This window comes from Larus michahellis, chromosome 6 (assembly GCF_964199755.1).
Source record: "Larus michahellis chromosome 6, bLarMic1.1, whole genome shotgun sequence".
Taxonomy (NCBI): domain Eukaryota; kingdom Metazoa; phylum Chordata; class Aves; order Charadriiformes; family Laridae; genus Larus; species Larus michahellis.
In genome coordinates, this window is record NC_133901.1 from 32,451,758 (window position 1) to 32,573,653 (window position 121,896).

At 39.5% G+C, this 121,896-nt stretch overlaps 1 protein-coding gene across 3 annotated transcripts; it reads left to right on the top strand.

The window, feature by feature from the left end:
• Nucleotides 1-47,225: 47,225 nt before the first annotated feature.
• On the top strand, nt 47,226-110,107 carry MME (membrane metalloendopeptidase). 3 transcript variants are annotated; one of them, XM_074592273.1, is made up of 23 exons: nt 47,226-47,351; nt 62,046-62,215; nt 63,648-63,683; nt 71,576-71,737; nt 73,294-73,374; nt 74,129-74,224; nt 74,330-74,448; nt 75,459-75,524; nt 78,819-78,953; nt 81,322-81,423; nt 84,510-84,646; nt 84,746-84,839; nt 88,093-88,221; nt 89,146-89,244; nt 90,954-91,034; nt 92,001-92,104; nt 94,315-94,373; nt 98,088-98,207; nt 98,915-99,048; nt 101,239-101,304; nt 104,879-104,974; nt 105,386-105,462; nt 108,703-110,107. In XM_074592273.1, the coding sequence occupies exons 2-23, from the start codon at nt 62,056-62,058 to the stop codon at nt 108,800-108,802; spliced, it is 2,253 nt and encodes a 750-aa protein (XP_074448374.1). In that variant the 5' UTR covers nt 47,226-47,351; nt 62,046-62,055; the 3' UTR covers nt 108,803-110,107. The 3 variants fall into 3 exon arrangements, with proteins under 3 accessions (XP_074448374.1, XP_074448372.1, XP_074448373.1); XM_074592271.1 differs by lacking the exon at nt 47,226-47,351 and adding an exon at nt 58,344-58,788; XM_074592272.1 differs by lacking the exon at nt 47,226-47,351 and adding an exon at nt 59,218-59,371.
• The last annotated feature ends 11,789 nt before the right edge of the window (nt 110,108-121,896 follow it).

Genomic DNA, 121,896 nt, shown 5'->3' on the forward strand with positions numbered 1-121,896 from the left:
CAAATGCAGCTTATTCTCACACCTGTGTATCTGATCTAGTTATATGGCTGCTAAATTCAGTTATCCAACAGTGTTTCCTACAGGAAACTAAGTGCTAGCTTCTCATCAGCATCACTGCAACATTATTTAATCCGATCTTCGACCCATTAGTTTTATTAATAAGAATAAACTAAAACCCCACTGTGCAGAATTCTGTCTAATTTGAATCCAATTTTAGAAGCTGTCGACCATCTGGAGGAATAATCATGAATTCAGGTTCCTGATTTTAAAAGAAATAACATGCCTTCTGTGTTCAATAGCGCAGCTAGAAAAGAGGCAAGCAAGCAGTGTCCCCCAGTGTTCAGGAACGCAAAAACAAGGTGCAGAACAGTCACAGCAGCTCAAGCAGCAGTCTCAAAAAGAGGGTACTCCATTCTTACTGTCCTGTAACAGCGTTGGGTTCAGATGGAATACAAGGCTTGGGATGGCAAGGACAGCAAATGGCATGTTTTAGCGCCACTCAGAATGAAGCCAGCAAATGGTAGAGCTGTCACGTGCACATGTAGGCACTGCTACCAAGGAAAACACAGACACAGACCATATGGACAGTGGGTGACTAAAATCAAAGATTCTGTAAAGAATCCCTTATAAAAGGGAACTGCAATCAAAAATAAACATTTCAGGCTCGTTCAGTGAACGATAAACTTTAAACACTTGCTCTCACCTCTGACAAGTCACACCCTTCTGCTGAATTCAGAAGAGACCTCACAGCACCTTAACAAGCATGAAACTTTTCCCCTAGTAATGACAAGGACATAGCAGATGAAAAGAGTATTTGTGCTCTTCTCCTATAATGTAAGTCATTTAGAAAGCCTCAGAACTGACTAAAGCTCAAAACTAGCACTCAGAATAAGCTGACTGTTCTACAATAGGACAACATGAATGAACTTTCATTACTCATTCTCAAATCTGTCTGAACATTTGTATTTTGTTGGGATTTCAAATGTGATTGTTCAGACAGAATTAGAGAAGAATTTACTGTGTGTGAGAGAGGTTCTGGTATGATAAAAGGAAGAAAATCAAAGCTTTACAATGTCTCTTTTGACACCATTTAAGAATTTTACCTTTCATTCTACTCATATGCACCTTATTTGTTGCTTCTTATAACTGGTTCAGGGATGCACAGTTCATAGCTCTCTTCTCATTTTCACTTGTGTAAAATTTCAATGACTTAAGACAGCAAGGCTGATTTCATATTATGAAAAGAAAGCCCAGCACATTTCTAAGCAAAGGTTAAAACATAGCAACCAAAGAAACATTAATCTTCATCACATACAGTTACCTCTCTGACAAAAAACTGGAGATCATGTCAGGGTTAGTGAGATATAAGCATATTTTACCTCTGCCTTGTTCTTGACAATACTGAGCAGTTTTGTTCTATTTTTATCTTCTCAAACATAAGATAATGTCCCTAGAAGCACAGTGAGAACATCAAAACAACTTTTGTAGCCAAAGTTCAGCAATTGGAATCAAGGAACCCAATCTTTGTAAAAAGCTCCTCAGTACATGCACTAATGCCAGAAAATGGCTTTTAGACTTGCTATCTTGCAATACTAATGCACGAAGCAATCAATTAGAAACCTGTATCCTGTCAAGAGATATAATGCTGCTAAAAGATTTCAGGGAAGTGGAGCCAAGATGCCTGAAGCCAAAGAAAGGTTTCCTCTCAGGAAAGAGTTTGAGATAGCCTTAAACTAACTATAACAGAATTTGGAAGAGGAATGAAAAATAGGGAAATCCTTACTCCTTAAATGAACTGAGTTTACTTAGGAAAGAAAAAAGAGGCAAAACCTAAGGATGGAGGGAAGCATTTGGCAAGTTGTCATTGGGAATATTGAAGGATTTTCCTTTATGAAGTGTAACCCTGAAGTACTCTGGATTTGCTATTAAGCTACTACTTATCTACAAGCTTTGACACTACAGAGCTACCTCTTTTCCAGCACAGGGAGAAGGGATACAGGTGAATGGTGGGCATCCAGGATAGTGGCTGAGATGTGAGGAGATGAACAGGCCATTCTTCAATTTGTTTTGATTTCTTTCCTTGCTCAGTAGCTGGTGAGCATCAGGTTATTGCAACGTTTGTCCTTTTCTTTATGCATTGCCAGGACCCTGGGCTCATTTTCAAAGTTGCTTTTCTGTTTTTTTCACCTCTCTTAATTACCTGTAAATTTATACTGCTGATATAACTTTTCCACTCTAAATGTCTCTGAGTTCTGACTTAGCTACTTTGAGCAGAAAGTCTGCCACCAGAAGTATGTTAGATAACTGCCATGTACACAGAAAAATAAATAGATATGACTCACAAAACAAAACAGATCTTGCTCACATGCCCTGTGTTAAAAAAGCCAAATTCAGCTCTAAATCACTCTTCCACAGGGGTGACAGAAGCTTCAACTAAGGTCTTATACCACCACTGACTACAATGGAGTTCATGTTCATTTTCATGATTAAATGGTAAAATTGGGCTGAACAGATCTGGCTGAGTAAGTAAGGGAAGAATGAGAGTTCTTCACTAGAGATAGTTTTCTCTTAAACGAAACCCTCCAGTCACGACTGAGGTCTGAAGCTGGTAACTACCCTGGAATACAAACACTGCTAACAGTTAACAAAGCATTCTTAACTGAGGCATGTTAATTTTCCAAGTGCAGACTTCCAACTGATCATGGTCATCTGACATCCTGAATGCAGTTTAATCTCTCCAGTTAAAAAATCCTTTCTCATGCAATAGAGCCAAGAGAAACGGAACAACTGCCTGTGAAGTCACGTGAATGCCACAAAGCCTAGATGTATACTCAATAAAGAAGCTTTACTTCAAAGGGCTGGAGGGTAGGAATGACTCTGAAAAATGACAAGTAGCGAAAGAGCTAAAAAAGCTGCTCAGATCAACTGGCTGGCCTAAACATATTGCTATTTCCACACAAACAAAGTGATATGGATAAAAGACACTGTCACATTGCACTGTGTAAGTCGTCGATGGGAAAATACAGAAACCCCCCCCTTTCAGCAGCAGTGTAAAAAGTAGCACATGTGATGGGTCAGTAAAAACTGGCTGGAGAAATACTGAAAGTGCCTAACACCCTCTCTCCAGTTTAGTTCACTACTAATTAACGAAGTAATACATCCATTAGATTGATAGAGCAACTACGTTTTTCCTCTTATTGCTTAACAAATCATATTACTATAATGAGTCAGGTATACTCATGTTCAGACTAAACTACATTCATGTTAATTTTCATCCTACTAAATTCGATGGAATTATTTAAGTGCTTCCTCTGTAATTAGTACTAGTTATCAGTATGGCTAATGTTAAGTGGTTTGAGCGATCTTACCACATACTTCTTATGTTTGGCTTTATATAATAAAATAAAAATGACATTTTGACACAGTATGAGGTAAAATGCCTTCTTTCTCAGTGTCTGCTCAATTTAAGTATTTCCTCTGTGTATTTTCCAGAGTGGGTGTTTGATCATGTTTTTCCTGCAGATTCTCTTGCTGTTTACCACTGAATAATCAACTGGCACACCACAAAAGTAAGGCAGCAATCACAGCAAAGACTAATGATGGTTTAATGGACTGCTAATAAATATACACAGTATGGAAAAACTGCTTTGAATTGGAAGAAACTAGGCTAAGTACTGATAAGTTCCTGTAGGTTTCAGACAGCCATTTTTTTCAGATATAATGCCACCAGCATTCTTGACAGGACACAGAGAAAGGGCCTGGCAGCAGAACGTTTTTTCTCATGGACAATCAGCAGCCATAGCTCTTGTTATGCTAGTGATAAAAACAAGACAAAAAGTATCATCTTCATCATAGAGAAGGACTATGCAAGTATTTCTCAAAAAATCATTCCATCATTTAAATCTATGCATGTGAAGAAGAAATTTAATGTAGAGTGAATATAATTTCTATAAAAAACCAAGTTCATACTGTGACTTAGAGCAGAAAAACACAAGCAAGTAGGAAAAAAAAAAAGCTACAATAAAACCAAAAAGTTTCATGCATAAATATACATACTCCTTACAAGTGGTATTGACTTGAGCTTAAAATGTTCATGGGTAAAAACTATTGTGCAAATTTTTATTATTTTTTTTTCAGCATGAAGTCCTCAAAGGTTTTATGGTTCTCCTAAGAGTACAGATTAGGCTCTGTGCTCCATGGAAAAGGAGGAATGGTAATTATAGGCAATTTTCACCTCAGCAACACACCGAGTGAGCAAACTAGCAAGACTTTACTGGTTACTTCTGCAGTACGAGTACGTAAAACTGGTAAGTAAGTTCATGAAAATACAAGAAAATAGAAAGTACAAAAAGCATTAAAGATTTTTGTCCTAACGTTAATACAATTAAGATTCCGTTTTAAGTTATTTTTAGAACTCCATAAGCACTGTAGTACTGTACTATTAACAATGAAGAGTGTGAACTCTTGGGCTCCAGTTCAGCAAGTCATGCAAGCAAGCTCATGAAAGCAGCCTACGTAAGTCAATATATCTTTGAGTGAGCTGTAGGTACATTTGTGGAATCAATGTGAAAACTTTCAAGCTTTTTGTTATTCAACTGCATTTGCATTGGAGAGATGGAAATCATGAATGTTTCTTATCACTAGGGGGAGCTACTTTGCCATATTAGTACTCTAATAGCTAAATGCAAATACTTCATAGAAAAAATTGGATGATCTTCGCCCAAATTGCAAGTCACACTGTCTGGTTCACATGGTCCACCAGAGCTAGGGTTAACTCACAGGTCCACGGATGAGGTTTATGTTCACTGACTTTGAAAAGAGGCTTCCAGAATGTAAAAGCTGTGGTTTGCTTTGGTTTTTTTACATCTCTCCTGTCTCTCCTGTTTAGTTTAGCAGTGAACAATGTACCGTGGCTGTCTGTCCTAATGTGTTACAGATTATTCTTATGTGTGCTGTGCCCAGATACCACAGGGGACAGCATACAAAGACAAAACATAAATAAACTGGCCAGTTATTTATTGCTAAACATATAAAACTACATCTTCCTAATTATTCTCATTTTCTATAGCTCACACTTTTGGGTCAGATTTCTCTCTTCGCTTTTGCACACACAAACTATGCTTAAACTCAGATCCCTCTCCATCTCTATTGCAGCATGAAGTCAAAGCATCTTAGGGTGAATCATTGTTTTTCTACAGGCAATAATGAAACACATTGGTGGTTTCCATCACAGCACACAGGACAAGAAGCAAAACAAATACACAAGCAGAATTCAGCAAGATTGTCATCTGCTGCTTTATTAAAGATGCTTTAACAGTGCATAGATTCTTTGCCCAGTAAAATGCTTCTGTGACCTCCAAACACGTAATTAAGATGAGTGGCAAAATAAAGAACTGCTTTCTATACTTATTTCTCAACCTGTAGCCTAAGGGCTGGCTCCAGCTGTTGTGATGCGGGTTCTCCCTGAGGCCAGAGTCAGTTTGTCATCACCATATGGGGTTTACTCCACATTGTGTGCACACAGTATCTTTACTGATACGTTGATGACATTCAGACAATCACTGAACTTCACCCCCAACTCTCACTCCTGTACTTGAATTTTCAAAGCAACAAAAATCAAGCTTATACAAGGCTGGTATAGGTTGACCAACTGATCTAATTCCTCAGAGCCTCGTTATACAAAGTTAGGTAGAAGGGAAAATCACTCAGTATGAAACAGGAAGATTAGGGACCACACACAATCCTTTTTTTGGATGCTGAGGAGTCTAACCCCAGCCATTTTTTCATCTCATTATAACAAGGATGAGTAACTGGAAGATGCAATGCCTATACCCTCCCTTCCAGTTCCTTTATCAGTAAAAATGTGACAGTCAACATGTTTTCTGCATCCACAGGTAAGTAGATCACTTATTCAGGTTCCAGCTCACGCAAAGAAATCAAGAGGAAAGACTGAGTTACTTCCTGTTCCCTAGGTCTTAGAGGGGGCATCATGATACACTCACTGTGACATACTTACTCCGATTGCAGGGTATCTTGAATACTGGATCTCATGATGTTTTCTTTTACCTTATTTATAAAACAGACCAGCAGACTAGCTCTGCCTATGGTTGTGTAACATCATGGTAAATTGCTGGGGAACTTACCAACTCAGGTTTTGTTTGCTTCGCAACACATAACTTCCTGAAGTGTAGCACGACGCAGTCTGGCGCTTGGCCCCTCTGTGCTTAGATCAGTGAACCACTTTCTGTCTCCCTAATCCTGCCAACAGGACATATACTTCAGGGATCTATGGAGTTAAAACATTTTTTTCCCAGTTCTGTTGCTGTTACTGAGTTGGCTTGAGTGGGTTTGCAGGGCTGTGAGAGAAGAATTTGGCTGAAGGCGTCTTGTCTTTTGTTTCATTGTGGCATTCATACTGCTCAGCCCATAGCAAGAGCAAAACAAAACCAATTTGTGAAGTCAATTCTTAAAAAATGATCTCTGACAAATCAGAGATGGCTGTATTGTGCAAGTTCTGAAGGCAGTTGGGGGAGTTTAGCAATGTAAAAAAGTATTTGTTTTAAATGCACTCCCCTTTGTTTCAAGAGAACAATGTGAATAAGGATCTTTCTTCCCTCCCCATCCCCAAAGGCTCTGACAAGGGAAAACAGACTTCTCATGGCCTTTGGGCTCAGCAGGATATTAGAGATAACCAGGGGACGTACTTCTCAAACCAAGGTGTCCCAGAGATGCCTGTGAGACCTCTGATGTCTTTCAGTTCCTAAAGCAAAGTACAGCTGCCAGAATTTCTAGATGGACTGCCTCCTCCTGGGAACCCAGAACAGAAAGCGTTTTGTGGCAAAATCAAGTATAAACAAGAACTGAAATACACCTGGAAAGTACAAGAAATTTGCTTAAAATCAACATTTTCTGTGTATTTTCTGTTTTTTTTTTTCTCTTGGTGTGTTTTCATTCTTCTGGATAAACAGATGGGAAAGGTAATTTTCTAGGCCTTTTTTCAGCAACACACTGATCTTTGTCTGATGGAGTCTCTTCTACCTTTTGTCACGATATCCGCTATTCACTAGTATGTTTTTTTCTCATCTTTTTACAGAAGCTTCACAAGCTACAGGCATAAACCTTAAGCCTGAGCTGAACCGCTTGTGAGAATGGGAAGAAGAACAGAGAATGATAGCTTTTAAACCTGGGTTTGCATACTTTCTGTCCTTAAGGCTCTCAGGCCTCTCACAGAGCTTCCTCTAGCTGCCTTTGTGCTCTTCTGAGCCCCAAGGAGAAATAAACACAACACTCTGCACAACCCTGCTCCCACCTCCTGTCATGGTACTATAAAGAAACCGCTCTGTGTGGTGGAATTAGCACATGGGATACATAAAGTGCTCAGATCCAGGTTGGATCTGGGGTCACAAATCCTGCTCTTAGAAGCTTTAATTTTCTTAGGTTGGCGAGCTGTTGGTGGCAGGAGGTAATAAGTGTTAAGCGTAAAATAACAAGATAAGGGTTTTGGCTTGGATGCTCTCGAGCTTTCATTCAGAGACTGAATCTTGTCTCACAGGTTAAATCTACTGACATGATCTCTATCAAAATATTTTTAACAGCTGTTTGCCTCATGCCACCTTTTCCTCACCAAAAGAAGACACGCTGTCACACTAGTATTCTTCCTAACTAAAACATCATTTGCAAATTGCAGAAGTTAAAAGACACAACTGCAACATGAAAGTTAAAGGCAGATCAAATATCTTGCCTGTCAACACCACCTTGACCAGAGCAGAGCTTTTCCTGACTCTTCTGTGGTTACACAGGCAGTTACTGATCATCCTGCTTGTGTGTTTACGTTCCTTACTGAACGTCAGCTGCAGTTAATGCTATACATCATACAGAAGTCTGCTAAACAGGCTGGTGTCTTTGTACCTGAGAAAACTTCCATGTGACCACCAACACTGAGAGAATTTTTTGACACAGGTAAATATGAATTAAGTACTTTTTCATATGGGGAGATATCTTGATATTCTTACACTTTCTCAGCCATGCAGGTAAAGACTGATAACCTCTATGAGGCCTTACATTCCATAACATATAATAGTTTCTCATTGCATGGAAGGAACTGAATGCTGTCAGAAAGGATTCAGCATAAGCAGCAACACAGACAATGGTCCTAATAAGGAGGAAAAAACCACTCTTTTTAAAATGTCCCCTCCTCTGGAGAGATTAAGTACTTGCTGCTGTGATTCAGTCAGCATTTTTCTTGTCTAATCTCACCTTTATGAGCTTACACAGGCTTTCTTAACGATTCAGTGTGTTTATTATTTTTAACAAGGAATCTTGTGGTCTCTCATCTACGTTCAGGCGACTGTGTTACATTTTTTACACTTCGTTATGGAAACAAGTAATTGTTTCGAATAAAACCTTGGAAATTTCTGCATGTGCTTTAATCTAGACACAAAGAATGCTAAAGCACTGACAAGGTCTTGAAGAGATTGAAAGGGATGATAAAAGACTCAAAGACTCTGCATCTTTGATCACAAATGATATTCTAAGCCATGTTATTAAATTAAGTCTAACTTAAATGCCAAATATATGAAATGCTTTAATTGGATCAAGGTTAATATATATGAAGAATTCCTCCTACAACTTTTTTTTTTAAACTGTGCGTTCTATCAGAAATAAATAAAATTCACCCAGATTCTAACTTAATAATTCTTCCCCAACTGCAGTAAACACTCACTAAAGTTACCCAAATCCTTTGTAGGCCATCAGTGGTCCATAGGCACCTCCAGGTGGTGTGTGGAGATGTTCTTGTCAAGTGTTTGTCAGTCTTCTGTCAGCGTTTGCTGTAAAAAAGGCACTCTCTAAGAGCTTTAATTTTTTGGTAAGACTTAAGATCTGCCTGCTTGTCTGCTTCAAGTCTTTCACTCTTGTGTATTTCTCACCTGGCAATTTAATTACAACAAAATTTGCTGTTGCAGGAGAAGTAGCATTGCACAGAATAGTATGTCTATGTACAGATGGGAGCAGCTGGAGCTGAAAACAGCAACAGGAGGACTCAGTGCTAATAAGCATAAATCCTGAAAGAAGAAATAAATAGCACAGACAGAACATGTGGGAGAGAACGCTACATGCCCATAATTTCAGGCAGGAGCCAGCTTACTTTACTCCTTTTCTCTTCCAAGGTCATGATCCACTGTGATATAATACTATATTGACACCAGAAAGAGGGGAAAAGATAATAAGCAGGGAAGTGCCATGTAAGGAGAGAATTATGTATTCAAATTCCTTTCCCATTCTTCTCAGAATAGGAGAGACTGTAGCATAAAGGTTGCAGATAGCTTATGATCAGCATGATCATAGCATTGTAGTGAATTTCCCCTCTTTTTCAATAGACATTTGCTGTACCATACAGAAAATAAGATTTAATTATCTTTTTGACCTCTCCAAAGCCAGATTCTACCTGTCTTTCATCTGAGTTTCAATCTGTAGCGTGAGAGGAAGAAAAGTAATGTTACTGAGTGGTCAGTATTCCCTGAAATACCTTCACACTGTTTCACAGTGTCTCAAGAGTTACAGGGACTTGTGTAGTTTGGCTTAAACAGAACACATCTTTAACTGTGGTGCATGCACACACTGCACCCTGAGTAATTTTTATGACAGACTGTCACTCATTTTTTCTCACCGAATTCTGTGGGAGTCTGACTGAATCAGACATGAATAAGGACTGAATCAAAACCTCAAGACCTGGTTCACTGGAGACTTAAAATGCAGAAGTAGCATCCCTGAGTTCACTTCTGGAGTTCAAAAAAATCTAAAATTAAACATTAATGTTTTCAGTGGAAGTTCACGTGACTGACTCAGTCAAGTAGGTCTTCTCATATTCCAGCATCCAAACTAGAAAAACTGTGATGAATGCAGCCTACACAGAGACTGTTCCCCTGACTTTCAAACAGTAACGTTAGCCTTGTAAGTACAACATCTTCAAATTCAGTGTGAATTGCAAAATCACCTGAGTTCCCTGACAGTCTGCCCAGTTCACTGCGATTACCTCTACTAACCGTACCCAGGTCTACACTGTATCCTTGTCTGTTTAAATTAGTTGGAATATTCTCAATTACATGACTTTTAATCTCGTATCTGATAGCTCTGGAAAATCTATTTGAAAACAACAGTCCTGGTAGCATGCTACAAAGAATCTCTGGATTTCTAGAACTGTGTCTTTTAAGACTATATGTAACACCAACTTATCTGAGAAAATGTCTTCAGGTTCTAGTCACCTTTCATAGAAGAGAATTTACTTTGATTGTCACTTCACTGTAACTCTAAAGGCATACCAATTAATATGTTACAAGTTCAAATACGCAATTTCCATTTGCAGCAACATCAACGAAGATCTATGGTTCTGTATCTCTCCCATCACTGGGTATCAAAACTTCCAGACATTAATTCATTCCTGTCTGTAAGGAAGAGAAAGCTTTATAATCCTCATCAATAGATCAGGAAACTGCTTCTCAGAATGATGATGAGTTCAGCGCAGCAGAGTGCAAACAGAAACTGTAAGCTTGTAAGCCAGGACTGGATGCAATACTTCTAAAGTACTGTAGCTATTCTTTAGTAATGCCCCACTGCCACTACCATCCAAAATTTCTAAGGGGGAGTAGTCCCATTTGGGACAGTTGGATGTGCATTTCTATACAGGTGACAGGGAAGACAAGAAAGAATTATTAGAAACCTCTTTTATCTTCACCCACCCACGAACATTTTGTCTACATAAGGTTATTTTCCAATAGGGAATAAGAGCAGTGCTAGTCAACATAGCTGCATTTTGAGTTGTCGGTTTACAAAGACAGGAAAAATTGTGTATTATTTTCTGTTCTCTCACATTCTGATCAGCTTCAAATGGGGACAGACATGAGCCTAGATGACCTTAGCTGCACCCTAGACTACACGGCAGAGAGATCATGTCTCACAGCTATTTTTTGGTGGGATTCCAACCAAGTACATCAAGGTCTACCCCACCTACAAATATAAGCAAACTTACACTCTAACATGCCCTTCTGATTCCCTTTCCATCCAGGCAGTGACTTAAAAGGAAACCCCCTGGCTCACTGCTACATAGAGAAGGTCAGAGTTACACGGTGTACTTCTTTCTGCACCTGGCAGCTTTGCAGGAATGAGAGCCAAGGAACTAGTGCAGACAGCTCTAGCAACAGCTATCCATACCGTGAATGTGTCTGCACAAGGGTCAGAGTTAGGAGAAGGCACCTCAAGCTGCAATTTGACCCATTTATGTGTGGCCTAAGTGACTACTGTCTTTGATTAAATATTCCATGCTGCTGCAAACTATTTCTACTTCAAACAGAGATTTCTTCAAGAATGTGTACATAAGTGGGAGTTGGAGCGTAGGAGAACATATGTGGATTTGAAAACAGGATGACTTGACTTTACTTTTAATTCCAGCTCATCACAACATGCCAGAAATCACTGCCCCTTAACAGCTGTTTCAGAGCCCAGACAAAAAAGACCTGGCAATTTCAAGCCAGCCAATGCTGACAATGCTAACTGCCATGGGCATGTGGCATGACCCTCACTGACAGCCACAGTGGATGCTAAAAAATCTTGTGTGTGGAAGTAGAGGCTACTGAATTTTTCACTCAAATATCAAACAAAAGAATTTCACCTGATTTTGATCTTAGCCCGTTTGAGGAAGTTTTGAGTAAAAGCTAAATAAGGACTTTAGGGATATGAACAGAGATTTCACACAGTCTCACAAGAGAAACAGAGGTATGTTGACTGAATTGTGAGAGAAATACTCATCAAAGCTGTTCACTGTGTAAACAGAATTCTAGTCTCCTGTCCTGTGAAATCAGCCTTTCATTAGCATCAAATTCTCTCCACTGTTTTCTAGAAGGGGGAGGAAAAGTAAAATTTTGGCAATAATAAATTTTCAGTGAGCTCTGCTAGTGCAAGTGCTTCTCCATCAACCTTTCTTTTAAATGTTTCTAATAATGGGATGCATATACTCACATCTCCTAAGTTAGAGGTAATTTGCACCCATTTAGAGCTCCATTTGGAGAGGTATAAAAATAGCCTGGTAACAGGAATCTGGCCCATTTCTTATAACGATTATTAGAAATATAAGTAGAATAATTATTTTAGTTTCACTAATAACACAAAAATCAGGCATAAATGTGCCTTTGAACATTATGTGACAATCTCTTTTGCTATTAGAGGTATGAACATGGTTCCTGCTAAAGTTCTGTTCATTCTTTCATACTACTCCTGTCCTCTTCAGCTGACCCTTTCAAAAGAATTGAATGATTTTGGAAGAAAGCAAAATCTCCCAAAATTTTTCCACGACATCTCGAGACTCAAGTTCATTGAACTGTCCACTTCAATTATGTGCTTGATGATAGAACCTGCATCTCTGCTACCATTAATCAATCCTAATTGGGATATTGGATCACAGAAATAGTACTGATGCCTTTCACTTCTGTATTACTTCCAAATAATGTCCCAGAAATTTGACTTCTGGAATAACTTATTTTCTATTTAGGGAAAAATTGCTTTACCTACAGTATAGCTGTTTTGTCAAGTTTCTGCTACCCATGTTTATTTTCATTATAGACTGGTGGATATTTTGCTTATAACTGTACACATACGAAATTTGATGCTATATACTTCATTTAAAAGAGGAGCTACAGTCTGTTCTGTGATTTGTAATATCTTCTAGAGGAAATGGCTATTGACTTTCAGCATTTCAGCACTTTGTAAACTTTCAGCTAAACTCATTTTTTCATACAGTGTTCCAACACCAGTGCAACATCTCAGCCCACTACATTTTCCATACTTAACAGTAAGATTTCTTCCCTGTTCAATACTTTTTGTGAGAACATATGCAAAATTGAACCAGAAACATCTGTGAATGAGAGCATCATGACATTTTGCATGTAAATGCTTGCTTTATTTATGATACAAATGCTGCAAAAACATTCATCTTCATTAAAAACTTGTAAATGAACAAGTTCAAACTTTTCATAAAGAAATGCCTAGGGGACAATAGATCTTTTCTCTAGGGATTCCTCCACATCCCTTTTGCAATATTCTGGAACAATACTAGAATATTCTGGCAGTGGGAATGTTGCTCCCTCCGTAAAATTCACTCCAAATTTTCTGTGACAGCTAACTGTGGAAGGTAGGCAGAGAAGACAACCTGAGATTGTCTCAATAGCTTCAAGTGAGCAGGAAAATGAAAGGGTCTGAAGCCAAGCCGTTTGGATCATCCCTTTCTGCAGTTATAGCTGTCATAGTCCACATGGCAGCTATAACTTAAATTTCTTTCAGTTGGATTTGATCCTTGTGTGACAATCTATCAAATTCAACAGTCAGTACCATAATTCTATCATAACTTCCCCTAAAATTCATGGAAATCACACTGTCTCAAAATTTTTAAAAAGACATGGCATGAAATCAAAACTTTCCACAATCTTTGTTATTTTCAGTAAGAGTGCAACACCTCACTACGCAAATGTGCGTACTGGGGAAATAACATTCATACAAGCTGAATTATAGCATTTTAGTTTTACTCACATCTTTTACCATGTCCTGAAACTTCCTTTTTTGCTCTTCTCATCAACCACTTCTTTCAGACATGCCTGTATTTTTTTAAGTCCCTCTGAAAGAAGCCCTCCCTTCAGGGTACATCTGTAAAACAGTTAACGAATAATTGTGAAAATAGTATGAGTGATTACTGTACTACAGTAATTTTCTTCTCTCTGCCAAACTATCTGTACTTCAAGAGTGCCATCAACGTATCCTACAAGAATACCCATCAGGAAAAAGGAAAGTCAGAATTAAGTGTTTGCACATATGTTGCTGTTGTCTAGAAAGCAGAAATGTAGACTGTCCTCTACATAAAGCAGTGCTTAAATACATGATAATGTAAGTGCAATGCCCCACAGGAATCCAACACTAAATAAGTTAAGACCTCAAATAAAAGATTTAAGCAACATCTGCGCTGCAGAAGGATGCAGACAGTGGTTAATCACAATTCTGTGCTAACTTGCATGGCAGTTATTTCATAGCCAAGACCCTCGAGCCCACTGTGCCGTTTCCTGAATCTGCTGTGCTTGGCAGGGCCAGGAATACTCTGAATAAGGAGCATTCACAAGTGTTACTTTCAACCATAAGACTATTGCTGGTGGGCACTCACAAGGAAGACAGTTCACCTTCACAGTTTTGTGAACACGTCTCTGATTTTAAAAGGTACTGTCATGCAGAGGACTGGTTTAGTGGTTCTGTCACAATCTCACTTCAGAAAAGTGGGTGCACATTTCTAGAGAAGCCACAGAACTTCCAATCCAATCTTGCTATAACCAATACCTAAGCTAGCTCAGTTACACCCACATTTCATCAAGTCACAGTACAGGTACCCTTGGATCATATGCAGATGCACAAGACAAGGAAAACCAAGAAAAATTCTCCCTTGGCACTCCTTGTCAAGAGATCCTCACCCAAGGATCCATGGATTTAGTCTTGGGTAGCTTACATATCCTCCAAGAAGACTGAACTTCCTCCTGGGAAGAGCTACTTGCTCAGCTGGTTCCTTGTGGGAAGCATTTGAACCTCCCCACACTTAACTATTCAAGGCATCCTAAGTAATTTCCTTTGTTTACAATGAACAGATCTTTATTACTTCTAAGCAAAGAGCTGTTGTTGTTTAGCCAGAAGGCTGCCCTTCTAGACTACTCTGTCCCTGGCACCTCTGGCAGGCAGAAGAGGGCACATGCCAACCAAGACTACTGCACCTCAGCCAGTCACCCCACCGCAGAGGAAATATGCAGTGCTGTGAAGTGCCAAACATCTTAAAGGAACGTGATGTTACCCAAGGTCAAATTCATGCGAGAAGGCACAGGTTTCTCCTTAATCTTATGCATATTTTTGTGAATAAATCATTCCTATGTACTTTCTTCAGGTTCAGGCTGTCAGTCATGATACAATAGCAGTGCCTCAAACTAATCACAACCTTTCTTATCATCCACTTCTTCTGGAGCTTCCACATTACCATCCCTTTGTCTGTTGTTCCATTCTCATCCCTCCTAGGATTTCTGGCTTCACTTGTTTACTTCTGACATTACATTCTGAAATTTCAGTGAGTTAATCAAGAATGAAGCCTTTATGGAAAAAAAATAAAAATAAAAATAAAAATAAAAATAAAAATAAAAATAAAAATAAAAATAAAAATAAAAGCTTTGCTTCAACTCCCAAACTACCCAATATACAGTGCATGCACACACCTCTCTCCTTGACCTAAAACTAGCAGCAAATTCATTCATGTTGGTGGACCCTGCTACACGTAAAATAAAGGTAGTAAGGGAATCAAACATAATTTTAGCTCAAAGAAAACAAATCTAAATTAAGAAGTTCAATTATTGAAAATTACATGGGACGGTGTTGCATTACATGACCACTGCTACAATGTTTGATTTATACAAATGAAAAATAATTTAATCAAATCCATTCTTCATAATAAGTAATAAATATATGAGAAAACTAAGGCACATCAAACCAATTCAGTCTCTTAGAATATCCCATTGCCGTAATATAAACTAGTGGAAATATGGTCTTTTATTGCATGATACAATAAATATTCTTAAAATTTGTTTATTTTTATTTTGTCTTTGCTCAGGGGCACATCAAATGCATCAGCTTCATCAGCCACAATTCAATAAAATGAAAGTTGGAAGCATTAAGCAAATCAAGATTCACTTTCTTGGCAATGGCAGATGGGCACACGTCCTGCCTTCTGTAAGTATGTGATAATAACTTATATACAATTTATTGTCATCTGATTGCAATGAGATCATATTCCAGTTGTGTGTTGCATGCTGTGCATCCTTCTAATATACAAAAAACATCTGGTTTAATAAACCTACTTCTGCAGTAGGTGGTATCCATGCCTTTCAGAGAAAGACCACTTTTCCAATGAGGAGGGGGAACCTCCCAAAGCAGAGTACCAGGAAACAATTTAATCTGCAAGAATTCCATCAGATATTTAGCAAACAATCCAAAAACTGCCCAGATTTAACTTTACTTTCTGATTATGCAAGTATAGATACAAAACCTGGAAACGGCATTTGAAGAAAATCTAAACTGCTATTACTGTAAAAAAAATCCCACTTCTTATTGCCATGCAATGACACAGGTTTTGATAGAGATTTAATGCTTTATAACACAAATGATTCTCATTCAGCAAATCTAAAACACCCAATATTTTTAAACCAAATGTTTCTAACGGGGCTGCTGTGTTACAGGAGCAAGAAGAGTGTTCTGTCATTAGACTGTAATACACTTCAGAGGCTTTTTTTAGTGGAGGACTGCAAAGATGCATCTCGTTTCATTCACTCCAAGCTTTAGGTCCAAATCCAGCTAAAAACTTACAGCTATATTCAGTCAATTTCTAAAAAATCACATCACTTCTGTGAGAAATCTCAGTTTGGTTGCACACTAATACTGACATATAAACCCCTTCACTGAAGCCCACTTAAGGTTGAGCTCAAGAACGCAGATTTGTGAAGCTTCACAAAACTTTTATCAAGTGTGAACTAAAGATTGAGTTTTTGATGAAGTCTGAAAATGAGTTAGGGGAATATGACTTCAAGGCCTACTGTATGCACTCTGGAAAGTCTGAGATATTATTCCACAGGATTTAGAAAGTCGGATGCTACTCAGATCTCCTGGATTTAAATGCATTAACATAATTTTATGAGAAAGCTTTTACAGAGCTCTCGATATTGTAGTTAGCCACTTCCATTAGTCTTTCATTTCTATAGGAGCCAAGCACATCCACTTAAAACAACAACGAATGAAAGTGTAAACCATTATTATGTTATTCTCATTTTTAGTAATGGTGTAATAAGAATCCTTCAATATTCACTCTTACTGTATTTGTGGAGAAAATTTAACACTAAGCAGGGCCCAGCTTTAGGCCCTGAACTCCCAACACAAGTGAAGTCTGGATGTGAACTGATTGGGCAAACAACACAAACGCACCCAGTAATTAAGGATATTTTAAAGACATATTAGTCTCTCTATAAGGGAAAATTTCCCTTCCACACTTATAACTCATTTTATACAGGGAACTCATGTCACCTGTTCCTTTTTGAGACCTAAAAAGTAAACCTTATAAAAATAATCTTAATGCAAAATAAATATTTTTTATGTAGTTTTTATTTGGAATAACTGAAAGCTAGTTTTATACTTACAGACAGAAGAAAACATTATCATGGAAGTGAGGGACAGGACAGAGAATGTTCCTCCCACATCTACTGATCAAATGCAATGTTGAAGTTAGCATTGTGCAGAACAATCAAACAGAAAACTATTTTCTCTTTCCATTCTACATCAGCAGGCAAATGGAGTAAAATATCGAGAATGACCAAAAGTGTCTTCTCAGGTCACTGTGTCTGGGTACTAACTATGAGACTCAAAAATGTTCTGCAGGACAATAGAGGTGGCACTGTCATACATTCTGATTTCTATGGCAAGTTTATTTTGGGACTTTTTCCTCAAGAAAATTCAAGATCTGATGTTTCACCTTTTCCAGGTACAAAACTACTACTAATTTCAGTAGAAGAGGGCTAGTGACAGCCCAAAGTCAGAATTTTAGGAAAGGGAGTGGGAGGAACGAAAGAAGAAAGCCTTGGAATAACTTTAAGAGAACAACAATGTAATACCTGCTGAGCACTCTCCTTCAGCTTTTGGTGAAAGGTCTGCAACAGGTACAGACATCCATGAGGACAAACACATCGCTTATGATAGACATGTGCGTCAGAGAGAAGCTGCAAATCTGTTATTTAATGGCAGTGAAGGGGAGTATTTCACTCATAAGGGCTCAAGTTCTCTATTTATAGTTCAAATAAAGTAGAAGCAAGCATAATGTGATGCCTCCTGAACTGCCTGCCAATGACATCAACAATTACCCAGAATAGCTGGGTAGATTGTCCATTAGTCCACACTTCAATTTTTCTCCTTTACACCCCAAATAGACTCAGGAGAGTATTTCTTTGTACTCGAAGGGAATAACTAAAGCAGAAGTGCAGCAAATTGTTCATCAAAATAAAACAGCCCACAGCACCGTCATAAAGTCAAACTTTTTGAAGTAGGTCTTACATGACAGAAATGCCAAACACACTGTTTATTACCCCGAAAATCTCCCATTCTCTCTTAAGCTGAACACCTCGTACCTTTTTCCTGTACGGTGTGCAGCTATGTACAGAAAAACATCAAAATGAAGAAACTAAGGAAAATAATATTCTAAGATAATTGGGCTCACCTCTACAATGGTTTTTAAGTGTACTATGATGCAGCTCAACACTTCTGCTTTTTGAAAACAGTCAAGAATAAGCTGCAAAAACTGCCTGATGATTTTTTTTCTTTCCTTTCTAGGTGTAAAGTTTTTTAGTGAAATGATCCTTAACATGTATGAATAAAATCCCTACATTTCCAGTTGATGCAAATGCATATATTCCCTCTAAGTCCTTAGGTATAAAAATAATTTTGCTTTACCAGTATGCAAGACATTTATTTAAGCATTTTAAAATAGACTCTGGCGGTAACAAAATTATGGTCTTTGCCTCACTTTACACTCAGGAGTTCACAAGAGCTTCCCCTCTGCAACACAAAAAAGCTGATGTCCAGCTCCTTCGTAAACTGAGAAGGCTGTCGTATGTGTAACCACCAGAGGATTAGGAACAAAATGTGATGCTTCATCCACACTGCCCTTATCAAAGGGCTGATTCAAAGTCGCCTGAAACTCTGTTTCCAGTCTTTAAGAGAGTTCAGATCAGATGCCAAAAAAAACCCACAAACAAACAAACAAAACAACAAACAACAGAAGAATAAGGCATGCACGGATGTTATAAATACTTTCTGCACTGAGTAGTCCCTGTACACATAGCAGCATTTACAGGACTCTGTCCAAACCTATATGCCTACAATGAAAATGACACAAGCACACAAAGCACTCTCCATTTCAGCTGTCAGTGTGCTATTGCTTTGTAAGATGTCTTCTGAGACAACACGTGTGTCACATACTGCATTATGCAACAGAAAAATTAAACATTTAAAGGTTCCTCTTCTTGACTGGCTGTGTCTCTTAATTCATTTAGCAGCAATGATCTCCCAGGATTCTCTTAGAAAAGTAAATGGGTTAAACCGATGAAGTATTTTTAATGTGTGTTGACAAAGGTCCAGAATGAATGTACAATTACATTAGTTAAATCGGGGACTACTCTGCTCATCCCCAGTAGAAATGTCTTCCTTTTTTATTATTTAAAGCTTCTATTTTTTTTATCATTTTATTACACAGAAAGAAGTAGTACATCAAATGCTAATTCACTGGGAAAACATTTCTGCATTTTCTGCAAAATGACAGTGCAGAAGCCATGGAAAATGTATTTGTTTCATTTTCACACTTCCTTTACACTTAATTTGTACACAACCTTTTTTCTTTTCTTGCCCTTTCATTGTAGGGTGCAAGGAAAGGGGGAAGGAAATATAACTTTTTGTACTCCTGATTATTGAAAGCATTAGAGGGGGACCCTGACTGAGGATCCAGCCTAAGACATCTAAGTCACTGCCTGTTTATGCCTCTTTCTACCCACCTACAAATATGAACTAAAAGACATCTCACCGGTAACCACGTGCCGCATAGGAGATGAGCATTACTAGGAATCTGACACTCTGCTGTGGTATTTACTGATGCCCTGACAACACATCTGCCTTGTTAGACACTAACTCAAGTTTTATGACTTGGTGTTGCATATGTGGCCCTCGAAAAGGAGGCTATCCTACCCCGATCTGTTAGCAGCAAAGGAAAAGCTTCCAATGATTCACAGGAATGACTGATAACTAGTTTCCTTCTTGTGTTTCTCTGAGCTATAGACAGAAAGCAATGTTTGCTTTTTTTGCTATTAAAAATGACAACACCCTTCCACATTTTTGTTTGCATTTGCCTTGTCAGAGTTGATGATATTTTGACATTTCTTGCCAGGTTGTGCCCTCTTGGTCTCAGAAGGGCAGTGCAACTCCACCGACCAACAGGAGTGAGGTACGTGGGGCACTCTGCCTATGGCAACATGACAAGGTGCTCGCAGGGAAGCTGGGCTGCCCTCTTCTTCATTTATGTTAAACTTTTTAGTTTATGCTAAACTAAATTGGACTAATTTAGCTATGTTGCAGTAATCTTTCATTTAAATCTTAGTCAGCCAGCTATGAGTTTATTTTAAACTACAGACCACTAAGACAGTAAACTGAGAATCCTATTGAGGGTGTCAAAACAGATGTAAGCCTATTCACAGGGCCTTTCATTTCAATATGCAATTGTCAATATGTGCAAGCAGATATTGTTAGAGGTGGCTTTGCTCTTGAAACACCACTTTCTAATGACCGAAGCCATGGGAGTGCAGATAACAGTCTCTCCAGTAAAGTAGCAAGGTTTTGTTAAAGAAATCAATACCATCTTGAAAAGCAGTTTGGACAGAGTATTCATTTATATCAATGATAAAAATCAGCGGCACCATTTTCAATTCCTGTGTTTTCAGTCCCCACAGTGACAAGCAGAGAAGTACAACCCAGAAGAAAAACTCCGATTGTGATCTTCCTCAGTGATAAATTGCCTATCTCCACCTAAGAGTACAAGGTCACTTGGATTTTGTATCTGGTACATGAAGATAACAAAGTACTGCTTTACCAGCCTCACAGAGGAACTCAAGTGTTTCCTTAAGGTCAAAAGATGTTTAAAGGATCCCATGATATTTTCAGACATCTAATGAACGCCTATTCCTTTTCAAAAACTTCTCAAAATGACATTTCATGTCCCACTGCCATGTGGTGCTTTGACTATGTTATTCTTTCACTACAGATCTGTCTGCCCATTTTCCTTCATTACAAATTGCAACTGTATTTCAAATGAATGGGAGGCAACTGTGTTGTAACATAGTCTGCCAACAGCATTACATTTGTGGTGTAAAGGGACTTTGAGTTTGACCACAGAACCTGGGTGTAAGGAGGAATTCCATTTCAGTGACCTCAGCCGTTTTAAATTGTGACACCAAACACTGCCCAAAAAACTCTGTCAGGAATACAAAGACACAGTGTAGTGATTATGGAAAAAGAAATGTAGGAAAAAAAGTCACATGGTCTGGAAATATTGCCAATATATGATGGAGTCCTACATAACTTGCCGCACCTTTCTATAATCATGCCGACTTCTTGAGGAGTGGGAAGAGGCAGAGAAAATGAACCTGAATAGGCCTGACATCCCCCCTTCACACATCACAAACAGCATGATTTTTATTTTTATCAATGATAGTACTGATTATAATAATACCTTCTCACAGAGTCTGCAAAATGTAACTTAGATTTTCCTTCCTCTATAGCAGACAAGGGGCCTGACTGGTTCATTAGGACAACTATGTAGGCAAGTCATAGAATCATAGAATCATAGAATTGTTGAGGTTGGAAGGGACCTTTAAGATCATCGAGTCCAACCTTTAGCCTACCCTGACAAGAGCCACTTCTAAACCATGTCCCTCAGTGCCCCATCTACCCTTTTTTTAAACACCTCCAGAGATGGTGAATCCACCACCTCCCTGGGCAACCTATTCCAATGTTTAATAACCCTTTCAGTGAAAAAATGTCTCCTAATATCTAATCTAAACCTCCCCTGACGTAACTTGAACCCGTTTCCCCTCGTCCTATCACTTGTCACCAGGGAGAAGAGGTCAGCCCCCATCTCTCTACAACCTCCTTTCAGGTAGTTGTAGAGGGTGATAAGGTCTCCCCTCAGCCTCCTCTTCTCCAGGCTAAGCAACCCCAGCTCCCTCAGTCGTTCTTCATAAGGTTTGTCCTCCAGGCCCCTCACCAGCTCTTTTGGCTACCCCAACTCATCAATACTCATCTGGTTTGATGTGTTGTCTCCTTCTGCTCTAGTCCATCTTTCACTCACTGTTCAAGCCCAGCATGTCTCAGACATCTCACTCCAATAAGGTGATCTCAGCTGACTTGTCCAAAGACAACACTGATCAGACTCTGTTTGTCTCATGGAACGCTGCTCTGAAAGCACTTCTCATGCTAAGACTGACATTAATATGGTCTAACAACTCTTCTGCCCAGGAAGTACAAGTATTAAGTACAGCTCTTCCTCCTCTCAAAAAGAAAGGTGAAGAATGGCCTGGGTTTAAGGTATTAGATTGTGATTAAGAAGTTCAGAAGTGTTTGACTCCCCACATTGCAGGACTTTTCTCAAATGATCTTCTTTGCACTTCAGACTCCTTTACTGCATAACACAGGGATTTACTGTTTGGGATCATGATTTAAGATAAAATTATAAATAAATATGAACTGAAATGTATTATTGTCCCTCTCTATTTATGACCCTTCATAGTAAAAAAGAAAATATCTCTATCAGTGCTCCTGCTTGTTGCCTCCACAACCACAAATTTCCAAGCAGAAACACTCCAAAAACAAAGTTCCTGTCATCAACCACTTTTACACTACTCGTTGCGTCAGTTTGGCTTGGTTTTGTTTCCATTACTAATCACTTACTCTTTGCATTCCCACTCAAACTAACCTACCTTTCCCAGCTCCTCACTGAGCTACAAAAAAGAGGACAGAGATTAAAAGAAAAAAGTGGGAATCTTTCTTTGCATACCTTCACCAGAGATTGAGTGTATTGAGAGAGAGAAAGGGGCTGGGTGTGGGGTGTGTGTGAGAGAGACAGACAGACAGAGACAGACAGAGAAAGGGTGTGAATGAGTGAGTGCAAAGATTTTCCCAACACGGCTCTGCCCTTCTTGGTCCACTTAATAAATCAAGCTTCACAGCGTTACGACATTTGGTGCTCCTTTTACCCACAAACGTCTCCAGATAATCTGTGAATTTATTTTCTTCTTTCTACTCAATCTCACTTAGAACACTGTCAGCATCCTAAACTCCTTCATTCCTCTGTCACTCCCTCCATCTCACAAGGACAGAGGATGCAGTACCTAGCTTTTAAATCTTTCAGAGGATTTCTGGACAAGTCCTTTCTTCCTTCACACACACACTCAGAACACATACACACTTATATCACAAACAGCAACAATAAAAAAAAAAAAGGTCAGTACACAGCTAGAACTCACACTCAAAACCAAACAATGCAGTGTAATAAAAGTGATAATTCTCCTCCCGAAGTACAAAACCAACACAAACTAGAGCTGTAACAGAACCAGAACACGTGGCATCATGATTCAAAGGAAAATTGTTAAATTCAGCTTTGAAGAAAACTTCTCAGTTGCTGAATTTGAACAGTGATAATGTGGGAGGTTACCTGACAACATCCACAATGTTCTCACATAAACAGGAGCCTAATTCTGTTTCCAGTTGCTGTTATTCCATTAATTTATCAGCTAGACATTTCTATTAGCATCTTATGTAGTACTATGAATGCTGACAAGCAAAAAAAACTGTTCCAGATTCCTCTCACTTTTTTTTTTTTTCATTTTTTGCATAAAAGGTTATCTTTCCCTGTCCATTTCTTCATGACACAGATGGCCATGACTTAGAACGGCCATATCCCCACATTCTGTTGAGACCATGAAGTTGTGGAGCCTGTAAGGTCTCTTCCTGAGAACAGGCCTCTTATGGTTCCTAAATTACTTTGGATGTCAACAGGATGCTTCACTGGGCAAAGGAAGACTACACAAACCTAAACTGTCCTTTATAGCAAGTCTTCCTGTATTGCCCACTCCTGAACTCTTTCTACAGGGACTTTCCTTCAACTAACTGAGGGCAGAATTCAGTACTGATTATTTTTGATCAGACGGTGCCTGCAACACCAGGCTTTTGTACCAAGCTTGTGAGCAATCCATGCACGTGTACGCAGGATTCACTAACACTCAGGTTTGCTTGGTATGCTAGCTAAACTGCACGTGACCTCCCTCTTTCAGTTAATTCTAAAATAATCAGGTATAATTTCTGGTGAAGAACAGCAGTTTGGGGGCTTTTTAGGGAGCCACAAATCCTTGAGCAGCTGGGCTCAAAATTATTTGCTAGAAACTGGCCCAGTGCCCTGACCACTGAAGTTAACTTCCCAAGATCTTCCTGGAATTGTCAGCAACCAAAGGATTTGGGGATGTTTCCAGTACCTTTAACCAAACAGGCAAATGGCTTAAGAAACAAACTGGCGCTCTCGAGTAGAGTAGGTAGATAGCTGATCCTAAGGGAAATTTTTCTGCTTTTCATCATATATTTGTATTGCTTTCTTATTCTCCACCACCAGTGATGATAATTAAGCCTTGATTGTGCCAAGAAGTGGAGTTTTATTGCCTTTGTTTGATTCTTTTTAGAAGCAGAAATGGCAGATTAGAAAATAACAGCATATAAGAAAGCACAAAACCCCACTGTGTGAGCCTTGTGATCTAGATTAGAGCACAGCCCTCATTCCTAACACAGGAATGTGAGCAGTGAAAACACAACCAAAATGGTCACATTTGTATAAGCTGTCTGTCCAGCAATACTCCCTCCACTGGGACTCTTGGGGAATCAGCAGAAATTGCTCAACCCGCTGGGAAGAAGAATCAATCAATAAAAAGATTTGTTGACACTTACTTTGTGTCAAACATCATTCATGCCACTGATTCTCTTTCACTTAAAAAAGAAATGGAAAAGTAGAAGAGATTTCTCTTTTTCCAAAGTTAAAAAAAAAATAGACCTTTATGACCTTTTAGAAAGACTTTCCCCTTTTAGAAAGACCTTTCTTGGTAACATAAAAGCTAAAATCACTACTACTGGGTTAGGCAGTGACGTCTCAGACAAGCCTACACAATCTTTCCCCCTGAGGCTGAAGACTGACCTGCCTCAAATCCTGGGAAGATGCTAAAAAATGTCAAAAAGATGCAATAAAGATACATCTTTATTATACAAAACATACTGCATGCTTGCCGTGAATGACAGCAAATAGAAGAGTTGGATGGCTGCTGAAGTTGTTAAAAGACACGAGGAGGTGGAATAGTTTTACTTTATTTATCATCAATCCTATTTATAATTTATTGTTTCTGTTAATTTCAAGCTGATGTTATATTCTCTGGTTCCTCAGTATATTCTTTACTTGTAGGAATACAGACCTACAATGTTTGTGAAGCCACAAGTATTTCCTTTTAAGAGCACTCATTTCCATTTCCTGTATTGTTGAATTGAAGCTCAGGTTAGTATTTTTATGTTAAAAAACACCATTCCTAGATATCAGGCTAGGCCATGACTGCTGCTGAAAACAACTGGAAGTCCTAGGTTCCCATTAAAAATAAAAAAATGGAAATTAATTCTGTATCACTTTTCCCTGTGTCCACACCACTTCGCTGTTGATGAAATTTGGTGGAGAGGGAAGAAGCAGTGTGACATCCCTAAACTTGTTTTACTGCAAAATATGTCCCGTCTACATGTATTAAAACATGGCCCATCTACATGTATTAAAACACAAAGCTACAGATTTAATTCTGATCATAATGTCAATTCTTCTAGGTAGAAATTTCCTGGTGAAAGAATACATCAGTCTTGTATTACAAATAGCCTGAACATAAACAGGTTTTACTGTTATTGCTTTAGATAAAACCTTTCTCCCCTTCCAAGGCTTTATATTGTTTCACGCTTACAGGAAAAAAACCCAAAAGTTTTTCAAATGGGATTCAGACACAGCTGCTCTATCATAAATCTAGAAAATTAAAATGTGCAGTGAGACAGTTTGGCTAAACAACATCTTAATTTCCTTCACGTGAACCAGCTTGTATAAACGTTAACAGCAGCAGGGTTGGGGAACTTTTTCAGAATATGTAAATGAATAGATAGAGACAGCAAAGGGAAGAAGAAATGTAGCAGACGACTAAAAGAGGAAGGCTGCAGGAATACACAGGGGAGCTAATAATGAGAATTAACAGACAAACACGTTCTCTGGAGCCAGAGAGCACTGGAGGGAAGGGGTGAGGGAGGGAGTACATTCCCCTCAGCCAGATAAAGTAAGATCATCAGTTGATGGTAATGAGAAAAACCCAATGGAGCCACTGAAGATAACAATGGGAGTCGGAAAAAAGAGAGGCACATAATCTTGCATCATCTATGTAACTGAGAGAGGAGTTTAAATTTTCCAATCCAATAAAAGTTACAGTGATTACCTCCAAGTCTTCCCAAATGAATTACTACACTATTTAAAGACAATTCTCTCTCTCAAAGGGCCATTCCTGAATCCTGATTGAATTTTTCCGTTTCTGACTATATACTTCTTCTGTAAAATACATACAGGCATCATGTCAGCCAACAGTGGATACTAGATGTAAGTGACTTTTGAATGTATTGCATATTTGAGCAAGCTCATCAATGAACCTTCTATGAACAGCAGCGTCAGGATTAACACTAAACCCAAATGTAACATATACACACGTGGCATGCAAACTATTTCTTACTCTTGTACAACTAGCTGAACTGGCAACTGGCCATTCCTAATAAAAATATCTAATATTAAAAGAAATAAGGAATCAAGAATCCTGCAGGTCTTACCTCTCACTCGATTAATCAGCAGCACATAATGAAGACACTGTGGTTCATTACAGGAAAAAAACCCTGTTATTCCTGATGGAAAACATGTTTTCTCCTGATACCAGCAACCAGATGGCAACTAAAAGATGAACTGTCAAAGGAAACTGGCAAGAGTTTTCCTTCCTCTAACTAATGTGGATACTAGGTTTACACTGGCAATAACATCCAGTAATCAAGGTAACCAGATTCAGGCAAGGAATAAACATAAAAATGAAGTAATCACAAGGCTTAGGAAACTAACACAATGAGGTTCCCGAGCTTCCCCATCTATCAGTGACATGGAGTCCCAGTGCAGAAAGTGTTACATACTGTTCTAAGTAATACCATTGAGGTAGGCATCACTCTCTCCACCTATGCAAGATGCAAAGACAATCCAGGGATGGAAATCCTTCAGACTTATACCCAAGCACTAACCCAAATTTCCAGTGGTGTCAATCCCATACAACTACTCCAAATTGATGTGTACAACTTGAAAAATCAGATCCAAATTCCATATTAAGAGTTGTTCCAACAATCAGCAAAAACTGAATCTCTTCACTCTCCAGTTTTGTCACACAGAACTACTGTTTCCTGACCCAGAGCCAACGTGTGCCTTTAGGCATCAGGTGCTGCAGTGCAACCGCAGGTATGGCAGTCTTTCAGGTTGCTTAGTCGTAACAACGCCCCACAAAGCACAGTCCTGAAGAGCTGGAAGGGAAGAGCACTATTCTCTGTAGAACCTTATTTATAACAGCAACAATTCCCTTGTAACCTCCTGACAAATAGCAAGATTGAGACCATTTCATAGCTACCCACATTGGAAGGCTCTGGGACTCAGAGCTGCGGTGATACTTTGAAGGAACAGTTTCTTGGAGCTATGGAAGAGTCAGTTTTATTTTAGCAATCTGCATGAAATTCTTTCCTGTCAGATCAAATACACTGATTATATTAGTTTGTTCAGGTATCATTTCAGGATTGTTCCTGTCCTTGATTTTAGACCTGGCATTTATATTCAAGTATCACCATAACTGGTGCATGTAGCTGGAAACTTAGAAGTCATTTGAGTCATAATATCTCAAAAGCTTGGGAACTGAATGTCTCTCTCCAAGGGTGCCTGCTGAAACATAATCCACATGTCATCATCATTTTATAGGCGTCTACCTTCCTCTAGTTATTTCATAAAATTGGCTGCCAAGTTCAACTTTCAGGATATAACTAGGAACACAACACACACCTCGATGATATGCTCTGCTTTACATGATGCAGTACTCAGATCACACTCACCTACTGGCAAGGCACAACAGTGGACTGTCTGCATCAAATTATGAATTCCATGAGCCACCTTTGTCTGCCAACACTGAAAAACACTGCTCCACTGTGATCAACAAGGGTGATTAAATACTAACATACTCTACAGTCAGTTTGGCCACGTCGTTATTTCTCAGTAGCATATGCTATCAGGAAAAATAGGATATGTAAGCTTACACTAACCCCTTTCTTCTCAAAACTCCTGCTATTCAGCAGCGAAGTCCCACCAGAGTCATTTCCATGCTGGTCAAGGGCAGCAGGCCAAAGTGAGGATACCCTGAGTATGAGCTATGATTCACATGATGGGTGAGTAGAAAGAAGTCTAAACACCCTGAATTCTGTTACCAAGAATGCTACAGTTTAGCTTGGCAAAGTGCACTGGATGACAGTAACTATAATAGTAATAACAATAATAAACAAAGTTGAGAGCAAAGAGAATTGGCCTAGTTTCAATCATAAAATTACAGTATAGGACACCCCCGGAGATAATGTGATGCCCAGCCAGATAGATCTATGTCTCTGGCTTTCCTTTTCTCCCGCGTAAGTCTCACTGAGAAATGTCTGCAGTACATGTTCTTTTCTTCTCACATAGCTCTTTCAGATTCCTCTTATATGCCTCATATATAACCATTCCATTTGCAATACCAACTGAAAAATACCAGGATATGTCCTTCCATTCATGGCTATATTCTTTGCTGAGCTCAGTCCAAAACAGCGTTATCAATTCCTATGCTCCCATTTCTACATCTGGAAAATTAACTACCTCAACATCGAACACTTTTTTTATAATATTAGCCTTTCTGGCCATACTTTGAGATATGAGTTAGGACAGACTATGCCTGTATTTTAAGAAAAGTCAAGAAACCACACACACCTATACTAGTTCAGAGATGGACTGCCCTACAAACAGCAGAGTGACAATCTCCCTGTGACCACTCTGTACATTAGAGATGTTTGGTTACATTCTCAGATAAAACATGCTTGGTTACAGGAACAGCATCACTGTTTCAATGCATCTCATCTGCCCTTTCTGCAGTTTTCCCTCCCTATTTTTTCTTAGAAGGGGTCCAAGATGATCAGGCAGGATTTGCTGGTAGCTGAGTTCAGTCTGGCTACAAAGGCACTATGGACTTGTGGAACCAAGACTCTACTGTACCTTTGGGCTTTGTTACAGTCCCAGATAATAAAAACAGTCTAATCCCCGACTTTCCCATTGTCTCTACTACCACACCACAGCAAATACGATCTGCAGCGAGTCAAACTGATCTGTAGGCATTCCTAAGAAAGGCTGTTTTAAGTTAAAACAAAATAAGACTCCCTCCTTTCAAAACAGAAATACAAGGCCCCAAGCAAAAACATGCACACAATTAATTTGATTTGTGCATGGAAATGTGGTGAGCACATTGAAAAATCAGCATACTACTGTGCAGCCCTGGGCTTCCGACTTCATGAAAATACACCCCAATATATTGAAATTTCTTTTTTCTTTGAAAAACAAAACCCCATCAACTAAATCGCACAAATTGAATAAATGCAACTCTCCCATACTAGCTGAAAAAAATGGATTACCTACTTAAAAAAACACAACCAAAACAACAAACTAGCACTGTGGTGTCCATACCTATTCTGCCTTTTCATCAGGAAAAAAGAAAAAGACAATGGAAGACTCCGTTACATCTGTTAAAATTGTGAATACATTCATCGAAGACCTTGCTAAAAACATCCATCACATGTTCATTAGGCCAGCTGTAAGGTGGGACTGCCTCATCAGTGGTTTGCTGGCCACTGCAGCTCAGAACAGGACATTCAGCCATTGGTCTCATTCCATATTGAACCATTTCCCAAGTCCCTCACAGGTCATGACAGGACGTGTACTGTTGTGTGGTCCACAGACGGACATCAGTTACATTCCCGTGTGTTCATGGTCTGGTGATAAAAGCAAATCCAGCCACATGAGAGGGGCAGGGTGAGACTTACACCCTGCTGGGCATTCTTAAGGAGCTTTGTCCACCCCAGAAGCAAGTTTGGACACCACTGCCCTAGACAATAAACTGCTTCAGCAGCACAGTGACTAGGTTGATATTGGCATGTGAACAAATAGGACAAGCTACACATTCTTCACTGTTTTAACGGAGAAGCAACCAAAGACCTGATAAAGACTTGGGTTTCAAATATTAAAAGCACAAAAATACCATAGTGAACCTACATTTCAATGCAAATTTTCTTAAAATGCTGGCAGTGGGAAATGCTAAAAGAAACCCTTCAGAATTGTAGTACTCTGGGTGCTTGAAGCACTATTCCGGCTACAGATTAGGGAAAACAAATGTAAAGTATGTGTGCTGTATAAGCTCAACACTTCCTCTCTCATTTATGGAGCATTTAGCCCTCTTACTGTCCTGAGCTCTGCACTAACCATGTGCTTACAACGCAGAGCTACCCATTCATGGCTATACATGTAGAAAACAAGCACCTAGAAAAAGGGCAAAGCATTTGCTTCCTTTTTCTGAATGATCACCCTGGTTAGCAACACCAGCTGCAGCTGTTCTATCCGGTGCAAATGGAAGGAATAAGATTTCATTTATTGCTCAACAAAAGATGTTCTGTTGTGACTGTATGTTTGGGGTCTGTGGTACTCCTGCTGCCAAACACCTGCATTTATTCAGACACATGTGCAAAAGAATCATCATTTGCGATTCATATTTATATTGTCAGATATCAACCACAACTAGGTAACTAATGAACATTTACTGGGAACTCTGCTTCAACATTGCATTTTAGCATTCTTCACACACTGTATAGCACATTTGAATAACTGAATAACAAAAAGTAATCCATTTAGATCAATATTAGGGCAATTCTGCATTAGGAAATATATTGCAGAATGCATTGCGGGGGAATTCAGATACTTTATTGAGTTTCGCTTTTTCTTTCGTATTTTTAATGTCATCTCTGAATTGCTTTCTTTTATATGAGTAGTGAGATTTGTCCCTTAGTTCTACTTGAAGTGATATATTTTATTTATTTATGATCTTAGATAACATAATCTATATATGTATTTTAAGTAGTAAGACTTCATCTGAATTGTTCTGTTTTGATTGAAACTCTCTCATCAGATGAAAAACTAATAGATGAATTTTCAAAAAGCAGTGTTGTGCCCTATACGTAAAAGAGTAGACAGGTGTAATTACCAGTTTAATTATGATGCCAGAAGATTTAAAGAAAAAAATTCAGCATCACCTTCTCAAGGTGTTATATACTAAAACATTTTCTTCAGTTACAGCAATAGAAATTAAGCACAGAAATGAATCTATATCTGCAGCTATTCTTTCGTGTAAAACTGTTGCAATACCAGTTCTGTTGCAGGTCATCATGTCCTTCAGCTGTTTAAATGCTTTTTGAATTCCAGTTGAGCTCTTCCATGGCAGTGACACAAAACATGTCTTTAAGCCTTAAAGATGCATAGCTGGGGTAGAAAAGCTGATGCAATGAACAATCCTTCCAACACATCATAGTGTAACCTTGGAGCAGCAATCATTAGTTGTAGCACGGTGGCCTACACATGTGCATCAGTACTAGCCAGCTGTATTAAAACTGCGAGGCTGAGATTTTTTTGCACAGCAAGAAGCTGCAGCCAGACTGGTACCACTGAGATTTGTTAAGAGCTACTCCAATTCACTTGCTCTTTTTCTACAGCACGTGAAATTAGACAATAACTTGAACAGTTCACCTGGCTGAAAACAAGAAACATTTGAAGAACCTTGGCAATTTCTGGACTAGCTTCCCACTTAATTAAACTCAGTTGATGTTCAAGGACAGTGAAGTCATATTGCATCATTTCTGACATTTACACATTTCCTCTTGTTTTGTTCCTTGTGTATAATAAATTACTTCCACATGTATTTTGAATTTAATGAATGCATCAGAGACTCTGTTATCCATAGTAATTACTCTGCAGTTCTAAAAAAAAAACAACAATAAAATTCTTATTTTCTTTCTTTAAAAGAGAGTAGAGAGAAGTTTACTCTGGGTACCAGCTCCTGCTGTGTTTGGTTACTTGTTTTATTCAAGAGGTTTTTTTGAGAGAAGAAGAACGTAAGAATTAGTGCTCTGTCTCTGTAGAACTAACTCCTACGCTTCCTTTAGAAATGCCCTCTATGCTTGGCAAACTTTGGAGAAAAAACACTAAAACACAGGTACAGCATAAGTCTATAAGGCAGAATTTTTTTTGACTCCTCACAATCATGGTCAGTTTACAACAAAAATCTTGCAAACTTCTATCTTTTATGTTAAACTTTCTAAAGCACTTGTAAAGTTTCCCATTACTCTTAATAAACACTAGCCTTTATTTTAAAGTCTGTAGGATTATATTTTAATAACTACTCTTGTCAATGAATACAATGTAAGCACTATGTTGAACAAAAAAGAAAGACAAAAACCTCAACACCAGAAAGCTTTTGAATTTTTGTTAATATCTCCATTCATTATTTATGAATGTGTTGCCTTTAGAGTCCTGTTCAAGTATCAGAAATTTACACCTGCCTACATGTAAAGGAAAAGGAATGCAAAAAGTCAAAGGTGGTCTTTGAAGTCAGAATAATGTAAGAGATGAAGACAGAAAATAGGCACGAAGATAAAGAGAAGGGAAATTACAAATTCCATTGCTAGAGCACTGTTAGAAACCAAAACCAGTTTTCATCTAGCACTGCTCTTCCAACATTTACTTCATTGCTGGGGATAACACTGCCAGATAAAAATGCTTTCCAAATATTTTATTAATAGTCCAGTACTTTAGTTACCAAGTAATCTTTCATAAAAGTTTAAGGATCAGATATTTCCTTTCCATCCTGTATTTCCTAGGAATAAGGCTGTGATCATGTATATTTCAGTGCAGAGGGTGTTTTTTTAAACAGTTGCTGAGGTTCTAAAGGCCAAGAGCGCTCCTTTCTCACAAGCACACTACTTCTCTTGCATAGTCATATGCTATTGATGTTCACGCTTATTTTACACATCTCCACTCATGACTTATGTATATAAGGAGAGATACCTATTGATGTGTCTATTTTGCCTTTGAGGGTCACAAAGCTGACAGCGTTTTCCAGAAAAAACAGTCCAATAACAACTCCCAGCAAGAAAAAACCTACAACTCTTCCATTATTTCAGAGCACATTATTTGAAACTGAACCTAGTGCTGACCAGATGAAGCACCGTAGAGAGAACGTTCACTGTCTGATACAGAATGCTCAATTATTAATCACAACAGTCATTTTATATCTATATTTAAAATAGGCGGCTTAAAAGAAACACAAGCAATATGTTATTTTGGCAAAAGATTCAGTGTCCTACCAGTATTTATGGTGTCTTTCCATTCTTAAACATATTGATTTATACTAAAAAAGACCTTTGGGTTCACTCATGTCATTTGAATAGCATTTTCATGGCAATGCTGAAGGTTCCAGTGGCTCAGCTGAAGCTTACCGAGCAGTTCTTACAGCACTAGTGTGGGAAAGGCTGTCAAAACAATTTCTCAGGTAGCATACGGAAACTTTCCCTTCATCCTCCTCAGGGCTATGCCCCATTCCCACTAAGAATCACATGGAGATATATACTGGAGATATATAACAGATGGACACTATTTAATACCTGCTTCACATACATTGGTTCACATTTGCACTTACCGTTTCCCAGTACCCACAGACTAGCCTTTAATTATAAAATCCAAGCATTTTCAACTGAATCAAGTAAAATAACATGCAAGAAGAAATATTTCTTTAGATTTCCCCATTAAAAAGGAGAAATTTTTATATAGGATTTTAGCATCCAAGTGATACTCACTACACGCAGAAGTTTCATGTGTAGATTGCAAATATTCAGCCCAGGAGAAACAGATAATTAATACAAGAAAACTAACTGGAATTTTGTATTTACTTGGCTCTTCCTCTCTCCACTGGGCATGCCAGCAAGACTGACAGGTATGGGGTTAGGTTTTGACAAGTAATACCCAACTACAAAGAACTGAAATAGTTTAGCCCTGAAAGAATTATCTTAGAAAGGCACTGGCAGAGTCATTTCATCACTGCCATAAATCAAATTTGTACAAGCAACCTTGGGGCTCTTAATCTAGATTTATGACTTACTGTTACCAATTCCATAAAATATCCACAATCATTTAAGTGGCTGGATTAAAAGCACTTGTGTGGGAATGCATGCAAGTCTGTCAACTTCAATGAATGCATGTCCACCTTGCACTAATCCTGAATTTGACTTAAAATAAATAATTAGAACTTGAGTCAGGATGCATAACATATGGTACAGTTTCAACTCTATTTTGGAAAATGGAATGACTCAGTTATATTCTCTCCTGATTTCTTTCAACTCTTGAAAGTTTTCTTGGTTTTCCTCACAGACGCAGAGTTTACACATCCTTTCCACAGAACACGCAGGCTGATGGCCATCTTGACTTTACACTGTCATTTTAGTTAGAAGGCACAGTCCGCTACCCCGTAACTCCCCAACAAGCCTGCTCTTAACAATGCAGACACGTGGCATCTGCTGCCCAAGTAGTATCACAGAGCTTTTCACCTGTGTACATCTATCTCTATTCTGTTGCAACAGCTGTTCATGCAGAGATCTGTCTTCTCAAAACGGTTTTATTCTCTATAATAATCTAAATCCCTGGACCAACTAGAAAATGCAAGTGGCACACAATAAAATACGCTGGTTTTTTAAGCTGAGGACATACAAAACAGAACATTCCTTGCAAAGTGCAGTGATTGACAGGATGCAATTTAAGACAATAATTTTCACCATCAGTGCTGTAAGGAGCCGAGGTGACAGCTGTGAGACCATTTATCTTGCCCAACATCATCATTACGTGCGCAATTGGAGGCAACTAGTGCAGAAGTTTCTCAGTTGCAAACGTTTTCACAGTGTACCCTCTACCCCTTGCATCAGGCATATATAACTCTCGGTCTTCTGGTGAGCCAACCTGCTACCGTTCTTAGTAAACTGAATAGCCCAGGTACTTACAGGAAGGATAAATGGAAGACTAAAGGATTGATCTTAATCCATTTTGTCACTAACTGGCTGGTGTGAAGATTGAAGGGTGTTCTACACTAAAGCTGATTATACGTAACACTGATCATGACAACAACAAGAGAACTATGAGTAGATCTTGCAAAAGTGAGTTTCATGAACAATTAAAAACATTTTATATTTTAATTTTTAGAGTTCTAAGGATCACTGAGAAATATAAAAAGAAATTAAAGACCTTAAAATAACATCACTAGAAGTTCCATGTTTCATGACTCAAAGATCAGATGACATGTAACCAAAACATACAAGTGGTCCAACACTTAATATTGCCTCTCTGAAGCTTCAAATAAATACACAATGTGGAGGGAAAATTCACATATATTGGGGAAAAAGGAACATAGTATCTTCAAAAAATATTACCAGCTGCCTGAATGACTTATTATTAATTTTGCATGCATACTGATCCAAAGTGCAGAACAAATTTAATTCCTTACCTTATACGACCTGCCATGAAAGTATTGCTAGCTATTATGTATATATAGAAATCACGAATACTATTAACGATGTGTAACTTTAGGCAGAAGTTTATTCACAGGGGGTTTTGTGCAACATGCAAATGTCTTCCTTGTATAAGCATTAACAAAGTGGCTAATACAATAATACAATACAGTAAATGGGGCACACGGGCCATTTACAAAGACTCAAGCATGAAAATCAAGGAAGATTTAGTAGAAAAAAAAATGAGGTGAGATAACAACCAATCATCAAGAAAAGGTAAGAAGGGAAGAACCTTATTTCTGAAGATGACAACAGTATCCAGTGCCACCAGACAAAAGCACACAAATGAAACCATCTCAAAGCCAGCCCTTTCCGAACACTACACTGAACTGGCAACCAGACAGAACTGCTGACTAACAGACTGGGCTGTTGGGTTTTTTCTTTTAAAAAAATCACACTTCAAGTAATTTTACACATACTAACTGGGGTTTAGCTTTCATAACAGACGTTCCAGTTGAATTGCTGAAATGGCTTGTTGAATACAGGTTATCAATTCACATCCCAAGGCTATCATCTCACAGAGTACATAACTAAAAACACAGTGTCTCACACATAGGTGAAATGGGACTATCTGAACAGATTATGGCTTATAAGACTGACACATAGCACTCATGCATACCAAGACTCTAAACATAGACTGGTCACTAAACCACATGAGCCTGACGCATGGTAATTTAGTACTGGCTAGAGAAAGAACCCCCACCCTGAGCTGTGGAAATGAGGTCTACAATTGTCTGGCTCACACTTCATAATCTCACGGAGATAAAGGCCTGATTAGTAAGAGTCATACACCCAAACAGCTGGAATTCTGGTCCATGCTATTATGTCACCCTTATATTGCATCTCAAGCACCGACAAACTCAAACCATTCTGAACAAAACTGAGAGGTGAATGTTAAAGTCTGTAGACATTTCTGTATCAGATTTCAAAGTGCTCGACCTTAAGAGCATACACTGATCGTATACGGGATAGTTGGAACAGAGAACGATAGCCTCTAAGAAAAGACTTTATGGGATAAATGCACTTATTTCTATTTAGAAACTAGTATGGGTTAAGTCTTCCATTCAGTTTGCCAATACACTTCCAAGTCCTCATTATCTGAACAAGGAAGGGTGATAACACAGCCTGCCTTACTGTGGTCCAGGTGAGAAAGCTGTGATCGTGACAGGGAAGGACAAACCTCATCTCTGGCACAATCTCTGATGTGCATCCAGAAGTCCTATCAGTCACAGATCATCAGATACAAAATCTTTTGTGATCTTCACAACTATTGATGAAGATTTTACAGCTGTCTAAATTGTCAGCAGCTACTGACTTAATTTTAAATCCTTCAAAGCAGCCAACGGTCCAATCTCCTCAAAGGAGTTGGCAATTTCTACCAACAAAGCACTTGGTTCCTTCCTGCACTATGAACTACTGTCCTCTAAAGTGACCAGAAAGGAAAGAACTCTTCATTTGTTCTACGCACTGCCCAGCTTCCTTAGTCACACAGTTTGTCCAAAATCAATGTATTATTTGCAGAATAATCATTAGGACATGAACTCATCCCCACAACTGAGCAGGGCAGGTAAGATTTCTAAGTGGGGCACCTACTTCTAATGACACAAATACACGGATCCAAATATCCAAATACAAAAGTGGGAGAAGCAGAGGATTAATAATTGGACTAAATCCTGTTCTCTGTGGTAGGGAGAAAATATGGTCTATGGCAGTCAAAAATTGTAGGCTGTGTCTTTCTCCCAGGAACCACAAGCTGCCAGAGGAATATCCATCTCAAAAATGAGGTTGCTGTGTCTTTTTGTCTGGCTTTCACATGACAAAGTCATAGTTGTAATAATCAAGTTGGACTATCAGATATTGAGAAAAGGGGGTTTACCATTTACTTAAATTGTGTATGCAATATGCAGAACAATTACAAACAAGCTGGTGTGGTATCTTCAGCATAAATGCTGAACAAACGAAATAACGAACACCACAAAACTGTAGCAGCTGGGAGTGGAAGAGTTACTCTACAGTGTCCAAAAGAACATGAGGCACTGAAAGGCCAATGAGGTGATTATTCCTTACAATGTGCACTGGGGGGAAAAAAAATTGCAAAAACAGCTAGATAAAATCTCAGAAAGCCTGAACACATTAGAAATGCTTTTGTGTGGCTGAATGAACACTTAGACAAAGATGGTCCCAGTAGACATATTCCACAGAAATTTTAGCACTGCCTCCTCTCTCAGCCTTGTTGATTTCAGGAGATTACATAGCCACAAGAATAATTTGAGAACTTCAGTGCTGCCTCAGCACTATCTTTTGGGTTTTTTAAGAGTTATTCCTTGCACTAAGAACAGTTTCAAATTGCTTGGCACCTCCTCCTACTTTGACAGAATTCAAGTATCTGCAAAACAACTTTCTGAAGTCCTAGACCAAATGTCTTTATGTAGTGTACTTTGTCAGATGGGAACAGAATACTGCAGGAAAACATAATACAGCTACATATCAAAATGAATAAAGCTCCTGATGGGAGTTCTCTGAAGGAGAAGAATTATATATTTGGCCTGTCTGGAGCCATAATGACTTTACTTGTCATCTCAAGGGTAAACTGTCTGCCATGCTCCACTGAGAGGTAATCTGAAAAATGATGGAATGGCATCAGAAGAAATTTTGACTTTTTATAACAGCATGAAGTATATCTCACCTGGTTTAAGACTTCAACTTGGTTTTGAAGCCTGACATTGATTTTTCTGAAGTCTTTGCATTCCACACTAGTAGTCAACAGTATATGCACAACTGTGGTTTTTACTCTGTGACTTCCTCAGGCTTCTGAACTCTGGTGCTCAACAGTTCATTGAGATTTTCAAACACTTGCCATATTAAGCCATTGTGACAATGAAAAGGCTCAATGCTCTGATCTTTCATTAAGATTGCCATGAAAAAGTTTCAAATCCACTTTGAGGAGCTGGTAAAAAGCAGTTCAGGTTAATAATGTCCAGATGATCTCATTCTTTGGGGCTTACTTGTTATTATTTACTCTCCTGTCAACGTGGATTATATTTAATCCTTGGAGACAATTTGGAACTCTTACATTTTTAAACACATCTTCCCCCACAACATGAATTCATGAGTGCTCATTTGTGTCCCTACAGATACTGGAGCCAACACATATGCTGCAATAAATGTGACTGAGAACCTACCACAGGAAGACAGAAGCACTTTGTTTTCTTCAGGACATCTTTGTCTCAGTGCTGTGGATGCCTGATAGCTTTTTATTTTCTGTGAGGCTTGAAGCCTCTTATCAGAGCAAACAGAGTCCTGCTCATTTATAAAGGGGGTGTGGAATTCTTTGATGGGTACCAATACTGGCTCTCACACTTTGGATTTGTTTTCTGTGTGTGCGGTAATGCACTTGTATTTTGCTTAACTTCTGTATAATTCAGTATTTCTTTCTTTCCCTCACCGGGTCCCAAAATAACACTTTTTATTCCCAATTCTTAACTGTCATTCTGTGTGAAAATGGATATGGAAAATTATTATGTTGTAAAGATGTATTTACACGGCTGACAAAAGCGTCCAATTTTAAAATAGTAAGAGTAAAAGCAAAGTACTATGGCTTTTGGACAGAAGAAACTTTCCCTCCAAAAATCCCATTTCATGTACAGAGTAATTTCCCCAAAGAAATAATGCTGTTCTTTATGGGATAGAATGGATCTCTTCTGAACACTGGCACAAAAATTAAGATTAACTGACACAAAGCATAATTTAGCTTTATCATAAGATATATTCAAATTACATACACGGCACCTTTAAGAAAGTGGGCTCATTAGGAACGGCAGAGATGTGGATAGATTATGAAGTTAAGTATTTCTTTATATTTCTCAAACTTGATCATGAGCAACACAAGATTTTATCTTGTTTTTTCTCAAGCTTTATATACATAAAATCTTAAACAGCTTCTCAACTGTTTATGCACCTCTTCCCATAGATACGACTTACCTCACATCACACTGGGGTTATTTTCCATCCTAAATCTTCCAAAATTACTCACTCATCTCCTAGAGAGGAGACCAGGAACTGTGCTTCACACTTCAACAGAATAACATGTGATAATACAAGCAGCTTGGCAAGTGGGCCTATAGCTATGAGAAAATGACTGGCTTTTTATTTGCAGTCTGTATAGTACAGCTCAGTTACAGAGTATGGATCAGTGAGATACAGATGCCAATACATCAATACACTGATACAAAATACTTGAGACAAAACAGTCAGTCTGTTAAGTGAAACTACTTGCAAAACATCTTTTCATTAGGAAACTCTTACTCATTCTTATCCTGAGTGTAATTACTACCTGACGTACTGTTTCCCAGTTTACTTTCCCACCTATCTGCCCTAACATGGTCAAGCTAGAACTGAAAGCGCTAAAAAAAAACACGCTGAAACACAGCCTTGCTGGATTTTCCTGGTTTAAAGGTCTTACTCAACTGACAGAACCTAAAAGGAAAGTTTCCTAGACATATTCCCCCCTTTGTAGTTTCTGTAAACTCCCCCAAAAACTCTGATCAAAGCAAATCACATTTAACTAGACAGATGTTATCTTCCAGCATACCCTGATCTAGCTCATCAAACAACCCAACTCTTCCCCTTGTGAGCACACCACCTCTCTCTCTTTTATAAAGACTGAAGTTTAACTAGGTTCAGATGTACCTGTTTCATCTCAGGAGGCAGAGCTGACATTCTCAACTCTCCCAAACCTCCTGCTGCTGTGCTGCACAGCGGGATTACTTACACAGTCATCGCTAGGACAGCACAGCTGAAAAAACTTCCCTTACTATAATGAATTGGCGTATCCCCCCATCATATTTCTTCTTTGTAGGAGACATTAAGCAGTGAATTACCTTGAAAAGTTATTACTGTAGCTACATCAGGACATCATCATTCTACATTTGCTACATTTATCTGCATGGCAGTGTCCAGCTGCAGCCTGCATTTCTACAAAAGCAGTTCCAAAAGTATGCTGTTTTCTTTGCTAAGTATATCAAAAGTACCAAATGGTTAAGTGGGCACTGCATAGAATGAGATTTGAAGTTATTTTGTCGATTAAAATTTCAATTTATCAATACTGCTAAAGTGGTATATATGATACACGTAGTAAAAAGTGAAGAAAAAGTGTTACAGCCTACGTGAGATAGTACGGAAACACTGGATGGTATTCAAACATATGTAAGTATAACCTTAGAAGGAGAAAGAATGGAAACACCCAAGTTAGGTTTCCAAATCAGCCATTGTTTTGCTTTCTTTAGTTTCTTAATGTTCCAGCTCTATGATAAGCAACTTCACTCTATTTAGTAACAACAATAAAGGGCTTTGGAAAGTATTCTCTTCATCTGCTGGAAGCTGCAATATAGAAATCACAGTTTACATATTCATTTTAAAATATGTGAAACAAAAGAGCAGTTCCCAGGATTCCCTACCTCTTACTGAGAAAGGCTGCAGCCTGCCAGACTAGAGTCATGCTTTTTCACCCTTTTTACCCATGTAAACCTTGCTTTTTTGTTTTTTAAACAACAGTACAGCTTGTTTCCTGAAGAAAATGAAATGCGCATAGGAAAACGTGCGTAAATGAAAAACAAGTAAGAAGTGATGAAGCAGATCCAAAGCTCAGAATCAAAAGAGACAGATGGGAGTCACCCTGTGCATGTAGGATCTCTGACGAATGACCAAACATGACTATGGGACAGAGAACGCCACTCTGGTTTTCAGAAGTGGAAGGACCCTGCCTTCTGTCCAGCTCAGTGGGGGCTGCAGACACCAGCATCTCTTTAATGTTGAGCAGAACAATAGTGCAGAACACTGGAGAGAAGGAAAACTGTTATGTTTGTGTGCTGGTCCTGCTCTGTGGGGGTTCTCAAACTGTCTGCTTTTTTGCAGGTAACAGAACAAATTTACTTCACCATCATACTGCAAGAAAAGACTGAAGATAGTAAGTATTTTAACAGTCATGTCTAGAGCATGCAGAAAAATCACTAAAACTCCATTTCATTAATTCATCAATGGACTTCATATAAATAAAATCTAATTCCTCAGTTTGTATTAATTGATTTAAGACTCAGCTTTTAAGTCTTGGACTTCTTTTGTTTGGGGAGCTGCATGACACAACTCCTGTCCCAAACCACTCTTCCTGCTTAAAAATTTATTAGAATTTTATTCTGAGATCAAGTTCTCACATTTTTAATCCAACTATGCCAGACATGCTTTGAAGATACGCCTTTAATGGGCTTTAGCCCAGACATGCTTTGAAGACATGCCACTAATGGGCTTGGGGCTGCTTCCCCGTCTTCATTCTTCTAATATTAAGTGACTTAGAATTTTACCACACAAGGATGTCCTTTAACACACAGCCATATTATTGTGCCAGTGCTCCATGTTTCAGAGCATCTGTTTAAACGCAGGCATTGCTCTTGGACAGTTTCTACTATCTTCCATTTATATTCAGACAATGACATTTCACTATTCCCTCATATATGGTCAACTCACATTCAGTTATAATACATCATTTCAGCAGGTCACATGGGAAATGGATTAAACTAAATAAAAACCCATAGTAAGAATGGCAGCTGAGTGATAAAGAACCAGTATGTTCATAGGGTCCTAATTAAACCCATTTTCTGGTGCATGAATTCAAGTTCTAATGGAAAGCAGGTGGGACTTGCACTATAATTGGCTCCAGCTCTAGAAAACAGAAATGTTAATTGAACATACTCTGTCAGGTAACCACAGAAAATTCTTCTTTAAAAAATACAAAATCCAGAAATGTTCAAATTTTTGGCAGCGGGTAATTATAGCATGTTAAATTGCACTGTCTTAAATAGCACCCAGAAACAAATGCTTCTTCTTTTTACCATAATAAAGCAAACATCTCAAGTAAGAATAACTTGGAAAAATGCAGCAGCATTGCAGAAATGCTCACATGCAGAGACAGAATCAAAGACAGGTTTTCAGATGTACGTCTGAAATCTAAGGAAATACATTGAAACCCACTGTGACCAATATTTTCAAGCTCAGAAATTTTGTTTTCAGTAATCCTGGGTGCTCAGCTTCCAGCAACTTCAAGAATACTTCTGCCCACCTACCACTTATTTAGATGTTTGGCAACTTAGCTTGTCTTTCTGCGTCCATATTTATTACACAGTGCCCTTGCAGAATTTCACAAGAGCTAGAGAGGAGAAAGGCTTCTTCTGGAAAGAGTGAAATACTGGCAGTTCAAATGAAAGGATAACAATGACCCTATCTCCAAAAATGTACAAGCTTCCCTTTTTCTTTCATCTTGCATCTTATTTTGGCTATCATTTGGGAAGGCTATTAGTATTTAAAAGGGAAATGTGCCAGGAGCTCCCTTAACATGGTGTTTTTAAATTATTTCTGAGAGACCATCTGATTAGCCCAAGGGAAGTCACGATTTCACAGCAGGGTATTAATTCAGTTTTCCATTAAAGCAGATACATACAAACAAAGCAGGTCACAACTTAACAAAATGAATAGTACAATTACATTTGTAACTAAAGCTTATATTATGAGTGACATTTTCTATGTGAATTTTGCAATAAACGTTCATTAATTTTCTTTTAGCAAAACCTATTCATGAAAAGCCAGTGGTGTCATCTCCTCAGATGTTTCATTTAATCAAGCTGTTCTTCTTACACCATCAACTGAATTCTTTAAATTTAGCAAATGGTCCAGCAAGGTAAACTTTTAAAACTTCAGAACTTCCTAAATCTTTTAAGTCTCTACCGCAATTGTGTGGGGGACAAACACGGCTCAAGGAAGAGGAATAATAACACCAAACTACATGTGTTCCTGAGCCTTATGAACATTAGAGAAATATTAGATATCCACATACCTATATCCCCCTCTTTTCATTGCTTTCTAAGCCTTCTGTGTATCTCAGCTCAAAGAAAAGAACTTTGTGTGCATTCTTACTTTATTACAGTCTGATACATAAGACTAATCGTTGTTATCATTATTATTATTCCTGATCTAGTGGAATGGCTGATCTTTAAGGTTCCTCCAAAGCCAAACCACCCTACGATTGTACGATTATGCTGGAAAACTTTACTGCGCTCCTCCACCACAGGCCAAGAAGAAAATTAAAAAAAAGAAATCACTTGTCAGTACCTTTAAAACAGCTAAAGCTGGAAACTCAGAATTCATCTTAAAAAAGCTATGAAAATCTTAACTGGGTATCATCCAATTCAAATTTCTAACCTCCTAAAATGCTGCAAGCAGAAATGGTTAACTTTTAAATCCCAAAGAAATTTGGATTATTTCCTCTAATCACCATTAAATCATGAGAGATAGTGAAAAACTATTTTGTTTTAATCATTATTAGCAAAAACATGTGAGAAACATTATCTTTTAATCTCCATGTAACTGAAATATTAAGATTATCAGCAATGATTTTGCTAAACCTGTCAAAAATCATGAGTCTTCCCAGCTTTAAATATGCTGGCAATAGGGAAGCTGTAGCCAATGTCACCACTATTGTAAAATGTTTCAATGTTTATCTGACTGCTAGCAAGGTTTTTCCAGTGAGTACAAGCTCATCAGAAAAAAAACCACAATAAAACCAAAACCCAAAATAGACTAAATTAGCACACATTTAAGTTGTTTTACACACACTTCCCATTTTAATCTCATTCTACCTAGTTGATCTTATAAAAGATACAGCATGCTTTCATTTTTCATCCCGGCAGAATCCACTATCTTTAACAGTCAGCATCTTAAGAAACCAATATCCACATAAGACGACGTCTAAAAAAAAACCAAAACCCACCCAAAGATAAAAGGTAAAATACCTTTTCTTTATCACTACCATCCCACATCAACTAAGATGATTATCCCCAATATCTAACGTTAAGCTATCCAAGATATAGCAGGGTGTTTCAGTAGTGTTTCAGACAAACTAAAACCTGGGAAAAGGTGGGAATAAATATTTACAAAGATTCTTGTGAATTTTATTTTGGCTCAGTCACCTTTATCAAAGCAGAATATTATTTACATAGTAAAAGCAAATTCCTATCTGTAAACAAAAACTAATGATCAGGGCAATAATGTATGCTGAGGACAAATAACGTTTGTCTAAGGTGGAAACAAATGTAACTTACAAACATTAGAACATCCAGTCTGTGAAAAACCATAAATAATGTCACACGGCCTATCACACAGTTTGAACCGATCCTCCCAACATAACGTAACAACTATAATGATGCACAAGCAAATACAGTATTTACCTAAAACTTTCAAGAAAAGCCTGAATAAAATATAAGGTAGAAGAAACCTCTCTATAAAGAAACTATAAACTGTAAATGGAAACTAGCTGAAAGCTCACAAAGTAAAAAGTTTATTTACGCTACATTTGAAATTTAAAAATGCATAGAGCAAGGCTAACTCAGTGTAAATACACACCGGGCAAACACAGTGCACCAAGTTCTTAAGATGGTCAAGATCAGATGAACATAGAGACGTTCTGTCACTAAGCTAAACACGCCTCAGTACAGCACATAGCCTGACAGAGAGACAGGAACAGGAGAGTCACAACTCAGAGGTACTGTTCTGCAAAACAAGAAACCTGAACCACCTCATTCAAGTGAAAGATGCATTTTCCACTACTGGGTACCAAAAAAACCCCCAAATGCACTGAACAAGTGCATTTCCTATGTTGAAAGATTAACACAGCTCTTACCCTCCATGGTGCTCCCCCTGGTTTTATTACCACTAGCAATGCTTTAAGTTCCATAGGGAACAAATTCACAAATGAGCTATCCTTCCTTCGCTGCCTGGGTGAGGTTGTATAGGACCTTCCCAAAGGGCAAATTTAGATTTCTACTAGGAGAGCCTTTCAACATTTGTGCTTGGCTGGGATCATCCACAGAAAGAACGGACTGCTGGAGACATACGCTATCCTTGAATCAAATAAAAGGAGGGAAGACTACCTGGAGTAAACTATTTTAGAAACTGCAGAAGGATTCAGAATGCTGCAAAAGCATATACACAGAATAAAGAAACAAATTGAAAGAAGGCAGCTATGCACTTCGTGAGGACTTGCATTAGTTTGTAACCATTACTTTGCACCATTCGCTCACATAAATCAAGAACAGCTTTGACACAAACACCTATTTTAAGTATGAAAACAGGGAAAAGAAATATATTAGTTCTGAGCATTTTCAGAGGAAGTCTTGTTGGAGTGAAGGTCAAAGAATAATTATAACAGTATTCTAAAACAAGAAAAAGGCCTAAGAAAATGTGCAAAATTACATCAACACATTATTGTATTTCATAAGAATTTTCACAAAATAAATATTACAATTTCCAGTCCTCGGAAATGAACAATGGATGTCACAATTTTCACATAAAGAAATTTAAACAAGTGTATTTTCTAGATCTTCACACATGGTGAGAAGGAAGGAAAAATTGCTACACACCCAAAGTAGGTAAATACTATTATCCCCTATAAAAATAATTGTCAGAATTTGCTCTTATTAGTGTGTGTGTGTGTGTGTGTCTACCACCTTGGAGCGATTCCCATTACCAACCTGGCACTGCAAAGCACTGGACTCGAGACTCCCCCTGAACTCCTTCAATACAGTTACATGCCTCACTGGAGTTAGTAGGGCCTTGCCATGGCGCAGCACCAAGAGCCATGCTTCCAGTATCAACTCAATAGTTTCTCTCGCTCTTGCTACGCTAGGCATCCTTCATCTTCAGATACAGCACTTCCTATTTGCTGTTCGTTGTTTCCTTTTGGATAGGAACGGAATATATTTAACTGGTCAACAAATCAGAAATCTTTTTTTCATTTTAACATGGCATTCCCTGGCATTCTCTCACAGAATGAGAGAGAATAATAACACACTTCTGGAACAGGCTTGGTGCTTCAGCCAGATTCTCTCTTTTCACTTCCGCCTGAGTCACTCTCTGATCCCCCAGGCTTCTCCACAGCTGGGTGTCAGATTATTTTGGCTGGGAGCTGTACTTGCACAGTTGGTACCACCTGCTGTAAATTCTTCAGTCCTTGTTATCTCTGCAGCAGCTCTTGGCCTTTCAAAAGCTAATTCAGTGAAGAAAGAGGAAGGGACAGTTTGTGCTTGATGTTTAAACTGCAAATTTGTTTTCCAGAAACTCTTCAGATTGATAGTTTTGATTACATTTTAAGAACTCACAGTGTGACACAATGAACTATCAACTCCTGCTGCTGCTGTCATTTAAGGAAGGCCAAATTCTAGGCTGTTAAGTTGGATGATCAGTGGTATAAATCCAATGTAATGCCAAAGACTGCAATGGAATTACTTTACCCGCCACTGACAGAGGTTGTATAAATAAGAGAGTAAAAGTTCACTGTACCTCTTCATATAGATAAAAAACAAGCTATTAGGCACAAGGCAGACTCTAGTATTTTTCTGTTTATCCCACCACTCACAACAGTCAGCAGTTTTAGAAACACGTGTTTTTAGTACTGAGGATGCCATCAGTCAAGTAACGGGGGAGGTAACAGAGATAGTAGCTGCAGTGGTTACAGAAACAGCTGAATTTATACTCTTGTATTTAAACAAGACTTACTTAAACTCACTGTAGCTGCAAGACCTGAACATTCCCTAGGAATGAACTGATTTATCATCAACAAGCACATTCCGATCGCTGCGGTCAGGAGATAGGGGTATGGACCCAAACCAGTCTGAGAGACGCTGATATACATTACAGTTAAAAGAAAATCTGAATTTGAGCCAAGAGCCAAATTTCACAAGTCAAACCCACTGCTAATCCAAAAATAGATCTGAACAGGTCAAATTTAAAGAAAGTTCTACACTCACTTTGCCGTACAGGTAAGCGAACTCATTTTTATTGCTGTGTGGTCTTTTTACAGGGTAGTCATTGAACAAAGAGAAGAAAGCTAATTATGTTTTGGGTATCTTTAACCTGCAAGAAAAAATGGCAGTGTTGTGCTGCTATGAGAAAACTGACTATTTGTTTTCTGCCTTTCCTTTCCCTTACCCTCCTCCCTGTCCAAGATGAAAGCTTAATCCAAAGCACTGAGACGTGGAATAGGGGGAGGAAAGTATTTTTAGGTTATATGCATTTTACCTTTCCTCTCTAGAAAGTAAACAAAAACAGCTCATATTTGTTCTCAGTCATGAGTAAGAATAAACTAGGACTTCATAATAAAATAATCTGGCATTTAACAGGCACTATCTGATCTCCCCAAAAGATACAGAAAGATGTAATGCCGCAGAACCTCATAAATGGCAAACAGGTAGGATGGAGGAAAGCAAGTACTTCATGATTTTTTTTTAAACACAATTATGTATTCAAAGATCAGAAAGTAGCAGTAGTCATGTATACCTACAGTATGATGCATACATAGTGCCTGGTTAATGTGTATTTTAATATTCATGCCTTATCAAATATGCAAATATAAATTCTCAGAGAAAACACACATCATATGGTTTAAGCCAGCCACGTGTTACCAAGATAATCTTGAAAATCTATTTCTGCACTTCAAATTAGAAAATCTTCAAAGCTTTTCCTTATTGTCTGCAAAATAAGCGTTTTTCTACTTCTCATCTCTCAGTTTTTTGTGTATTTAGAGACATCCTAGTTCAAAATCTTTAGCTGCCTAAATAGGTGGGGTCTTTAAAACTTCTTAAGGAATTTAATAGGCCTGGAAATTCTTAGTAGGCTACTAAATCCTCCTACAAATCCTGGCAAATTCCCAGACCGCTCATTCTCACAGGGATACATGGCCTAATTACAAATCCATTAAACACTGTGAGTTCAAGGGTCTGCTTTAACCCTGATATTATTTGATCCGCCTTACACTAATAGCTTCAGTGAAACCGAGAAGAGTAAAAAAGGACAAAGCCAACAGGAAAATAAATTGAAAACAGGGTCAGAGAGTAGGCAAACTAAAAACATGAGAAAAGTAAACGGCAAGCGAAAAAGACTAAGCAGTAAGGGAAAGAACACTCTGAGATAAAGGGGAAGACTTTAACCTAAAGGGGAAAAAGAATACTGCTTGCATTGTATAAGCTATCTCTCAGCCAAGTTTAAGTAAACTAAGAAAAGATGTTAAGATGCTGATGTCACGCCACTTCACTAGGTAAAGGTACAGCACCAGCTCCGTCTCTGCTGTTCAGCTGGGGCCACAGCCAGTGGCTGCAAGTGAGTAGGTATCACTGTAGAACTCCACCCAGCGGAGGTGTGATGGTCATGCCTTTGAAGCTGAATGTAGAGCAGGTATTTGCTATTATACGTGCTTAATTTCATGTATGCTCAGACATCTCCAGCTGTGCTTTATGGAACTAAATATCACACACAAGCACCTAACTAAATGGCCTGATTTCTCAGGGCAGAAATATCTCCTAGGTCTTGATATCGTTGTTAAAGTTACTAAAAGCTTTGCCACAAGCTTACGTGAAGGTAGGACAAGTCCTCACTGAGACCATCAATAGGGATTTATTTTCTCATTTTTAGATTCACACATACAGAAGCTTTGCCCTTTCATATTTTAAGGTAGAAAAACTAATGTAAATGATGAGGAAAAAGTATTATTTTTCTCTCCTAGATCTACTATTCGGTAGGATCTAAGAAGGGTGGTTTGGAACAGGACAACTCTCACTGTATTCTAACAGTCCAGAGCCATAGGATTTTTTCTCCCCATTTTCTATACAGTACTCATGTTATGCAAGCCTTGTACTTTGTCATTCCGGATTAAGAAAAGACCAAAAAGATATTTAAGTCATGGACTTTGTTCAAATTATCTCATTGTCCGGGGACGTGGAGCCAGCTATCTGTGACATTGAAACAGAACTTATTTTTCTTGCAGACTATTTGCTTATGTCATTTGGTTGGCGAAAAGAAACTCTGATCTAGGGTGCGAGCAGCAAGAAAGAACAGAAAAACGTGACTATTGATTTGTCATTATGCCAGGCGAGGTGGCATTACTTATTGTTTTGTTAAGTTGTGGCTGATTGTTTTCCAGTGACCTAGACATTACTCAGGAGTATTTTTAATCTGTCGTCCTGAGCTTAGACGTTTCTTTCCTCTCATTTTGAATACCTTCCAGCCGTAATAATCTTCTTGATTGTAACTGTACTCAACACCCACAGCAAACATGGCCATTAGTGTTTAGCATGTTTATCAGGCTTGCAGTATGTCAATGGTTCATTGTTTTAACAGAATATGACAATTAGAAGAATCACACCCTTCGGCATGCTACAACCTGATTAGTGGCTGTACCAGTCTTGACATTTTTCCAGCCTACTAAGAAAACACATACTTTACGATCTGTTCTTCAAAATTCCTCACTGCTATGCCCTGCTATTTATATTTAGTTAAGAAATAATTTGTTTGATATTCTGAACAGTAATTCAAAGTGTTGTTGGACAGGATGCTTAGATTTGTGCATGTGAGGTAAAGATCCGGAAGGCAGGCATATAAATAAAAAAAGGTCTCATCACTTTAATACACTGAAATAATTAATATTTTTTCTCTTGCTTCTTTGCTGTACATTTAATTTTCACACTAAGATACCTAAAAGAAGATACTGACTGTATCTTTGGTTAAGTATTGATGACATTCATTATGAGCCTCTAGAGGAGGCAACGAGGCCCATGTTTCTCAAAGGTATTGTGGCTCTATGAACTCAGCAACAGCTGTGAAGACTACTAAATTATCTGGTCTCCAAATGCATCCAGAAAACTATCACACTAGAAGAAAAGTGGATATTGAAGAGGCAACTCATGAGAGCTCTTCTGAGTGCAAGTTGGCACACTCAGTTCTGAAAGAGCATTTACACTGTAGGGCACAGCAGTCATCAGCTTCTCAGGCATGCTATATTCAAGCATCCACATTAGAAGAGCTCACTTAAGACTTCACACAGTATCACTCAAAATTTCTAACACCAAGCACAAGGCTAATTATTGCCCAGTAACTTCAGACCAGTCTCAGAATCTGTTCTGTTACTATGAAAAACATTACTCCATCTTTCTCAAGTACCATAGGTAAGTTTTCTTCAACTATCTGCAAATTTCACTACAACTTTATACCTTGGTTCTGAAAGAGAACAGCTTCAGTTAGTGCCAAGCCAGTACTTGGATAAGTTATTCTGTGACTGCAGTTAACATGACGGGGACATTCCAGCAAGCACATACCTTTGTGAAGCGTTATTAGGGCTTGGAGAGAGGACTTTGGATGGACAGCAATACTTGCAGAACTTCCATGCAAGTCATGCCACCTTCCTGGTACCACGGCTGAAGCCTGTCTCACTGTCCAGGGAAAGTGAGGCATATTTTTCCTAGAGCAAGTTGCCTATGCCATCTGGAGGCTGCTTCAGATCCAGAGCTAGATGGCAAGGCATTTGACAAATCAGGTGATAGCACATAGCTGCTTGAATTTTGTCATGTCTTTCTCCATTCCATTCCTGCTTCCTCTCTGACAACTAAGTCTCCCGGTGCTCTTTAATGGAATGATCATCTCAGAGACTCTCTTTTTTCCATAGAAGTTCAGCAAAGCGTGACTTTTAATCTACACCTCCACCTTACAAACGAGCCTGTGTTCCAAGTCCATCTAAGAAAAGGCACGTGTGCATTGACAGCACCAGAAGTTTCGCTACCATACAAATAAAAATACTGGGTATACATAATTAAAGGAAAACCAACCAACCAAAACCAATTAGTCCTTCACAGCCATTTCTCTGCATAAAGATGTCATGGAATGAAATCTATGAAAAACAGCAGACAGATGAGTACAAAACATTCTCTCCTTATTTGTTAATCTCCTTTGAATTTGGCTTATAGTTTATTTTGTGCTTCAAGATGCCTCTTAGACACTGTGAAAGGCATCTTGCAAGCAAACAATGGAGGTCGTCTCCTTTTGATTTTTTTCTGCTAGAATTTTTTTCCACTAAATTAAAAGGTTTCTTCTTTCATTACTTCTAGAAAAGTTTTTATGGATTTTGTCAATCTTAAATGAAGAAAAGACAAAAAAACCCAGAACTGTTCTCTCAGGAACTGGAGAAATAAATTGCTTTTACTCATCAAGCATTACTTTCAGTCTATATTTCCTCAGCTCCAAATATAACTACTCCTCAGGAAAAGGTCCTCTAGAATGCTTTCACCATCCTTAGTTCTGTAGATAATTAAGATACTCCACTGAACCTTTCAATGCACCTTTACAGCAAACAACAAAAAGACTAAATATTCTGATACCTGATAATGAAAAGAAAGGAAAGATTATTCTATTGTTGAAAAAATGAGTGACGTTAATCTCATTATTTTACAAAGAAAAGACAAGACAGAACAAGGCTGCAATTCTGTTTTCCTTAGGGCTGACACAGCCAGGAGTAACTTCAGAACATTTTTTACTCTGTAATGGTCTATCTTTTCAGTTGATAACAAACACCCTCCCCCTCCGGCTGCCACATTCCAAATGATATACTCTGCCATATTCTCTACTTTCTTTAAATACCAATATTCAAAGTATCCCACAAGCGTATTTGCCACAGAACTCTGGGCTACTCTGATACTCTCAGAATATGCTGTGATCGTAACACCTGAACAAGGGGCAGGCTTCTGATTTACTGCTGCTAGTCCGCTCTGTATTTTGGATATTTTCATTTTCAATGATATTGCTACTACATTTTTCCTGCTATCAATTAAACCCCCAATTAATATGCTTACTAGATGCCATTTTTGTAAACTGTATTGTGCACTTCACTAAATATTGGAATGCAGTAAGGATTTTAATGTTTTTAAGTAAAAAGTTGAATGAGGTTGTATGTTGCGAATTTAAAGTTGCCAAAGCCCGCTGCTACCATGACCACCAGAAAACATCTAGCTTCTATCTTAAATTTCTGCACTATTAATACTGACAATTGAAATTTGTGATGACTGATTATTGCATACCACATGGTATCTATTCTACCCTTGCTCACATGATGGAGAAGTCAGAAACGTAAAATAAAAGAGAAGCAGGACAAGCACTCTTGAGGACAGAGAGACAGTTTTACTCCTTGCATTAGTGTTTGTACCAACACTGGTGCCTATACAACACTATTAGTGACTATACAACACACTCAGTTTGAACCTTGGATGACTCCAAAATAGCACTCTCTTTTGTATTTCAGCAGAAGTAATTATTTCCACAAATCTGCTCGAATTCACGTACCCTTTGTCAACAACAGGACAGGCCCTTTCATAAGCTTACTCCATGGCTTCCAGCCTGAAGCCCTCTCCAGCTCTGAGTAAAGACGGTCAAATAACAATTCCTGGACAGCTGAGTCATCTGTAAACTATGAAATGGATCCACAAACCTGTGTGCCTTTATTTGTTGGTAACTTCACTTATCTTGTACAGACACACCAGGCATTATGATTCCGTTTCAAACAGTGCAGCAGTCCACTGTACTATAAGCCTTAACCTCATTATTTAGTAGAATCTAGCTGGTATCATTTAGCCAGGGGAAATACTGACCAAGAACATGCTTTACAAGTTCCTAATTCAAAATATTCTCCACATTTGCGGTTCCCATGTATCTCCCTGCCCATGGTTCACCCTTTAGTCAGTAAATGCTACTGACTCTCTGACATTTCCTGTAAAAAAGCAACCCCAAAACACATCCCATGTTACCATCTGACAGGCACCACACAGGCCCCTTTCCTGGCATAATGCTCCACTTCCCGACCACAAGATTGTTTGGCAATGTCAAGTTCTGCAATGACGGCAAATAGGAAATTACTAGCCCCGAGGTCTAAGAATAATAAAGAAGATGACAATGGTAACAAAACACAAAGTTTAGGCTTTTGAGATGATGTAAGCAGCAAATTTCTCAGAAAAAAAATACATACATTTAAATGTGACCTATGTTGTCAGGAAAAAGCACAAATGCAGAAGTATGGCTGATAGCTGTGGCTGCCCCATCCCTGGAGGTGTTCAGGGCCAGGCCGGATGGCGCATTGAGCAATCCAGTCTCGTGGGAGGTGTCCCTGCCCAGGGCAGTGGGGTGGAACTGGATGGTTTTTAAGGTCCCTTCCAACTCAACCATTCTGTGATTCTACAGCCTTGCTAACAGCACCCATGCTGCAATGACCACTAACGACGACTACTGAGGCACCGCCCACCATAGCCCTACAGGAGCTCACACGATGGGCTCCCTGAGGCGGCGCAGGGCTCTGGCTGTGCCCATGCCTGTCCGAGGCCCCGCTGGGCCGCCGTTCAGCTGAAGGATGAGCCACTGGCCCCCAACCCCTCACCGGAGCCCAAAATTACACCAGAGCAGGGGCACCCCTCCAGAGGGGCAGAATTCACAACCAGCACAACAATTACCGTGTTCGCTGCGGGCGCAGAGCTCCCTCTCTGCCTGCCCAAAGCCCGCCTCAGCCGCCGCCCCAGCCGTCGCATCCTCCCCCCCGCGACGGCGCCCCCTGGCGGCCCACCCCGCCCGCCATTTCCAGAAGGTTCTGGTCGCGGCGGGCTGAGGCCTCTTCTCACGGCTTCTGAGCCACAGTCCACTTATTCTCCCTGAATACGCAACTGGACAGCAGAATTACACACAGTTCCCCACCGAGGAGGCTGAGGCGTTAGCTCCAGTGAGCGAACCACTCCTTGTGGGGGCCTGCAAGCGGGTGAGTGTGGGCCAAAGGCTGCCTGAGGCGAAGCTGTGGGGAGTGCAGCCCCTGACTGGGGCAGGGCTGTTGGCATCAGGGGCTTCACCCGCAGGGCAGCCCTGCTTCGGAGCCCAAGTGCAAAGAGCTTCTTGGAAGCCTGGTGTGGTGTTGACTTCTCACATTTTGCCTGTCCATAGTAGGTTCTGCTCCAGTTGTTGCTGAAGTAAAGGCCTCTCTGTGCTTGAGCTTGTTTTTTTGCAGCATTGTGGTTTTAAAGTTAACCAGAAAAGTGTGACTAAGCTGTGCACAGTCATGATTGCACTGTGCAGGAAACCTTGTAGTTAATTCATCCAAATTCTGTCTCTTTTCTTTTGGTTCTGTATTTACATTATTATGAATTTTTATGTTCTCTGCGTATCACATGCAGTTTCACCTCACTTCAGTTTTTACCCGTTTCTTCCACATAACCCACCCACTATTTTTCCACTAACACAACTATGATTGCTGCTATGGCTGCAGAGAAATTCAGGACCCCAAAAAGCCTGTTAGCCTGTACTAACTGAAGCACTGTGTGTGGCTTTTAGGCAAGCTCAAAAACAGCCAAAAAAAAAAAAAAAAAAAAGCTGCAGCTTTTCAGCCAAGCATTTTATCAGGCTTGCAAACACCTGCAAATCAGTCACACTACGAAGCCTGTCAACTAACAAAGACAAAGCTTTGTAATACAATACAATTAGACCTGCATAATTTAGGCACTGAAGCAAATATTTTGAAACCTAGGGTGTTTACTTTCCTGAATGAGAAATTACCCAGAATTGGATTCATTATAAACCTACTGAGAAAAAAAAAAACACACAAATAAGTAAACACTCTGTGTGTTAGACTTTACCATCTAAATTCTCTCACAGTCCAACTGCACTGAACACACCGAGGGAAGGCAGGAGATTTTCTGTTTTCTTCTCCTGCCTAAAACATGGGAGTTGACAGGGAGAAGAGATCAGTGGGATTAAGATGGGCGGTCAAAATCACACAGGCAGCATTAATGTTGGCAGCTGTTTGTTTCTTGAACATTGACTTTGTTACTTTGTGAAAGTGAGCTTTCCCAAAAGGAAATAAAACAAGTATCATCAACATTGTTTCATAGTAATATAAATGAGTCCTAATTTCCTAAATGTTATCCAGAGGTCATATTGAGAATAAGGTCATACTGTTGTCAGTTTGGACCAAGTGGAGAAAACAATATTGAATGGGTTATTGGCTTTTCTTCACTTGATGAGGAATTCAAGTTGAGCTATTGTGACGCAGTTTGTTTTTCTGAAGGCTGGACAGTGCATCCATTTTTTTTGTAGAATCATGGAATGCTTAGAGTTGGAAGGGACCTTGAAGACCATCTAGTTCCAACCCCCCTGCCATGGGGAGGGATACCTCCTACAAGACCGGGTTGCTCAAAGCCCCATCCAGCCTGGCCCTGAACACCTTCAGGGAGGTGTTTATGTTGTTCTGAACAACCTGGGGGCAGAGTTTTTGGAAAAGCATACTTCCCTAGCCATTGATTTTTAAGACATAGTACTCCTATCTCCTCTCATATTAGTATTGAGCAGAAACCTTTATTTTTCAGGGTTACTGATTTAATGACAGTGTGCTCTTCCATTAACCCATTTTTTTTCATTATCTGACTCTCTAAATTGTATGCTGAGTTTCATTTGCTTCTATAAATTTACTATGTATTTGTTTCAACCTGGTGGTCGTCCATAAGAAGTCCGGAGAATTGACTGCAGTAGTGCCAGATCCCATTAAATTTAGCCCTAGAGGATGAACCTACAAACTTAATCCTGGTGTCTTTCACATTGAAAGCAGTAAGATTACTTGAGCGTAAGACAACGCAGGAAGGTTATAAGGACAAACTATTTATTCTAATCTCTACATGTGAGGGTTTCTTTTTTCAGTTCTGGGGTGAACCTTCTGTTGATGGATTGCTTTTTTGTTTCTTAGCTCAGCTTTGTGAAATTACAGTACTAGGAAGATGAAGGTAAGAAGAAAGCAAATACTTAGTGTTTAACAGGAATCAATACAAGCTGTAATCGGCTCTTTGGTTCATCTTGGCATTGAGTGTACACCTTAGCAATCTGTGGGGCATTTCCATTAATAGAATGAAGCTACAGGTCTCTTACCATCCCTAAAATTATGGGGCATAAAAATGACCAAATACGCTATTGATCTCAGCTAGGAATTTGTAGTTGTTGTTCATATTCGGAGCTTGAAGATCAGTGAAAGAAGGAACTTTGTGTGTATTGTACCTACTGAAAGCCCTCTGTCAGCTGAGGCGCGCTGGGGTGGGTGGCAGGAGGACGGCAGCGTGTCCCCGTCACACTCCACCATGGGCTGAGGAAACAGCCTGCACTGGCAGGGAGCTGTGGGCAGTGGGCAGCAGGAGGGCCGTCCTGCGGCAGTGGGGGGCTGTGCTGACCAAAGAGTGTTTCGGCTGTCGCATAGGTCTAATACGATGGATTGTCTCCTACTACAAACTTTGCTTCACCCATTGTCCACGGGAGCATTGATAACAGGTGTTTGCTTATTCTTAGGCAGGATATTACACTATCAACTTGATGGGAGTTTTCCCTAAGTAAGGGCAAAACAGGAATCTCAGCATTTGACTCATAGATCACACCTCTTGTAGCCTGCGTATATAGAAATGTCTAATCCCTCTTTCCGAGCACAAGGTTCTAGAAGAGTGGAAACTCTCACACTGCCTGTCAGGTATATTAGTCCTCTTTGGACTATTTACAGATTTCTACTCGAGTTTCTCCCTTTTCTCTCTTTGTGGTGAATTAGGCAGTTAAACTTTCTTGGTTCACCTAAAATTTTTGAAACAAGTCCTCTTTTGCCATTTTAGTTCAGTCTGTTCACACACATGACCCTCTACTTTTCAAGCTGTGTTGTAGTTAAGGCCGTACAATAGGCGTCTATTTACAAAATCACATGTATTTTTAATGACTCCTCTATTCTTATGAGATTTTCTGTTTGTTTCTGTTGGTGTGTCTTTAAGGCACCAGGTAATGCCAGGACTGACCTGCAGGAGCAGATGGCTTGTTCCAGTAACCAGAATGTAACTCTGCAAGAATTAATGCAGGCGAGGTTGAAAATAAGATATTTATATTAATTTGAACACTTGATTCGGAAAGGATATAATCAGCATTTTCCCCACTCCTGCCTGCAAGAAAATGCTCTATTTTTGTTCTCTAGACTTCTTGAAATGTTTTTCATGCCTAGTTTTGGTACTTCTATTGCCCTGTCTCTTCAGTGAGTAAAACCTTATTTGTGCTTGATCCATCTTCAGATGTTCATTTTGCAAAAGTGCTTCACTTTTACAGCTAATGCTCAGTTAATACCTTATCAGCCTCCCCTCTTCATTGCATCTGCTCTGCAGATCATTTGCTGTGCAGTTCCATAAAGAAGTTAGTATTCGGTTTCCACCTTTCTTACAGAGGAGGAAGGTTGCCCATCTCAAGCAGCAGACAGTTTGGTATGTGTAGCAGGTAGGAAAAGATTTCAGAAATTTCAGCTGCCATTTCTGCCTCAGAGGTAATAAAGGTGCTTTTAGGAAGGCAGCAAAAGTAGAGCCAGAGGAATGACAGCAACTCATATTGCTTCCTCTGATGTTTGCCAATTTATTAGTAAAAAATGAAACTTAATAAGAATGAAACTTAGTAAGAATTAAACAAATATCTTGTGGTATTTGGTTGGCTGGCAAATCTTATGATAGAGCTTGGCGCTGCCTCTCCGTGCAAGAAGTCACAGCTGTCTCCCTCTTGAGAAGAAATCACTCAGTGAATGAGGATATAAGATCTTACAGAGGGTACGTGTGACTGCATTTATTTGACAAAGGCAATGAGTCTGTATGGAAACGGGCACCAAGCACTGCAGACATGCAGCTGCTGACCTTCCCCGTGCATCATCTCTTTCCTTCTCCTGAACAGAGTGGAAAGAAATGAAAAGGCGGAGAAGGAAGGAAGGTGCAGGCTACTCTCGCCCTCCAGCTCGGCTCTCGCTTTGCAGACGGCCGCGGTGCCGTCCGGCCTCCTCCGCGGCAGCGCGGCGGGCAGAGGCGGCCTGCCCAGCCTGCGGTCCAGAGTCGGGGATGGGGCAGCTCCGTCGGACATAGCGCTCATCTGCACCGCCTGTCTCCAGGCGGCGGCTCCTTCTCCTTCCTCTACCTAAGCGCTGGGGGAAGCTTTGCGAGGTGAAGCGCGTGGTTTGTCGCTGTCGGGGCGGAGGGGAGCTTGTTTGTTTGTTTCCTGCCCCATCACATTTTTATGATCGCAAAGAGGAAGAAGCCTTCAGGTCACCCGGAGAACTGCTCGTCCGGCAGACAAGGGCTCCTTTGATTGCTAGCAGCTTCGCTCTGCGGCGGCAGCGGCGAGCAGCCGGAGCAGGGAGCGCCCCGGGCTTTGATGTGCCGGCGATGCCGGCGCCCCGCGCCCTTGCCGCTGCCCGCGGGCGGGCCGGGCGCTGAGCCCCGACAGCCCAGCCTGCGCGCCGCCTTCCCACGGGACCCGCGGGCGCTGCCCCGCCGGCTCGGGGCGCCCCGCGCCGCCTCCGCTCGGCGCCGGTCGGGGATGTGTGTGGTGGCCCCGAGGTCGGACCCCTCCGAGCGCCAGCCGGTGAGTACGGGGTTAGGGGCCGGCGGGAGCGGGGCGGGCGCGGCAGCGGGACGGGCGGGCGGTCGGTCGGACGGACGGGTCCCCGCGCGGCTTCCCTGCGCCGGCCGCCCTGCGGGGATTTCTGACCGACCCTAACTTAGGAGCCTCCGCAGCGTGCGTGCTCCGGGCACTGGGAAGTTGGGTCTCGGGGCGGTGTGCCGTCGGGGCGGACTCCGGGACGGGAGGGGCTCGGCCGTGGGTCGCGTCTCCTCCAGCAGCGCCCCGAGCCCGCGGGACGCCTGGGCAGCCGGCGCCGGCACGGCGGGGCTGAGCCGCCCGGCGCTCCGCCGCCGCGGCGGCAGCCGAGCGCCCTCTCCGCCCGGGGCGGCCCGTCCGGCTGCAGCCCACGGCGGCCCCGAGCCGCGGCCCCTCCCCGCCCGGGGCGGCCCGGCCCGCGGCACCGCCCAGCGGAGCCGGAGCCCGCGCGCGGGTCGGTTTCCAGCGGCAGCAAGGCTGTGCCGCTGAGCGCCGTCCCCGCCGCTCAGTCGGTACGGCGGGGAGAGAGGTGCTGGTCCACGAGTGGGGCTGTCCGCCGTGATGCCCGGTGCGTGGCACTTCTTAGTCGTCCTTACTGGTTGTGTGTTGCTTTTACCGCGCCTGGGGGTAGCTCATCTGCACACTACATGCTGCTCAAGTTATTAAAAAAAAAAAGGCTTCTTGGGATGTGCTACATTTTCTGTAGAGACTACACTGGGAACCACGTAAGCCACAAGTCGATTTTTAACATACACATCCCAAAAAGAAAAGCTAATGCATTAACTGCCTGTGCTACCTAGACCAGGATCAGTCAAAATAATTTCAGCTGTCTGTGGTATCTAAGCTTTAGTAGGCAGAGGGGATCACAAAAGCATTAAGAGAAAAGAAGAAAACCCTAATACCTAGGGTTATATCTGCTTAAATTATTCTTATACTTTCACTGTGCTTGCAATTAGCACATAAGGAAGCCTTTACCTGGTGTTCGTTAATGCAGATGGGATAAGTTCTCTAAATAACTAGAACTCAAAATCAGTCAATGGGGTGCCTTTAAACACGAGGAACACTCCTGTAGGAACAGAAAGATTAGCTCACTTGGAAAAACTTAGCTGACTGTAAGGAACATATTTGCACATGAAAGGTACAGTGTTTCTTGCTGCTCTAATGAACTGTGTTTTCAGTGCTCTAAAGACACCGTGAGAATCAGAAGATAAGAATCATTTATTAAATTAGGTTACAAGTATTCAGAAGATTCTGGGGACTGGTCAGTATTTAGTCAATATAAGTAACATCTTTTGCTGCTTAATATGACTGGAAGCGAAAAGGGTACAATGGTTAATTTGCTTTTTTATTATCTATGAATTTATTGCTCACAGTTAATGCAGGGCAAATTTCCCCACATAGCTCTTTCTTTTACATGGTTCTACGGGATTTCAGTCTTGTGTCTCAGAAACCACTTGCTGATTTGACCAATAACCTACTCTTAAGAGAAAAACAGCAGCTTGTGAGAAACGTGAAAGCAGTTGCAATGGTCCCTATAGGTTTAGAACGACAGAGGCTGGGCAGACCTTGCAGGGTCCCAGACCTGTGATTCTGGCGCTGCCAATCACTTCATGCATCTTGATGTCCAGGGAGTAGTGGCAAAAGGGGAGATGAGACACTGAAATAAAATGCTCTCTCATTCATTTAGAGAAGCAGTGTCAGTGTGATAGTATCCAAGGTTCCACTGAGACATGTATTGTGTGAACACATGGAACACAAAATCTCTGTTTACTTAGGTCCATAATACCGAGTTATTTTACATCTTTATTTTATTCATTAACATACACACTTTAGTGATGTGTTTTTGCAGTGGAGGAGCTAGCATTCCAGGTGAGGTAGACATCAAAGAGAGGAAGAGATTACTGGGAACTAGGGAACAGGAATCAGGCATAAACAGAAGGACCACAGGAAAAGCAAAGACTGGATATCTGAAAGACTGTAGCAGCTTGAGGAGACAAAGATTAATACAAGCCAGCAATATAGTTAAACCAGTTTAAAATAATGAAGTTAAAGTCTTAGACTTGAGTGGATGTGGAAACTGAGGAGGGTTCCCTTAGTGCTGTTACACCGACTTACAGAGAGTGGGGGAAAAAAGGTGTAATGAACACAAGAGGACTCGAATGGCCTGACCTGCCCCACTGGTTGACTTTCTTGTGAGGGGTCTGGTCAATGTAGGTGTTTCTGTTATTTATTCCCGTGGAACTCTCATATTTTCCCTCAGGAAGTGGAAAGGGTGTGTACTCTATCTGTGGATGTAAAGATCCCCAGGAAATGCTGTGAATAGAAACTGTTGAGTTTTCCTTGTGGAATACTGAGAAATACATTGCTATGTATGTACAGGAATTTGAATCTCTGTCAGCAGGGGAAAATCTGGCCCTGAATAACTGGGAGCAGATGAAGAGAGAGCAAAGAACTGTAGAACAGTAGTACCACAAAAGGTGGCAAGATACCCCTAAAAGAGTGACAGAAATACAATCTTAAAATCTATTGCATACATATTCCATGAGTGAGCGTGAGTCCATTCACACTCCCACCAGTTTTGCATGTATGTGTTGTAATTACTCCTAATTTACAGTGTTCTAACCTCAAAAGAGAGGACCTGGTCGCACTTCTTTAAAAATTACTGTGAAGACTCACTGTCTTCAGTGTTAATTTGACAGGCTCCCAGCAGAGCCTGAACTTTTTTTTTTTCTGTTTTTAGAGACAGTTGTAAAGCTCTAGTCAAGAATTGCTTACATAATATTCTAAAAAATGACAGCGAAGCACAATGGTATATTTTGACCTTTGGCATTAGATAAGTAATTGGCAGATTAAGTTAATTTTTATTCAAGCAGGGAGGCTTGCTTTTTGCTTGCTCGTGAACTCCTGTACCATCATACAAGATTAAACCACAAGAGTACCTTTTAAAAAAGGGTTTTGCTTTATTAGCCTCCCTTTTCTATTTGGTGGCCTCTTCGTGTGAAGGAAGACCACTCTTCTGTTCTCCATAAATGACAAGTAGCAGCTCATGGTACGTACGTGTGTGTGTCTGCACATGAGAGAAGGAGAGGCTTTTTAATTTCATGACTGACATTCTAGTAGTGTTACAAGTAATTTGAAAACTCCCTCAGAAAACAACTTTGTTACTGTGCAGTTGAGGAGCCACTTTCAAGACCTATGGCTCAGTGTAAATCCTCAGGTGAATCTTCCCTTTTCCTTTTCAGACACTGGGTTATGGGCAAGTCGGAAAGCCAGATGGATATAACTGAAATGAATACTCCAAAACCAAAGAAGAAGCTGCGATGGAGTGGCCTGGAAATTGGGCTAACTGTTGTAGTGATTCTGCTAGCTATTGTAGCGATCACAATGATAGTTCTGTATGCAACATATGACGGTGAGTGCACTTAAACTGTCTTTGAATGTACAAACATATGAATATAAAAGTATTTTAAGAAATTACCAAAAAACACTTTAATAAATAGAATCCAGATGTTAGTATATAGTAAAAAAACCCTGAAGTTGCACTATATTAAAATGTTGTATTAGAAAAGACTGTGTTGCATAGTATATATAGCTGCACTACATAAAACATTAAGAAAATAAAATAATGAGGTCAGCTCAGAATTACTTGCCCAATAATAGAAAATTGCACCTTACCCAGTGTATAAAATTAGATGGTTAATAACTTCTACATCATAACCATATTTTATATGTATGTCACTAGACAGCATGATACAATTATCTGAATTGTAAAGCTGTATCCACACATTATTGCTAGACACTGACACAAAACCGCTTTTTTCAAACAGAGACTCTATAAATTAATTTGTTCATGCAAAGTTGTGGTAAACTCAAAACAACTCCTGCTCTGACTTAACACTACTTCTGTTTGTAATTAATATTTCAGTAAGCAAAAACTCTACAAAATACAACACTGCTAAAGAAAACCAAACAACAGTGCTTCTTCCATATTCCTGTATATATATGAAAATCCTATTTTTTGCTTTTACAGGCTGCTAAAGCAAGGACTCTTAGTGAGTATAGTCATACTAAGAGGTTTTGTGATTCAGCAGCCATACCAAAATATTTGAAAATAATTCCATTTAAGGGTAAATACCCTGATAATTTTTGGAAAAAGTAATACAGAGAAGCTAAAATTACCATTTGGGGTCAAACTAGAATGTTTCTTTACATTGGAAATGAAATGCTTTATTTCTTTCTAATGTACTTAATAATTTTGTTTATACTTTTTTTTATAGTCTGGTTCAATTATGGAATGGAAAAATGCCATTCTGAAATTAAAAATAAAAAAATGTTTTATTTCTGAAGTCTCACAAGGAAACACTTTCATATTCCTGAATCTTGTATTTTGCTTAGAAGACTTCAGAGTAAATGTCTCAGATTTTTCAATTAATTCTTCCAAAATCTTTTTGTCATTGAAGGGTATTGCTAAATTCAAACTGACTTTGCAATTGTCTTCAGTCCATGTGCTATTTTTCTCTAAATTTCTTCTTTGTTATAAAAATAATATTTTGCCCACCTCTAATTGATTGATGGAACATTTTCCTCTGATGAGTACAAAAATTCCACATGATGAGTGACTAGTACAGAATGACCCCAAAGGGATGAAGATGATGGTATTTTTTAGAGCCTGATCCTATAAATAATCACTTACTGAGTATAAGGTGTCCATTCATCTTTATCTTACTGTACACTGCAATTAAATGCAATTCTAAAGTGTCTGTAAATGAAAATAATATTTACAGTAGGTTTTATTATATTGACATTCAGTAAAGAATTAAGAATGTGATTCTATCCTCTTTTAGATGGGATTTGCAAGACATCAGACTGTATAAAATCAGGTAAGAATGAATATACATACCTTTTAAATGAATTAATATATTTTTAAACAAGATTACCACCGTGTAATGTTCCCATCTAACTGCAGATAAGTATGGGACATTGACGTATGGGATCTGCTAAACCCAATCATTTTCTTAGCATATTTCTTCTACAAATGTAAAATCTTTTGATGCGATATCATCACATCTTACAAAGTCATCAGGGTCTGGCTAGTTTAAGGCTTAGAAACAGACTCTCCAAAGAATGCCTCCAGCTTCAGAAAATGCTCTAAAGTCAATCAGAAGATGGCTCTTCCCCACACCCACCTCCAAGTCAGAATTCAAGCACAGGCTTACGTACCTCTGAAGAAGGTACACAAAAAGAAAGTCTTTATCACTGGTAGCCATTAAAGATGCCATTCTACTGGTTGAGGAAAAAATTCCAGATTTTATAGTCTGACAAGCTAACTCCATCCTTCAGTAAAAACTGCATTAAAAATTCTTAGTTTAAAACCTGGTCTGAACTCTACTAGAAGGCTACTAAAATGCATCAGAGAAATGATGCGTTCCATACTACATATTCTCCTGCAGTATGTATCCTCCCTTCTCCCTCACCTATAGTTCTCTTATCCTTTCTGTTTTCTCCTCTAGATCAATTAATGCTGGTTTCCTTTCCTTGCCTAATCTACTTCTAAATGTCCTCATTTATAGCAATTAATGCTAGTTTCCTTTCTTTGCCTAATCTACTTCTAAATGTCCTCATTCTCTTTATAACAGTTCTTCCACCTCATTACTACAGACTGATCCTAGGCTCAGAAGCAGCCTCTCTCTCCTTCCTCAAAAGAAAGGAGCATTTGCTGGCTGCACCAACATATATTTCAAAGGGGCTCTATGCTAGCTCTGCCCTGCTTTCTCCCTTCCTGCTATTTTCCATGGTCAAACAGCTGTCGGTTCTTCATGCCTTTGCAGCAGTCTTCTCCAAGTCAGGAGGAGAGTCCTACATTGCCAGTGTATAATCACCTAGTTAGATCTGTACACCCCTATAACAGATCTCTCTTGATTATGTGTGTTTCTGGGAAGTTTCTGAAGATGGAACCCCTGAAACTACTCTCTTGGTGTTACTTTCTGGCAGGCATTCCTGTTTTGCCTTCTCCACCCCTGTAGAATAACGTGTCCATGCAGTTCACAAAGGCGGTGGCCCAGTCACAGGGGGTGGCAAGAAATCTAAAACGGAAGGTCAGAACATGGATCGTTTCCCAGCACCCACACTGTGACCTCTCAGCTTACCAAGCAGTTGTCTTGCATTTTGTTCAACCTTGGTAACCTCCCATTGAAATGCATCATAAACATTCTAACAGCTATGCGTTATCTTCATGTCAAGTGGAACTCATAACTTCTATGTAGATTCTGGACCTCATGACTGGCCCCTCTGGAAGTTAAGGGAAAAGACAGCCCTAGGAGAAGCCAGAGCCCCAGTATGTCAATAGGAGACACAGGAAAGGTGGTGGGGAGTCATGAAGGATTTGACAGTCAACATGCAAGAAAAATGTATGTGCTTGCAAGCTAAAGTATATGTAATTTAAGTACAGGTGCTAAGGAATCTGAGGTGCACAGCACCCCATCGGAGGCTTCCAAAAGGTTTTGATTCATAGGCCCCACTTAGACTTACAAACATGACAGAAACAGTGTAGAAAGGTGACTGTATTGGTTTCTTTACTTCCATGGGACTACTTGGTTTAGGTCTCATTTTAGACAGTAGCTAAAGTTAGCCAGGGTAGTTGCCCCCACACCTCAGTCCTGCTGGAGTCATCCACTAGTGAAGCTCCAAGGCAGTCCATTGTCTCAATAACTGCTTATTGTCATGGGCACGGTCTAAGTATCTTATAGGATTTACTTCAGGTGGTCATCACTGTCTTTTAGTTACACTTCCAAGGTGTTTTTCTGCCACCATGAAAGCTCATGTTGTGGTTTGAAAAATTATCAAATTAGTTGTCTGCTTTTTTTTTTTAATCTCTGATGATGCTTATTTTCAGCTAAATATTTATGCATATCTGTTAAAAAGAAGTTAAGATAGACTATGCAATGATGAATGAACTCAAAAAGGAAAAGCAGTAAAAAGTTTGGAGAAATAAGGCATAATGTAAACTGAAGATCTAGCAAGAAGTGGCTAAATAAATTTAGCAGAATAGTTTTACTCTTTTATGCTTCTGTTAAAAGGTTTAACAGCATGCAAATATTTAAGGGAATAAATAAACATTGTTACTAAATGTTAGATTCTCAATACAGAAGTAAGTTGGGAAAACATTACAGTAAGGACACTGAGGGGGAAAAAAGGCAGGCTTACAAAATTACATAACACGGTGAAAAAGGACCCTTTTAAAAAAATATAAATTTCCTTGATTCAACAGAGATAATCACGGTGCGGCACTGGTGAGGCCACACCTCAAGTACTGTGGTTGGTTTTGGGTCCCCCTTCACTACAGGAAAGACATTAAGGTGCTGGAGCATGTCTGAAGAAGGGCAACAAAGCTGGTGAGGGGTCTGGAGCACAAGTCTTGTGAGGAGCAGCTGAGGGAGCTGGGGTTGTTCAGCCTGGAAAAATGGACGGTGAGGGGAGACATTATTGCTCTCTACAACCTGAAAGGAGGGTGTAGAGACGGGGGCTCAGTCCCTTCTCCCAAGTAACAAGCTACAGGACAAGAGGAAATGGCTTCATATTGCGCCAGAGGAGGTTTAGAATGGATATTTGGAAAAATTTCTTCACTGAAAGCATTGTCAGGCATTGGAAAAGGCTGCCCAGGGGAGTGGTGGAGTCACCATCCCTGGAGGTATTTAAAAGACAAGCAGACGTGCTGCTGAGGAACATGGTTTAGTGGTAACTTGGCAGTGTTAGGTTAACGATTGGAGTCAATGATCTTTAAGGTCTTTTCCAACCATAACAATTCTATGAAATATAAAATGAGAAAAAAGGGTGGATAGACTAAAATGCCCCAAAAATAGAAATATACAGTGTGGTTCTAATGTTATAATCTCTTTTGATTCTTCATTAAATACAGCTTCATTTTATTCACACATTTATGTCATTTACTCATCATCATCTGCTCTGTATTCTACAAATTGTCTAGTTCAAACATGACAAGAATAAGTCTAAAAGAAATGGTGAGAATTCAGTCTCAAAACATGTAAAATTCTCAGGTAATGCTATAAATGTATTCTATGAAAGTGTTTTCTACTGACAGGAGAATGAGCTACTTGACATCACAGTGCTTTTCTGTAATCCACATTCTGCTGTCCCTATATAGGACATGAAAATCGATCCACTGCAGACAGGGGAACTACCCTTGTGAGTAACTACTACTACGTGTGCAAAAACTGCACGCTTCAGCCTGGGAGATGTAAAATTTACAACCAGGCAAAAGATAGCTTTTATATTTACATACTATACTGTAAGAGTCCTGGGAGGCAACCTGTGTATCTGATTAAATTTGTAATTAAGTTTTAGCTGTGGGGCTATACCTCAAATAAGATCTAAACAGATGCAAAAACAATGATGTCAAACTGGAACGCTTACTTCTGACCATGTTAAGATCTGTAGCATTAGCACGTGTTCCTGCCTAGCAAGGGTCAATTACCAGAAGCAGCTAAAAATCTGCATGGTCTATTAGACTATTGTAGCAATGAAATCTTACAATGCAGGAAAGAGTTAGGATCAGGGAGCCCCCACATAAAGTTCAGATATGCTGGCCATTACAGAACTGTCAGTTCCAAATACTGCATCTATCTGTAAATGATATAGAATAGATACCTCTAAGCAAAAGTGGGAATGACCAGTTTGAGTTTTAAATTGTCATTTATTAACTGAGCCAGGATTTCCATGACCCACCATGGTCTAATGCATTTAAGGTAGAACTTGCTATTGAAGTGCGGGGCCTTCTCCACTCTTACATGGCCATTAAATGAAATTTAGTCAGATTATGAAAAGGGGAGGCAAGTATTGGTAAGGATGTAATAACCTAGAAGACTTGTTCCATTTGGTGGTCGCTAGAGTGAGTGAGTTCTCGGCTCCAGAACCAGAACTCTGTGAATTAGGAGCCCAGAATGGTTAGCTGGCATCTACTCAGGCCTTCAGTGCTCAAAGTACTTCAAAAACAGTTCAAAGAGTTTTTCAGAATTATGTAATTCAGTAACAAAATAAATTAATATTTTAAAAATGCAATGTATAGTGATTAAACCAGAGAAACTGTATTATTTCTGTTTAACAATAATCTTACTGGGATGAATCTACAAGTTTAATATTACTTTAAATCAGGATTTCATAACAGTTCATCTTTAATTTGGCTACTTCTTCCAGACCATGTAGGATGACATACAGGAAAAGTCAGACGGATAGATACAGGTAGAAAGCAAAAATTATTAACTTCAGAAAATTGTGGTCTTTCAAAAAATATAATTAGGAACAGACATCAAGTGAAATGGTAGTGCCTTATACCAGAACCAGCCAATGCTGTGACAGATTTTTGCAATGAATTTCAAAATTTTGCAATAGGTACAAGCCACTGAAAAAGAATAAAGTGAAGATACTAACAGAATTTATAGCACATTTAATAAAGGAGCTTCAAATGAATGACCAGGAGAAAAAATGTAACGAAAATTCAATTGGTTATACACAGGGTAAAATATCAGTAACTGCGTAACAATGTTATCCTGGTCAGTGAAATCTTTTGCAGTGTGGCACATGAAGATACCATGTAATTTGTGCATTTGAGCATTTTTTGAATTAGCTGACATACTCTGCTAATTTTCCTGAGCTTAGACAGCACAGACTGATGAGAATAGGGAATTTTGATCTCTCTCGTATCAGTTTCACCTAGGTAAGCATATTGTGTTTCTCCTATATCCTCCCCAGGTCACCGGTTATGTGAGCTTATATTACTTTATTTGTAAGCTATTAAAGCAACAACTGGCAATCAATAGTGCTACAAGAAAATTAATCATTAAAAGTAACTGAGATAAGGCTCTACATTCTTCAGTGTCAGGAAACTGAATAAACACGTGAGAATAGGAACAAACCCAAATACTGGTTCATCAAAGCGACACTGAGGACTAATGAAGAGTATACTACGTATTATCTATATTTGTATATGTATGAATTGACCTGTATTTGATTTAAAATAACAAAATATTAATCAGTCTCACACTTATTATTTCCAGAGCAAAAATGTCTCAGTGTGTACAGTCGTGAATTTACCATAAAGCTTCTTTGGGCACAAGTATCAACTTATAAATAACTTAGAGCATGCTTAGGATTCTGTCCAGCCTAATTGGTCCCTCAGACTTTGAAGGGGCAATTCATGTCTCATTATGCTTCTGTGCTTGGTTGATAATAAAATCACATTTCATTGATTTTAATATATCCATGGTATCAGCCAAATAATGAATAGTTATCTTGGGGTTCAGATGTGTAAATTACACTCTTGAGTATTCTTGAGGAGAATACTTAATACACATATTTTGCATCAAGCCCTAAGTGAAAGACTACAGTTCCCATGACTGAGCTCTTTCTGTTATGTTTGCAGTATTTAAACTTCAAGTTTTGATAAAAGCTGATTAGCTAATATTGGCTATCCTGGACTTTACAGGAGAAACATTATGATAGATGATTATTTTTGTGTCACAGTAGTAGGTAAGGAAGATTAAACGTATGCTGACTACAAATAGAGCAACCTGATTCCACAGTTAAAGCAAGGTTTGATATTACACAGACTGTTAATAATTTCTCACATTTACGCAAGATGTGGATTTCTCATTGTTTTGTTTTGCTGTTTTGTTTTGTTTTGTTTTTAAAAAATGACAAGACAGTGGATAAGAGCCATCTTTTCTTGCTGTCAGAAGATTTCTCTATCCTGCCATTACTTTTTGGCAGGGCTGGCACACTGCTCTGAATGAGCCAGCTATGATATCCGGTCCTGGCTATTTAAGTCTTTGTTGCTGGATTAACACAAACCAAGATAATCCAAGGGACAGCGCTGCCCTTCAGATGCTGCTCCAGCCTAGCTGAGAGATTCATAAGGATACCCTTAAAAAAAGAGATGTTAGTAATAATTAGCAGTCTTCCTCTTTTACAGAAAATAGATGGAGCTAGGACAGGAATAAAGTGCACCATTCAAAACATCGCCCTTCCCTTAAACGAAGCAGGACAAACTAGACAGAAACAAGTACCAGAGTTTACAGAATCACAGATTAGTTGGGGTTGGAAGTGACCTCTGGAGATCACATCCAAAGGTCCTGCTTTAAGCAGGGTCAACTAGAGAAAGTTGCTCAGGATCTTGTCCGGTTAGGTTGTGATTATTTCTCAGAGAGAGACTGCACAATTTCCCTTGCAACCCATCCAGCATTTGATTGCCTTTATAGTAAGAAGTTTTTTCTAAAGTTCAAAAGGATTTATTATTTTTTCTTATTTCTGTATGTGTCCATTGCCTCTTGTCCAAATTTACAGGCAGAGGGGAAATTCCTTGCTCTAATAGACTGCACAGTAGAACTCGATGCTTGGCTTTCTCAAGAATGGGTAAAAAGCACGTGTCAAACTTAGTAAAAACATGAGTGAATTTCACAGTCTCTGGCTGTTAGCACGATCCTGTATCCTTTCAAATTGAAGTCAGCCAGTCATCGTCTTCAGAAGGAAAAGAATCAGGTGCTAGGCATTGTACCTATTTCCACAGTGGTTTTTATGCTACTTAAGCAGACTAAAATTGAAAATGCATGTGTTCATGGCTTTTTCCATCTTCCAAGCACTGGAACATTGTAAAACCATCAGATGTTGGCCTAAAATATAACACTTTTAAGCCAACTGAAGATCCCAAGAAAAATGAGGAGGGCAGGCAGGAAAGGCAAGTGAACATAAATACTATATAGCTTGTCTATCCATCTCTTATTTCCACCAGCATAACAGACGTGGAAAATATTGAAAGTACTGGAGAAATAACTATAAATATTTGCCTCACCCATGTGGGAGGAATGAACGCTTGAAATCACAAGCCTCACCATTTACTAAAAATAACGTCTAAAAAATGGGAAGGATATTCAGTATCCTGGGAAATTCAGAGGTGTCACTAGCCCTTGCTTGACTCCTAGCATCTCTCCTTTCTGTGACAGACTTTGTGCTAGCACACCAATGGTGAAAGCAGTCTAGCTGTAAGAGGAATACAAAAAAGAAAGAGCACGAAAGGTTTATGAACAGCAGTTTGGAAACTCTCATCAAGGAATCAGATTTCACTAGAGAATCCCACATCATGATCAGTCAGTGATCGGTTAGTCTTTGATGAGCCACTTCAAGAGGGTCAACAGGGACAGCAAGAGGCAGCATCAGTTCTAGAATAAAATGTGGAATAGGTCTAAAAGATCAATATAGATTCAGGGAAGCATCAATAGGAAAAATTTCTTGACAAGAACTTAAAACAGTACACCAAAGTCATTATTTTATTGAAAAAGATTGGATTCAGCTGAGCCCACATCATACTTAATTACTTAAATTACATTACAGTGGATACTGAACCTCTGATATGTCTGGTGCTTTCAAATTCTCTTTTCACCACGTTTCAATACAAAGAAAAGTCAGTAAATGAAACATCTTAATTTTATTTAAAACATAGCAACCACTCACGGGGAGTAGGTACATTAGAGTCAGTTTACCCATCAGTAAACATATGCAACAGAAAAGTATATATGTTATGGGCAGTAAAGGAATAATAATTCGTTATTCGCTGATAGTTTGTTTGGTCTAGAACACTCAAGTAGGCTTAAGCCTATTCTAAACTAAAGCAAACATATTTATTACTTCCCTGTTCAGAGCAAACAAATGTATTCATTTATTTTCTCTAAAGAATCTTTATGCCTTGATTTGTCTCATATTACAGCAGCCCGAATCCTTGAGAACATGGACACCACTGCAGAGCCTTGTGAGGATTTTTACCAATATGCCTGTGGAGGATGGCTTAAGAGGAACGTCATTCCAGAAACCAGCTCCCGTTATAGTAACTTTGACATTTTAAGAGACGAACTAGAAGTTGTTTTAAAAGGTCAGTGAGGTTTATGTTTGTAGACTATATAAAGTTTCCTCTTTGGCTTACATGTTATCCTAATAAGATGTGGTTGTCTAGCAAAGCTTAAAATACTACCAAATATTTCAGTTTCTTTGTGTTTGGTTCAGGACAAATCTACCACAAACTGTTTGCTTGGAGAATGCTGTGGAAGTTATGCTGTTGTGTCTGACCCAGATGACTAGACCTGACCCGTCTGGTATCTGGACTCTGTGTGCTCATCTGCATATTATAACAACTGAAATCCATATCATTACCCTCATGCACTACCAATAGCAGCCAAGCTAGGTGAAGAAGAAAGGCACTCTGCCTGTGTCCAAGTCAGATGAAATGCTAGAACTTGACTTCTGGCAGCCCTGTGTCCTGCGTATCTGTATTCCATCAGCTAAATCTCAAAGAGCAGGCAAACAATTTTCTAACTAGTCACATGATAAACTTACAAATACTCCTTTTTCCACAAAATGTAATATTATCAAATTGTCCATATTCCCCTTTTTCAGATGAAAATAACAGAGTCCAAGTCAGTTTATACTCGTGAAACATTCTCCAAGCCACTCTCTCCAGAAGGAATATCCTTTTTTTACTTTGCATATTTTCTGGTTTTGCCATGTTTGCACTTCACGGATGCCATGGTGTTCCTTAGGCTTCAGTTTCTGTGGAGCAAAGCAATTGTAAAGGAGTAATTGGAGTAATTGTAAGGATTGGCAAGAATGGGCTGCCCCACAAGGCAAGGTGACCCAGGAGCCAACTGTGACTCCAGGCAGGTAGGGACAGAGGCCTCACAGAGAAGGGGCTCAGTCCCACAGGACTCAAACCAGAAGAGCAGAGCAGGTCCAATGACGGTGACCAGGTTCACCCAACAGACCCGTGATCACCAGACAAGTCCATAGTCATGCAGCAGGTCTGCAGGCCAGTCAGCCAGGCACGGTCAGGTCAGGCTCAGCAAGGTACAAGGCCAGATCCAGCACACCTACAAGAGCACAGGCAAGGACCATGGGCAAGGGTCTGACCCGGACTGCTGCTCCTGAGCCAACAGGCACAGGGTGGAGGCACCAGATGAGGTTTCTTACACCTCAAGCCACACCTTGAACATAAACAGCTAAACTCCTGGCTGCAGTGAAGAGATTGCACATTAGAATTACAGGAAAAGATGGTTACGGGCTGGTCAGTGAGTTAGAGCCTGCTGGTACACTTAGGACCCTGACAGCAATTCTCTTCACATAACAGCTTGGTCACCTAAAAACTGTCCCTGAAAAGTCAGGGTATTTGTATTTTGCCAAGGGTGATTCACAGATTATCTACCTGACTCCTTTATGCTCAACATATTAACACAGACTGATATAATTGCAAGCTGTATAATCTCCAGAGCTTTTTCTCCTCAGCTTTTGAAAGGCAAAGCTTCCTGGAATCTGAGATGGACGGGGAGCACTTATTGTCCATCTTCTGGTCCTCAGGATGGTATCTTCTATGGTTCCTTCAGTATCTTTCCAATAAAGATCAGATATTAGGATATATTTGCTCTCTCTGTGTTTCAGATGTCCTTGATGTACCAAGCAATAATGATATAACAGCAGTGCAGAAGGCAAAAACTCTGTACAGATCATGCATAAATGAAAGTAAGTGCCTCCGGAATTTATTGCATGTAGGATATGTAAATATCATCCAAAGAATCACATCTTCACAGTCAGCTATACCTATATCCTCCTAGTTTCTCTGCACAATTTTTCATAAATTTTTCATGAAAACTAAAATGTATCCATTCTATAGAGTCAACTAAGAATATCAATAGTAAAATTAGTATGTTTCTCCTATTTCACTTGCTCTGATGTTTTAGGTGAGATTATATTACTCTTCAGTTACCAGTTTGCTGCAGATATTTAATCTCAAATCATCTCAGTTAAATGTGAGTTAACTTCTTTTGCAGAAATTATGAGGGATGATGTGGAAAAGAATTGGCACACTAGGCTCCTAGAAAGACAGGGAGATCATTTATTTCAAGAATTTGAGCTAGATGCTGCCACTAGAATGAGGAGCAGTAAAACAATTAGCAGTGCTTCCTAAATTGCATGTTTTTATAGATTCTATAATGTTATAATTACTTCTCAAAACTATTATTTCAGGCTACCTGCAGAGAGAAAATACAACAGTTCTTCACTATCATGGTTGCAAGGATTTGCATATGCTGTTTGCAGTCATGACTGAAACATGTTTTTAAAATTAAACGTTAAAGCAGCCATACATCAGAGCATACTCCTATTGTGGTGATGGTGAAAACACATTTCTCAGCTTCATTATTCTGAACACATTATAATAGTATAACATTTGTGTGTTTTAAAATGTCCTGGTAACTCATTTTATTTTTTCCAAAAGCTACCATTGATAGCAGAGGTGGAAGGCCTCTAATCAGTTTATTGCCAAATGTATCTGACTGGCCTGTAGCAACAAGTAACTGGGATTCTTCCTATGGTAAGATAATCTGTGTTTATCTCCTTTACAGTTAAAGTTTCTAAGTTTTTGTACTTTTCATTGCTTACCAAAAATAGAGACTGAGTATACCTTTCATTTTCTTAGGTACTGCCTGGACAGCTGAGACAGCTATTGCCCAGCTGAACTCCAGATATGGAAAAAAGGTCCTTATTAATTTTTTTGTTGGCACAGATGATAAAAATTCCTCAGCACATATCATTCACGTAAGTCTCCCTGGGTCACACTGCCTTGCTGATCGTAAAAGTGCAGAAAAATAAGTAGAAGCATAGACATAAATGTTAATTAGGAGAAACGCTAGTGATTTGAATTTTAACAGAGTAAGTTGTAGATGAATTTGTGAATCTATGTAGTTTTCAAACTTAAATTACCAGTTTTCACAGTGCACCATCCATTCTCAAAGTTAACATCTTTATTCTATGCACTCATACATTGTTATTCTCAGTGAGATGAGAATAATGGAGACATATATATGTGTACATGGGGCAGAAGACAGACATGATCGACTTATCTATGCATGCAAGCAAACAAGTAAACATGATTTCCTTACCATGTACTTCAGGCAGCAAGCTCTGTCACTGAAAACCTGGGCTACACTCCCAATGGCAGAAAGCCCACAAAGGGAGTTGTGTTTTTACAAGGTATTCAGATGCCAAAGTACTAACGGGACCTGCAGTCAGCTGGCACAGATATGAAAGGGGCTGAGGACATCTGCATAAGGAGTATGTTGAGAGTGCCCAGCCTGTAAATCTAAGGTGATCTCTGAACATGGAAAATCCAGAGGAAGACAGTATTAGGTACAGTGAATCTTCACCAGCTACTCCTGAGACACGACAGTTACGAGAGCAAAGGTCTAATCTTTCTTGTCAATGGGTGGACAGATCCTTGGCTGCTTTGCATGTACGAATTTCAAAGGTGTAGTAACTGCCTTGCTTGTCTGTGGACTTTTCTGCGTTCTGTACATCCACTGTTTCCACACTGGTTACCATAGCACACATTGTTCAGCAACACAAAAGAGAAGACCGAAAAGACAGACAAAAGGTATAGCGAGAGTGAAAAGAATTAAAGGAGAGCAACAGGATGAGAGAGAAACTCCCCTTTGGCCAGAAGATAATTGGGCAAGAGTCACATCAGCGACCTGTAATTGACCAAAGAATAGCACAATGCTACGCCATTGTGTCCTTAAGCACTTTTTAATTTTTATTTGAATTTATAGATTGATCAGCCTGGGCTTGGCCTGCCTTCTCGGGACTACTACGAATGCACTGGTGCATACAAAGAGGTAAGATGAAGCTGACAGATCACTGACTACATTTTAGAAGGTTTAGACTATATTTTCAAGGCAGACATATCCTCAAGAGTGGGGATAGGCAGAGAGCAGGAACAGTCTTTTCCCAAAGAAATTCCAGTACTGCCTCTGGGAAACATCACTGGGAGAATTGGGGAAAGTGGAACAGAAAAGTAAAAATGATGAGCAATTAAACAAGGTTGATCTGCAGGTGAGAATAGCATGTGACAGACTGGAGAAAGAAGTTCTAACATGGGTAAGTGTGCAAGGCAAGACAGCCAAAAGGGAAATGAAGAGGATTCAGAGAAAGGAGATTAAGAGCAAGTAGAAGTAAGTTAGCTAAGAATGGGAGGGAGTGTAACAAGCGTCCCAAAGATGAGGTGTTATAATATTATGCCATAAATGTTAGTGACCTAGTTTGATCTTTCTGGCTGCACTGGGAGCCAAGGGGTTTTTGTCTAGGCTCCAGTTGCCAGTACGTACCAATTGTCTCTGTGCTGGATGAGAAGACTGCACATCCCTCTGGCATCACTACACCCTGGACATCTCAACCCGTCTCCCTTCCTGTTTTCCCTTCTCTTCTCTTCCATTCCACTTGTAATCACTGAACATATATCTGGAAGAAAAATAGTAGCTTTTCCACACAATTCCTGTACGATTATGCAAATCAGAAGATGAACAGCTACTTGATTTTTTAGGCCCTCTTGGAAGGAAATAAACATGACATTATTTAGCTTTGTTACACAGCTTCTGCCAGGCTTCGCAGCTGAATCAAGCTGTATTAAGATAGAATATGAGTGCTTATGGATCACCCCTGTTCCATCACTACAAAAAGGACACCATTTCTGAATTATGATTGACTGGTGTCGATTGGCAAGTGCTGCAGTGTCAGTGGAGTCCAGGTGGACTAACTGTATCACTAATAGGCTTAGAAAGAAAAAAGGAACCATTCAGAAACAAAGACACACTTTTGTGCATGAAAGATCTGAAAAGATCACTGTCCCCTATGTCAACTGCTGAATAAAATGCAGCAGCTAAAGTATGTGATATTGTAGAAATTGCTTCAGATACCTAAAATCTCATATGGTCTTCTTTAATTCATGTTTAGTTATTCATACACATTTTCATTAACCTGTTAGCGCTGACACTGTGTATCCCTCAATGCTAATCTTGGATGGGCTTTAAGTCCTTGAGAGCTGAAGTATATGTATTTGCTGAAGTCATATGGTAGCTGAAACTGCTACCACAGTGACCTTTAATTAGACAGTTTTCTTCTATGTAATTAAATGGAAAAGCAATAAGAAAGCATACAAAATGTTTTGGTTTTGTAGGTATTTTGCTGACGTGCTAACAGTTAATACTCTAATACTGATCACGTTTAATTACAGGTCATATGCTAGTAAAGACAATTATTACCATATTTCCTGTTCAGTTACATTATTATCATGTGTTATGGCCTTTAGGAGCTGGGTTATGTATCGCAATTTGCTCCTTTCCTTGTATTACACTGACTGTATCATAAAAGACAATTCCCATTCTAATCTCTGACCTACCAGAAAGTATCATACTATTTTCCACTGCTGGAGGAAATATTTTTAAAAAAACAGAGATTTATCACTGAAAGGCAGATTCATAATATTCTTACAAGCATGAATACTTCAAGCAAGAGACATTCCTCCTTTCAGTCCCTGCATTCTGGTAGCAGCCTTTTCTTGGCTGTTTCCTGCTGTGTCATTCTACTCTTTGAACTGTACGTAGCAAACAAGATATCTGCCTCCTGCACTTTCACCTCTGGCTTTTTCGGGACTTGACACCTGAAAGCTACAAGTGGAATCTGTGAACAAGATATTTTTACAGTCTTTTTGTCTTGTAAGATATAGAACTCCTGCTTATACAGGAGTTATTCTGACATCTAAGTACCCACTTGTTTGGTCTAAAGTGCAGATCATTGTATGGTCAGGTATCAAAGGCCAAAAATAAAGTCCATTGATTAGTACTTGAAGATCACTGTTGACTTACTGGTTTGGTCTATATTGAATTTTTATAAATTGTATTTGGATATTTTAAAACGGTGTTTACAGGCTAGGTACGCGCTCCCTTCTGTGACTTGTAGCTGTTAGTGGTTTCACAGGTTTTTCTCTTTCTGGTAAAATAATCTCTCTTGATTAAAAATAACACCGAGAGTTCAGTGCCCTTCAAGGTGCTGTGAGCAACCTGTCTTTTTGAAGTCTGCTGTCAGTACTTTCCACGAGCTGCTCAGAGCTTTCCAGCGCACACAGCCTATTCTAGCACAGCACTCTTGGCAGGGAGGGGAGATGACAGGAGATGGATGGCAAGGAAAGTAGTTATCAGAATGGTTGTATAAAGGTAGCTTTCATTAAAGGGGTGCATCCTACCGCCTTAGGGGCTGAACATATAAAAATATTTCTATTAATAAAGTTGATGACATGCATACCTTATTAATCCTGGGTTTTATCACTGTTTTAGTAGATTACACTATTTTGCATAAAATATATTTATTATTAGATAGCTAATCTAATATTATGTATTTTTATTTGCATTTAAAAATCATTGAAAACAGCATTTCTGTTGATAGAAAAATGAGTGCATCTTAAAAAGGAATTAGAATAATATTAAGTTCTATAAAATGTAATGAGATCTGTAAATATTTGACAGTGTAACTTTTAAGAGAATATAATTCCGTATTTCCATTCTTATCCTTGATGAATTCTGATATGTTAAATTTAATATATACTATATTGTCTATAATGTATCTAGGTATACTAAATTCAGATACAGCAACATGATTTCTTAACGTTCCAAGAAGCAATAGAGGAGGTAGGCTGCTTCTGGGAGTAACTTTCCCACAATACTAATTCAACACAGTCCATCAGCATTTCTCTCAGTTTTATGTTTCTGGGAACATTGCTCTTTGGAAGTAGTGTTTTTGGAAGTTGTAATTAAAGTGAGCTAGAAAAAACACAGGTGATGGTTTAAATATGGACATACAAATTTCTCATTTTAAATAATGAAAACATAGAGCAGTAATCGAGACTGTTTAGCTTTGAACAGTGCTACCGATTATACAGCGATTTTCTACGTGGGAATTTTCAAAGTTAATTTCTATTTGTCCTCTAACAGTATTTCAGAATAAATTACTATTAAACTATTTAAGAAAAGGATGAAGAACTGTCGTTCATAAAAATTGAGATGAAATCTTAAAGATAATCAAGGTATTCTAAACTTTGAAGAGCTGTGTGTTTACAATGTTTGTATTTTTTCTTGCAGGCATGTTCTGCCTATGTTGATTTCATGATTTCTGTAGCTAAACTAATCCTCCAAGAAAGAAATATTTCTTTCAATGAGAGCGAAATTTCTGAACAAATGAAAAGAGTTATGGACCTGGAGAAAGAGATTGCCAATGTAAGAAAAACATTTTTAAAGTACCCTTTAAATAACTGACTTTTTTCTTAATCCCTAAGAAAGCTAACTCTAAGGGAGTTGTTAAGTTACTGCTAATGTTATTTCATGGGACAAAAAGCTGACCAAAAATGTATGGGGCCTGGAACACCTAAGAGAAACACATAATAAGGAAGACATGACTTCTAACCAGCAAGGGAAAATATTTGAGTTAGCTGTTTTCCAAATAGCAAAATGTTTTATCCTAATCTGTTCACAGAAGCCCTTCAAGAGAAGAAAGAGAGAGCAAGAGAGAGACAGGCTTGGTTTCTGTTTAGTCTGTTTTAGAAAGTGAGTTTTGGGACATGCTTTCAGGCATCTTTTCCCTTTGTCCTTTCCAGCCCCCCCAGGCTGTTTGGTTATCAGAGCGGTAGATTCCCAGCCCTTGGCCTGCCGTGCAACACAAAGTAATGTTTGTCCTGCACAAGCTGCTCCACAATGCTGATTGTTCCAAGTGCATTTTTAATCAAACGCTGTGCTCCATTAAAGTATGTTTTGGAGAAATAGCTAGAATTTGAACCTGAACAGAGAAAAACAAATGGAAATTCAAGCATTCATGAGCAAAAACATGGCTCATGATTATTAAACATTTCCGAAAGACCTGAAGCTGAGGATGACTGTAAAACAAGCCAAATACAAATATTCTAGCTTCAGCTATTTTTCAAGTTAGACTGATAGTAAGGGCACATGTTTGGCAGAGGAAGACCTACACACACACACACCCCCCAATTTGTATAAACTAAAACCATCTGATTTTGATTTTCTTCACATTTTCCTGAGAAACACACCTCTGGGCTTAGATCAGAGACAGAAAATTATTACAAGAAAAAGAATTAATTGGAGAAAGATTTGAAGAGTACAAAAGGAAACCACAACTGAAACATCTCTACAGCAGTTGCTGCTGGTAGAGAGTACAGTTGGTGATGGGTAAGCTGCTATTGCCTCGCGTTTCAATGTTTCACCGAAAACTCGGCACCAGCCTGAGTGTTACTGGAAGAGAGCTGGCATTGTGCTCTGAGGAACTTGTTAAAGAAAACGCAGAAAAAAATACTGAATGCACAATAGATTAGGAAAGAGGCAGTGGAAGAGAAATCTTTTTAAAAAAAGGATATAGAGAGATAACATCTGACTTGGCATGACTGTTTTTTCAAAACAGTTTAAATGGGTAAAATCTACTATTCTCTCTCCTGACCAAGTCAGTTAAGGGTAGTGATGTAGGTTCTCCCATGATTTACTGACATGGATCACAAGATCACTCTTTTCCCGTAGTTGTTTGTGTACCTGCATTTTCTCTCTTTGCCATCAAAAAAGGTGTAAGTTAAAAGGGGGTGGAGTATGAGGGGAGCAAGTGCTGATGCTGTTACAAGGTACTTCTGCATGAGAACGAAGGTATTCTGCATGAGAAGGAAGGTATGAAAGAGGATACAAGAACACTCTTCAGAAACCCGCAGAAGCATTCTAGCGAGAAACACACTAGTGTTTGAAGAAAAGGACAGAAAGATACCCAAGAGAGTATTCAGAAACAAAGGGAGTAGTTACCATTAGGTGCTTGTTTTATTTCCTCTCAGTCTACATTGTCCACACCCTAATTCCGGAGACCTCCCTGCTGACAGTTGCTGTCTAGAGACTCCAGTGATTAACTTCCCTCATAAAGCACCACCACAGACCCAGTTCTCCGGCAGTCAGGCAGTTTTATTGTCTGTAAGAAATGTCCCTAATACAGTCATGCCATTAAGGTGTTAACATATGCACATTTTTAATACACTGCTGCAAACCCACATTGCCTACGCTAATAAAAAGCTTATTTGAGTTATGACTCCCTTTCTATACGGCGGTTCCAGAAAGAATGTATCAAATAGCACGTGCATCCTGATCAGAACACACACACTGCATTCCTACCAGAGCACACTGGTCACCCTATACTCAATAAATACAGCTCCTTTATTCCCTTCTCCCAAGATTTTACATCTTGCATCATCTCATGAATATCATGAGCACATTCTGGTAAGACGTTTAGTGCTCTGAGTGGAACGGGTCTATGTTTCAATTAGTCTTCCTGCACAGCCGGAGCTGTTCATGCTCTAACATTAAAAAAATCCAAAAAGTTAAGTTCCATTTTACTGCCAGAAATTTAGTTCATTTAATCTGTCCTTTTATATGCTTTTTATCTATAAAACACTGTCTGTATTTACATTTAAGGTACTTTACAGTTAATGTAAGCTTGTGTTGTAAGCCAGAAAGACTTATTTTCTTTCTTTTTACTTCCACTTACCAGAATTCCTATGAACTGACTCAATGTAGTTAGTAATCTTCTCATGATTAACTTTGATAGGCAACAACAAAATCTGAAGACAGAAATGATCCACTTTTGCTGTACAATAAAATGACCTTGGCACAACTCCAAAACAACTTCTCACTGGAAATCAATCATAAGGTGAGTGATCAATAATCTGATGTTTTAACCTCTAATTTAAGGCTGATGAGATTAAACGATGAAGCCTGACAATTTTTCTTTTAAAGACTTTTTTTTCTTGAGCTTAGACAGATTTGAAATTGAACAGGATATGTGATGTGCACGCTGTATTACCTAAACATCTGATGACATTAAACTATATGTAAAAGACAGTGCTTCTGTACCCGCTGTTTCTCGTAACTTTAAGGAAGATCTTGCCCTCTGCTTCAACATAAAGAGATGGAAAAGGACAAAGGAAAAAAAAATATGAGTCTGACTTAACCTTATGGATTCAGGATGGTAAATTTTGTAAAACTTGCACATACATAACCCTTGCTGGAAGTCAGAAGAGTAATCTTTGCAGACTATAAATAAATTCCCTTCCTATAATTACCACAGCAGCTCCAGAGAGCCTGGGACAAAAGTTATGACTGTAGCCACCAACTGATGCAACTATGTTGTAGTGTGACTATTCTGGCCTTCTCTGTTTATCTAGAGCTGCAGATTCAGAACAAAAAGCCCTGTTTTTCCAACATTCTCTCAGTAAGATGGGTTCCCAAAGCAAGCAGAAAGGAGGCCAGGAAGTCCTGATTATGAATCAGGAAAATTCTCCCCATTCCTTCCACTGTAGCTCCCCCAGGATGTTTCAGCGCTGCCTTTCTCTTACCCTGAGCCATGTGCCGTTTGTGCAGTATAACCTTTAATTCATGGCACCACAAAGTCCAGCTAAAGAATAGCCAAAGATTTGATAACGTAGGTGTGCCTCCTCAGTAACATCATGTCTTACGAGACGTGGGGGTTTTTTATCGTGACTTCTACGTCAGTACCTTGCACAACAGGCAAGCAGGTGAACTTATGTGTCCCATGGAAAGCACTGTGGTCTGGCTGGCAGGAGTGCATTATTGAATCTTTTGAGACCAGTAACGTACAATGAAATTCCTATCACAGTTTCATAATCAATGCTATTTTTATTGACTTTAAATTCTTCAACTTTAAATTGTATGACAGTTCACTTCTGCCTAGCTTAATTTGTTTCATAATTTACCTTCTCCCACAGGTCTTAGTTGAACAGTTACCATTACAGTCATAATGTCAAAAACTAACTGCTCTTGTCACAGAATGGTATTGCCCTGGTTATTTTTAGCTCCTGGGGAGTGCTGCAGATCAGCAATAATCATCTGCTCTAAATTTATCCAAAAATGCTCAAAAGACACATGATGGGAGTTGGTAGCATTGCTGTAATGGTCTAAGGATAGAACAGCAATTATTCCTAAGATTAGCTTGAAGTTTGCTGCTTCTCTTTCAAACCTGAAATGATTCTATTCCTGAGAGCTTATCTGCTTTCCTCAGCTACATTAGTTTGTTTGATGAAAGACATTACCTCTTCCAATAAACTTTCCTCTCAAAAGATACAGACTATGAAAATCACCAATACTTCTCAAAGTAATAGGCGTAACAAAAAAATTTAAAAATTAACAAAAAATTTTATGAAAAAAGTACAAAGATTATTTGCTTTTCTTAAATGTAACACCTTCCTTTTCATTACTGAAGTGAGTACCTACCCAATGTGGTAAAAGCACCGAGTAACTCTAGAGTTTTAATGGTGATTTTCAGCTTCTGCTTTGAATCATTTTCTCAGTCAGATGGTCCAGACAGAGGCCATGGATTAGGAAACCTTGGGCCAAGATGGAGAATTTGAAGCAGCGTATATAGAGTTAGCTGTAACGTCAATGTCATTTGCTAAAGAAGTGCATGGAGAAATTGGAGGAATATATAACACTGTACAGTCTACAGTATTCTGAGCTGAAGGATCTCTCTCTCTCAGCTGGTATTGTACAGAGGAAGACAAGTAACACCTTCATACTCATGAAAATAGTTTGCTTGACATCAGCTGCAGGTGTGAACTTCCTGGGTAGGGGAATGCAGAGGTTATACCCCCCCCGTTAATACTACTCTGTTGTTTTGGGTTATGTGATGGAGGAACAGCGATGTGGCTGCAGGCAGTCTGGCTTCTTTGCCCACTTCCAGCATGGCTGCAAGGGTCAGATCCCAGCGCTGTGCAGCCCAGCACTGGTCACAGTCTACGGCCTTTTAGTAGGCAAGAGAATGACTGTGTTCTCCAGGCAGTCCTTTGACCCATCTACTCTCTGAGGCACACCATATTGCTAACCAAGGACTGAGCAAAGCGAAACTATTTTTCTTATCAGCAAACTAGTAAGAGTTTCCAGTTGAGAGTGCCCACACACTAAAATGCTGCTCTGTCCAGACTAGATGGACACCACAGAATGAAAAGAGCAAATAATTCTTGTGGGTGTGGGCTCATGAAAGTTATATGGGCTTCTCGCAAAGGTGAATACCAGCATAAAGAACATGGGGGTTTAGGACCAGAGAGGCGGATAACAAACAAGAACTCTAACCTTTGTCTGAGAATTGTCTGTCGCAGCATGCTGCAGACTGACCTGCTATCAAATCAGTTGCTTCTCCAGTATCTAGTACTATGGCATGCAGAGGAAAATTCATTCTAGATAGTGGATTTAGTGTGTCTGTTTTAAAACCTATTAAAATAAATCCTTTTATGGACTTCAGTGTACTTTGGAACAAGTCCTTACCATATGCTTCAGAATGGATTGTCAAGTATACCACAAATCTTATTGCCCCATAGATACAGAGTCATACTGTACTGAAAACCGGGCTTTTAGTCATGCTTTGATTTAAAAGTTCTTAGCCAAATATAGCAAAAAGGCAACTGAAAATTCTACTTAAAATACTATTTGTGCTTTTCCATGCTAAAAGGAAGGGGTCATAACATTTTAAATTGTGTTAGTTTGAAATCAAATCAATGTCTCAACCTTCTCTGCTAAATACCACCCTATTTTAATAGGATTTTAGAGCACAGAGAATATAAATTAGCTCAGATCAATTATTATTATGATGACTCCATTTAAGTAGTACAGCTATTAGGAAAAATAAAGGGAGAACATCTGTGTTACAGAAACATATTTAAACTGGAAAAAAACCCAGCTAAATACTGTTTCTTTAGGATTTAATAATGCATATTGATTTTCCAGGTATTCAACTGGTCAAAATTCATAAATGATATAATGTCAACGGTACAAATTAACGTTGAGAACACCGAACACGTCATTGTTTATGATCCAGAATACCTTATCAAGCTGAAGTCTATTCTTAATAAATACACTCCTAGGTAGGTATGTTAGGTATTTTTGTAATGTGCATTTTATTTCCAGTAAACTTAACAAGCTTAAAAAGACTACCAGCTTATTATTGTTGTTTTGTTAAACAGAGACCTTCAAAATTACATGATCTGGCGATTCGTAATGGATCTTGTCAACAGCCTAAGCCGTAACTACAAGGACACAAGGAATGCTTTTCGTAAGGTGCAGAAATTAATCACTTTTTAAGTTGTAAAGATGACTTCAGTGAACCATGAAAGATAATTTATGTAGTTGTAGTATATAAAAATTTGATGTATTGTGAATTTTGCACACAAAATCTAGATGTGTTTGCTGAAGCTTCTGCTGGAGTGTACACATTGTTTATATGACATGTGCTTAATAGCTGCAGTGGATTTGAAAAGCACTGCTCTGGTACCTGGTCTCCATGTTTTTCTGAATCTAAATTAATCCCCATTTTGATCACCAACAGGTCAACAAACATTCAGTTCAGTCAGTTTTATGTATCCGAACAGGGCAGTCTTATTCATTGATTATCTGGCTTTTCCCCTACTCTTAAAAGTATGAAACTATTCTAATATAAAGCTTTGTATTTGCTCGGTCTGCATCATCAGGGAATATTATGTTCTGCACTCTATAAACTAAAGTCATTCCCCACTACATCTTAGGACATCACTGAGGAAGTTTTGTTTAGAAAAATGTCAAAGTTTGAAAGAACAACAGAAAAAGATTTTACTGTAGTCTGTGTATAAAAACATACAATTGTCTGCTAATTAATTAATAATATATGATATAGTATAGCTGGAGCTTCTCACACTAAATGCAGTGGAAATAAACTAGCATTTGTCTTGTTAAGTTTGCTTTCAAATATAAATGTTAGGACAGTTACGGCATTCCATGAATCTCCCTTACCATTTCTTTTCTGGGTTACATGGCTAATTCGTCATTTATTCATTCAAAACTCCATTTGGTTTAAATACAGATTGCTTAAAATGTGCTACAGAAAGTGCCAGAGTCCTAGCAGAAAGATCATTGGATCTGCAACCACTTCCTTATCAAATCAGCAAAAAGATTTCAACAGATTATTAGACTGCACATGTAGATGGGCCTCTATGTGCTACCACAGGGCTATGCTGTCACTCTAATTACTTATGTTTGGTTCTCCATCTCAAGGTTAAATTCTCTGTTTTTAGTGTAACATTTGTTCAAAATTGTGCCCTTCCAGCAGAGCTACTGTCAAGAAGCCCAGATGCGGGGGTGGAAGAACATGCAGAGTAGTATCATGACACTAGTTTAATACTTACAGCTACTGGAACTGTATCCTCGGGATACAATTACTCCCACCAAAGAAACAAATCAGTGTCTTTCTTTTTTTCCAAGATTTATTTAAAGATAAAAAAACTGCACTCCTTACAATGTTATAGTTGCAAATGTATGCCCCATGAGATAAGGAGATGTAAATTTAGATGCATTAGCACTGTACATGTATAAATCCACAGTAATGTGTTTTAATTGCATGTTATTTTTACCAATATGCAGGTAAGTTTCTGTTGCTGTAGAAAGCATCACTTGTTTTTTCTTGTGCACCTCTGGTGACACTAGGCTGACTTAAAAAGAGTCTATCTCAGGGTTCCTGCGAAGGGCAATCCTGGTTAATGCAAGTGCACCATGGTCTCAAGTAGCCCTCTGCCCAAGTCATGCTGAGACCAGTGAACTATGGTTGACTACGATAAGCTTGAGCAGCACAAAGCGATCTACCAGAATCTTCATTGCCTATTAATTCTGAATTAGTTATTTGTCATGGTTTAACCCCAGCCAGCAACTAGGACCACACAGCTGCTTGCTCACTCCCCACAGCTGGGATGGGGGAGAGAATCAAAAGAGTAAAAGTGAGAAAAAACTCATGGGTTGAGATAAAGACAGTTTAACAGGCAGAGGAAAAGCTGCACACACAAGCAAAGCAAAACAAGGAATTTATTCCCTGCGTCCCATCAGCTGGAAGGTGTTCAGCCATCTCCAGGAAAGCAGGGCTCCTCGGGAAAGCAAGGTTACTTGTGAAGACAAACACCATAACTCTGAATGTCCACTGCCCCCTTCTTCCCCCAGCTTTATATACTGAGCATGACATTGTGTGGTATGGAATATCCCTTTGGTCATCGGGGTCAGCTGTCCCAGCTGTGTCCCCTCACAACTTCTTGTGCCACCCCAGCCTGCTCGCTGGCGGAGCGGTGTGAGGAGCAGAAAAGGCCTTGAGAGCTTAGCAACATCCAAAACCACCAGTGCGTTATCAACATCCGAAACCTGAAACATCGCGCTATACCAGCTGCTAGTAACAAAGTTAACTATCCCAACTGAAACCATGACAGTTATTAATTTAATTAAGCTCAGTACTGCTAGTGTTTATTACTGGGCTTGCTTTAAGTTCTGCGGGGAGAGGGGTTGTATTTACTTTTGCCATGTAAGCTTTTGCTATGTAAGCAAATGACTACTGATGCAGCCTGTACGTGTGCAAGGAGTATCTAAGAAATAAACAGATTTTTCTAGTCTACTCAGCTGTTTGTCAGTAATGAGTTACAAAAAGCTCCAACATCACAGGCTCTTGAGGGAGATCTGCAGTAGCGATCTCTGTGCTGTGTTGTACCAGTAACATTTTCAAAAGACTATTGCTGTGTCCCTAATGCATTAGGGTGAAAAGATACATTAGTCATTTTCCTTTTCAATACAAGTAATTCAGATCAAGGTGTACCAGTTGCAGAACTTTTAACACCTAAAATTACTGATCTGTACCTCTGAAGAGATGGGGAGCTGCTTCATTATGGAATATAAACTTCATTACAGAATATGATTTCAGAGAGTTGCCCTATAATGACACTGTCTGCTACAATCCTTGCATTCAAGTGCCATACCATTATATTATCCACTCATCTTCATCACATATTTATACATTATGACAAAATCCTTGCATACCTTGTAGCAACATCACATAGTGTAAATGAGCTTCTACTTTGCAAGCTCCCAGAGGTGGAAGGCTCTTGCAGAAGCTGCTGGTTGGGTAGAAAACACAATCTTACCACTGCAGAAATTAATTTGCTGCATAATCACAATAGCCCTGTCAGAGCTGGAACTGCAGTACGCACCCCTGTAACAGTGAAAGCTTTGTGTCGGGGTATTTCTCTTTAACCTCTCCCATTCTTAGCTTTTAGAGTAGTTTTCTTCTCTCTACCTTTCATGTTTTGGAAGGATAAAGAATATTGCTAATGATTCTCATATTTCCTCAGCCTGTGACAGATGTTCACATTACAGAACGAGTCCACCCACCTGCCATAAACACAAATGTGAATTAAATGCATGTATTTAAGGTCAACTAGGCTCCTCTGAAACATGCATCTGCCAGTCAGACACCATTCTGCTTCACCTTATGTGGGCCCAGATGTCACCTAATGTTTATGTTTCACAGGCACTTTACGGCACAACATCAGAAACTGCTGTTTGGCGGCGTTGCGCAAACTATGTCAATGGCAACATGGAGAATGCAGTGGGACGATTATATGTAGATGAAGCATTTGCTGGAGACAGTAAACATGTGGTAAAGCTTTTAGCAAACTTAGGCTGTGTGCCATCTCAACATCATTTAATTGTCACTTACCATGTCTTTACACAGATTTGATTACACTTTTTATTAACCTTGTCTATATAGCAGGCTCACTTTCTAAAAATCCTAACCTTCAGATCTGCCTCTCAGTCAGTGTTCCACTGAGGAGTAACAAGAGCGTGTGTGCTACGAGAGATTCCTTTGCACCCAAGTACTTCTGCATTGCTTGCCTTGAGCTGGCCTGCCGTCCAACAAATGACCACAGTGTGAAGTAACAGCTGAAATATGATCATGAGTGCGCACTTGGAGGGAGAGAGGCATCTGCCTGCTCCGCCCGTTCTGTGAGCCTAAAGCCCCACTGGCACATTAGTGATGGACCAAGCGCAAGCCAATACGTGCACCCAAGGAACAGCACTTACTGAGACCAACAGTCACTACTTTTCTTTGAGACTGACGCTAGTTTGCATCCTGCCAACATCCTGGGGCGCAGAAACAATTGGTTATTTCTGTTTGTCCAGTCACACAGAAAATTGCTGAAAATTAACCTGGAGTTAAGCCTTAGTTTCCTCCCATCACTCCTACCATAATCCAAGCTTAAGATACACCATTTTTTGTGGCTGACATACACACAATAGTTCGATCAGATGCACAACATCCAACGGATGGAGATCTGTCAGATTTTTTGAAACCTCAATAACAAAATTGCATCACCTTATGAGCTCATGCCCATTCCCTTTCCTCACACAGGACAGGCTAAAAGTACTACTTAACTTGAGCTCCAGATTTTGAGTGTGGCCCATAAAGAGCATACACTCAAGCAAATAGTGCAGGAAAAACAAGTCAGTAATAAACTATGACTGTGGAAAAATAACTGGATCATTTTATGTGGATTTGTAACATACTGCTATTTTTTCCAAGGTTGAGGAAATGATTGCAGATATACGTGATGTTTTTATAAAAACCTTAGATGAACTTACCTGGATGGATGCAGAAACTAAAAAGAAGGCAGAACAAAAAGTAAGTTAAATCTTAAATATTGATAATGTTGTGTATTTCTCTAAAAATCAGTAATTCAATTGTTTTTCCTGAAAAAAAAAAAGCAGTAACATCTATCACTATTTTGTATACACAAAACCATATATATTTGTGTTTATATAGGCACAGCAGCTTACAGACTTCCTATATCAGATCCAGATCACCTGGGAAGGGGCCTCTGGAGCTAAGCGCACAAGATAGGAGGAACCTATATACAAGATTAAGACCTTCCAGGCAACTCAGTGATTTAGGGACTAGATAATGAATATCTACAAGAAAGTAATACTGAAATGAGAAGGAATGATTTATGGTGATTTGACCAGCTATTAGGAGCAGTAGGACAAAAACAAAAAGTCAAACCACAGCTGGACAGCACCAGTGAGTTCTCTTTCAAGGGAAAATGTAGCTTCAGACAGTTCCTCTAAGTCTGGAGTAAGTAACAGAAATCAATTTTTGAGAGCCCTGAATTGGGAGTGAAGCAACTGAAATAACTGTTTATTACATCTCTATTTTGTTATACTGTGAAGATAATGAAAAATCTTCAATTTTGCATTTTTAATGATAATTTATTATTAAAATTTAATTTCAAAAAAGCTTGGAAAAAATGGTTTAATTAATTATAGAGCAGGAGCTGATGTTTTCCTCCAGAATTTTCTGTTAGAAAATCTTTTAAAAAATCATTAAAATAACTATCAAAACATTAAGTGTTTTATCCAGCAATTCTAGACTGTAAAGTCTGCAAGAAGTTACAGTTGCAACAGATAGCTATGACAGTCACGGCACCCAGTGAGCTTATACTGATTCTGATGTCATCAGACAGTAAAGATGCAGTTATATGAACGGGTCCTTAGGTACATTCCTAGTATTACTTCCAAAGCTACACATACTCATCAGGTACAACTACACAGTAACTTCAAATCAGGAATGGCAGTTTAAGTCAAGTAATAAATTGAAAATCCTAAATAAGTTCTGTACTATGATTAGACATAGACAGTATATGTACAAAGTCTATGAAACACTTCCACTGTTACAAACAATTCATTTGACAAAATGAGATGCAAACTGTCTGAAAAGTTAGGATCAGAAACCCACATCAATACAAATACAAATCAATACTTGGCTATCAAAAAAAACTGAGTAAGGGTTTGGTTAAAAAACTTTGTTCAGGACTTCAAATTGTCAAAATTTGGGAATCTAAATGAATCATTTCACTCCAACGTAGGTGCAGGAGCTAGTTAAGAAATTTGGATACAAACCCGAACTGAGTCAAACTGTACAAATTTCTGGAAATTTGTAAATGTGCTTTCCTATAATATATTGAAGGTAAAAACCATCCAGTTATGAATTTTATTTTTATTTTAGATGTTGTGAAATATGTCAAATATTTCAGGAGATCTACTATTTGTTTCAACTAGAATTTAAACTCAAAAGCATAGTTGAAGTATGTTTGGCTGTCTTGTGCACATTTCTGAAGTTTACTTATGAAAGAAGGAACAGAACATACTTTCTAGAATTTTCCATTGTTATAATTAACCATAAACTTTACAGTGCTTTCAGTGAATAAAAATATGTAAACAAAAACTATATATAATTAACATTATGGAGTTTCTGCAGTTGCTTCCATGTCGCATTTACTACTGATTCAAAATATGGCTGGATTTGCTATGGATATCAAATTACCTTGTCCCTAGGCAACAGCAATCAGAGAGAGAATTGGTTATCCAGATGAGATTGTGACTGATGACAGTAAGCTGAACAGTGAGTACCAGGAGGTAAGTATCCGCTATAGGCAGTATAATTAGAAAAGGGTCTTAAGAGAAAAAATGGTGAATCTGCCTTCATAGCCAAGCCAAATCATGTACATCTGTACAGAATAACTCAATCCTGTACTCAGTTGCACAGATGTAAATAAGGATTCATTCAAAGCCAGCGTATTACAGCTGATCTAGTACAGATGGTGATAGGTATTTGATGGTATTTCAAGGAAATGTACACATTCTGGAGGAATTATGCTAAAACAGAACATGGAGCCAGTGGTGTTGAGTCCAGTATTTCAAAATCTGCCACAGATTGACGTAATGCTGGTTGAAGTGGATACCAGTACACGTAACTTAGTGACTGTGCCTGTTTATCCATAGATTGGAATTATTCCCTGAAGTATGACATTGGACTACCCATATAATTTAAACTGCATCTGAGCTTTTTCACTTCAAACTGTGACCTCAGTGTTCTTTTACCTTGTAGGTTCATTTGTAAGAGTAACAATATTAATGTAGTTAGTACACATGTATGTTCAAGCAGAATATGTCATTGAAGTCAAAGTTTTAATTCTGAAAAATATAGACATATAACCAAAGTATGGTTTTTAAAACCCCATTTGAGCCTTACTCATGTGTTCTTTCTAAGGTGGAATCGCAGTTTACCAGGCTGGTAGCTACTGGTTTCAAGCGGGCAACTCCCAGAGGTTAGGGTCAAAACCAGCAAATGCTGAACTCCACTCAATATATATATATAAAAGATAAAAGGAGGGAATTAAGACCCTTGGGTAACATATATCCAGCTACAAAATCACCTCTGTGATGTAGCAGAGCACTGCAAACCAAGTTCTAATTGTAGATCAAAAAATACTCTTTAAAATGCATTGCTTAGCTCATCATGCTTAAGACTAGATTTTCCAGATCCATCTCTCTCTTATTGCAAATCAACACCACCACCACTTTTTCCCTCTTTCTTTTTAGTTGAACTACAAAGAAGAAGAATACTTTGAAAACATTATTCAAAATTTAATATTTACCCAGAAGAAAAGGTTGAAAAAGCTTAGAGAAAAGGTGGACAAAGAGGAGTAAGTATTTAAAAATACTGTGTATAGTCTTTCATCCAGTTTCCACAGGAGGAGGTACTTGGTTGGAGGGTAATCAGTGATGATTTAATGATCTTCCTTTGCACTTTGTTCTCCATGAAGCAGGCAGGTAAGAGGGCATTGCTCGTTTCTCAAAGGCTGGACCTACATTAGCAAATAGAGCAAAGAAACTGGGAGATGGTGTAGAAGGTTAAGTATTCTGGAGTAGGTCTAGTCCGGTCCCTTAGCTCCTAGAGTGGATTAAGTGGACTGCTGGAGAGCAGCTTTTTAATTAAGTTCATCTGAAAGATTAATTTCATCCCTGAGAATTTAATTTCTTGCTTAGAGACTGCTGAGCCAAAGAAAGCACGATTACATGAGGACGAGCAGGAATTTACTTCAGAAATGTACTCCTGCTCTGAATTAAAATTTTAATGTAGATGTACGAAAAGACCGACACGGCAAATTCCCTAGCTGTACTGGCTACTCTTCCTGTCTCAGCTCTGACCCATTTGGAAGTCAATTTAAGACAAATGAGAAAAATGACTATGGTCACCATAGGCCATGCTAACTTTGCAGGACTGTTCATTTGAATAAGGGCTGTTGAGCTGGATTTATCTTGAGAAGACGGTAAGAGACCTACCTTTGTATAGTCGAAAAAAGACAAGACTAAGGGGAAATCTTATTGCTGTCTTCAGCTGCCTAATGGGAAGCGATATAGAGAAGCCTGACTCTTCTTGGAGATGCACAGTGATAGAACAAGTGGGAAGAGACACAAGTCGGAACATTCAAAATTCTGACTAGATGTTAGGAAAAACGCTTTTTACCATGTGGGTTGCCAAACAAGACCTAGAGAGGTTCTGAGTTCTCCATATCTCCAGCCTTGGAGATAATAAAATCTTGAATGGACAAGCCTCTAAGCAACCTGATCTTCTTAGCTTCACATGGGGCCATAAGACTTCTTAAGGTCCTTTCTACCTAAATTGTTCTATGATTCTGTGTTTCTGTTTTAATTACTTCAGCATTTTCATAGTGCTGTTCCAGACTTCTAAGAAAAAAATATCAAAAACTGCAACTGTTCAGACTCTTTCTAGTCAGTCATCATGCATATTCAAACTCTCACCTTTTCAGAAGATGAAGTATATGCTTCCCACCTCTGGAATCACCACTATGACTTTTCCAAATACTGCCTCATAGCTTTTCAGAACTATAGTCATTATGGTGGATAAGTAGTTCCAATTGTTGCTTTTGCTGTTCTACATTTCCATATCGTTAACTGAAAATTTATGTTCCACCTAACAGCCACCTCACTTCTATTCTATTTTAACTTCAAGCTGTGATTGGGTTTGGCTTGTTCAATTGCTTCAGCTTAATTTAACACAACTCCTATTTTGTTCTCACAAGTGTGAGCATTAGGAGTAACTGCCATGAGTTTAATTGCACTCAAAGATCACCTGAACTGAGCCCAAAAGTATCAACCACAATTGATTATCCTTGGATAGTTATAATTTATTTTGCAAATTAATTTTCACTTGATCAAGCAATAGCCACTGTTAGAATACTTTGCATTGCTTATGATTGGCATGTGCAATACAGTTATCAGATCATTTAGATAGAAATTAATTTCACTCGTAGATCATGGAGCCAGGAAATACAACTGCTGTTGTGTAAGGCCCAGCTATTTTATTTTGTTGAACTGTTATCTCATATTCTCTGACATCTTTTCTGAAATACGAAGTCTACAATATGACCCATATCAAAACACTAGCCCTGCTTGTGGTTCTAGGAATTTCAGTAGATGATCACTGATGAAAGCCAGTAAAACTGTGAAGTAGAAAAAAAGAGTAAAAACTCATTATTTCCCATGTGTCAAGATGGACCCAAAAGTAACGCTGAGAGCCTTCATCAAGGAAAGTAGGTATTATTTAAATTAAACAATGCTGCGGTATGATCAGAAACAGAAACAAAAACTAAGTATCATTATTAATTGGTTTGGATAATGAAGCGAAAGGGCTACTAAAATGAAGGGACTGGAGTGTCTGACGTCTGATGAGAGGCTGAGTGCACTGGGGCGTTAGACTTGACAGTGTCCAAAAGTACCTTCCAACCTCAATTCTGTGATTCTGCTAGTCAGTTTCTAGGTTTGTTCCAGTAATCATTAATTCTGCCTTTAAGAACTGAAATTCTAAAATTTATTCTTTTGTTGTTACTAGGTGGATAAGTGGAGCTGCTGTTGTCAATGCTTTTTATTCAGCAAGTAGAAATCAGATAGGTAAGGTTTACTAACTTATTTATTGGATACAGATTTAATGACCAATCTATTTATTTTTATATATATATATATATGTATGTATTTTTAAAATCAAGAAGTTAAATGCCCTTAATATTATGGGGGTTGCAGAAGGGCCTCAGTGCAGCAAAATCAGAGGTTTCATTCATAGTGTTTCTGTCTCCTCATGTTTTGAATTGCCTTTGTCCAGAACAAGGTCAGAGGCTTGAGATTCAGCCATGAAAACAATTGCAGTGGGGAGTGGTTAGAAGTTTAATGATGAAGTTAATTTTGTGGCCTCAGCCTTTTTATTTTTCAAGGGATGAACAGGGAGTACAGTATCACTTTTACCTGAAGGAGACACTGACTAAAAGTAAGTTGCAGAACTTTCTGCCAGAGTACACATGGCTTCCATTCCTTGTAGCCCCTTCACAATCCCTTTGTACAAGCTTATTTGGTATGACTTTGGGAAGGATGCTGAATTTCATCCTGCTGCTTAATGAATACACCACTTCATTGGCTGAACTGCTCAGAATCTCGTAACATTTCACATGGTGGGCCAGAATCAGAAAGCCTCATACTTGTTCTCATGAAGCAGGATACTTTGCTTTCCATAGGGCAATTACAGAGAATGAGACCAGTCTAAAACAAACGTCAAGGCAACAAACGTTCTGCTTTGATGAATGAAATAATGCTGAAATATTAGTGCAAAAACCAGCCTATTCTCAGTTTCTATTTCCGCATCTCCAGCACTTTCCCAAACACAGCTGTAAGATCCAGTGCTCAGAAGACAGACTACAGCGGTCAGCTTCACATAAGCTGTGCTGAGACAACTATCCCATGCTGCATGGGACCAGGAACTTATGGGGTCTCTGTTCCAGAGCTGTGTCAAATCCCAGGCAGACAGAAATCCTACATGGTGCTCTCACCACCTTCTTTATGTAAAAATAATCATGACAATTGGGCTCAATGAAACCAGCATTTCCCAAAAGACAGTTTGCTCAGAAAATCTCTCACCAGTTATCTATAGCACTTCAAGATCTAATTATGAATCATAGCATATAAGAGCTCCATACTAGTATTACTTTAAGTAGTCCCATTTAAATTGCAATTCTTAACTGTTAGCTATCTTAAATGCTGAATTCTAACATACATTCTTTCACATATGGCTTAAGGTAAGTTGAAGGAATTTTGAGGCATCCTTAATTGCTGTTCTCAGGATTTAAACTCTGACAGATGACTTCAAAGTTCATTGTCTGATGTGTCATTTAATTCTGCTCCTTTTGTGTGGAAAAATTAAAATGTAAACCTGGTAGATTAAGCCAAGTCAAAAATCAAATTTAAAAACTAAAAGACAAACTCAGTACAATGACATAGTTTTTGTAATGCTTTTGAGTGTAAACATTTCTAATGTCAGCCTACACAAAACCATCCATGGTTAAAAATAACTTAGAAGAGAAAGCATTAAAATGCTTTTAAAGAAATAAAAAAAATAAAAATCCATTATAGCTAAAGATTAGAACTGCAGGAAGCACTAAGGTTTCTCATCTTGTGAACTGTACCAGCTCTCTTCATACTGGTGCAGTCTTTCAAGAGTCACAAAATATTTTACAACATTAATTATGCCTCACAGTATTTCTGTCTTGTCCATTCTGCAAATATTGTTATTATCCACATTTCATAAGTTGCAGTGTCCTTTCTAAGCTATTAGTGAGGTATACTATGATCATGTGTGACTCCAGAAAACGAGTCTCTAAAAAGTGAAAAACCCTGTCCTGCAGGGCTCTGCACAGAAATGAAACGACATTATTTCTTGTTTATTTATGAAGGCTTCCAAAAAAAATAGTTGGTGGAGACATTATTTTCACTGTGAGGGATCAAATTACCACTTTTTTTCAGTCTTCAGTAATAGCTTCCGATATAGTCCCACTTCTTTTATCAAACGAACCATTAAATCAAGGTGAAAAATGTCAGGTACTCTCCTTCACTGGGCTCTTATAATACTAGTGTCAAAAATAACATCACTGATCTGCAAGACTGACACTACCAGCAGGACTTCCAGTAGCACCAGAGGTAATCAAAAGCTTTATTTTGGGATCAAGTGTCATACCTTATTATATGTCAAAAAAACCACTCCCTGCTGTTCAGTCTGCAAGCAGAGCTGCACTAAGCCAAACGGATGCAGTTTTCTTCCAATTTTTACAGGGTATGTTTAATACAGCATACTAACATTTTCACAACCAGTATTTTCTCCCAAAGGAGTTGCACTTCTCTCTTCTTTAAATCTCTACTCAGAATGTATGCCACCGTGGGAGGAATGCCTGGCCACTTCAGACATGTACTGTGTAACAGAAGTCATGGGATAAGTTGTTTTCAGAAGGGTGGAGTTAAAAATAAGTAAAATCTACTAATTACGCCATTTTACTCTAGAAATGGATGAGGTGACAGGGTGTCAATTAAACTGAACAGAAAGTCCTGGGTAACTGTCTGCCTCCAGGGTTTTCAAGCAAAAGACAGGCTGAGGTCCAAGCAAGTTACAGCTGTAATATTCGAGGCCACCAGTACTGATGCGTATCACTCGGACTAAACCTCCTGCTAGCACTGCTCTCCAAAAAGAATAGCGTTCTTATGCTGTACATTCCAGGTATCACTCTGGTTTGCCAGTCATCAAAATAGCCCATCACACAGTAAGGCATTTACACTCTTGTCTTTACTATCAATACTTTCTGATAATAAGATAAAAACGTAGATATTTAATTGCATGTTGAACTAATGGCAAAATGGAATCACTCTGACAGTAGGCAGCGGTTTACACAGGACAGGAGAAATAGGTTTTTTTCTAACCTGTTTATTATTTTTCAATTTTCCCATGGTTCTTTCTCCTCTTCAAAGAAACTGCTAGAACTCTACTGGATTTATGCTCAAATGCAAGAAGTATCTGTTTTCTTTCTTTTGTTGTGTGAAAATTGTCATCTAATTCCTCCTTTGTGGTCGAGTTTTGTGGAGTTACATACATCTCATTCACAGTGAGGATTAATACTTCATATTGCTGCCACAGGCTGTAATATAGGGAAAAGGCCTGCATGAGATATAAAGTGTAACCAAATTCTTTACATAATTTTTTAAATTAATTTATAAACAGATCACAACTGCAACGTGACTTATTTTTACTAATTTTTTTTCTTAAAAGCATGGAAAAATGAGCACAGAAGCAGGTGAAAAGAACCGCTTTGTTCCAGTTCTTTCATTGTCAGCTTGGCCTATTTTTATTGATTCTAGTGGGAGTTACTAGCATTTTCAGTGGAAGAATAAATTCTTCTCTCTGATTTGTGGTGGGAGCAATGACTAAACAATTTATTTTTCTAGGGGAACACCCTCCCACTTTTCATGATGTTGTGAGGTTTATTTATACAGGAGTCTGAGTAAAATGCTTTTTTGCAAAATAAAACAGTAACAAAGTAAAAGCTGATTGTGATATTGCAAGCGTCTGAAGAGCTATTTTGCTTTACCCCAGGCTCGAGGGGGTAGGGGAGTGGTCCCGCTGATCTGTCCCTACTGTCCTACAGCCATTACCATGTGTCGGTTCACTTATTGTTGCTGGTAAATCTGAGGGAACAGCGTGACTTTGGTTGAAGCCCATAAAAATGGTCTGTTCACACTGCACACACAGGATAATGAGGCAGCGCCTTAATTGTATTTTGGGTTTTTTTTTTGCAGTCTTCCCTGCTGGCATTTTGCAGCCCCCTTTCTTCAGTGCATCCCAGCCCAAATCTCTGAATTATGGTGGTATAGGCATGGTCATCGGTCATGAAATCACACATGGTTTTGATGACAATGGTAAGGCACTGAGTTTCTAGTTACAAAACTTACAATGCACAGAATGTTTTACATGCTTTAGTGCTTAATCATTCCAGAGAGCAGATAAAATGAGTAAGTTTCCATATGTAAGACCAAATCTGCATTTCTGAGGCTTCACAGTATTGTTCTCCATGATGATTCCCAAAAGCATGATCCAAAGAATCCCACAGACCCTCCTGTAGCTGCCAGGCTGCAGCAACAGCCCACGATGTGGGCCTGCAGCACACAAACGCTTTTAATGTAGTTGCTAGCCGCTTGCTTTACCCAAAGGCTGTGTCAAAAACCACCATAAACTATACATAATCGTGACCAGCCTGTGTCACTAGGCCAGCACAGGTGTGAACTCAAGTGTCTAGCTATCAGACCTGCTGCCCAGCCACATTGTTCATTTCCAGACCCACACTATGATCAATCCAGCATTGAGTCACAGGTCAGAACCACACCAGGCTTCCTAAAACAGCCTTAATCCCGTCTTCTGATTCAGTCTGAATTAGTTTGTTTTCCTTCTCTACTGAAATATAGCCCTCTTGGGGCGGGGCGGGGGGGGAAGACCATCATGGGTATCACTGCCTCATTACAGAGATTTTTTTTTTTTTGCATGAGTGATTGTATCTACTTACTGCCCCTCTTACTGCATCAAAAACCTCTTTTCCTGTATACATAATTCTGTTAACATATTATTACAGGCAGAAATTTTAATGAGAATGGAGACCTCGTAGACTGGTGGACTGAAGAATCAGCACGCAATTTTAAGGATCTATCCCAGTGTATGGTCTACCAGTATGGAAACTTTTCATGGGACCTAGCAGGTGGACAGCATGTATGTTATATTTATTTGTAACTACCAATGTTATTTTTAATGACGAAGTGCAAAATCTTACATCCAACACATGCAAACCCTTATTCACATGACTGCTCTCTTGGCTTATGGACAACATTGTCACCTCTACATCAAAAAAAAAAAAAGAGGCAAAAGAGATTCTTAAAATTAAAAAAGGTTGTAAAATCTCCACACTTACACCGACTGTTCTGAAAGAGACAGGATATATGTTTTGAATGAGTGGCAGTCCTAGAAGCCTTTTTGGGCCCTCAAAGGCTCTTTTTTAATTCCATAAAGGAACAGAAAAAAAATTTTGGACGTTTGAACCTCGTTTCCCCAAATCTTGATGCACAAATAATATATATCCCCATCAAAACAAATCCTGCCTGCTGCTTTCCTTCACTTAAAAGTTTCTTTCTCTTTCCCCAAGATAAACATCTGGACTATAGACCAAAAAAGTCCAAGAGAAATCAGGTACAGTAAGAGAGGAAAAGATGATGTGGAGATTTAGGAGAGGCAGGCAATCTAAATGTCGCTGAATTTGTAGCATTAGGCATTCAGTGTAGTGTCTGTGTCTGGAAGCCCTAATTTCACAAGAACAGTTAACAGGATCAGGTCTGTTCTGCGTCCCAACAAGATCAATATTCCATTAACTCACAGAAACAAGTGATAGTGATATTATAATTACTCATACTAAACAGGAGACCAGTCCTGTTACGATTAAACGCAAGCTGCAAAACTGCCACTGTAAGGAGAAAGCCCTGTATACATAACACAGCACTCAGAGCATGCCATTTCAGGGGTGATCCAATGCTCTGCTAATGCACCTGCATTGTCTCTAGTTCACAACCCAGCTTTAATCATCTGGAGACAGTTCAACCATTTTCACACTGCACTCCGCTGCCATAGGGATTTTACTGTCCCAGGCTGGCAGTGCACATACTTCAAAGCTACAGATAGCAGATTTCAACCAGAGTCAGTAGCTGAGCTGCCACTGTTCTGTCAGCAAAGGTACATACTGTACCAGCGCAGTATTTAGTTCACATCTTCCACACAGCAAGTGACATGACGAGTGAGTGTCAGCCCCTGGATCATCCTGCGCAGTAAAGAAAGGAAAGCAGTTTACTACAGAAGCACTCAGTTGTGTTGCACTGTGGAAGACCACTTACGTTTAACATCTACCTTGTTTATTTTGGACTTCACTGGATAACCACATGCAGCATTGAACTGTGCCACCACCTGTTTTTCTGTAAGGAACAAAATTTCTCTTGTATGGGACCTCCTACAGTTAAGTCGTAAATAAGAAGATACTAACAAGAAGCTGTTTCTCTGACCATTACTGTCTGTTTTCTTAGAGTCCGACAATATATTCCATCATACCGAATAGGGAAAAGATTAAACTTCCAGACCTGAGGTTTTCCTAATCTGTGTGTTAAAATGTTGGGACTCATAGCCAGGCCAGTAAAAATAGAGAAGAATATTTCAACATATTTTTCTGCCTTTTTTCACATCTAATGATGATTCTAGGTTTTGCAGCATTGAATATCATAGCCCAATATCTTGGGCTAAAGGCTGAAAATACAATTTTTAAAAAATAAAATGACAGATTCTCCATTACAAAAGCTTCATTGTCTTCAGTGATACTTCACTGACTTATGAATACTATACCAGCTAAATAGCTATCTTCCATGTATCTTGCTACAAAAGAGCTACCTAATTTGCCTAATATACAGGAAAATACTTTCTAGTAGATTTACTGATGTCTGTTAACTTATCATTTCAGCTATTTGGAGTTTGGATTTTGACTTGTTTTGTAGACTATACAGACAGATTCTGCCCACTTCTCTAACTGGAACTGTAGTAAGAAGCTGAGGGTTAAAGACATGGAGAAAATAAGAATGAATGAACAACGACAGAGCATCAGAAAATCTGTGTAAAAGAGATATGAGAGCCTAGAAAGCTGTCTGTAAAGGAAGGAAGAGGATTAGGGAAAACAGTAGCAGCTGCACAGATTTTGAGACAAGGGAGGCGAAATACTTTTCAAAGATGTTAACATAATCTTCTGCTAAAACTTCAGATTTTAAGGGCATTCTCACTTTTAGAAAGTGAAAAACACACAAAGTTTGACATGACAGGTACTGGATAATCTCTTCTTTTCAGAAAATTATACTGGTCCTTTCTATTTTACAGCTGAGTGGAATCAACACGCTAGGAGAAAACATTGCTGATAACGGGGGTGTTAGACAAGCATATAAGGTAAGAAGTATCATTTTTCTATTTTAGCTGAAACCATCATAGATTGAGAAAACTTCAGAGCATTTGAAGAAGAAACATTATTTTTGTGTTAGGGACAAGACCATACCTACTGCATCATTGAGGTATGGTTCAAAACTATTGACCAGCTGCTGTATTTCTTTCATCCTATTATTTCCTGATGCATATTATCTGTTCCTAGTGCACTCTTTTTCAGCTGACTTCTTTCTCTTTTGTTTTTTTTAATTTTCTTTTTTCATATTGTGCATAGGGAATTTGTAGAATGAAAACATCTAATGAATCACACTTGGACCATCACCTAACTAAACTAATGATACTGAGCAGCTGTCTGCCTCTGTCTTCACCAGCTTTTTTTATGCCAGGAAGGAGCGACAGAATGACTTTCTTCTAAGCTCTACCTATAAGCAGTCTCTGCCTACACGGAACACTAACACTGTTCAAAAAACTGTTCAAAATATCATCTTACACAAGTGACTTGGGTCCCCTGTACAGGTATCCAAAGATGTCAGTGCCATCTGGACTCCCTGCGCTAAGCCTTCCATGGGAGCTTGTATGGTTTTTTGGCTTTCCTTTCATTCTCTTCCTGAAATAGACAGTTAACTCCTTAGACTGGCCAACTTTGAGACTGAAAGTAAAAGCAGAGGTCTTCTCTTTGTGAATGCAAGTTGGGAGGTTAGCAGCAAGTCAGCTTATCTGTGAACTTTTCTTGTTACTTGCAAATCTGATGGTTGCAGGCCTTAATAACATGATCCTCTCTCTCCTTCCCTGAACACTTTGTTCTAGAGCAAAACATTCAACACCTGTCAGCTGGAGTGCTGTCATTCCTCAACAAAGGGCCCGCTGGGATGCATGGACCAACTCACACCTCTCAAAGTTATCACAGCTTCTACAAACAAAGCCATCAGCAACACTTACTTCAACAGAAATATACGTGTTTGAGGGCAAATATGATTATTAGCAAGAGTTTAAAGAATTATTTAGAAGCCTAAAAGAGGCGTTAGTATGGCATATTGGATTAGTCTGATCTTCAATTACTGGAACATTTGTGCATTTTTTAAAAAAAACAAACAGTACACACCCATGAAATGGGGTACTTTCTGAAAGGAATGGGAGCAGCCAAAGAAAAATTAGGTCAGAAGTATTACCAAAAAAATAATTAGGTATTCATAATTATTATGACATCATATAAATAGTAACTAAAGGTCCAAAGGAATCCTGAGAGGTCATGTATTCTACCCCCCTCCTCCTAGCAGGTAGAATCAACCATTTCTATATCATTCAAACATACCGTAAGAGAAGTTCTGCTACCTCCGTGCTGCAGTTTGAGTGCCATCATGTCTTTGCTTTCAACAGTGGAAGCAGAGAGCAATCTGTTCCCTTCTTTTCTGCGACCTTTTACGTATTTGAAGACTATTACATACTTGAAGGCCCAGACCTCTCTTCTTTAGACTAAACAAATCCAATTCTTTCAATCTTTCCTCATAGGTCATGTTTGCTAGACCTCTGCTCATTCTTGCTGCTTTCTTCTGGACTCTTTCCAGTTGGTCCACATCTTTCCTGAAGTGCAGTGCCCAAAACTGGACAAGAGTGCTCCAGCTGAGAGCTGGCCAGTGCCAAGTAGAGTAGAAGGATTACTTCATGTATCTTACATAAGGCACTCCTGTTTACACATCCCAATATGACACTTGCCGTTTTTGCAGTACTGTGGCACTGTTGGCTCTTGTTCAGCTTGTTATCCACTAAAACTTCCGGAGACTTTTCAGCAGATCTTTTAACTGCTCATTCCTCAACTTGCACTTGTGCAGTTGATTGGCTTTACTCGTGTGATAGCTTGGCACTGACTTTAGTCAGAACGTTTCTCCAATTTGCCAGCATCTTTCTATCGCTAGTGATATACTAACAACACATTGTTTGACACGCGGTCTTTATAAGAAACATGAAAGCAGCTGCTCTTACTATGGAAAGGTTTTTAAGTCTTCTGCAATTCATTTATAAAAAAGAAAAGAACAAAACCACAACCAAAAAAAAAGAATCACCTTTTCATAATGCAACATTAGATAATTGATAAAATTGATAAAAATTATTTATTCTCTCAGCGGAATCAGTTTTGTGCTAATTTTACTAAATTGGATCCTGGAATTCTGCATTGTATACAGGGAAAGCATATCTTACCATAAGTGTGTTATTTTAGACTCTAACCCAATAGCTGGCAAAAAAAATATGAAACCCACTTATGGGATAAACATTGGAAAGAAAAAGAAATTGTAAACAGGACAGCAAGTACATGTGTTCTGTAGAATCAGAGAGAAGAATGATTTTTTGCCACAGCTGCAGCTTTTTACTCCACATCTCTCAAGCCTAACAGAAAGAAGAAGGAAAGATGATGCCCCAATCCTGCGAGGTGTTCAAGGCCAGGCTGGATGGGGCTCTGAGCAACCTGGTCTAGTGGGAGGTGTCCCTGCCCAGGGCAGGGGGGTTGCAACTAAATAGTCTTTAAGGTTTCTTCCAACTCTAACCATTCTGTGATTCTATGAATAAACAGGGGAGGAATGAACCCTTTGATCACATCTTGATTATCTTGGAGATCATTTGTGCCTCCTTGAACAGAGATAGGCTCAGTCACTTAGCCAGGGATCAATGCACAGGGAATCCCCAAATCATGTGAGACACCTCAGGTATGATCGGTTTTGGACTGTGCCTTAGAAAGCAGCACAAACAGCTTTTCTGTGTGGATCTTTACCATGCAAGGTACATGGTGAGGGTAACTGGCAGTAATGCCTGACCCACAGAACCTGCAGGAGACAGGCTGCAGGTGAATCTTTATACAGACAGCTCTGAACCCCATCAGTGTAGAGGCTGGTTTAGCACAGAGCTTGCTCATGCCTCACTACACCTACCCCTCGGTCGATGTCAGAGAATCTCACAGTCGTTTCCATTATAGAACATATTCTGCTTTTTTAACAAACAGCCACCTTGCTTTATACAGTCATTAATTAACCCTGTGAAAGGATTTGCTAGGTAAATATGTAACAGTCCAATGGATTTTACTATACTAGTTGTTATAAAGCTTGCTGAAGAATAGTACTAGCTCTCTGTAGCTACTGTATTTCAGAACACAACTGTCCTTTGCATTCGTAATTTCTTACCCTGTAAAAAGATGCATAGTTACGCAATAATCTTGTTATGTGGGTGTACCCATCTTACTGAAATTTTCCATTAGCCTTGACTTCTTTTTGCTACAATAAATTGCCTTCTTTAAGTCTGTTTCTCTTACCATTTATTCCAACATAATTGGGGCAGCTTCACTAAACCTGGTGTAAAAACTACTATAAAGACCATTCAATGAGAAAACTGGCTTGATTCAGTCAAGCCACTGGTATACAGTACTGAGAAATGGCCCTGTCATCTTCTCTTTAAAGGTGGCATGTGGAAAGATGGATAGCCAAGGTAGTCAATGATTAATTATGTCAAAATCCCTCCATGTTCCTCCTTTTCATTATTTCATTTTGACTGTCTGGGATGAAGTTGAAGTATTTCTACTCAATTCATTCTACAGGCCTATGAAAACTTTGTGAAAAAGCATGGAAAAGAAAAACTTCTTCCTGGTCTTGAAATGAACCACAAACAGCTGTTTTTTCTGAACTTTGCACAGGTATTCTATACTTCTTGACTGAAGGTTTTGAAAACCACTTTGAGTTACAGCTTAACAGTAAGTCAGAAACAATAGACTGACTTTCACAGTTTCACTAAGAGCTGGCAGAGTTGCTAAGCTGAGCAGTGTTCGCTACAAAGTAGTGAAAATAAAGTCTTGTTAAGTGATTTTTATCTTTCCTAAATAAATGAATTCAGCCACAAGTAAGTCTGGTAGACAGTTTCTTGTGCTCAAGTGCCATTGTCTGAGGAGTAAAAAAAAGTATACTTTTTTTAACAAAATATACTTTTTTCCTATGTTCAAATGTGAAATTTATTCTCACGACATTAAGTATTTCATAGTGAAATGACAGCAGGTCTCTTCCTGGACAATCTTATGGCTAACAAATGCTTTTCTTTGTTACGTGTGTAGGTATGGTGTGGAACATACAGACCAGAATATGCTGTGAACTCCATCAAAACTGACGTGCACAGCCCAGGCAAATTCAGGTCAGCATGTATAACAATCTTCAGTGCCATTTCCAGGTGCAACACAGCTTTTAGCTATAGAATTTAAAAGAACTCTACACAACCTCTACAAGTTGCACTTACCAGGGTAGATTTAGGCATATACATATATATAAGCACAGCACACTCAAAATGGTTGAGAGAGAGAAAGACAGACTGTCCCTCTAGACGTCACAGCGCTGTGCTGACAGAGCAGGCACAGTCCTTCCCAGGTAGCTCCCCAGGCAGCATGAGGCTGTGAAGGAGTTGTCCTCACCCTTGAGATGATACAACTTAATTCTGTCCACTCTGTTGAGAAGCTTTGAACAGTCATCGTACAGGACACAAACACCATCACCTGGCTGTTACCAAATGTGCATGATTGTTACAGCAGTCCAGTAACTGTGTCTGGAATCCCGTGCTCTTCCAGAAGTCCCCTGGCTCCTGCAATAGCTCCTGATAGGGTTCTCATAAAGACCAAAGGCTATGGATGCAGTTCTGGCCTCCACTAAAGTCACAGGTAAAATCTCCAGTTAATCTGTGGATTTTAAACTCTTCCAAGCACAGAGAATTCATCTTCTTTTAAACAGTAATACTGGCATGACAGAGAAATTACCTTCTGTCCGTAGCCTTTGCTATCATAAGAATGAGGAATGCCTTTGCCATCGAGAGCTAGAAGGATGTTCTTCTGTTCCAACAGAGCGGATTGGCCCATCTTCACTATTACCAGCATTACTCATAATGCCTGCAGCCCAGAACTGGGGCTCTGCTGTGCCCCAGGTGTTATACAAGCTCACTATTTGTCCTCTCTTACAAGAGTAACAGAAGTGAGTTTTAGGTGGAAGATCACTGCCCCTCAATCAGTAACAAACCTCTATGCTGTGGTGCAATAAGCAAATTTGTATTTTCTGCCCTGTGTACTCAGTCAGCCTTCCCAAGGATAGGTGGGCTTGAATTCGGTAGAGTCATGCGGGAAACTTGGCTGTGCACGGTGGAAGCCTTTGGGCCAGACTAGGTTCTTTTCTTTTGAACTTAAGTCAGAGGGACCTATTCATTAGTAGTGTAACAATGGTTTTGCTCTAATAAATCTGTTTGCTCAAATGCCATGAGATCAAGTAGTGATGTAGACATCACAACATCCCTGTTAGGTTTGAAAGGCTGTGTCATCTCCAGGATTCACGTACACAATAGCTGATTTCTTTCCTGATACAATTCAGTACATTAATTCCAGTATCTTTCTTTCAATGGCTTTTCACCAAAGAATTATATTGTTTATCCCACATACTCAAATATTTAGTGAAAGCAGTGACTGTTCCTTCAATGGCTACTTGACTGGCATTTCACTGTGGGTGGTTTTTGTACTATCTGCAGATCTCTCCGGAGGCAGTTTATGCATCAAGTCCTAAAATCAGCCAAATTTGGTCGCAATGCTAATGAGGCTCTGCAGCAGTTCTTCAGAACTGTGCCTCCTCTTTGCATATCTAATTTGTATGAGTCATGAGTCCTTTAAAGTTCACTAGTTCAGCATCTCTGTGTAACTGTATTTGTGTATGTCTTGGATATATTACATCATGTATTGTGCTGTTTTTACATCAGTATGAAAGGTTATATAAACTTTATATGGAATTAGACAAGTATTAATGAGAAACCATACTAACATTTTTAGAATGTGAAGTGATTTTCAGGAGGAGGCCCCCAAAGAGCTCTACAATAGAAAGCATTTCAGTACCTGATATGTTACTGACACATAGTATGTTAGTGGCTCCCAATGTGCCTCTTTTTTTTTTTTTTTTTTTTTACAATTTTTTTTATTGTTTGTTGGTTTTAACACCTGCTACACTAACTGCAGACTATTTCTCCTTACAGGTAGGACAGGCAGCTCTTCATAAAAATTGTTAATTGCATAGTACAGTTTTTGTTTATGGGCTAACAACTGAGTACCGGACAGGCAGAATCTTTTCTCCACTAGAAAAAGAAGTTAATAGCAAGATGCCTTAGATCAGGTAATTGTCAGAGGCAGGGGAAAGGATCTGTATCCAAGCATCAATGTGCAAAATTAAAACATAGCAAGTACAATAACAGACACAGGTCAAGCCCTGCTCATGTACCAAATCCCTCTAGTTCTGGGGATATTAGTAAATGAAGCAGGATTCTTCTCCCACTGCTGTTTTCTCTGTTTGTTAATAATAAATATAAGTAGAGTTTTATTACACCCAAAATACCTTTTGTTCTGTTTCTGGTAAAATCCCATTTTAGCCATTCTAGTCCTAAAGAGCAATGAAGCACTGATACATCACTTAAATGCATGACCTTTTTTGTAATCATTTCCCTGTGCCACCTCCTGTGCTGCTGCTGGCTCCTGAGACCAGTTAGCAAATAGGCTTGCTTTTGATCTTGTAGAGACAGTCAAATTGTTGCAGATGTCAGCTCCTGATCTTCACCTCAACTTCCGTGGACACTTCCTGGTTCTGATGAATCTAATGATTAAGATTATTCACAGAATAATCACAAATTACTCAAACAGTTCTTCAAATAATTCCTGGTCCACAACCAATGTGCACCAGTATCTATATTTGACATTTGAAGCTGTTTTCCTGCATAGGTATGTGCACGCTATATTTCCATTCTTGAAGGAATGAGCAACTCCTAGCAGATACATTCACATATGTTCACAATTACACATATAAATACTGCTTTAGCTGGAATGTCCTCATATTCACTTGAAAGCTGTTCTTTGTATGAGCCTTTTTTCCAGGAAACTCATTCACTGGAACATTTGTGGAGAATGCCCAGAAAAGCAGTATGATCTCAGTTAAAACTTGATCGGTGTAAAAACATAAATGAACATTCACTGAAAAGTTATACCACAGTCTGCTACCTCAGGGTCTTGTTTTCCTTTTGCCAAGAAACTTGTCTGCAAAACGTAGCTGAAAAAATTCTCAGTGCAAAGTAACAAGAAGCAATAAACCTGTTCTTAGTGAAATAAATGGAAGTTTTGTGAGAGCCAGGAATGAAGAAGGGGCAGGTCCTATGTTTTGGGTGGCTGCAACAGGGACCATGCAAACTGAAAGAGAAAATATGGCCGCTACTTGAGGAGAAATGGAAGCGATAGTCAGAGTTCAGAAATACGTGCGTTTCCCACAGTATTTTGAGGTGACACCCCAAAGAAGAGAACAATGTGGGTCTTCTTGTTGTTTTAAACAAAGGCAAGCAAAAATGACAAGATGTTGTTTTGTTTTAAAGGGTCATCGGATCATTGCAAAACTCTCCAGAGTTTTCTGAAGCCTTTTCATGCAGCAAGACAAACTACATGGATCCTGCTAAAAAGTGCCGAGTTTGGTGACAGAACTGTAAACCTCGCATGTCGAGAAGCTGTCCAGAAAAGGAGAAATTTTGACCTAATTTTGAAAAGGGGAGGAGGGAAGAAAACTGAAGGAAATATGCTAGAGTAGTCACTGTAATTCTTAGAAAACAGGCAAAAATAAAAAAAAAAAATCATACATCAAAACATCAAATGAAGGACGAATGGCAACGCAGCAATTAGCTGCTCTAGCTGATTGGCTGCTTTTCCTGTCACTGAACCCTGCAGAATCTAAATCTGTCTACAGTAACAGTCCACTTGTAGTTAATCCTGTTCCCCACTGGCCAATGGCTTTTTGGGTTTATTTTAAAATGTCAAAGTATAACACATTATCTCCCACTGGTTGGTGAATGCATATTTCTCAGCAGGCAGAGGAAGGAAATATTAAGTAACACACAGTTTTAGACATCATAACATGATAGTGAGACAACAGTTTATATCCTAAGTGTCAGCCTTTGTACCTTCTCCTGTTATGATAAATCTGTTCTACCAAATGTTTTCATTTTTACTTGAAACCATTTATAGAAGAGGAGTCCAAAGACCTGCTGTACTTAAGTAACTTCTCACTAATTATTCCAGTGTGTATTACCTGAAGTCACTATTTGCAAGTTTACTTACTGCTTTCCAGCCAAACTGAAATTGTAGGTAATTTATTAATTTTTGAACATATAATCTGTAAGATTGTGATCAAAGACCCTTTCACAGTTTTCTAAGCTTTTTCTTGCTTTCTCTAAAATTGGTCTTTTTTAAAGTTTCTAGTGATGTATAAATCATAGTTTTTATATTTAAATCTGAGCTACACTTTTGACTTGAAGTATTGTAATATATTTTATCAGTGGCTACATAGAACTGGGAAATTTGAGTAAAGCATGGTATTAGGCAATAAGACGAAGTCTACAAAATTGAGCTCTCCGATGGAGTATACCAATATTTAAGGTTTCAGGATTACTTTCTCAGTGTTTAGGGTCTGATCCTGCACATAATTTGTACCTGTTCTGATCAATGTCAGTCCTCACATCAGTAAAGCTGCACAGCTGATTGCAGGAATGGAGCTTTAAGTATGAAGGTAAAAGGCTTTAAATCTGCAATTATATGTATTAAACATCCTCATGCAGATTGCAAAGGAACTTACTGCTTTGTATATCAAAGCAAACAGATTTCCAAAAATAAGTACCAGATACCTCAGATGACTGCTACAATAGGTATATTTAAAAACCTATGGTCCTTTTAGCTGAGTTTGTCATCTGATAAAAACATTTTGATAATAAACTGAAATTATGAGTCAAATGCAATGTGTGTTCTTTATAGGAAATACAAAAGTACCAAAAAAATTTCTCTGCAAATAAATTTCTGTACTCAACCCTGAGCACCACACTTCAACATCTGTAACAATTGACAAAAGAAGAATTCAAATAATTTTGTTCTAGTTTAAAAGCAGATCTTAGTAGGTTATTTAGTATCCAAGGAAATCACACCAAATTTGACTGCAGAAAACTTCCTCTTCCAAGACACTTCCCCAACAGTATGATAAAGAGAGCAGAAAATAGATTCCTTTTCATGAATTCCCAGCTGGAAGAGTCACGCTTAATGCAAGAGCAATAGCAAAGGCATCCAGTAGCAGCCAGCACAGCTCCATTGCTGCTGGAGGTATGGTGGCCATACCTTCAGTTTCTACGAAGCAATGGAAGGATCTTGGGTTGTGGTGCACCTGACAGATCAAGTGTCTGTAGGCAGCCACAAAGCACGTTTCCACAGGCCCTTCTGAAGGCATGTGCCATCCAGGGCAGAGAGGAGCTGGAGGGGCCTTGCACCCACACCAGTCGGGCTTCAGTCAATACTGCCTGTATGTCACGCACGACCACAAAAGGGAAGCGGAGTGAAAAATGACAGAAGTTTGAGAAAAGTGGTAGAAAAAATGAAAAAATTGTGTTAACAGGGTTTTTACCTCTCTGCTGGGCCCCTTCACTCCTCTCCATGTATTTGTCAGAGATCTTTTATACTCTCCATCATTAACCTGATACATCCAAATGAAACTCAATCCTTTACAAATTCAGGCCCATAAAACTGTGAAACAGGAAGTACCATCATCTACATTTTGCAGCAAGAGACAGTAACACGCATCAAGGATAGGAAAGAAATTCAGAAAGTAACTAGAACAGTGAATCGCTAAATACAGCATAAATAATAATAAAGGTAACGATCAATAAATACAGAATCACTAATAATCAGTGAATAGAATAGCAAATATAATATATTCCTTATGAAAACATGAGTAAGTCAATACAGGTAGATCAGTTCTAATGTCTGTTCAATAGCGTATCAGCAAGCTTTTCCGATACACCTTATGTTTCATTTGCCTGCTAGACAGATGAAAAGTAGAAAAGCATATTTATTGTCGGAGATATGGATTCCTCCCTTTCTTTCACCATCCCATTATGAAATAAAGCTTCCCTTATGGAAAATATCCCGCAATGCTCTGGCCAGAGCAGCAACAGATACTCTTTAAGGAAAGAAAACATCGACACATTTGACAGCTGGCTTTAGACGTGTCGTCCAACCCAGCTTTTACATTCATGAATTATACGACTCCCTTCCCAAAACCCCCATTTCATCACTGCTTCCCCCTCCCATCTATTTTTTTACAAACAAACCAGCTGTAACAATGAGCTAGGAGTTTGGAAAGAAGCATGTGAAATATAAACCAAACATAACGCATATGACCAGAAGAAGTAGCAAAGTTTCACTAGTCATTGCTGACTGCACAAAGAAAGGGCCAGAAATATCCTCCTTCCATTACATGAAATCATGAAACCAAGTCAATGGACATCTAGAAAACAACATACAAACACTCCATGATTTGCTATAAGTGAGAAAGGTTTGAAGAAAAAGGACCTGATCGATGTAGGAACCTAAATAGTCAAACTGTTTGTAAAAGTCATGTTTACACATGTCCGTGCATCTGTATCACTTTCAAAAACATCCCCCTGAGAGATCCCCTCCATCCTTCACACAATTATAGAGGCTACATCACCTGTAGGTGCAATGTAGGTGCAAAAGAGACTCCTCATTTCCTTATTCCCCCTTTGAAGTAGGCAGGAAAATAAATGAAGGGTTGGCTTTACTCCTGGCTAAAGCAGCTGAATCAGAACTGTGTGGGTAGCTGTGACTACTGAAATCAGCCCTAGTAGGAAATGACTACATGCCAGAACCAAGAGAAAGCAAAGAAATCATCTGCAGTACAGATCTGAATCTCAGCGTCTCCCAATACCAATCCTAGGGCCTAGGCACATCATACACCACCCCTCATCAATTCAGTCTTCTCCAAAAGTCACTCGGCACATCAGCTAAGTGCAGGGAAGCCTTGTATTAGCATTTAACAGAAAACTAAAATGTAAAATACATGTCTTGGAAACCAGGCTTTAACCAGTGGCAATTATGATTTCCTCACTCATGCAATAGCAAAATTCAGGTCTTCATAAATAGAGTGAGAAATCTGACATTAAACGAGCAGTGACAATCAAAATGTACCTTTCATCACAGCTTGCAAACTAATTAGTGCCAGCGAGCATTCTCCTTCTAAGAGTGTTAATATGTCAGGAAAGTACTTATAGACATGCCATGGAAAGCATTTACCTCAAATGGCCTCAAAACCAACAAATGAGTGAAGGACATGTCACTCAACGCAGCATTCATATTTTACTGCTTCCTCAGTTACACATTTAGACACTCTAACAGATTTCACACTAGGAGTTCAACTTGTGTGCAAATGTACTGGTTCTTTCTAGCATTCCCATGAGCTTGGCGTGAGGCGCATGTAAACTGCCAGATTTACTACTGAAAGCTATAAAAACAGTAAACATGGTATCACAAACACTGCATTGCTAGTGTTTGCATTTTCTGTAAATTCAACCTGCCTTGGTTACATTGCCTAGGAAAATGTTTCTGTTTTACTGAAAAGATGCTTAGAATCAAGTTGGCATGAACACCAGAGATATGAAGAATTTATTACAAGACGTAGGAAAAAAAATGACTAGTGCCCTATGAAGTGTGCATCAGTGCGTGTTTCTTAATCTTCAAAACCAGAAAGAGTCAAATAAAGCAAAAAAGAGCAAAAAAAAAAAAGTATTACCTCAATGGAAAGGAAGGAATTTCTGGAAGACGAGAGTATTCCATACCTAAAAGAAAAAAAAATAATGTTAATAACTGACGAGTATTTAAATTGATCTTGATTTGTGGATGAATTTGGGATATCTCCTCCTTGTTAGATTCCTCTGATTCCCTCGCCCTTGCTATTTGTATTCTTAGTTTTTGCTTTGCCTCCACTTAAGTCACATTCCTTCTGTGATCTCTTAGAGAAATCAGTTCCCTGCAAATAACCACACAACCACATAGTCCATCTGCTGTGTTTTTTCTCATTTCCTGCCCATTTAAGCTTCAACTTCTCCCTCTGCTGTATTTTCCTTTACATTCATACAAATTTTGGCACTATTTTCTTCAGTACAAAAAGCAGTTTTGGATCCTGCTACTGTGCAGGTCTACTCTTAAATCCAACATCTTACAAGTTATAATATAGCAGGAATATCTGCTCCTATCTGTCCATTACTGGCAGACTGACCTGCAGTCACAAATACCTGAGCAAGCAGTAGCCAAGCAAAAGCCAAGGTACGATAGTACAAACACTGCTTGTGTAAACAGTTAACACTACCCAAATATCGGTTACGTATATCCACCTTCATTTCCTAACCACCAGGGGATGAAAAAAAGGATGAAGCCAAGTATCCAAATGAATTATATAAAATAACTTCTGTTCACTTACGAGCTGGCTTTGCAGAGCCATTTCCAGCATCTGTCTGCACAAAGGCTGCTGCAAGTCCAGCAGGATTTACACTTGCCAGTTTCGGTGACAGAAGAGGTCGCCTCAAGAGTATTACAGTCCCTTGCCCCAGAAGCTTGGGCAGGCTGCCATTGTCAAATCCTGCCTAGGCTACTAAAAGCTCTGGGGCGAGCTGCTTCTAAAAGTTCTGGGGAGAGCATCGAGACATGAAGGCAAAAGCTGGAGGGAACATTATCTCTTTCTCATGTTACATTTTACACGTTTTCATTTTGGCTAAAACTTCAGCTCAGCATTTATCACAGTATCCTTGTTAACATCAATGAAATGTACAAAAAAAGCCAAGAACATTTACAGGTATGAACAAAAAATTTTTAATAACTTTCTCTGATCTACTTCAGTGCAAGAAAGGACAGAGTTAAACCCAAAAATAAGTTTAATAAACAGTGTGACTGAGATACAGCAGGATCCAGTGGGCAAACAGCTGCATTTGTTCATACTTCTGGGAAAAAAAAAAACTACTCAATTTTACCTAAAAAAAAATATTATAAACAACTTATACTATCTCTGTCAGCTTCCATAAAATCTAAGAGTTGGTCACTGCAGTTCTACAGATGTATTTTGATTGTTTCAGATGACTTGACTATCCATAGTATCAGGCTGACAAAACTTTTGTAATGCTTAGTGGAAACTCACATTACAGCAAAGCATAAATAAGATATGGCACACACTGTGTCCAGAGGAGCCATAATGGCTTCACACATCTTCTGCAGCATTGCTAGGAGAGCTTTTTATCCAAATGGGTAATAAGTAATAACTGCCCAAGAAAGCATCTTCCCCAACATTGTGCTTAAGCATAAAGGAAAACATCAGCCAACTTAAGAGGAAAACTGAAGTGATTCAACGCCACAACCTACAGGCAGTGTTGGATCTGAAGTCAGAGATACTCTGGCATTCGGTCCTGCCCCTGGGTCATTCAGAGCAGGCTATGCACTGCACCCAAAGGTTTCCTTCCAATGCAAAACAAGGTACAAAGGCAGCAACACACAGTTGGAGCCCATCCCTGGTACCTTAGTTCCTTTACTCAAAGAGGTTAACCATGGTCAGTGAAGTATTTTGTTCCTTGCAGACTCTAGCACCATCACATCCTAAACTAGTTCACAGTTTATATGAGGACACATTCTGATTCAAAGGCTACCATGCCCTCGTTTCAGTTCTCACAGGGATGGAGTATCTTGATGCTAGTCCTTTACCTTAAAAAATCACTCTTCACTCACAGCAAATTCAGGTGAAAGCAAGGTAACCAAAAAAAACCTACAGGACATAGCATGAAAGGTTTATCAGTCACAGATGTCCAGAAGTGAAACTAAGGCTAGGCTGTCATGGAACTGAGATTAACTTCTTTCCCCACTGCATAGTTCAGCTACTGCCCCAGAGGTTGTGTCAGCCTTCCCTGCACAACCACCACCTCTGCAGTACCTGCCTGCCCTCCCGGGAAAAGCCTACCACTGGGGAGCACCTTCTCTGGGATTTATTCAGAGTCCAAATTCCTTGTTCTTCTTTCCCCCTTCTCCAGGACTTCTACTTTTTAACTCAACATAGAGAAAGTTTTGATATTACTGATTTTGATATCATGGTATTTGTTAATTTTCCTTTGGATATGTCCCAGCGCTTTTCTCACTTGACCATCTGCTGACAAAGACTGCTAAGTCCAGAATTCGTTTTCTTAGCTAAACCACCAAGGAATTCTCACAGCACAATGAGGCAAAAGTCTTTCCAGCTGCTCTGGGATATGTTCGGCCCAAGTGAAGCCCTTCCATACACCGACTGTTATTACTTTACATCCACAAAAAGAGACAACTGTATTTCACACAGATATGCACACAAGTTCAGTGCAGGTAGCTAATTACTGGTGTTTCACTAAAATCAGTGGGTCATTTTATTGCTCTGTCACACACAGGTCTTACTGACTTTTTAGGAAAGGCTACGAAGAAGACTGCTACAGGAACACAGCCTACTTACAGAGTCTACCGCACAAAAGAAACGCAGAAAAATAATTAACGATTTTTAAACTAAATTCTGAAGCTGTAATATTCATAGGTGGTGGTTATATACCTCAAAAGTTATCTGAGAATTAAGTCCTCCCACTAACTTAAAAAAAAGTCCAAAAATTATTTCATCAGGAGGTACTGGAATAGATTTTCCTCCAGAACAATCAAAGATGCACATATTGAGTCAGTCACTCATATTGAGTGAGTGAGCATAGCAGAATTTGGAATTACTTTATGTAACACAACCAACTTTACACTACTGGAGCACTATTCCACAGAACAGAAAGCAGTAAGTTCAAAAAACAAACAAAAATGGCAACAATGATCATAAAAAAAAAAAAAAATATATATATATATACTGAGTTTTGACAGCAGGGATATTTTTCCCAAATTATTCAGATTCCACGTGTCTCGATGCCTCCTTTGGTCTGCATCAACTCAAGCTGTTCTCATCACATCACACATGGAGATATCAGAACCAAATAAGGGAGGAAGTGATGGTGGTGACTCAAGACAGAAAAAAAAAAAATACTTTTCTTCATAAAATCAGTGTTTAACAGAAGTGAGTCCTAATGAGCCCAAACCAGCCTCTCAGACTCAGTAATGGGCAGAAGGCTGGATCTGTGCCCTGGAGTCCTACTCACCTCCTCTTTTATGAAATTACATTCATTCCTTCATGCAGGCTCAGCTGGCTGTTGTGTTGCCTGGGATTTCACTGTATAATGACACGTTTTTGCAGCAAACGCTATTACCCCTACTAAGGGAACTGTTTCCTGTATCCAGGAAAGGAATATGTGCACCGACTTCCAAACAATGCAACACCCTTAGAACCACCCAAATTCCTACAAACACAGCAGAATCTATCAATCACACAAGTGGGACAAAATTTCTCATGTTGACACTATTCAGACTTCCCACTCACAGCTTCTGTTTTACACCGATCTCCTGGCGACAGGAGTACCATTCAGTATGCTCTCCACTGCCCATGCAGACCCTCATGTACCAGTTAGATATTACACTACTGGCAACAACAGAAAACAAGAAAATAATTTGGAATAATCCTTTGTGAGATTACGCATTTAAGGCTACTAAGCAGACCATTTTATTGTTCTAAGGTTTCCTTCCTTATATGGCAATTTTATTGACATTTTAAAACTATATGAGAAGACTGGTCTATTTCCACTTGCTATCAAATGTCCCTATCTATTCCAAGTCTTGTATCTCAAACATGATACAACAGCAGAATACCAAACAAGAATAAGCTTGCTATTGTTCTGCTCACTACAATACCAGACATGCAATACAGCATCCACTTTCATTTAGTTACATACAAGCATTGCTATGTATTTACCTTGGAGAAGACATGGTCAAAGAGATGCAAATATGGTGCAAACAGAAAATTGTACGATATATTTTCTGTCGGACCTTACAAGTCAGAATTCATTCCAGAGTTGAACCAGGTCCTGAGAAAGATCTTCCTCTTGCACAGGTCACCTTCTGGTAATTACACCATGCTTCAACAATAGGTTTGTCAATTATATTCTTCATCCAGAATTGTTCAGATCTTCTAGTACTGTTTCAGTTAGATCCTTGAACATAAAGACTGACACCAGCAACTTGATTTCATATTTTACGAGAAGCTAATGGAGGAGCAGAAGACAGTTGTTCTGCTGGTGTTGAGACCTCCTACACTAGGCTGGACTTTTTTACAGACTGGGCTTCTTGCCCACATGAATTATGTGCCTGTGGTCCAGCTAAGAGGTGATGAAGTGAGGCAAAGCCATTAATCGCCATGATGAGGTATGGTAAGCTAGACAAAATGGATGGCAGAAAGCATAACTCACAACTGCTGTTACAGAAGAGCTCGTGTCAGTGAGGAAGCCAGCAGTAACTCCCAGGCTCTTTCTTAAATAAACCATTTGTCTGGTGCATCTTCAACCAGATGCAACTACAGGAGGCTATAGACTCACCAAAATGTTTTCACCTGTTTACAAGAAACACTTCCTACCTCTGTTGAGTACAGCTTTCAGGACTGGACTCAGTAAAGCCATCTGTCAGAGCTACATTCCTAATTCTAGTTCACTGTTGCTCTCCAGGAGGGCATTTCATCCAAGTACTGAGCTTCTCTGGTTACCTTCTCCCGCCCTTACCACCCAGAATAAGATACTTATACAGAGCACTAGTAGCTACCATTTGATTATTAAATCAATAAGCTATTAAATCAGTTTTAAATAGTTCAGCCTAAGGCACATAATATTGGCCAACTAACTGCATCTTTTTAAGACTGTCTCCAATGACCACAGCTACCTTGATATACAAGGGGTTACAAACATTAATTAGACCACGTAACTTCATAAGTAACAACAGAAAAGGCTATCATAGACGTGAACCCTATTTGCCTCTAGCCTGTCATTACACCTCAACTGATAAATCACTGGCACTGAAACGGTCACTGGCTATTTGCTTGCATACCACCAGGCTCAAGATCTGGACGGTCTCATAGCAGCATTGCTGTAAAAATGTTAAATACTGATGTATTTTAATCAACTCGCTGTGACTGCGAACAGGTATGACCTCTCTGCAAATGACTGAGGAACTGCAACGCTCTTTCTAGACAAAGGGAACAGAGTAGGGACTTTGGAGAGATGGTTGGAGATGAAGGATGGGCCCCAGCCCTCAGAGCGATCCTTCATTGAGCTTTCCAGTAAGCGCTGCTTGCTCATTGCAGCCAGCTCTGGCAGAAATGTCAAGAGCAAGAGAGCACTATTAAGCCTGACCTGCTGATAGCTACCAGGAATACGAGGCACCCAGTTTGGGATGTGCCCACGTGGCTGCACTCAGAGGTCAGCCCCTTTGACCTGGATCACTGGAAGGATGGATTCATCCCCAGCTCTTACAGCTGGAGAAGCACAGTAACATCCTGCAAATCAACACACCTAAACAGTTCCGCAAGGTCAGTTTCTTAAATATCAGCAAACAAAAAATGCAACGACCAAAATGCAATTTTGCTACATAACTTGAAGTATTTGCTTTAAGCAGAAACAAGACTCTGACAAAAATGGAAAAACTTAGAAGTCTCTATTTTCACACAGGAACCGATGTTCTCTGCAGCTTTGTATGATAAAAGTATTTTTAAAAGCAAATGTAATTAATCATGTGCTACTGAGCCCAGTAAAGGTACAAGGCTGCAAAGCCTCCGCTGCGCTCCCAGATGGGAGCCAGGAATCAGTCTGCAAGCTTCGGCGGGATCCGAGTTAGGCCTCGATTTCTACGCACAGGAAGAAATACCATTATGGTTGTGGTTGGAAGTATTTGAGTTTCATGCCCCAGAGGTCTGCTGCACTCCTGATACAAGAGAGGGTTACCGAGTCAGCCAGCTACATCCAGCTTTAACGCAAACCAAAAATTGCTCCTACCTGTGCCAGCCCCATCTCTGCCGCAGTTTTCAGGTAAAACGAGGCTTTTCAGGTAGAACGAGGTTTTGGGGGTCTGAGCCAGTGCCCCACAGCCCTGGGGTGGGCTCAGGGCAGCCGCCTGGACCAACCCATGCTCAAACACATCCCAGAGGCAGCGTTAAGGTCAGGATGGTCGGGCTCCCGCCCTGGGGAGAGGTGCTGCAGCTGCATCCTGGGCTGCTCCTGCGATGGCTGGGCTGCCAGGGAGGGGCAGTGGGCGGGCGGGCGGTGATCCCCACCTCAGCCCCGCCATGGAGCCCTTCCGCAGGCAGCCCTGCTCGCCCCCGGCACCGCAGAACACCCTGCCGGGCCCCGCCCCTCAGAGCCCCCGTAGCTCCACCCTTTCCAGAAGGCGCCCAAGCCCCGCCCCTCAGTGCACCTGTAGCTCCGCCCCTTCGAGAAGGTTCCTCTGGCCCGGCCCCTCTGTAGCTCTGCCCCTTCCGGAAGGTTCTGGGAGCCGCAGCCTGCCCCGCTGCCGGCCGAGGCTCCCTGCCCGCTGTCTCCCTGTGGGGCAGGGAGGGCTGAGCAGGCAGCCGTGCCCCATCCAGCAGCACAGAGGGGCGCTGTTCACGGCAAGCATGGAGAACAGCAGCACCCACTGGGGTTGTGGTCCCTGGAGCGGGACTGCCATATCAGGGAGGAGCAGGCAGGAGTGACTGGGTGTTTTTCACTTTCCACTGTAACCGAGAGAAGGTGAAGTGCAAGGAAGCGTCCTCCATTAACGCTGCTGGGGAAGGGGCTCTCTCTGCACTCGTGGGGTTAGGCCAGCGCCCACAGTTGCTGATATGGTTAACCCCCGCTGTGGAAGGCACAGCTGAGCCGGGCCTGGAGCCAGCAGGGGTAAGAGCAGGTTGGGTGCTGGTGTTGGCCTTTGGGGCAGAAGGGACACAAGAGGTGGCCAGCGTGCCCTTTGCGTGTAGGTCTGGACTGGAAAGGTCTCCTTAAGATACACTCTGGTGTACAGACAGGCTTTCTCACAACGGCTCGGCTCTGTATGCTGTGGAGAGGAACACAGTTATGCTCTTGTGTATACTAATAATTCTCAAATTGGATGATGAGCATTAAACAAATATAAACAAGAGACTGGAACACTGGCCAGGAAGCCACACGCAGCATCCCAGGGCAGATGGACAGAGACTCGTCCCTAATCAACTTACTCAAATAGCTGTTCAGTGGCTAACAGGGAAAGCTGAGCAGAGGCCATGGTGCAAACTTGGCAACCATTCTTTGGACCAACAGGAACCCAAACATTCCCACTTAGCTTTTGGTAATAAAAAGATGAATAATAAATTAATCAGTAAAAAAAATCATCTTAGAGCACAGAAAACATCATCCTACCTGGAAGGAAACAACAGAAATGAAAAGGGGGCTTGAAAAAGATGCCCACCCTCAACACGTGCAGGCTGCCTTTGCTCATTGAGAACTGGATCTCAGGTGCTGCGATACAGCTCTTTAGACCTAATGGCATTATGCTGTAATGAAGCCAGAGTCCTCTCCAGTATCATAACAACACAAATGTTCTATATACTGGCACAGTGACACAAAAACTGAAGCTATTGCCACGCTTTAATAGCAATGCACCTGAATTTTGGAAGAAATATGAATGTGTATGTTTTCTTCTTCTCCTAAATCACTAGCATGTCTCTATTTGAGAGAAAAAAACTTAGCACCTAAACACTGGTTTTATTTTTCAAGAATAAAAAACCCCAAGCCTTTAGTTACCCAATACACCCCTACAAGTGTGGGAAGCTTCAGTGATCATTGTATGTTTCATTATGCAAAGATGCCCAAGTGGGTTGTGCTGAAGGTGGTTGCAAAAGGCCACGTTGCAGAGTGGTCAGTGCACTTTAAACAGTGCGTGGGATGGATATTTTCTTGGAATAATCCTCTTTTTATTAGTCTGCAAAACCAGCAGGAACATCTTTTCCTTTCTATGTAGCAAATCAGCTTGACAATATTGAAGCCAACCTGGAAAGTTATTTTGTTTTCCTCTGCCAAATCAGATATTTCTGCTCTCAAGAATCAGGTAAAGCTAGAACATATTGTAATGTTTATATTTTATCTCTCTAACATTTTAATTTGAAACATTTGATTTCAAAAGTCGTTAGACACCTGAAAAAGCCGCTTGGGTCAACTGGGTCTTTCAGAACTATTTTCATCAGTGCCTGGTAAATAAACTGAAATATAAAAAATATGTACGTGGTCACTATGAAGTCACTCTGTGCCCCCTTGCCCCGGCCGGGCAGCTCGCACGCCCACCCCAGCGGTGCCATCCGCGGGTCAGGGCCCAGATCAACGCTGCGAGGCAGCTGCGGGAGAGCTGCTGCTGGCTCTGTATTGCGCGGCTGGCGTAACGCAAACCAGATACAGCTGACAAGTTGTGCAGGGTTAGAAACCCACTATTTGCTTTGTCTGCTTGCAAAAGGAAGAATGAGCTCGAAGGCGAGACATAGACTGGGACTTCATGTAATGGCAATCAATCTCTCAGCACAAGGTTTTCTGGGAGATTTGTGGGAGATCTGGTGTAAAAAACAGCAGAGAACTTTGGTGCACCTATCTCTGTCTTCAAGGAGCCTAACTGTTGTCTAGAGTTCAGACAGTCAGAGCTAGTGTCAGACTGGACAGTCTCAGTCTTAGAAAATGAGACATGGGTCCTTGAAATGAGATAATGAGGTATCTCCTTCAAGTATATGCTTAAACTAGCCTCTTAGCTTGCATAGTGTACATGTACAAGTGAGT

Excerpts from the sequence above, each read along its gene's own strand:
- MME (XM_074592273.1), top strand. The coding sequence starts at position 62,056 with ATGGGCAAGTCGGAAAGCCAGATGGATATAACTGAAATGAATACTCCA. Across the intron at positions 88,222-89,145 it reads CTGGAGACAGTAAACATGTG|GTTGAGGAAATGATTGCAGA; the intron begins GTAAAGCTTTTA and ends ATTTTTTCCAAG. Across the intron at positions 94,374-98,087 it reads AGCAAGTAGAAATCAGATAG|TCTTCCCTGCTGGCATTTTG; the intron begins GTAAGGTTTACT and ends TTTTTTTTGCAG.